A 115301-nucleotide genomic window follows, 5' to 3' on the forward strand; every position below is an offset into this window, starting at 1 on the left:
GTAACCTTCTCATAGTGATTGCACCTTTCTTATTTCTGAGCTCTACCCATATGGCCTTGCTGGATGCGCCCTCCAAGATGTCCTCTTGTAGTGCAGCTGTGACATTCTCTGTAACCAGTAATGCAACTCTCCATTACCTCTTTTACATCCCTCTCTGTTAAGTCTGAAACATCTATACCCTGGGACATTGAGCTGCCAGCAATGTCCTTCTCTCAACCATGTTTCTGTAATGACAACAACATCGTAGATCCATGTACTAATCCAGGGTCTAAGCTAGTCTAGTTTATCTGTTATACTCCTTGCATTAAAGTAAATACATTTTTGGTAACATCCTTGTTTATGTACTGTAAATAGGAATAGAAATGGGCCTCTCTGCCCCTTGTCTGACTGGCTGCTCACTGAATTATTATTGTGTTGACTGGAAATGTAATGGATAAACTTTATTACAAAGAAGATTTCATTCTCTTTAATAAACAGTTCAGCTAGGATTTATTTTCTTGGAAAGATTAGTTTTGCTTCTGCTGTGGGCACCTACATCAGGCAATACTGGACCAATGAACACTGCCATTCATATTTTGAAATAAAACAGAAAATCTGGATAAACTTTGAAACCTTATTGAATGGCTTAGAAGGTGTATCTGTGCTCCTGATGCATAGTGGTATTATTCTTAAAGTTTAAAAAGATAAGTTGCTTTGATCCTCTTTATATGTTTAATGCTTTTAGACAGTTGAGGAGTCATAGAGTTATACAGCCCTTCAGCCCAACTCACCCATGTTGACCAAGATGTCTATCCAAGCTCGTCCCATTTGCCTGCGTTTGGTCCACATTTTTCTAAATCTTTTGCAATATTGTCATGCATAGAAGTGTTAAGCTTCTACAAAGTGTCAGCCTTGACGTCAAAGGATTATGGTGAATTTGAGACCCAATCTGGAGACCCTGAGCATCAAAATTTTGGGCTAACATTTTAGTCCAATACTGGCAATTTTTATGTGTGTGAGTGTGTGTATATGGTATTAAAACTGAGACTTTATCTGCCATCTCAGGTAAATTAAAAGATCCTATAGTACTATTTCAAAGAAGAGTAAGAGAATTGTCCTTGCTGTCTTGCCCAATGTTTCTCAATCAGCAGCTCTGCACAAAAAGATTATTTGATTATTATCCCACTGCTGTCTGTGGGCATTTGTTGCCATGTTTCCAACAACAAAAAATCCTTTGTGTAGATCACTTTAAAGTTCTTTTGGATGTTTTAAGGTTGTGCAAGATTTTTTATTATGAACCTCAAAAGCACTGGTAAAATTCCAGTCCTCTTGAATAGAGATCCATTTGTACTAAACATTGGTGCATGGAACACTGAGTCTCAACAGTTCATTGGATGTTCTAAAACTAGTTCTGGTATTTGTTTGATGTCCAGGGTAGAGTGTCGTCGAAGAAGTGTTGATGAGAAAGGATACCATTCACTGTAATTTGAAAGTTGCATATGTACTTTAGCTAGCAGGCTAAGACTGAATAAAGTCATCCCTTTGAACAAGTCTTTTAAGTATAGGAAACACGTAAAACAGACACAAGAAGCGCTGAACAAAGAGTTGAGTTTAAGAGGATTTTATAGATAGAGAGCAGCTTTTTTTGATTCTGAGAGAGGGCAATAGAAAGGCAGCGGGCTTAAGAGAAATTTCAGGGAGATGAATGAAGAATGGATGTCACGTGAGGTAAAAAGAGGTCAGAGTTAAGAATAACAGAATTCCAAGCGTACAAGTCTGAAGGAGATTATGTTTATTGGAGAAGGGGAGAGGGGGATGGGCAAGGCCTTGGAAAAATCCAAAGGTAAAGAATCATAGAGTCAATATTGTTATGGCACTGAAGGAGGCCATTCAACCCTTGGAGTCTATGCTGATACTTAACAGAGCAGTCCACGCAGACCAGAATTTCATATTTAAGTATTGACCAACTGCAAGTAATATGGACAACATGGTCATAGCTAGGCTACAGATTAGGATAAATGGAGGATGAAATGGCAGCAAAGAGAACATTGGAGCAAGGGAGTCTTCAGCTGATGACTGTGTGGGTTTCTGGAGTGAATGAGTTGAATTAAGGAATGTTAGGATGGTATAAGTAGGTGCCTAGTTGCAAAGTGAGGTAGGAAACTCGGATCAGGGATGACAAGGGGACAGAATCATGCCAAATCCAATTTGGTGAATTCCTTCTTTATCAGCCATCAGAAAAATAATGTTAAGTATCACATGACAATGCCACTAAGCAGTACTTAAACACCAGCAACCTACTTTCTGTTGCTCAGTTTATACTGCACCAGGACCAGTCAGCTTATTGCAGACTTAGTCCAAACACGAGCAATAGAGCTGATTTCCAAAGGTGAGGTCTTCCCTTGAAATCAGGGTATCATCTGACTGACGTTTCTTTACATCTTAAGTCATTGGGAAAGCTTTCTACAGGCTGGAATTACGTTGTGCACAAAGGTGAATGGTAAAGTTTCTTGGAAGTCATTCGTCTCAGCTCCAAGGTATCGCTGCAGGAGACTCTCAGGGCAGTGTCCAAAGCCCAAATTCTCTTCAGCTACTTTATTTATGACCCTCCCTCCACCATAAAGCTAGCAGTGGAAATAATATGCTGATGTCTGTACAATTTCATTCACATCTTCTCAGATGATGAAGTAATCTTTGCCTGTAAAGTACAGGAAATGTTCAGACACGGGATAGTGTGTGAACTGAACATTACTTGCCACAAGTGACAGGGAATGATCATCTCCAACAAGGGGGAACCTAACCACCTCCTCGCAGCATTCAATATCTCTCAGAGCAACATCTTGGAGGTGACTCTTGGTCAGACACTTGACTGAACAAGCCACACAAATAGTAGAATGATTAGATGGTGGGTATACTTCAATGGGTGACTTGCCACCTGACTCCCCAAAGTCCTTCCACAAACTACAAAGCACATGTTTTAGGATTGTCCTGGAATATTCCCCCAAAGATGAATGAGAACAGCTCCAATAACATTGAAGAAACTTGACACCATCCTTCTGCTTGTTTGTCACCCAGTCCACCCATCTGAGCATTTACTCCTTCCGCCACTGGTGCATTGGGGACTGCAATGTATACAATCCGCAAAATGCAATGCGACAATTTGTAAAAGCTCCAGCAACAGCACTTTTCAGGTTAACAACCTCTGCCACCTCGAAGAACAAGAGCATTATGTGCAAGGAGATGCCACCACCTGCAAGTTCCTTCTAACCTATATCATCCTGACTTAGTAATGTACTGCTGAGTCTAAATCCTGGAATTCCATCTGACAGCACTTTGAGAGCACATTCATCACAAAGTGGTGATTCAAATTTATCTTCTCAAAAGCAGACTGGGATAGGCAATGTATGCTAACCTTGCTCAAAATTAATTTAAAAATAAGCAATATGTGGATGTATATCATAGTGGAATGTTTGTGTTCCATTAAATGTTTACTTTTTTAGTTTTTCATTGATTATCTGCTTTACATGGGCATTTTCAATACTTTTTTTCTGATTTTTACTTTATCATCTTGGGTTATTTGTTTAGAGCCACCTATAAATTTTGTATCAGAAGTTAAAAGCTTTAAATTTCATTTTGTAATCTATGTTCTTTTTGTACTAACTTTTTAGCTTTATGATGACTTGAGTAAATGGTCACTGCTTGAGCCCAAGATAGCTAACTCTGAACATACTCGGTGTGGAAAGCAAGTAACCTTTCTGATAGAAGCTGCATTGGAAAATGTCAGTTTTGATCCTATCTCTATTCGTTCTGAAAAGGTAAGCAGTTGATTTTGTAAAAAAAACGTTATAATCGTGAAGGTCTTTTAAAACTAAAGTTTAAGTTTTGCCTGATTAAAATAAGCATTTTGAAACTCAGAGGGTGGTGAATTTCTGGAATTCTCTACCCTGGAGGGTTGTGGAGGTTAAATCATTTAAAGTGGAGGTAGATAAATTTTTTTAAAGTTTGGGGAATTGAGGACAATGGGGAAATGGTACAGGAGGGTTTGAGCCTGGGTTAGATCAGCCATGATCATATTGAATAATAAGGCAGGCTTGAGGGACAGGGAGGCCCATTTCTACTCCTATTTTCCTGTGCTTTTATGATAAAATAGTCCGAAGTCAGCATGGTTTCCTTAAGGGGAGATCTTGCCTGACAAATCTGTTGGAATTCTTTGAGGAAGTAACACGCAGAATAGACAAAGGAGAGTCAGTGAATGTTGTTTACTTAGATTTTCAGAAGGCCTTTGACAAGGTGCCGCACATAATGCTGCTAAACAAAATAGAAGCCAATGGTATTATAGGAAAGGTACTATCATGGATAGAAGATCAGCTGACTGGCAGAAGGCAAAGTGGGAATAAAGGGGCCCTTTTCTGGTTGGCTGCTGGTGACTAGTGGTGTTCCTCAGGGGTCGGTGTTGGATCCGCTATTTTTCATGTTATATGTTAATGATCTAGATGATGGAACTGATGGCTTTGTGGCCAAGTTTGCGAATGGTACAAAGATAGGTGGAGGGGCAGGTAGTGTTGAGGAAGCAGGGAGTCTGCGGAAGGACTTGGAACTTGGATTGGTTTGGAGAATGGTTAAAGAAGTGGCAGATGGAATATAGTGTAGGGAAGTGTATGGTCATGCACTTTGGTAGAAAGAATAAAGGCTTAGACTATTTTCTAAATGGAGAGAGAATTCAGAAATCGGAGGTGCAAAGGGACTTGGGAGTCCTAGTGCACAACTTCCTGAAGGTTGAGTCGGTAGTAGGGAAGGCAAATGCAATGTTAGCATTCATTTCGAGAGGACTAGACTATAAAAGCAAGGATGTAATGTTTATAATGGCTTTATACGGCATTGGTCAGACCACATTTGGAGTATTGTGAGCAGTTTTGGGCCCTATATTTAAGGAAGGATGTGCTGGCGTTGGAGAGGGTCCAGAGGAGGTTTACGAGAATGATCCCAGGGCTGAAAGGGTTAATGTATGAGGAGCATTTGATGGCTCTGGGCCTGTACTCGCTGGAGTTTAGAGGAATGAGGGGGGGATCTCATTGAAACCTACTGAATATTGAAAGGCCTGGATAGAGTGGATGTGGGGAGGATGTTTCCAATAGTGGGAGAGTCTAGGACCAGAAGGCACAGCCTCAGAATAAAAGGACATCTGTTTAGAACAGAGATGAGGAGGAATTTCTTCAGTCAGAGGGTGGTGAATCTGTGGAATTCATTGCCACAGATGTTTATGGAGGTCAAGTCATTGGGTAAAGTGGGGGTTGATAGGTAAGGACATCAAAGATTACAGGGAGAAAGCAGGAGAATGGGGTTGAGAGGGAAAAATAAATCAACCATGATCAAATGGCAGAGCAGACTCAATTGGTCGAATGGTCTAATTCTGCTCCTATATTTTATGGTCTTATGAAATAAAGTTCATCTTGTTTTTGCCGGGCTCTCTAAATATGTATAAGATAGTGGAATAAGAAGTCATAGTTTGTCCAAATGATAGAGTCTGAATGCTTTATAATATTGCTTGCTGATTCTTACCAAACATTTTCTCAGCTCCTTCCTACCTAAATAACAAGGAGAACATGCAAATTCCACACAGACAGCACCTGGGGTCAGGATTGAACCTGGGTCTCTGGTGCTGTGAGGTATGGGCTCTACTAGCTGCACCATTGTGCCACTCTCTAATTTTGCCCTCATGTCTTCTGGTGGATAAGCCTTAAACTCTGAATTCTTCCTCAAAACCTTTACATCTCTTTATTCTTCTTGGAACATGTCATAGCCTACTGCTTTGTCCCAAATCTGCCATCCCAAATCTTTTCTGTGTCATTGTGCCAAATTTGGTTTACTTAAAAAAAAATCCTGTTAAATGCTAAATAATGCTTTAATACCTTAAATATGTTACATAAATGCAGATTGTTACCACCTTGGGATGTTTTCCTTTTGTGATCTACGGAGTTTTTAGGGAATCATTCCTAATATGCATTAGTATATGATCTTTACTCCCTATTTCCCCAACACAATGCACTCAAATAAATCAGTCTGTCTTGGAAATTCAGGGCAGTTACAGATTTATTTACCGTGACAGTGCCTGAACACAGTGGGCCTGAATCTCCGCATTCAACTGGGGAATGGCACTTGTAGAAAAACATGATCATAGAGTGAGGCACAAAACTGGGTCCTGTATTAATGAAACTTGAATTAATATGTTTTAATGCAAAATCAGTACATTCTTTACATAATACCGTTAGTTTATTCTCTCAAGTTTTTTTAGTACTCTCAGCGCAACTAGCCAGCTGCCCTGCTGTTTATTCTTTTAGAAGTTCAATATGGGCATGAATATAAGATGCCTGCTATTTCTCTTCACTTAAATGCAAGGATCACACACTGATAATGAGCAAGACCTGCAAACACTGCTGCAGGTGACAGCGAAGTGGTCATATTATGTTTGACTGAATGTGGTGATTGTTTAAAGCTGTATCTTATTACAAACTTGTTTCTCATAGGTTTTAAAATACACTGACTTGTGCACACCACTGGCATATTTACTTGGAGATCCCTACAAGTTAATTGCTGAAACAAACGTGGATGATTTTAGCAGGCTTGGAGTAGCCTTCATGGAGAACAGACTGCAAATGGATGAAAGAATGGTGCCTCAAAAGATTGTTTGTGAGTGTCTTTTGCTTTCACTTTGGTATTAGCTTTCAGTCTTTTAATTGCATTTAATGCACTTATTTGAAGTTCATTGAGTTAGCCTGTCACTCTTTAGGCAGATTCTTTCATGAATTCATTGCAAATAACTTTGCATTGACATGATATCTGCCAACCAGAGAAATAATCTCTATCTAATTTTCAAACATTAAGTTGTAATAAGAACTGTATATTTAATCCATTTTGATAATATGTTGTAAATAAACCTATTTTTAGAACAAGGCGGTCATAACCATGACTTAATGTGGTTATTTCCCAGGTAGTTTCTTTTCAAAATATGAATGGTTATCGCATTACAGGATCGACCTGTAGGAGCCACTAGGTCTCTACTTATGTTGAAATGACATTAAATAAAAGTTGGTGCACTGCCTTACACCCAGCTTTAAGCTGGAGCTTTCTTCCTTTCTTAAGAGTGGTAAATGATCACAGGGTACAAATTCATAGATGTCAGCAACTTCCTATGATTCTGCCCAGCTGGATATTTACGTTTGAGCATCAGCAGTTAGTATGAACTGAGAGGCATTGTGATCAATTCTGACACATGCTCCACCCACACAAATAGGTACATGCAGTCACATCTTATTCCACGATGAATAAGTAGTGTGGCCGTTTGTCTCAGTGTCACTGTGGCTGAGTACAGGTGATAAGACTCAGAGAGCTGTGCAGCACAGAAATGAGCCCTTCACCCAACTTGCCTATGCTAACTGTGATAGCTATCTACACTAATGCTTCTGCTCCTTTCCTGTCCTATGCTAATCCCTCTGCTCCCTTCCTATCCAAGTACCTGTCCAAATGCCTTTTAAATATTGTAATCTTATCTGTCTCTAACACTTCCCATGGCAGCTTGTTCCATATAACCACCACTCTCTGTGTGAAGTACTTGTCCCTCAGATCTCTTTTAAATTACTCCCCTATTACCTTAAAGCTCTGCCCTCCAGTTGTAGACTCCCTTACCTGAGGAAAAGTTATAAGGTGGTGATAGTTATTTAGCATTAGTTATTTAAGTAAGATTGTTATCTAAGTAATTATCACTTAATGATAGTTATTTCTTTGTTTGAACTTTGGCTGATGTTACGATGAATCTTTGAAGAATGTGCATTCATTCCTAATGTTCATGAAATCGGTAGTGAGTTTTATATAATTAAAGGGATATGGTCTTCCTGAAGAGAGAGAGAGAGAGAGCCCAGAGAAGTGTGTATCAGTCATGTCACTATAAAATTGTGTGTAAGTGGTGTGATTTTAAGTTTAAACATAGAAGTCATTGTGCAATTGGCAAACTTGTTTACTTATAAACATTAGTAAGCTCTACTCTATTAAACTGGTTTCTGTAAGGCTGATGATTACTACTACACAAAACTTTTTAAAATATTTACTGATAAAAAATGAAACTTAACTGTAAAATAAATTAAGATGAGTGTTTAGGGTGAATACTATCATATCTCCCAGTAGGAGATGAGAAAATTAGATGGAGAACCATAGTATAGGTACTGTTGTGTTGCTTCTGTTTGCCCCTCAAGACTTGCATGAACCATTTAAGAGCAAATCAGGGGCATATATCACTGTCATGCAGATGAGAAAGAAACAAGGTTTTTTTCTGTAAAATGAGCAAATTTCCACATTTGAGCTCATTCTAAAACATCTCCCTTAATCTTTGACACTATTGGAAAATGCTTGGTGGGACCTTAGTTTATTTCACTAATTATGATTTGCTTTTCAGAATACATAATATTCCCACTCCCATATTTATTTCAGGTATTTATGTATTTCTTTCAGCTTTACAGCTTAATGAATCAGTTCAAGTGAAGTTGCTGAAATCAAATGCTGTGTTTGAGAAAGAGAGCAAGAAACCGGGACATTCCCAGATCCAAGGTGGTGCAGTTGAAACTTCATCTAAAGATATTTCCAGTAATCCAACGAATGAGCCAACTGTGGGTTCATTTGGTGCTTGCTATAGTGCAGTTAATTCTGGGCCCCAACAACAAGATAGGAATGAAATGATAGTTCATATTAAAGACCTCCATGCATCCCAAGAAGGAATGGAACTCGAAGATCATCAGAGCCATCATCTTCACCTTGCCAGTTGCTCTGAGTGTTTGGAGTTAGAAAACAGCACTATTGAATCAGTCAGATATGCCTCAGCAGAAAATCTACTGGACCTCTCTGATGACTATTGTGGAAGCTCTGATGAAACAATAGTTGGAGAGGACAATTTATTGGAAAACACAAGGCAAAGTAACAAAAGTGGGAAGCCTCCCAATGTGTTGATATATGTTGGATCTCATTGCAATCAGGACTTGAAGAAGTTTCAGCAAGTAAAGTCTGTCCTGGTGGATTGCCTTGACAATGATAGGTATGCTATCTATCCTCTTCTAGAAGAACAGATCCTGAAGGAGCCTTGGGCTGATAATTCTTTGTTACTGGTTGTGGCCTGTGACCAGCCAGTGTCAGAACAAATTAATAGACAATTCATGAGTTACTTGTCCAAAGGTGGGAAGATCTTGGGACTCTGCACATCATTTTGTTTTGGTGAGATCAAAATATCTCATAAAAATGAATTGAAGGAAAAGATCCACAAGTTTTGCTTCACAAAATCTGATGGCACAGATGTAACCCTGGATGCTTTTACCAGTGGCAAAGTGTTTTTAAGAGAGATTAATAGCACAGAGGATGCCACAGAAGATCTTGAGCTATGGGGGAGTTTGACTGATCTTGAAAAAGAAATGGTGATCATACGTTTACCCTATGGAGAAAATGGAGGAGAAGCTGTTCTCTGCCAGGTAATTAAAAAAAAAAATTATAAGAAATTGCTTTCCTTGTACTTACATTAATGTTATTCATTATTTTTCCACATTCCTGTTGGTAAGTTCCCTGATTCACAATCTACCTTGTTCACAATCTATCTTGTTGTGACCTTGCACCTTATTGTCCACCTGCACTGCACTTCCTCTGTAGCTGTGACACTTTACTCTGTACTGTTATTGTTTTTACCTATACTACCTCGATGCACTCTGTACTAACTCAATGTAACTGCACTGTGTAATGAATTGACCTGTACAATTGGTATGCAAGACAAGTTTTTCACTTTACCTCGGTACAAGTGACAATAATAAACCAATACCAATAATTGATGGTCCATCCTTTTAAACATTAAATGATTCTTTGTAAGAGGATGATCCTCAAGTTAAGGTCTTGAATTGGGGAAAGGCTTATTTTAATAGGTTGAGATAACCTGGTGAGAATAGTTGGGAGCCGATGCTTGTGGGTTAATCAACAGCTGACAAGTGGGAGTCTTTTGAAAGCTAATCAATAAGAGTTCAGGGCCAGAAAGTTCCGGTAAGGATGACAGGTTTGATCAGGAAAAAAAAGGAAACATATGACAGGTATAGGCAAGTGGGATTGAGGGAACCTCTTAGAATATGTAGAAGGGAATTTATGAAAGAAATTAGGAGGGAAACAAGGGGCATTGAAATGTCCTTGACAAGTAAGATTAAAGGGAATCCCAAGACATTCTATAAGTGTATCGGGAGCAAAAGGGTAGCCAGAGAAAATGTGGGTCTCCTAAGGGTCAAAAGGAGTAATTTGTGTGTGGAGCTAGATGATGGAGGCTAGGTCTTAAATGAATACTTCTTGCCAAGGAGAAGGGCATGGAAGATAGTGAGTTCAAGGAGGGGTACCTCGATAATCTGGAGCGGGTCAGTATTAAGGAGAAGGTGTTGGATGTCACAGGATATATAAGGGTTGATAAATCCCAGGACTGGATGAGATCTATCTCAGTTGCTCTGGGAAGAAAGGGAGGAGGCAGCTGCGGCTCTGATAGAGATTTTTGCACCTTCATTAGTCATAACCGGAAGACTGGAGGATAGTTAATGTTCTTTTATTTAAGAAGGGCAGCAGGGAAAAGGCAGTGAACTACAGGCTGGTGAGCCTTACGTCAGTGGTAGGGAAGTTACTGGGGAAAATCCTGTGGGATAGGATTTATGTACATTTGGAAAGGCAGGGTCTGATCAGGAATATCCTGCCTTTTTGTGGGGGAAATCATTAATTTGATGGAGTTTTTTTTGAGGAGGAAACTAGGAAGATTGATGATCCCACATGGTAGGCTGGTCCAGAAGGTGAAGCAACATGATCCAAGGAGAGCTGGCTAATTAGATCCAAAATTGGCAGAAGATAGTTGCTGAAAGATGCTTTTCTGATTGGAATTCTGTTACCAGTGGTGCACCACAGGGATCTGTGCTGGGACCTTTGTTATTTGCGATTATGTATTAATGATTTGGATGTGAATATAGGAGGTATGATTGGGAGGATGACACAAAAGTTGGTGGTGTTGTGGATAGTGAGGAAGGTTGTCTGAGGCTACAACAAGATACAGATCAGATGGAGACTTGGACGTTGCTTTGGCAGATGGAATTTAATCCTGACAAGTGAGAGGAGATGCATTTTGGGAAGTCAAATGGGGTAGCATGTACCTATATAGTAAGTGGTAGGGCACTGAGGAATGTTGATCAACAGGGGATCTTGGGGTTCAAGTCCATAGTTCCCTGAAAGTGGAAACACAGGTAGATAGGGTGGTGAAGAAGGCATATGCCATGCCTGCCATCATAGGGTGGGGCATAGAATATAAAAGTTGGAATGTTATGTTGCAACTTTACAAAAGATTAGTTAGACTGCACTTGGAGTGTCGTGTACATTTCTGGTTGCCACACTATAGGAAGGATGTGGTTGTGCTGGAGTCACCTGGACTTGCCTATCACCTGAACTCGCCTATCACCTGCCTGTATGTGCTCCTCCGTCTCCCCCCACCTTCTTATTCTGGCTTCTGCCCTCTTCCTTTCCAGTCCTGATGAAGGGTCTCGGCCCAAAACATAGACTGTTTATTTCCCTCTGTAGATGCTGCCTGATCTGCTGAGTTCCTCCAGCACTTCTTGTGTATTTCACTAGGATGTTGCCTGGGTTGGAGGGCTTTAGTTATGGGGAGAGATTGGATAGGCTGGGTTTGTCTTCCCTGGAGCAAAGGAGGCTGAGGGGTGAGCTGATAGAGGTACATGAAATTATAAGAGGCTTAGATAGGAAGGATAGTCAGAATCTCTTCTGCATGGTGTGGGTATCTAAAACAAGAAAACATAAGTTTAAGGTGAGAGGAAGAAGTTTTAAAGAGGGTTTGAGAGGAAAGTTTTTTTTACACAGAGTGGTTGGTATCTGGAACTCACTGCTAAAGGAGGTGGTGGAGTCAAATACAGTCACCTGGTTTAAGAGACATTTAGACAGGCAATTAAAAAGGAAAGGCATAGAAGAATACATACCTAATGGGGGCAAATGGGATTTGTGCAGATGGGCAAAAGGTGGACATTGCTGTGGTGGTGTACAGCTCGAAGGCTCAATTACTCTAATCTTCATATATTTTTCTGCCGGCTTAAATGCATTTCAATCATGCCTTTCATGACTTTTGGACATCCCAAAACACTTTACAGCAATATAATGCATTTGTTGCCATTTTATAATATAGTCTTAATGTTAATTCTATGATTGTGTCATTGACATTGACAGCATAGCAGGAATAATTCCCCTTATTGTTCTGAAATAACACTGAGATATTTTTCATCCACTTTAAAAATTACATGGAGTCTTGGTTAAACATCTTCAAAAGATGGAATCTCTGGCACTTTTGTACTCCATCTACTGGGCTGTAATGCTGAGCCAAAATTTTTGACTTATACCTGGAACTTGTATGCTCTCATCAACTTAGATTATTCCAGCGTCTGAAGGTCATCTTTTTCAGAACTAATCAAGTCAGAAAAAGGAGGCAATGAATAAAAGGAAAGCTGGAGAGCTATTACTACACCACTTTTGCATTGTCAATTTATAGCTTATTAGAGATACTTAGAGTAATTTTATATGCTGAGTGACAATGATGGCTGAGTGAGATGCTTCTGGTACTGCAGAATGGATCTACCTCTTTTAACTGGAAATGGCACTGCTATGACCCATCCGCAGATCACTGGGAGACAGGTCTGCGAACATTGAGCATCACTGATTCTCCTGAGGTTTGGGTTAGGCCACCGGCTTTGGCAACATAACTGTTCGGGCTGTGGGGTAGGGGGATTGGCAATTGGGAAGCAACCATGAAGAGGATGAATGATGGCAGTCAGGGGGAGGCAGCCTCAGAGCTGGCAGCTGGATAGTCCAGGGAGGCGAGGGTAAGGAAGTGGGACTGCTGTAGAGAGCTGGCAATTGAGAGAGAAAGGATGGGGGGAGAGGACCAAGGGGAAAATGGCTGATTTAAACAGAGGAAGCTGAGGTTAGTGGGTGGGGGGGGGGGGGGGCAACTAAGGAGTTGGAGAGCTGAGGGAGGCAGTTATAGGAAAGGGAGCAGAGGTAGGAAGATGAGGGTGGGAATAAAGGAGGAAGGGGATCAGGCTAGGAAAGGGTGATGGAGGCAGAGTGGGTAAGATCAAGTTTGTGTATGTGTGCGTGCGCACAAGCACCCTTGTCTTTAGTCATCTTGAACCTCCTCGCTGTTGGACTGAGATCTCATTCTGTCAAAGCCATGTAGTGGGTGGTGTACAACAGCCACCCCATATGAAAAGAATTCACACACCGCTCCACTCCTCAAAACTGAAATGGAAACAAGTCATCCTTGTCTCCATTATAGTGCCTGAGAAGAACAAAGTACTACAGATGGATTGGGAGCAGGTTGCTTGACTCTGCAGCTGTAGACAATATGTAGTTTGAGGAGACCAGAGTGGAGGAAAATTAGAGGTGGTATGGGAAAATATTAAATCGAAGGCAAATATCCTCCCTGAGGAAATCCAGTACACAATGTATAATGCATGACAGAGATTTCTAAGCTCATATTCATGAATAACTGATTATTTTTTTGGTTGTAATGCGTATATAGGTTCACCTTGAAATCCCTCCTGAGTCAACCGAGATCCATGTGCAAGAGGATTTCAGAACACTTAAACAGAGCAATGCACTACGATATGAAGTACTTACAGAAATCCTGAAACATTTAGAACTTAGCTGTGGACTTTCTGAAATGCCATCTTTGACACCAGTGTATCTGTTGACCAAGGCAGAGGTAAAGATATTTTTCTGTAGCAAAGGGTTCTCTTGGGGAGAAAAGATACAAAAACTTCACAAATAATTATATCAAGATATTTTGGTTTGAACTTTTTGATTAAGTTTGTGGAGTAAAAGTTATTTTTGGCTATTTTCTGTTCAGAGTTACAGAATATCAGCTCTTATAGAAATCCTTGGGTGGATTTATACTGTGGCCAGTTGACCAGGGCAGAGTATTTTTCATTTGGGACCAGGGTGAAAATCTGGGTTGTGAATGCATAATCTTCCCTAGCACTGTCATTGCTAACCAGAGCTAATCGCTAGAATGCTACACTGCAGGACTAATATGCTGTTGTACTTCCGATTTACATGGGCTTTTATATATTGTATTGCAAAATGTGACAATGTTTTGTCAAGAAAATGCAACTTCATTCGCTTAAAAGATCCTTTGCATTCTAATCAATCTTTGTAGGAAGTAAGTTGGATTGTCAATGTTTTTCACTCTGCTAAAAACAGCCTTTCATTTTGTAACTCTAGGTAATTAATTTCCTTTTACAAACAAAAGAACAACTTTTAGTTAGGGAGGGTGCATTGTTTTCCCTCCGTTTTCTCTATTATGACCTTGATGGGCTACACACTTTACTGTGTTGGAGAATATGGGGGAAATATGCATTTTCTGAGCTGGTTATGATCCTTCCTTCAGTGTCTCAAAGGAAAACAGGTGAAATCCTTTCTCTTTGCTGCTCCAATCCAAAATGGCGTCAACCAGCAGTCAGGGTGTTGCATTGAGGAAATTATTTGAATGCATCATTAATACCTTTGCATTGTTATTTGTCCTTTATAATTCAAGTATCTTTTAAAGATGAGTTGAGTTTGTAACTCTAGTTTACCATCTGGTGGTAAAGTATAGGGACAATTATATTTGCAGGACAACTTTGTTTTAACATTTGAATTATATCCCGTTATTTTAATCAAAATCATGTAAGCAGCACCTCTACTTTTGTAGTTAATAGTGAAATTATCATTTAATTTGAAATAAGCACCTTTGATTTAAGAGAAGAAAGTTGCTGACATTATTTAAAATACCTCTACATTGTGCTCAGAAGGAATAGAAAGGGAATAGCACATAAAGTGGCCAATCTTGCTAGTTTCATTTTCACCACTGCGAACTACTGATTTTATTCACAAAATCCTTTTGGTTTGTATGCTTTATAACATAACCTATTCAGACTACCATATAATTCCAATTGAGAAAGTAAAGGTGGCATAGAATTTAATTCTAATCACTCTCTGCAAGTAATCTTTTTATGTTAATCTTATTTTAAAAACTTGTAAAGTACATTGCCGCCTTGACTATGTCTTATTAACTAGTGAAAGCATTCTGGCATTATTTACTTTGATTCTTTCAACCTAACCCATAATTTTCTCAGCTCCTGTGTAAGGAACCAAAATTTTTAAAGAAGGACTTATTTAAATATGATTTTAAGAAAATACATTTTCTAACTTAAGCTGTAGTAAAGTACTTTCAGTGAGGTTATATTTAAAATGTTGAATTGTGATCAACCTTACACTCAACAAATAATTTCTGATTACAATGTTTTTTAAATGGTATTTAATTTAAAAATGGCAGCAAATCACAAGCAGTGCCCACTTTGCAGTCAGTTACACCAGATTTACTTAATGCAGAAGGATTAAAGTTAAAACAAAATATCACTAAATTATATTTGACCTATGAAGTCCCATGTAATGCTGATGAGGAAAAATGTAAGGAAGAGTACATATTTCTTTTTAACAAGTTCCTTTTAATTTTCTGAGCTTCTGATAGCATGTTTTAAATAAATCACTTGCACTTCTGTGTTACTATTTTTGCAATGAGACAGTTTGATATTTAGTACTCCACAAGGAGGCACTGTATGGTTAAAAATGTCATATCAGTTATCTGAAAGTGTGTGACCGTCTTTACAGAATTCTTTCAATGCTAGGGAATGTATAGAGGCATTAACTGTATAAAATCAGACAACTTCTGGCAAATCAACTTTATTTGTTTATTTAATATATAGACTTATTACATTAGCTTACACTAAAATCCTGTTAAAGGAAAAAAGCTAAATGTGATAGCCACAGTAATTCCTACTGCAACTGTAGTAGAGTTTTTTTGTATTAATTTAGATGTAAAGAATGACTACTAGTTTGATTTGAAAATTATATCTTTGTGATCTTAAACTGAAAGAACGTCTGAACAGGAGTTCTTTCTGTTTGTTCGAAGTAATTAGAGCAGCATGATTGGGATTAAACAGAGCTAACAATGTATCTTTTGAGCAAGACGGTTTAGAGTTCTGTATATTGATGGATTTAATTCTGTGGCAACATTACATATAGGTGGTGACTTTTGTCTGAAATTATTTTGTATTGAAATGCTTCTATTTTGCCCTTGTGTCTTATTCACTATTTTCTTGCCCCTTGCTTAGTGCTAGGTTGACAGCGAATTCAGTTCCCAATTTGCAACTGATGCTTGAAGTTAAACATAATAGATGGACACTTGTAAAAGAGAGTACAAAGAAATATTTACAGGCATGTTAGTCTGCGGTAATTACCCATGTTTCCTTTTTCCAATTTGGCAAAATAGATTTCCTCTCTATCCTGTTGGCAAGGAACAGGCAGATTTTTACAGCTAATTTTAATATAGGGTGGGAAATGATCTGTAAAATAAAAGAGAACAGGTTAGGAGTCTTTATGTCAAGATGCGTAGAAAGTTCCCAAATGCAGCATAAACGGGTATTGTATGTGCTTTGAAATTTGCCATAGCTGCAAAAGAACTGCACTGTTTCTTTGTCTGAAACAACATTGCAGTTCTTTCCTTCCTTTCTCTGCTTCTTCAAACCAGTCCTGAAGAATGGCCATTGACCTGAGACATCAACTCTTTACCCTTTCTATGATGCTGCCTAACTTGTTGAATATTTCCACTGTTTTCTATTTTTATTTCAGTTTTCCAGCATTTACAATATTTTGCTTTTGTATTACAGTTGCGCACTAGTTTTTCCACAACCAAGACCAGAAATAGGTTGAGTAAAAAGCTATAGAAAGATGGCTCAACCAGTATTAGGTTTACTGCAGACTTAATGTCCTTTCTCCCATCTCTGTCGACTTGAACAACTGCTCAAAATGTTGGGATATCTTTGAAAAATGGTGTGCGTTATTGCTGTATGCACAGTGCATTTTTCAGATCCCTTTTGGAAAACTGCATGGTGACAAAATGACCCTAAATGCTTTTAGTTTTTGTTAGTTTACAGGTGATTTTATGCTTCTATATTGCATCTTCCCATACAGTCCAACCAACAGGATATATAGAAAATGATATTAGTGATCTGATTGGGTTTATATGATGTAAATTTATATACCTGTATATTTAATGACCCTGTTATGGTTAGCTGATACACGTACACCAATGCACACAGGGAACCTCAGCAGGAATCCAAAATTACTGCCCTCAAAGTTGTGATCTGACATATTCTGGAAAATCTTCCTGAAAATGTTATTGTTATTCTACCTGCTATCATTGCTGTTTTAGAAGAATTATTTTGGTAAGCAGCTTAAGATGATTTTGGTTAGTAAGCATTAGAGATACTTAAAATAACCAGAGGCATGGCTTGCAAAGTTAGTTGATTAGGGGATGAGTTTCATTACAAGACAATATGGATTCTTTACACTGGGGTCCAAAGGGACCTGACTTACTGAGGAAGCATTCCCTTCAAAGGAGCTTTATTTCTAAGTGTCTGTGTCCTACACTATGTTGTTCTTTGGGAACTTGTTGCAGGGGATAAATGGTGCATGAAAATCTCAAGAAAATTCTGTTTTTGTTAATATTTTGTGTTGTAGGGGTAGATGGTTTCTGAAACTGGATGATAGGGTCTTTGTTTTGTTCATAAGAACTTCTAAGACATTACGACATATCATTAGGCACCTAGCTTAAATTTTAGAAGGGTCAATGTAGATTGAGTAGAACATCTTGGATTAAAAATAATAGGAATGGAATCAAGAACTTTTTTTGAAAGCTTTTGCTCCTATATCTACTCCAAAAAGATGCCAATTGTTCAGTATCAGATGAGTCCCTACTGGCCACAAAAGCACAAAGTGGCTACAGGACAGGAGAATGAAGCCTCAGAATTGGATGTGTTGTCATTAAATTTGATCTAAGCACCTAATGCATGCTGTGTTGGTGCCGGAAGCATGGCGACACTTGTGGGCTGGCCCCAGAGCACTCTACACAAAGATAAATTTAACTGTGTGTTTTGATGTACATGTGACTAATAAAGAAATCTTATCTCTTACCTTATAATTATTCAAAAGCTGTTGAGACTTTGTAGCGGTGCCTTGCCTTTTATTAAGGCAACTAGTAAGACACTTTATAATCAACATTGAAAATCCAAGAATGTTGATTAATCTTCCGCATGTGTGAGATTGTGGGAGCTTTGTTTTGAAGTGGGAATGTACATTCAAATAGAAGGAAGAACATATTAAAAAGTGTTTTATTTCTGCACCATTTACAACCTTAGATCATTCCTAAAGCGATTGATTATCAGTGAAGTTCAGACAGTGTTCTTCTGTAGGAAATATGGCAGCAAAATCACAAAGCAAGCAGTGAGATAAAGAGTAGGTAATCTGTTTTAATGATGTTGATTGAGGGACACACATTGGACGGGACAAAGCGATAGCTCTTTTGCTGCTCTTTTGAAAAGTACTGTGAGAATACCATGAGGTCAGGTGTGGCTTTGTTTTAATGTCTCATCTGAAACAGTTAATACTCCCTTAAATTGTCAGTTTGGATTATATGCTCTGAAGCAGGCCCTGAAACCATGTTATTCTGATCCAGAGGGCAGAATGTCAACAGTGACACACCTTGCTGCCAGATTGTTAATTATTCCTCCATAAAAGCATTTAAACTTTTGATGAGTGTATGAAGCTTTTAAAGTCAATTGTAGCATAATGCGGGTTTGTGCTACAAATATGAGCTGAGGCTGCTGGTGAACTTCTGTGCTTGGCTGTTTTTCACTGGTCCAACGTGTTTCTTCTTGGTCCATTTTTAAGTCCAGTTTGATTTCACCTTTTCTGTGGATTTTTGCAGCCCCTGTCAATTGCTATTTTGAACTACATCTGATCCACCTTGAAGCATTTTTTATTTAATAGGTTCAGCTTTAATACAGAACAAAAATGAAATGATACAGATTGTAGAAATCCTAAGCAAAGCTGAATCATATGAACAGTTGGCAAATCAGGCCATGCCAATGGAGAAAAAGAAAGGTTAACATTTCTGCTGTACCCATTTATCAAAGCTGCTAAATTAGGTTGTTTTCTGTACATATTCTGCCTGACCAGTTGAATGAACATAGAAAAGTACAGCACAGGAACAAGACCTTCAGCCCATGATGTCTGTGCTGATCATGATGCCAATTTCTGCCTGCAAATGGTCTATATCCTTGCATTCCCTGCCTGTTCATGTGCCCATGTAAGTGCCTCTTAAACATTGCCATTGTATTTGCTTCCACCACTTTCCCGGCAGCGCATCCAGACACCTACCACTCTCTGTATGAAAAAACTCGCCTTGTAAATTGCCTTTAAACTTTCCACCTCTCACCTTAAAGCCAGCCCTCCAGTATTTGACATTTCCACTGTGGGTAAACAACTCTGACTATCTGTCCTATCTCTGCCTCTCATAATTTTGTATACGTCTATCAGATCGTCCCCTCAGCCTCCGATGCTCCAGAGAAAACAATCCAAGTTTGTTCCAGCTCTCATTATAGCTAATACTCTCTAATACAGGCAACATCCTGGTGAACTTCTTCTGTACTCTCTCCAAAACCTCCACATCCTTACTGTAATGTGGTGACCAGAACTGCGCACAATACTTCAAATGTGGCCTAACCAAAGTTTTATACAGCTGCAATATGACTTCCTGAATTTTATACTCAGCACCCTGACTGATGAAAGACAGTATGCCGTACAGCTTCTTTTCCACCTTACCTACTTGTGTTGCCACTTTCAGGAAGTTGTGGACCTGCACCCCAAAATCCCTCTGTACATCAGTGCTCCTAAGGGTCTTGCTATTTACTCTATACTTTCCTCTTACATTTGATCTCCCTAAGTGCAAACACCTCACACTTGTCCAGTTGAAACTCTGCCATTTCTCTGCCTATATTTTCAATGGGTCTATATCCTGCTGAATCCTTTGACAAGCTTCCCCCATATCTGCCAATTTTTGTGTCATCAGTGTTTCTAGCATTTTCTGTTTTCTAACATTTGTTACTTGAATACATTTTTCAGATGATCTATTGGTGAAAAACAGGATGTCTTTAGTGCTCTGCAGTGTGTCTGTGAAGGTGGATTGACCACTGAGCACCTTGACAGCTTCCTGAAGTAGCCCCACGTTTTTTGACAAAGAAGCACAGTGTAATTATGAAAAGTGAAATTAGGGCAAAATATTATTATTGTAAAACAGAAGGGCTATTTGATAATATAAAAAAAAGGTGCACTTTCAGTTATTTTGGAGGTGGATTTATAGGTATGGTTGTAGAGCTTTTGTCTGTCAGTGTTCTCGTTATCACCAGAATTTGCGTGTTTCACACTCTGCCATTGTCAAATGTTTACTGAACATCCTCATTTGTTTAAGAATTCTTTTGGATTCTCTAATCTGTTTATGATGTTTTGTCTTAGTAAAGTGTTATACTGAATAAAGTAATTGTATTAATGAATTATTGATCTCAGCAGATCTACCTATTTTTCTTGGATCAATTCCACCCTCTTGCCATCATACTTCCCAATCCATTTGCTTTTGACTTCTGCTCTCATTTATACTGTTTGTTTCCAACCTTCCTTTGTAATATCACTTGATTGCATTGGTAAATTCTTCAGGTGAAAACGTTCTGCCTGACTTTTTTTCCACTTCTGCCATCCAAATTTATAATTTATGTCCCTTAGTATTTAAACACCCCATTACAGCCTGCAAATTACCTGGAACAATTTTGGCAATTCCTTTCATTTTCTGTATGTACATGCTTGAAAGGTCTGGACAAAACAAACATTTCAACATTTGTTTAAGATATTTGTAATAGTTGCGATGTGCTTGAATTGGTGCTTTCACTTTGTTCTATAAATGTGTTTAATTATGTTAATAATTATAGTAATTGGTAAAGAGGAAGAAAGTTATTGCAGTTAGTTTTATTTAACATTACACTTAAAAGAAATTATTTATACAAGATTGGGTTCTGTTCAGCCTTGGCTAGTTTGGGAATCGCAGCAGTTCTGAAAGGGAAAGCATTGTTGAAAGTCTTTAGCTTGCACCATGTTTGCATCATATTCTGACAGATTGGATTTTTGTGAAGAAATGGAAGTTTTACAAATACACAGATCCAGTGGGTATTATAATCAAATTGTTTAGGTGTTCCTAACATTTTTATATGGATCTCCAGAATACAAAAAAAGTACTGTTCTCACATTGTAAAAACTTGTATTCATCCTTTTTAGTATGTTCAGTAGTTTGAAGGTGACATTTAACCTTTGACCTGGCACTTTGTCACAATAAACATTTTGCTGATGAGTTGTAGGCTGCTTGTAAGATTGCTTCCAGATCATTCATTGTAACTGCAGTAGCTGTAAAAAATAGTCTGCTTAGTAGTTTCCTCTTGGTTTGGAAATTCACTATATCTAGCAGTGTGAACTTGGCCTGCCACTGTTGGTACACAGTGCAGTGTTGTCCTTATAAATTACCGACAGGTTAAATTATTGCAACATGGTGTCTTTTATTTTTTTTCCCCTTAAGTCATGATAGTAAGTGCCAAGGCTGTTCAGTTTTTTTACTCCTCAGGTCTTACTGAAGACTCACTATGCCAATCTTACTGCTGCTGTCAATAAAAACTTCCATATAACTTATATGCAGTACATATTTTTACCTAGATATATTTGCCTGAATTGATTCAGATTAGTTTATTGTCATATACACCAAGGTGCAATGAAATTCTTGCTTGCACAGAGTAAACAGTGTACATGGTAATAATAATACAACAGTAACTATACAACAATAACTACAGCGATGGGTGCAAAGATTGTAGTACAATCTGAAGTAGGGCAAAAAGAAATGCCTAAAGTGACAATAACGGAATAACCGAGAGAGGTAGAATTAAGGGTCTGAGAATGTGGCAGCACCACCGGAAGGGGATGTTGAAAGAGGCGATGAGTTCAGAAGTCTGATAGTGGGGAAGAAGTTGTTCTTGAGTCTGGAAATCCATTATTTATTGTATTAGCAAATTTAAAAATAGGGGTGCAGAGAAGAAAACTCTAGTGGATTGTATTTGTCTTCTGTTTCTATAAGACATTCAAATATCTCAGATTGACGTGGATTATATTTCTTGACCGTCCTGCTAGCTTTTAGTTTCTATTTCAAGTTGTGTTCAGTTTCAAACTAGTGCTAATTTGATATGGCCCAACAATAGGAAATTGTTATAATTATGACACAAATTATCAGCCTTGCTAGAAGTGTGACGGATGGTTGGCCTGGGAAGTAGAAAACTTTCACTCTAATATGTGTAGAGAATGTTCCCATACATTGGGATAACATTTTTGAGTCTAAGTAGAAAGCTTTATCGTGCATCCAACTGTGCCATATCCTGAAATAGGCTATCATTGCAAATCTTGGTTCTTTCAAAAATATGAGCATGTTGGAATGGATCCTGTTAACATGGAACATTAATAAAAACAACAGCAGTTAATAATTTGTAATTCTGTTGGCAAAACGTTTCAGAATGATAGTCCTGAGTAGAATTCCAAGAGTGTTACATATTGCATTGCTGTTGATTTCAAATTAGGTTAGATTGTTTCATATGGAAACAGTTCATTAAATTATCATTTTATTGAAACCTCTAATTTTTAAATTTTCAGGAAATTCAACAGACCTTTCCTTAGATGGCTGTGGCCTAGACTGGATGAAGAAGGTGTACTTAAATCACCAAAAGTATCTTTGAAAGTTGTAGCAAAGCAGCAACCTGGAATGGAGGCTACGCCTAGCTCCTTGCCTCTCATTATAGAATCACAGATGTTTTCATCAGAATACTTTGACCTGAAAATCTACTGTGAAAATCTTCAAACACAGTTGTTAGGTCAATTGATTTTCTTCAGTGAAGTGATCCCAACTACGATGGATGTCTTGATGGGTAAGGATTACAACTAACATGAGTCTAGATTAGAGTCTTGCTTTAATAAATATCAGCAGTTATTGTGAAGAAGCACAGGATTCCACCTCACCATTTCTTTCTGTTTCATTTCCACCTCACACACTGTTTATATTATCAATAGTATAATTAATGCCTGTTTGCACTAAAAGTGATTAATGCAACTGGGATGGATGATTTGGAACATATATTTGCTTTTACTGTAGATATGACCACTGCTTACATGATGATGGAATGTCAAATTCTATTTTTACATGGCATTCTGATATTTTTGCTGCTGTTTTAGAGTTTTCATTCCAGGAATCTGCCTACTTTTCTATGTAAATTGGAAATGAATGGCATCTTCGTATAACATTATCCCTCTATCAAGATATGATTTGAAATTAATGCAACCATATTAAAATAATCAATCACAGGATAAAAGCCTTTGATATGGATGAACTACATCATGCATTTTAAAAATAAGCTAGGAAAACATAGTAGAAAGAGTATTATACATATTTAATTGTTCTTTGTATGAAAATCTGGAATAGAGAACGGACAAATAGATAACTTAATGTCTCTACTCACAAAGGATTCACAATATAGCCAAGGAACCACAGATCAGTCAACTCACTTTTGTAGTGGGAATGTGTGAGTGATGCTTTCCGGTAATATCAGGGATATCATCCACTATTGAAGTTTTGGTTTTCAGTTGGCATTTGGCCTTTTTACCACCTTGTTGGTCCCAACTGGAAACGAGGGTGGACCATATATTGTACCGAGGAAGAGAATTAAGGGAAGAACATGTCAAGGACAGAGTGACAGTTTGAGAATTACTTCCAATATATTCCCTCCAATGGGCACAGTCTTGGCTCTCTGTGGAGGGAGCTCCTGGGCATAGACCTTGAGAACAATGAAGTATCTACATGTGTCCATGGTTATCAAAAAGTTATTGGACACCTGTGCCCTTTTCACCCACCATCTTTTCGTTAGGTCATGTTTTTTTCTGTTTTGATCTTGGCCTTCAGGTGCCTCTGGAGGTGTTTCAATTTTCCTTGAGATGTGTGGAATTTGTAAAGCAAGATATCTTGTTTTGTGGTTAATTAAATCCTACATATCCTGGTTATTCTCATTAAACCAGTCACGGTGATTTCTGATAGACATAATTAATACAGGTGCTAAATATGATGGATGTGTAATCCAGATATTGTGGACATCTGATGCTCCTGTTTGGTTATCTGTGAGGTGTGTTATGAGATAGAGCTATCTTTGAATGATCCTTGAGACCTATTTGCACTGATCTTCTTGCAGCAATATATTTGTTTGCCCACATTGTTTTATAGGCAAGCTTAATGGAAATAACAGAGAGGTTTGAGTGGTCCTGTCCAACAGTCATTTGTACTTGTCATGGTGCAGGTGAAGCGGCCTTCCTTGCATTACTTTGCAGAGATAATACAATCTAACATGTCTAGAGGAGAAAAAAGAATGTTCAAGAGAATCTCAGAGACCTTGTATTCAAGACCATCTTCAAGAAAAGAGGCAAAATCTGATGGTGGCAAATACAGAGGTGGTTTTCTGTGCTTTTTGCCACAGGGAGAGTCATTGCTGGAGTACTTCATTGCCTCCCAGTGTCTGAAGAGCTGTCCCTCAATTGCAGTGTGGAGATTCATTCCACCCAGGGCACAATGGTCATGATCTCCAAGAGAAATGTGGGGAACAGCATCAACCACTACCCTTGGCCTTTTTTGATCTCATGAAAGCCATAATTGTGATTGACTGGAGCATTTCTTCTCAAATTTGGCTGCCTGCAGAAATTTGTTTCCATCTTACATCTGCTACATGACAATATGGAAGTCATGATCTTAATGAGCAGGTGCAGAACAAGCCCAATCTCAGTGTAGGTTAGTGTCAAGCAAAGCTGCCATCATCACCCCAATACTTTTCCCAAACATGTTTGCTGCACTATAGCACCTTGCCACCCACCCCCCAAAAGATTACTGATCCACAGATACGATCTGACCTTCTGAGTGTTTCCAGCATTTTCTGTTTTTATTACTGCTGGAGTGGAGCTAAGTTACAGGACAAATCAGAAACACCTCACCTACATTTCTTCCACCTTAGAACTAAGAATCACCCCAACTTCAGTAGTTGAACTGTAGTATGCAGATGATGCTCAGAGTGCATATTCAGAAGCTAACCTCCAAGTCACTGTTGGTGCATTCACTGAGAATAGTGGTCTCTGTAATTAACATCCACTAAACAAGAGCCTTCTACCCACCTGCTTCCACTATGGAACACCACACGTCAACAATAAAGGTCCATGTTGAGACCCTGGAAAATGCTGCTGCTTTCCATCTTCTGGGAGCTCCCCTCTCAATGAAAGATGACACTGATGATGAAATTTACCTGTGCTTTCAGTTGTACCAGCACAGACTTGGGCTGTCTCTGGAGAAAATATTTCAAGGTCAAAGCCTTGAACCTAGTATAATCTCTGTGGCAATGATCCCTTCCTTCTTGTGTGTCACTGAGTTATGGATTACATACAGCATGCATTTCAAAGCACAATCTTTGCAGAATCCTCCAAATCAACCAGCAGGGTAAGTGAAGCAAATTCACTGTCTTCTTTCAGTCCAACATCCACAGCGTTGAAGCTCTGTTGGCACTCAGACAGCTCTCCATGGCTGTGGAGGCCAAGTCATTGGGTATATTTAAAGTGGACGTTGATAAGTTACTTGATTAGTAAGGGTGTCAAAGGTTACGGGAGAGGGCAGGAGAATGGGGTTGAGAGGGATAAATAGATCTGCCGTGATCAAGTGGTCTGAACAGACTCAATGGGCCGAATGGCCTAATTCTGCTCCTATCTCTTGTGGTCCTATGGCCAAGTCAGATTGTTTGACTGCTTGATAACTGAAGCAGGTCTTATTCTGAGCTCCATAACAGCAAGAAATTACCATGTGCGCACAGGAAATGATTCAAGAGTGTCTCTAAGCTTTCCTTGAAAATGGATAACATTCCCACCAATTCATGTGACTGCCTGGCCTATGACAGCTCAAAATGAAGAAAGAGCATTCAGGATGGCATTGTGAACCTCAAATCCAATTGTTAAAAGCTCACAAGCTTAGCTTGAGCAGTGGAAGGACTGCGCCACCTCCCCAAACTATCCACTTGGCCATGCTTTTAACACTGTTTCCATCTGTGGCACAATACGCACTGGCCTCTTCAACCACCTCGGGAACCACAGAACTGGAGTGGAAGCACATCGATTCTAAGGAACCACCTAAAAGAAAAGTACTTGGGAAAATAATGGTGCCTCTTATAAAAGGACCTCTTATCAAATTAAAGGACCATGTAAAAGAAATCAAATATTTAATTCACTAAGAATTTTTAATTGAAAATTCTAGCTTGATCAATCTCATTGACTATCTTAAATAGATGACAGAGGGAGTGGAAGAGATAATGGAGTGGACTTGGGTAATACAATAGATGTAGGATGCCATGTAACAGATTAATGAATAAAGTTAGATGGTGCAAAGTGAGAGAAAAAGTTGCAGAATGGATAGTGAACTGGTTTCAAGTCAGATAGAAGGAAGTAGGAGCATGGGTTATGAAGTTAGAAAGTAGGGTCCTACAAGTCTTGCTGGGTCTACTTACATTTACAAGTTACTTTAACAATTTAGATTGTTTACGGAGCTCTTCAAATTTGGGGATTTGGAACAGTCAATATGAGAAGGAGAGTAACATTACAAGAGGATACTAATAAACCTGTAAAATGGCGATATATTTGGCAAATGATTTTAAACATGTGAATGTTTATACTTTGGTAATAAGTGAGTCCATTATTCGTGGAACATTAGCTAAACAATGCAGAGAAGAAAGGGAATTCAAGTTGTATAAATCATTAAAAATAGCAATGCCAGTTAAAATGCAATAATGATGCAAGTCATTAAAGTTTATCTAAAACAATATTACCCAATTAAATGGAATAGAACAAGAATGATATCAAGTTACATGGTAATGCAGTGGTCACTGTGGTAACTGCAGGTGGTTATTTGTCAAAGAGACGTGATCAATGAAACAACACTTCTTAAGCAGACTAGCTATAATGATTAGAATTGAAAAATAGATAACATAAACCTGTACTGAAACTTACACAGAACTAAACTGAGGAGAACTGTACTGTTCTGGTTTCCACATTATAAAACGTATGTAGAACCAGGGGAAAGGGTGTACCAAAGGGTGTACAAAAAACAAATAGTTTTACTTTTGGACAAGAAAAAACAGTGTGCGTCAATATAAGATAGGCACCAAAGAATGAGATAGATAGATAAAACTGAATTCAGACAAACTTTGTTATTCTCTGAGTGATGAGATTATGCAATTTGCTAGTGTTGGGCAGTGCTGAGGTGAATTATGTAGATGCACCCAAGGGGAGACTGGACAAGCAAAAGTGAAAGATGAGTTGAGGAATATGCTAGAGTTAGATGGGAAAAGATGGGAAACTCAAAGTCGAGTTTATTGTCATATGCAGAAGTACATGTATGCACTTGTGCAAGTGTAATGAAAAACTTACTTGTAGCAGCATCGCAGATACATAGCATCATATAAGCAGTATTCTCAACAAAAACATAAACATAAATTATACACAATTTTACACGAAAGAACACAAGAAAGAACTGTGGAACAGGAATGTGAAATGGACTAGTTCTGTGCTCTATATCAGAGGCAGTTATGTAATCAGATTTCATGGTGATTGGAGAAAAGTCAGATTCCTTTTTATTCCACAGAATTCTGCAATCTTTACTGTTGTTTTGTGGTTGTACTCTACTGCAACTATTTTTCAGAAAAGCAGAACCCACTGATCTTGACATGTAGGTCCTGAGAGTGAAATTGGAATCGAACTACTCACTGTCTGGCAAGAAGAAACCACTATGTGGTGGCTTTAATCATTTACCAAAACATTTATTAGTTTGTGTTTGCAGCTGGTTTGCCTGATCAGCTTTCCTCCTTGATTAATTTATATATCACTGTAGCTGTCACAACAGGTTATTTGGTGTGTACTGGTAGGATGATTAATGTTGAAATATTCAAGGATTTAAACTGATTAAATGATATGTTTATTATTCAAATAGCTATTTAGATTTAATGTCATCTAGGAGAGAACATTTTAATATTGAAGTTCATTAACATAACCTGCAAAGTAGGTTTCTTGAATTACAAAGTGTATCGTTTGAAGAGGTGAAGCACTTTGATAGTCCAATAAAGATGCCAACTAGTGTGTGGCAGATTGTACAGGGCATGGCTGTGGATTGTTGTCCACTGGCACATGAGTTTAATGTTAATAGGTTAAACATATCTGCAAGTCTTAAGTTATATTGGCAAGGGATTCACACAATTGGACTCCTTGAGAATTCCATGGGTAATGCTGATTCCAAAGAAATGACGTGACCCTAAATGACTGTTAAAATTTAATTATCAAAAGAAAGGAATCACAATAGTTTCTGGTTTTATCTCACAAAGTATAAATAGACTAAAAGAGATTAAATGCCATTGGGGAAAGTAAAATGTAAATGGCAAGAGGGTAACGTTTTGAGGCATAAAAGGAATTTTCTTGGTAATGCAAAAATTTTCTTTTGCACAGAATCTGAAATGCAATACAAGTTTAAGGGCACAATGATAAAGGGAATGCCTGCTTAAACTGCTATTCAGAGCTTTTGGAATAGACTGCCACTAACACGGAAAACTAATATGAATGCAGCATTCTAAATCAAAATGGACTGTCTTGTGACCTAACATGGAGGACACGCTTGTTCATGAAGTGGAAACCGAAATGGGGATGAAATGCAGAGTTAAATTATTAGGCTAAGTGTATTGTGTATTTAATCCTGGACTGCTTGAATACCATCCTGCAAAACTTGGGTGTACAATCTTGTGCTAGTGTTTAGACACTGAGACTGATCTTAACAAAAATAAATGGCATAATTTTCCTGCTTTCTATTTTAAAGCTTTTATTTTGTGTCGATTGAAGCTACCAGAATTCTGGTTACTTAAGTCATGGATCCATGAAAGCTAAGGTATTTCTTAAAAATTCATTCCTGGGATGTAGGTGTTGCTGGTAAGACTGGCATTTTTTGGCCCATGAGTACCGAACATGTTCATTAGTCATGACCTGTGGCCAGTGGTGAATCACTGTTTATTATGCTTACAGCAGCCTGCAGACTTTTTGTTGGCTTCTGCATAGCAACTTTTGGTTATCAGGAGTCTGATATGGTATGGAGTGCACTATAGGACATCTCAGACTGATGTGAACTGAGTAAGTCACATTGTGTCTCAGTAACCAATCAGGGAATTAGCAGAAAGGTTAAATTAGAATATTTAGATCAGTATAAAATCATATAAAGAAAGCAACATGAAGATGGAAAGGAAGGAGCGATTGGGAGAGAAAAAAAAAGAAAGGTTAAAAAAAAACTCTAGCAATTACAATTTGAAACACTTTAGTCTCTGGAGTTTTAAAAATAAATTTTCAGTGCCAGAGATATTCCATGATGATAATTAAGATTTATTATGCAATCAAATATTTTTATACTCCAGATTGGACACACAGCTTACTGGTGCTTTTAGGTGCTATCTGATAAGTAAATATAGCAACTTCACACCCTTCATGTGTTTTAATGCAGAGCCTCTGAGTGATGTCCTAGGCAAGGTAAACATTTTTAGGAGCAGGATAAAGTAGACAGTGACTTCATGGTTTCCCTTATTAATTCTGCAGGTGTGGATGTTGAAATGTACTAACTGATTCACTCCCTAATAACTGCGAGTGTTGTTGATCTCAGTATTATTCTTATTCAACAACTTGGGCCATTACTTTTTCTAAAAACAATATGTGCAGATGCTGGAAATCTGAAATAAAAACAAAAATGCTGGGAGCATTCAGCAGATAAGCCAATGTCTGCAAAGAGAAACAGAGTTAAAGTTCAGGTCAGAGACAGAAAATACTGAAATAATATATTGATTTAATATTTCTACCATTTCGCCATTGTTGCCCATGGTACTGTTCTGTCTATTCTCTCAGAGGCTACATTTCCAACCCAATATTTTATAATTGATGAGTCTGTAGAATGTTTTACTATTTAATGTTTCTTGATGTTCTTCTTTGTCTTCCTAATTTCCTAATTATAAAAAAGTTAACAAAAATCAGGACTTGGAATTGTACATTGCGGGTATAATGTATTTGGGAAAAAATAGGGAGCAAAGATGGGGAGGTGGAGTAATAGTACATTTTGGATAAAATATTGGCAGAAAAATGAGAAAAAACATAAAATATATGTGGATTGAGATAAAATATGATAAAGGATCAATCACACTTTTAGCCCCAATAGTGGAGGAAGAAATCTGTAGAAAAATAGAAAAATGGCTTAAAATAGAGTATAATAATTTTATGGTATTTCACCTACCCCAATATTAATTCCAACCAAAGAAATAGTTCAAGCCGATAAGGGAATTAAGTTCCCATAATATATACAGCTCTTTCTAACCCAACATGTACAAAGCCCAATGGGAGAGGATTTGTTATTGGAGCTCGTAACAAAGAATGAACCAGAGCAAATGAAAGAAGTCAATGTATGGGAACGTCTAGGCAATAGTGAGCATAATATAATTCACATTAAGATGGCAATAGAAAAGGATATAAAAGGACAAAAGCCACGTTGATAAATTGGAGGGAAGCTTATTTTGAAGGGCTATGAACAGGAGAACATAAAATAGACAGCCACAATGGCAAGGAATGGAAACATTTAAGTGCAGAAAGAACGTATTCTGCTAAAAGATAATAAACTAAACACTCCTGAGTCTCCATGGATGAATACAGATGTAAGAGAGCAATTGAGGACTACATGCATAAACAGAATGAGACTGAGGAAACAGGCATACATTGGCTATGTAGTTGAGGGGAGAACTACACAATAAGAGAGAATATGAAAGGATTAGGAAATTAGGAAGACAGAGGAAATTAACTTTTCAAGGAACATTAAATATTAAAATATTCTATAGACTCATTAATAATAAAGGTTGGTGTGGAAATGAAGCATTTAGAGGGAAGAGACAGAACAGTACCATGGGTAATGATGGTGAGATGGTAGAAATATTAAATCAATATTTTGCTTCAGTATTTTCTGTGGAGATAAATCAAGTGGAGGTGATTTTAGACAATGTGATGAGCAGTGAAGTGAATATACGTAAAGCAGAAAGGGGATGTATTAAATAAGATGATCAAGTAACAAGATAAATGCCTGGCCCAAGTGGATTGCAGTAATGCATTTTAGAAGGATCTAAGGAAATGATGGCAGAGGCATATTACGGATATTTAATAATTTGTTAGAAAAAGATATAGTGCCAGAAAATTCATGGATAGGTGATATAATTCTTGTATAAGTAATGGAGACAGAATGTGTCCTGGGAATTACAGATCAGTCAAATGAACATTGGTGGTAGGAAAATAATGGAATGCCTACTGAAGGAGAGAATAGAGGAATAATTAGAAACAATAAGTATAATAATGAATGATCAACGTGGATTTCAAAAGGGAAAATCTTGCCTGACCTTCCTTATTGAATTACTTGAGGAAGTAGCAGCAGGAATTGACAATGCTAATCCAGTAGAAGTAATTTATTTAGATTTCAAAAGACATTCAGTAAGATGCCCCATAATAGATCTAATGAAGAAGAGCAGAGAACACAGAGTCAGGGGAGCTGGCTACAGGGCAGAAAGCAGAGAAGGGGAGCAAAGGGTAGGTATTCTCAATGGAAGACATAGTTATCTTCTCCAAGGATCAGCGCTGGGATAACTTGTTCATAATTTACGTTAATGATTCAGATTCTGGAATCAAAAAGACAATTCCCAAACTTTTGGGTAATACCAAGTTGGAGGGTAGTAGTTGATAATGAATAAAGAAGACTGCAACAAATTACAGGAGGATATTAATAAACTTGCAGAATTGGCAAACATTCTGTATTCACTCAGTCAAAGCTCTTCATAGTTTTAAGGACCTCTACTAGGTTACTCCTCAGGGCATCATTTCTCAAGGAAGAGCCCCAGTGTGTTCATCACTTCCGGATGTCCATATCCTCACATTTCTGATATGATCTTTGCAAATCTTCTCTGCACCATTTCCAGTGCCTTTATATCCTTCCTATAATAGAAGTTGTGTATAAGCAGCAACAGATAAAGTACTCAGCTGCCCACCCTGTTTGCCATCTGCTGCCCCAGCAGTGGAAGAATCTGCAGTTCTCATATTGGCCTACTTCGCCATCTTAAAGTTGAAGCGGAATCAATTTATCCTTGTTTCTGAGGGACTGTCTAAAAAGATGAAGATAATGTTCTGACCAGAGTTGTACCCTGTGCTTGGTACACACTAGTTCACTGGCTGCTGTGTGTACCATTTACAGTACAAAATGTACTGCAGGTACTTGCCTAAGCTGCTTTGACATCATCTCCCAAACTGTGACATATACCATCAAGAAGGACAGGGGCAACTGGTGCATGGGAGTACCACCATCTATAAGTTTGCATCCAAATTGTACCACATCTTGACTTGGAAATATATTGCTATTCCTTCATCATTACTAGGTGTAAACAGCTTTGTTGGAGTACCTTCACCAGAAGGACAGCGGCAATTCAGAAATGTGGCTCCTCGCTTGACTTCACAAGGACATAAAGGATAGGCAATAAAAGCTGAGTTTGTCAGGAACACCTATATTCTGAAAAATGAATACAAATATTCAAAAAGTTGGCAAATGAAGTTCAGCACAGATAACTGTGAGGTATAGTATTTTGGTAGGAAGAATCTGATTCACTGCTTGGAAGGTGCAAGTCAAGAGGGATGAAGGCACAAAAGAATCTTGGAGCACAAGTGTATCAGTGAGAGGCCAGGGGAGATTTGCAAGGGGAGGGCATGTATTTCAGGAAGAAATATACAGCTGGGACCTTTTCCCCCTGAGGAAAGAAGTACTCAAGGTCTTTAAATCTGTAGAGTGGATGCAGAGGGATAGTTTTCCATGTTGTGGGGGGTGGAGACAAGCATAATTATAAGAAATCTGATGGGGAATTCAGGAAAAAAAAACTTATATACCAAAAGAGTAGTGAGAATGTGGAACTTACTATCACAGGGAATGTTTTAAATGAAGAGTATGGATGCACTTAAGGGGAGGCAGGACAAGCAAACAACGAAGAGGGGAATAGAGGACTATGCTAATAGATTTATATGAAGGAAGATGGCAGAAAGCTCAGTGAAGCATAAAAACTGGCATGGGCTAATTGGGCCAAATGACTGGTTTCTGTGCTCCATATTCTATGTAAGCAGAAAAAAAACTAAAATCAAACACATAACTAAGAACGTGAAGGTTTTTCAGAATAATTAGGGAAAGATAAGCAACTTACTACCACCCACCTCCCCCCCACCCCCCCCCCCCCTCTCACCAAAATCCAAAGCCCAACAATATCCACTGATATCAATGGAGTTTGGAATCCTACAAGTTGTTCTTTTACTTATTAATTTTTGGGGATCTGAATGTTATTGCAAGGTCAGCATTTATTGCCCATTCCTAATTACCCTTGAAGCGAGTGTTTTGCGGAGGCCATTTCAGAGGGCATTTAAACCTCAGCCACGTTTCTGTGTCTGGTGTCACGGATAGGGTAAAGATGACAGATTTCCTTCCCCAAACCAAAGTTTTTTTTTACCACAATCATCATTACTAATGACTAGTTTTTTAAATATATAATTCTAGATTATTAGCAGATTTTGAAGAGTGATTTTCCCCAGTGTAATGCTGGGAAATCACAAGAAGACTTTGCTCTGTCCTGGACTTCAGTGGTGGAGCAAATTAATAGATTGGGTCTTTCAGATCTTTTAGTTAGTCCTGGACAGTGCATGCCCAGCAGTTTTAATGACAGTCCAGATTGAACACTGGTGGTTTTGATTGGAACTACCAACAAGACTCAGTCCAATATTTTCTTTAAGAAGCCTGAAAGTTTACTGAACTTCTGACTCTTCAGCTAATTTACATTCTATATCACTTTTATATTACAATCCTGTGGCAGCATTGTTAGTTTATTTCAAGGGAGCAGAGTATTTATTTTGTTGAATAAGCTGAAATGAAGGTGCTGAATTGAATACAGAATTTGTTTACTGTTCAATTTCAATACAGGCAATTTGAAAGAGAAGTTTCTGAATAGTCATAAACTGGATGAAGGATAGTGGTGGGTAGGCCAGCTTGAAATTCCAAAATGCCAGGCTGATTTAAGTGTGTGTTTTTAACCCCTGCTGTAATAACAACAGTGACAAACCTTTGGCCTGAAGGAGCCAAAGCACGGGAGGGTAGTTAGTGGGGTGGAACTAATTTAATGCCTCAGTGGCCTCACAGCAGTAGAGCAGCCAGAGCCTATAGAGATCTTTGTCTACGTTTCCACTTATACTGGGAAGATGCCAGTTAGCACTTGGGTTCAAAAACAGGTGGAAGCCATTATATCTGTCATAATGGTTTGAGAAATTGTTTCTGAAATTTTGCTCCATGCTTTAAAAATGAATTGAAAATGATAGCATAGTGCAAGGCTTTTGTAACCAAACAAAAAAAAATGCTGATTAGTATTTCCTGATTCTTTATGAAATTAGCTGGCTTATGTTGGTAGTGTTTGCTTCATGTTACGTTTTATTATTTTTGATGTTGACTTTTTTAAACTTGTGTTTAGACTAATTGAATAATATGAACCTGTGATGAAAATTGGAGAGCTGGTGTTTTTGAGTGGTTGTGGAATAACTTCAGATGAAGGTTTTGCTTACATTGCCCAGATTGATTTAAAACCTCAAATGTAGTACTGGACCAAAACTCTCATCAGTGATGCCATTGTATGAATTTCATGTATTGGGCTGTGGAGATCATGAGCAGAAGACCAATGCTTAACTGGTATGGTTCTGATTTAAGGCTTGTATGTCCTTAAGTTTTCCAGGAGAACTGTTTTACTTTGGGTTACGTGAGGCTGATTTACTATTAAGTGGTCTTGCTTTAACATAAATTTATGCATCAAAAACCCAAGGTCAGTTTGATTCTGTTTTACTCAAGTGAAATTCCTTCTGAAGTTCTTCATCTCTGTTGAGAAGTTACTGGAATTTAACAGAAGTTACTTGCAGTGCTTTTCAATGCCCTTTTTGTTAGTTTGATTTTTCTATCCATCGCTTTAGTGCCTATTTCAGCTTGTTACTCCAGTAGCTCAACAGTTTTTGCTGCTCTAATGCAAATCATTCCCATACCTTAATAATCAAATGTGAGCTAGTTATACAATGTTATAGTACAGAACAAGGACTTTGATTTAACGTCTGTGCCGATGATTTTCTCTACGCCCACCTGAGGCACCAAAGTGTACCCAAGTCATCTGAGTTTCTTTGGTTATATCATTGCCGCCTGTTCTCATTGTATTCTCCAGAAACCACCGCACAATTAAGTTTTTAACAAAATGCCATTCTGGCAGAATTGTAATAAAGATTATGCAAATAGTACATTTTCATGATGGGTGATTAAAAGTTTAAAGTTATTTGCAGCAAATGACAATGCTGCAAAGTTAGTATTTAATGTCTTTATTACAATTGGCCTTTAACTGAGTGGCTTGATAAGCCTTTTGAGGGGAGTTAGGAAGCAACCATGTTGCTTTGAGTTTGGAGTCACAGATAGGCCAGGTAAGGTTGGTGCAATGGCACAGTGTTAACGCTACTGCCTCGCAGTGACCTGAGTTCAATCTGACCTCAGGTGCTCTCTGTTCTCCCTGTGATTGTATGAATTTCCTTCCAGTGCTCTGGTTTCCTTCTGCATCTCAAAGGTGTGCTGGTTGGTAGGTTAATTGACATCTTTAAATTAGTGGAAGTAGCTGGTAAGAGGGGGGAGTTAACGGACATATGAGAGAAAATAGATGGATTATAGGAGAATAAGTGGAGCAATGAGATTGGTCTGAAAGCTGGCCTAGATTTAATGGGCTGGATGTCTCCCTCCATGTCAAAAGGAAAATATGAAATATTTATTGTTGAAGAGAAGTAGTGAGCCTATAGGGTGTTTATAACAGTCTGATAGTGTGGTGGTGATGGTTAATAATATTAACTTTCTATTCCATACTTAGTTAACTGAATTTAAATATCTATCAGAGTAGGATTCAAACTTGTATTGCTGGGTCATCAGTCCAGTTGCTTGTCCAGTAACTTGGCCGATATGCTTTTATAGCACCCCACCCACCACCCCCCCCCCCCCCCCCCACCAAGCATTGACAGAACAGATTGAACAAATAATCTGCTGAAATCCACACTGGGGCTGTCATCTTGGAATAGTAATCTCTTTTGGATTATCAGTATGGAAGAACCTTCATTTATACACAGTCCCAGCTACATAAAATGTTCATATTTAAGATGAATCATTGATTATGATGGCCAAAATGTGATGAACCTTACCCATTTATTGCTTACTTCAAAGTTACTGATCGTACCATTCTTAGTTTACTTCTGGTCAAAGCAACTGCACCTGGTCTTTGATGATTTAGCTGCAATGTTTATGGTTTGGCTATTGGTATAGCATTGATCAGGTTCATCTACATTAGGACTGGAATCATAGTTTGTATTAACATTGGGCATTTACTGTTCATGATAAAATTCAAGGTTAGAATTTTTTATTGTTCTGAATCAATAACCTGCAGATGTATATGTATCTTGAGATGAAAAAATGCTTGACACAAACAGATTCAAGCAGTTTCCAAAGGTTATATACCAGTTTTGCACTTCTCTATCAGGTCAACACATTCAAAGCATTGACAATATTCTTAAAGGGTATCTTATAGCAGCCATTTTGAATGAGAGATGAACTTGGTCCATATAAGCAACAGAGGTAATTAAAAGTATCATTGCACCCTTACAATCCTCTTGTTAACCCATTATTTTGATTACACTCTTATGCACTTCAGGTAACATGAGATTACTTAGATACTGTTATATATCTGCAATCTCAAATCCTTTTGCCCTCTCATAGAATCAGTCGTAGTGTTGTATAGTGCCTATGCTGACCATGATGCCTATCTGTGCTAATCCCCCCATTTAGTTTTATATCTTCCAAGAAGTAAATGGTTTTCATATTCCAACTGTCATAATTAATCACACATGCAGGGTATGCTAGACTATGAAAGGTAAATGTAGGTTTCCTCCTTATAAAATTTATTTATTTTTTGATAACTTCAACCTCACTTATATGGCAATTATAATGTTTTCATTCTGAAGCAACCCTGCTAGATTGGAAGGATTTATTGTGAATACTGCAAGTGTTAAATGCCTGCAGTAAGAGTTTACTTTCTCCATACATAAGTTATTCCAACTGTTTTAAATCATTTTGAGAAATTTGTATATTTGTCTTGTGATCTGTAAAGCTTTTCAGCCCTGGAGCATGAATGAATGTTCATTTTCATATTGGGGACTTGATCAAATTTTCTGCTAACTTGACTGTGACAGACAGAAGTTATAAAGTAGAGTTTGCACACCACGTAATCTTCACTCAATCTGCTTCCTTGTTATTTTTTAATTGTGGCATTAAAATGATGTATAATCTCATGGACGGGTGGCACAGTTGCAAAACAGTTTGTGGCATCTTTGGGTTTTAACATGGAAAAAATTACAACAATAATAAGCAATGAACTGCTTACGTGTGCTTCCAGTATAAACTAACCTTTCAAGAAAGAGATTCCTGATTACAGTGAAAAATTTGAGTTTATATTGATTAATATCTAATTCCTTTTTCAATATTGGTGTTAGTTCCCCTTTCTTAAAGGAAAAAGTACCATTTTTATTTTTAACCAAGAAGTGTTAGACTTCTGCACCTTTTGGATACTATTACTAACCTGAACAAGGATGACATTTCATGTTATACCCATGGTGATCTATTACTAAGTTCTTTGTGAGGTAGCATGATGAAGTGAGTCACCAAGGTCACCACTCTGGTTAGGAATGCATGAAACACCTCTGTGTGTTAAGGCCTTAGCCAAAATTCTTGGAACACCATACATCTGGAAACAAATATTACTCTGAGGTTCAGGTGGAATGGTGTTGGTGACTGATTTTGATGCTCTGAGTCAATGTTATGTCTTGTGACAACCACTGGGATTTATATAAGACAAAACTCGAGCTTTTCAACTGGTCTGCTGCAGCATGATTTTTCTAACCACACAGTCTGTGGTACTTGCTTATCTAATATAGATACTACTGTAATAAACATGTGAGGATAATTTTTCTTTCCACAAATCTGTGACCCAATGAGTTAGAATTTGTTTGATATATTTTATGAGGCTGACCAAGTAAATTATTTGGATCTCCTGCCAAATAAGTAGAGGGAAACATCTTGCATTATAGCTTTTCTGCTTTAACATGTAGAATCTAGTTTCATGCATTAAGTTTAAATAACATTGTTGTTGAAACGAAAGCACATTGTGCTTACTATACCATGTAAGTGCTTAAAACAAGACTTGTTGATAGCCTCTTCCTGTTCAGTTAATGGGAAATAGGATAATTTGAGAGCATACTTGCTGTGAACCCAATGTTGGTAAAACTATAACTTAGTGTGAAAACTATTATTTTGCTTTGGAGTGTGTCTGTTTTTTAACAGGGCATATGCCCTTGAACAAATAGTAGTTGGTTACAATAGTTTAGTATTTTGTACTACAGAAGTTTCTGGGAACTGAGAGATGTTTCAGTTCATTGGTCTTTATTTGTTGGTGCAACAATGTCAGTTTTCAATCTTGTCTTAAAATGAATAGCACTTTATAGTCCTTATGATGAATGGACAAAAGTATTCAGTAAATTTCTCTGAATTCTCATAACTAAAACCCCTTGAAAATAAACCCTGATGCACTGTAAAAAGTGTTTGTATTCTAAGCATGAAAGACTATTATTGAACTTACATTTGCCTCTAACACTGTAATGCTAACTGTAATTGTTAATTATTTACACTTTCCCCATTATTTTCACAAGCCCATTGTTCACAAGGATATCGCAATTCCACTGCACTATTTTGTAGTGGTATATTGTTGATTTATAGAATCTTAACCCTGCCCCCGCCCCCATTTAATTATAGAATGACTTGCTGTTCTAGTTAATGGAAAATGGGTAAAATCTCTAATGTTTTCTTTCATACTGACAGTGATTAATTTGTCAGTATTCCATGATGCTGATCTTTCTATTTGTGATTAGCATAATGACTTTAAGTCTTGCAAATACAAAATGCTGGAGAGGCTAAGATCTGAGCAGAAAGAGCTGGAAAGGTTCAGTTGAGTAGCCTGCATCTGTGGAGAGACAAACCATGTTAATACCTCAAGTCCTTTTAACAAAATACAGGGGTAGGGAAAGTGGGGAAAAGAGAAACAAGAACAAGGGTTCAACCTGGGGTAGGAAAGATCAAATGACAATGAATATTGGTGCAAGGCAAAAGTAAGTAGAATTGTAACAAGTATAGAACTAAAGGATGGGATAAGAAGAGCAGCAAATGGCAAGTTCCAGATTAGTGCTGAAAGCATGGAAGCAATGTGATGTTGAGTCCAGATGGTAGCAATGGGCCTGAATAAAGGATTAGGTACTCTTTCTGTTTTGATTTTATTGAAATATTGTGTAAGACCAAGAACAGAAGGGTCAAAATAAACATGTTTCTTAGAACTGTCTGTTTAGTATTCAAATCTTTGATGTGCTTAGATGAACTCACTGTAGTCTTCATATTTGTATAATTCATGCAATAGAAATATGCAGAAGAATGAAAGTACATTCAGCCTACCTATCCAATGCCAGCTCTAAAGTGCAATCCAATTAATTTCACTCCTATATTACTTCTATACCAGCATATGAATTAGGAGCAGGAGTAGGTCACTGAGCCCCTTGAGCCTGCTCCTCCATTTGAGAAGGTCATAGCTGAATTGATCATAACCTCAACTTTGCATTCGTGTTTACTTGCAACCTTTCATCCACTTGCACATCAAGAATCAGTCTACTTCTGCCTTAAAAATATTCAAAAGCTCTGTGAAAGAATGCTCCAAAGACTTGTAATCATTTGAGAGAGAAACAGTTTTATTTTTAAACAGTTTCAAGTGTTGTCTGATAGACAGGAGATTTCCCAGGTAGCATTTGACTTGCTTTTGCGTACAGGGCATTCCTGTACATTTTCCATGGAGACGCAAGAGACTGCAGTTGCTGGACTCTTGAGTCAACAAATAATCTGCTGGAGAACTCAGCGGGTCGAGCAGCATCTGTGGGACATTTTGACCCAAAACGCTGACAATTCCTTTCTTCCCACAGATGCTGCTTGACCCACTGAGTTCCTCCAGCAGATTGTCTGTTGCTCCTGGACAATTTCAGCTTTGTTGGATAATTGCTGATATAGTTGTACAGGAATTGTTAGAACATAGAGTTGTAGTTAGAGCTGTAGCATAGAGATGCAGTTTTAGCCAATAGTTTGGTTAAACTGCAGCTCATTCTGGAGTATGAGTCTTCAGTACCACAGCTGGGATACTATCGAGGCCTATAGCCTTTGCTACATCCAATGTATTCTAATTTTTCTTGTTACCGTACAAGGGAACTGATGGATCATTCCTTTAACAGTTTTGTCTCTAGTAGTAAATATTTCAGCTTTGCCTTTTGCACTCATGCTGGCTTGGCTCCCGTCTTATTGAAGAAGGGATTGTTTACTACATTTGCAACTGAAGGACTGCAGACCTTTGGTGATCACGCAACCAGCAGATTGAATCAATGTAGCTTGTTTTTAAAATGAAAATATTTTTTTATATCATTTTTGTTGTTAAAGACCACATTACTGGATTTGATGTTTGGATCAAAAAAATGTAATAAACCCATTGTCATCTCTATTCATATATAACCTGCCAAATTGTCCTGATGCAAAGTTTTGACCCAAAATGTGGACAATTCCTTACCCCCCACAGATGCTGCTCGATTTGCTGAGATCCTCCAACAGATTGGTTGTTGCTTCAGATTGCAGCATCTGCAGTCTCTTGTGTCTCCACATGCCTAATTGTGGTGGTTTATAGAAGATTTTGCATTGGTCGTATGCAGCTGCAATTGCACAGAAAACTTGTGCAGTTTGTGTTCGGATCACTTGTTGTGCTCAAAGTCAAAAGTCTTGAGGGATGTTTGCACAGATGTCTTAGAACTTGCAAAATTGATTGGTGTAATACTCTCCCAGTGCTGGCAGACCAGTCTCCTCACCACTTCTCACTGCTAAATGACCCCCAGGCATCCTACAGCAAACCGAACCTCACAATGCATCCCATATTTCTAACATCTCAAATTCCGCTCTATGTTGGTGCCAGGTCTTCCATAGCAATAAATCCCAACAGCCCCACCCCTATGCCAAACTCTGGTCTGGTTCTGTGAGACAGTATGACTATTTCCTTAATGCTTGTCAGATCGTAGGTTCATGCTAATGCTTAAGTTGGGCACCCTAAATTATAATGTGCTGCGGAATGTCAACTCCAGCTGATACAACCCATATATTCTTTGCTTTAAAATTGTTAAGAATCAAATCATAAAGGAAAATATTTTATTGTTGCTTTTCTCTTTTACATATCTCTGCCAAAGCATTCATTTGTACGAACTTGCATTTTGCTTAAATGACATCTTGACTTACTTGAGGAAATGTCCAAAATTTTCCAAGGAACAAAACAAAAATAACATTAAGTTGTTCACTGAATATTGCATATAAGTATACCCACTTTCATAAGAAAGAAATATTAGTTATGTTTGGTAAAAACAGTAAAAATTCAAGTGATGCCCATGTTAAGTTTAGACAAGTTTAAGTAATTATTCTACCTTAGTTAAGATATTCTCCAGGTACCAATATTCCTGCACTTAAGTATGAAATGTCAAAGTAGAGTGCAAACAGAAATTGCATTTAGATTTCACACCTTGTGCAATCTTGTGGTGCAGAGGGAAATAAAAGATTAAATAAAGACAAGTAAATGGAATAAAGACAAGTAAATGAAGATAGGCAGAAATACATTCAATTAAACAGATGCTAACTTATCTGTTTAGCAATATTAAGTTGCCAAACTGGCCATTGGAATTTAAAGCAATGTAAATTCTCTGGTGCTACTCCCCATCTCTTTCTCTGTTACATCGACGACTGCATTGGTGCTACTTCCTGCACCCATGTAGAACTTATCACTTTATCACCTTATCTATTAACTTCTACCCCACTCTTACATTCACTTGGACCATTTCTGTTACATCTCTCCCTTTTCTGGATTTATTTGTTTCCATCTCAAGAGACAAATTATCCACTGACATTTACTATAAACCCACTGACACCCACAGCTATCTAGGTGATACATCTTTTCAACCTGTCTCTTGTGAGGATGCCATTCCTTTCTCCCTGTTTCTCCATCTACACTGCATCTGCTCTCAAGATGAGGTTTTCCATTCCAGGATATTTGAAATGTTCTCTTTTTTCAGGAAATGTGGCTTCCCTTCTACTGTGGTTGGTGGAGCCCTCTCTCACTTTTCGTCCATTTTCAGACTTCTGCTCTCACCCACGTCCTCCAGATAGAACAGAGCTAAACTTTCCCTAATCCTCGTCTCTCATCCTACTAGCCTCTGCATCCAGCACATCATCCTTTGTCACTTCTGCCAGCTGCAATAAGATCACATCACCAGCCACATCTTCTCCTCCCCACCCTTTCTGCCTTCTGCAGGATTTATTTCCTCTAACTTCCTGGTCTGCTCATCCCTCCCCACCCATCCCTCCCTGACCCCGGCACTTTTCCCTGCAACCACAGGAGGTGCAACACTTGTCCCCACATCTCCTCGCTTAGCATCATTCCAGGGACCTAAATAGCTCTTCCAGCTGAGGCAAAGATTCATGTGCATCTCCTCCAACTTTGTGTACTACATTCGATGCTCTCAGTGTGACACCCTGTACATCAGTGAGGCGAAGACTACGTGACGCAGTTGCAGCGCACCTGTGCTCTGTCCACAATGGGCATCCTGAGCTCCCAGTTGCATGCTATTTCAGATCCCCTTCCCAGTCCCACACTGACCTGTTAGCCGTTGGCCTTCTCTATTGTCAGGGTTAGGCCCAACGCAATCTAGAGGAACAACACTTCATATTCTGCCTGGGTAGTCTACAACTCAATGGTATGAACATTGAATTTTCCAATTTCAGATAACCCTCTCCTCTGGTACTTTGCCCCCTTCCTCTCCTTTTGATCCACTTCCAGTCTTCCCATTTTTGTCCCCTCCCCTCTCTCTCCTTCCATACCTCACTCCAGCCCCATATCACCCATTTCATTCCCCTCCCCCTCCTGGTTCCATCCACCTACTACCCACACATTTTGCCCTGACTGGATTCCACCCCCCATCTGGTTCCATCTGCCTATCTCCTCCCTAATGGTTCCCATTATTACCTTCCTTACTTATTAGATTTCAGCACTGGTAACCTTTGTGTTTCTGCTTCTCACCTCCAGCAACTGACTCTACCTTCAATCTCCCTACGCCCCACTGAGCTCCATCTGCCTCTTTTTTTTAACCTGTCACTACCTATCAGTCCTGATGCAGGGTTTTGACCTGAAACGTTGTCAATTCCTTTCCCACCCACAGATGCTGCTCAACTCACTGAGTTCCTCCAGCAGATTGTTTATTGCTGCAGATTCCAGCATCTGCAGTCTTTGGTGTCTCCACCTATCATCCACTTGCTTCTGTACCCCAACTCCATCCCACCCTCTCCCTTACCTGGCTCCATATGCCCATCATCCTTCACCCATCCTCAGCCCACCATTTCACCAACTGGCCCTGTCTCACCACTGCGCCTCTCCTCTTTGTACTGGCTGTCTTCCCTCTCCATGCTTAGTCCTGATGCAGGGTTTTAATCTGAAACATAGACACTTCCTTCCCTCCCCCCCCCCCCCCCCCCCCCCCCACACCACAGATGCTACTCGACCCGCTGAGTTACTCCTGTAGATTGTTTGTTGCTCCAGATTCCAGCATCTGCAGTTTCTTGTGTCTCTAAACTTTAGAACACTTGGAAATGCTAAAGAGCCACTTGCAAAAGAAAAGCTGTGATGTTTATTTTCCAGTGAACCCAGCCAATGTGAAATAATGTCCTAAGGATTTTGTATCTTATGAAGGATGTATGCTGGATATTTGTGACATAGTGACTTCAGGGTATGACATTCATGTATTTTTACTTCAAGATTTACCACCATTTGAAGTAAAAAAGCACTTAAAATCAAAGAACATGTCATATTCTGTTATTCACCCTTGCAATTCACCAACAAATGTTCTAAATCTTTTCATACGTAAATATACACAGTCAAAATATATTGAGTCAATATGCCCAGTGATGATGCCTATTTCTTAGTATTTACTAATCAGAAATTATTTTATCCTGTCTTGATTCAAAATTATCCTTCTGTGGCTACTGATGTAGCTGTGGGAATAGGCTCTCTAAGAAAATACACTCTTAAAAGCTAATTAGGTTAAGAATGAGACAAAAAAAATCTCAAATTCTGCATTGACCAACCTCTCCTGGTAACAGACCTCCCTTGTGAAGTATGGATAGCAATTTTCCATTTTTTCCCACGCTGAATAATGCCATTCTGCAGCACTTTTAGATCAATTTTAAAGGGATAAGAGTAAAGGCTTGGGATGATTAGATTATCTAAATTAAACTTCCTAATGCTTAGTTATCCATAGCAATTTTCCTTTTAGTGATTAAAGTAAAACAAAATCCATAAGACTAGAAAGAATTTAATTATGTTTAACTGAGAATTCAGAACGGTATATAGCAAAAGAGAACCACTTGTACACATAGCTATAATGTCTACTTTATAATGCTCACAGATACAAAAAACTTTCTTTCTTATCTTGTGACAACTACGGTATCATTGCACCACACAAAAGTATTACAAATTCGTTCTGTTTGCATAAGAACTAAAAGGGCCAATCCATGGATCAAGTTGGTGCTGGAGAACCTCAGTTCATGGTAAAATGCTGAAAAACACCTTAAGGGAAGAGAGTTTGGGTAGAGACTAAATGTATTTCCTTGGGATGATGTAATTGATGAAAGAAACAGAATCAAAAATGGAGCTTCCTGGATGTTTAAAGATAATGGTTAAAAGATAAAGGTTTTATGATAAATGCTAGGTTCATAATACACTACTGAAACAAGCAGAATACAGAACAAGCAGAGGAGAGCCCAATAGGAAAAGATCAGCAGGTAACAGAAAAGGCTGAAGTCTCTTATTAATATAAAACTGTAAAAAGTTGGCCAAAGTAAAATTGTGGCTAATCAGGGACCCAAAAAAAGAAAAAGAAAACTACAGGCCATTTTACCAACCATTAGTTGTTGGGAAAATGTTAAAATCCATTATTAAGGCAGTGATAACAGAGGCAGATAGAAAAGTGTTATATGATTAGGCAAATTCAGCATGATTTTATGAAAAAGAAATCATTTTAAAGAGTTCTATTGCAACATAACCAGCAGGGTAGATGAAGGGGAACCAGTGGATGCATTGTATTTGGATTTCTAAAAGGAATATGATGTGTCACATGAAAGGTTACTGAACAAAATAAGGGCAGAGTAATACAGGTAACCCCTATGTTCTGTTGGGGGAGGGGGGTTGCATTCCTAGGAAACAGTTTGTATTGCAATTTTCCATAATGGGAGCTGTATCGTTTGCACATTCATGAAGAAATATAGGTTGAAAAAAAATGCTTGTGCTGATTTACTTTCTTTTTCCACATAAATTTCATGAGATCAAATTTTATCCTGTATCAAATTTTTGGGTAGTAATTTGTGAATTTTGTGAGGGTGAATTTCTGTAACCTGAAAGGCTGTAATGCAGGTGTTGCCTGTAGAAGATTTGTTATTAGCCAGAAAACAGAGTAGGAATAATCTCGTCATTTTCAATTTGGCAAGCAGTAGCTACTGGAGTGCCTCAGGGATTTTTGTTGGGGCCTCGGTTACAAATGAATATTTGGACTTCTGTACTTCAGAGAAGCACTCACTCCAAAGATTTAATATGCTGTTTGCATGTTAAAACTTTGCAATCGATTATACTCTGCAGTTTAGTTGTGTAGCACATTAAAAAAAAACTTGCAATCAGCAATTGAATTTCTAGGTTGCTGTTTCATTCATTCTGTGACTGTCTCCTTTGCTTGGGTTGAACCAATGCCAGAAGTAAAAGTTGAAAAAAATCCTTAAAAACTTAGTTGATACTCTATTAAGTTTAGTTTGCATTCAAATGATTTTAAAACCATGCAAACTATCCAATGAAAATAAATTAATTCAGACATGAACAAAAGTGTAATCAGTAATGTCTGTCACTTTTGAAGTCTTTGTTTCATGCTTTCATTCACACTGACTTTATGATTCATTATAAATCAACTGATATCTATCCTTGAGCTTTACTTCAAATAACTTCAAAATATGACAAAGTAAATATTGGAGGAAGCTGAGGGCAAACATGGTAACATTGGCATTGACTATGTACTACTGCTGCATAATGAGGAAACTGCGTACTCCACATGCTCAGTCTGCAGAATGTTCTGCTTCATTTCCCGGGACAAAAATTAATATCCAGCTGCAGGCCTTCAAATAAAAATATCATTTGAATGTTCTCAAATAAAAACACTACTGATGAAAAACTTAATCATGTTATTACAAGATATGTTATACATGATTTTTGATGTTTTATTTTATTTAAAACTTCAAGGAATTTTAATTTCTGACATATCCAGACTTTTTTCTTCAAAATATCTTTATCAATTGTTTGTTCTCCTTTTGAGTTCTTTGTAATTTTCTTTAATAAACATTCATAGTTACTTAATAGTTTCATTTTACAAATGTACCAGAAATTAAAAAAAAACTTTTTCAATTGCCATATGCACCATGACATTGCTTACAGTCAGTTAAAGAAGATGTTGAAGTGCAAATAAATATGCTTATAGGCAAAGCATTCTGCATATACATTGTTTTCAATATATTGAAGCAAAACTATATTTTGATGTGCTGGAATACTATATGCAACGGTAACAAAGACAACACTATACTATATATAATCCAAATATTATACAACAAGAGGCCCATTGATGTGGAGCATAGGGCCCCTCCCCTCACCTCGGCTGATGTTGGGCTTGTTTCCTTAGTCCTCACATAATCATGGGCTGGGCCCGCCTGATGCCAATGCTGGGTACTAGGACCAGCCTGAGCATTTCTCACTCTGGCAGTAGCTGCAGTTTCAGAGTTCTCTAGAGCTGCTACATGCTGTAAAATTCTTTGAATTACCACCCCTGCCCTGGCCCCTCTCATAGACTAGACTTTTGTTAGAAATAGGCACATGCACAAGAATTTGAAGGATACCCAGATAAAGCTGAAGCTATGAAGTACTGTGGTTACTGAGGCTGTTCAAGGAGGCACTATGTTTAGCTTTCACATCGAGGGGAGTGAGAAATCGTTCCCCTCTAAGATTAAAGTTTTGTAAAAAAAAAATAGCCTTTATAATCTGTTGTTGTGTTTAGAGTTTAATGGTCAGATTTCAGGAGTATGTGTTTTATCTGTTTTCTTTTTTCCTCTTTTACTTTAATATTATTTCATACACTTGAGTAGGGTTACAGGTTCATTCAACCTCTGCTGCACCTGGGATCTTGTGTCTGACACTGGAGCTTCTGGTGGCTTCGTGCGCAAGTCCCACCCATAACCTCTCTTGTTGGGATACAGTGTTGGCACCTTGCATGAGAAAAGGGCTACAACCAGGACCAATGCTTGTTCAATTGTTAAGAACTATCTTTTATTGAAGAAAATTATAACAGTTGATATCTAAATATTTTGTCCAATTACAAACAAATAGAAAGGGAATGCATGAAAAAACGTCGATAATAGAAAAGCAACAAACTGCAAATCTTGGAAAACATTAGAAATACTCAGCAGGCCAGGCTGCATCAATGGAGAGTGAAACAATTAATATTTGTTATTGATGACTTTTCTGAAACGAGCTCTGCTTCTCTCTCCATGATACGACCTGACCTGCTGAGTATGTCCAGCATTTCCCTTTTATTATTTTGAAAAGCATTGGTAACTGTTTCTAACATAGTATATCACATTTTGATTTTATTTCCCCTTTCTTCTCAACTCCAAGGTTTGTCTGGTCTGTGGAACTTTGATAGTCTTCTAGTATCTCAGTCAAGTAAGCAATTCTCTTGGGCATGTGCAAGGGGGAGCAAGCAGGTGTATGCAACCCACCAATAAGATGAGATGAGATATCTTTATTAGTCACATGTACATCAAAACACACAGTGAAATGCATCATTTTGTGTAGAGTGTTCTGGGGGCAGTCCGCAAGTGTCACCACACTTCCGAAGCCAACATAGCATGCCCTCAACCTCCTTACCCGTATGTCTTTGGAATGTGGGAGGAAACCAGAGCACCCGAGGAAACCCACGCAGTGACGGGGAGAATGTACAAGCTCCTTACAGACAGTGACCGGCATTGAACCCGGGTCACTGGCGCTGCAATAGCGTTACGCTAACCGCTACACTACTGTGAAGTAATGGACCTCAGTGCACAAGCTTGCTCCATGATGTTAAGGATGCCTGTTCACATGCCCTTCCAAATGCTGGCAACTTTAAACTCCTGTAAATGAGCCTGCATTCTTCAAGAGAAAACCTAGACATTTGAATGCCATCAACCCATATTACTTAGCAGTAGAGCTTCATGAGGACTCCAAGTAATTTCTTCTTTTACCTCCTCCTCCTCCCTATCACCCCAATTGGCCTGGCCATGCCTAATGGAGAACTAATTATATGTCGCAGTTACTACTATGACTGGTATCATATTGTGTTTCATACCAAGAATTGAATGTTGATCATCACGTGTAACACATCCATTCTTGTTCTGTCATATCAGAGCTGACATCCATGACACTACAATTCTCTAGGTTAGGCTATACACTCCACTTACTTGCTACATTTCATTTTCATCCAAAACCCTCCTCAAGAGCCACCTCTTTGAGCATGTGTTTTCTTCACCTCTCATTTCCTTAAACTCTCCTCAGTCCTACTTGGAGCTTGTTCACTTTATCAATAGAGTTGTCCTTCTGAGGTACCTTGAAACCTCCTGTAAAGATGTTATAATGCATCTGGTTCTACTGTGTTTTGGGAGATTATTGTGCAGTAGTATATATATGTTGTCAAACCTATGAGGGGACTAAGTTTGATAGACCCTGTAGAGGAGTACAGGGATCACATTGTACAGTCAATTTTTATTAGATATCTAAATAAAGCAGTGAGAGAGGATTGACAATAAGAAGGAAGTCACTTATTGCAGCCATCAGCTCTTATACAGACTGCATGTAATTTAAAACAATGAACTACAAGTAGTAAGACCCTAGGATGACTAGGGACATCCTAGGGACACCCCTGAAGGAAAATCAGGGTGTGTGAGAGTAAAGTATAGATCACAGGGAAATAAATGTGGCAATGGGATTGATGAGATTGGTCTGAGAGCAGGCATAGTCTTGATAGATCAAATGGCCTCCTTCTGTGGTTATAAGAAAATATGAAATACTCGTAAACTTATTCTTTTTAGAGCTAGAGTATCAAGCAGTAGAAATTCTCATCTTTACGTTCTATGATAGAAGTAGTGGATAACTACATGAGTACACTTGTGGACTTAGCAGTAATGATACATGGGATAACCCTGTGCAAGTTTCCAATATAGCAGAAACAGAAGCCACCCAAAGTCTGGAGCTGCAGTGAAAGCTCAGACTTGTGCTCTGGAAGCTCAGACTGCTGTTCTCATGGCCCTGGACACCATAGTTCCAAGAAATTTGCTGTAATCTGCCCCCTAAGGATTATTGATGTATCACTCTGGAGATTAGTGGTGGTTTCATGGCATTGTCCTTGCTCTGATTAGCAGCATTCTTGACCTACATCTCTCACTCCAGCAGTTGCCTTGAAATTGCTTGTCAACCAGTAAGCAGTCTGTAGATGCTCATGCTAAGAAGGTCGAGAACTGATCAAGATCATCTTCCAAGGCTACCTGCGGTCTCCCCCTTTGAAACTTAGCAGCTTTCTACTAGCTGTGCCAAAACACTGGGTGTAGGAGTTCTAGGACAGACAAGGGCATATGGAAAACAGGCACTAGGGGAATATTCACTCAATTACTTATGACCAATTACTCCTCTGATAGTGTCAAAGCTCTTCCACCCCATCCTATTTCTGTATTTTCCCAAATGTGACCTGTGTTTTTAACTTGGCTTCCACAGCTCTTTGCGGTGTTGTTTTCAGGTGGCATTATCTCTGTTTGCCCTCAGGTATCCATCTTTTGTTTTCTAGTGATGGAATAGACTAATATCTGAAGCCCACGACCAATCAATCGTCAGCACCTCCTGACTGCACTGTATAAATAGGCTTTGAATTGTGATTGTTATGGGCTAAAAGATCCAGAGGACTCTTGTGAAACTGGTTGTATGCCATGAAGACTGTTTGGACATGGCATACTCTGTCATTCCCTGCATTCTGCATTATAGAGAAATGTTGTAAGTTTGCAATTCTGATAACTCTCGTAATTTGACTATTTGCATGCTGCACTTAAACTTCTGAAGATGTCCCTAGCTTTATTAATTTTGTTCTGGTGCCCTGTCTTATTCAACCTGAGTGATGGTGCTGATCAAATGTGTTGGTGCTTCTGCATTAGTGAGAACACAATCATGTTGATGACGGGTGAAGCAATATTAAAAGTTCATGATATATGCTTTGTTATGGTTATTTTTTGTCTATTTGCTAGTTGAATGCATCGAGTTGTCTTGTATTTTTTATATGTATTGCTGGGCATGTGATGGATGAATGAGATTATCTGCAGAGTCAAGTTCTTCAAGGGATGAGAAGGGTGTCCATCTGATATCTTTCTTTATGTCTTCTGTTAGTACAATGCATTTCCTAATGAATGCCAATATTGAAGAAAATTGCAAGCATGACACACCCTGATGCACTCCTGTTTTGACTTCAAAGCTAATATTGCATTCGATGATGTTGATTATGCAGTGATTCTATATGACTGCAGAATGCCCCAGAGACGGGTTCGTTGAACGCTGTTAAAGCCTTCTCAAAGTCTATGGTTCATTGCCATTCTGAACATTGTTTTATTGTATTTTGTAAAGGTCAGAACTAGTCTGTTCATTCACACTCTTTTGAAAACCAGCTTTTCTTCTGAGATGCTATCAACTGCCTTTGCCAAATGCTGTACTTACACAATATGAATGATCTAGTTGTCAGCAGAACAGTAATGTCAACGTTGTGAAATTCACAAGCAAACATAATGTTCACCAAATGGCAGAGAAAAGATCCATATTTGATTGTATGATGTTCAATGGCAAATGGCAATAGTCACTGACAACGTAAAAGTGTGAAGGGGAGTCAATGTTGGCAGTGATCATTACCTTGTAACTGCGTCCATTAAGGTAAAACAGAGAACCTTGAGTCTACCGAGCAAGGAACATAGATGTTATGGCATTGACATGCTAAGGAACCCTGAAATACAGAAGGATTCTGTTCTGCTATTAAAGTTTGAGGTACTTGCAAACTTTAGTAGAGAGTTGGAGTTAGGGGTGGGGGAGGAGTGGGGAGCAGGGACTACTGCTGCCTAGTAGACCATCTCAGACTCAGCTGTACACAGAAAGTTGTCCCAATTTCACATTTGCTTCGTGATGGCATGTAATAATACCTACTAACCAATAAATTTACAACAGAGCCAATCGTAGGGAAGACCAGTTTCGAACAAGTCTATGTCATTGCCCCAACAGCTTTTGCAGTCTTGTTATATTACTGCACCTCATCTCCAACCAACTTCTTGCAGGAGTAGAACTAATCTTCAGAACTAATGGGAAACTATTAAAGTTATGGCATTTGCACTCTAGAATCAATGTTACCTGAACCTCATTGGTTAAGCTGCAGTAAGCAGATAACACTTGTGCTTGCGCCTGCTTGGAGACTGAACTCCAAGCTATTGTCAGCTCTTTCACTGAAGCATACAAGAGGATGTACTCAACCTCCATCAACTAACAATTAGCCTGTGAGAAGTCGGGCCCTTTTAAATGGCACTGGTGCATGGTGTTTCTCTTTGCTGCAGAATGTGTATTCAGCTGCAGGTGGACAAAAGAGACATTAGCCCGAACATTGAGTTCCAAATCTCTGTTGCAGCCTGATTGATGGCATGATCATAGAATCATGCAGCATGGAAACAGGCCATTCAGCCCAACTCATCCACATTGACCATTGGGCACCCGTCTGTACTTGTCCCTCTCTCAGCACCTGGTCCATAGCCTTCTGTGCCTAAATGATTCAAGTGCTTTTCTAGACAATTCTTAAATGCTATCAGTGACCCAGTTTCAACCATTCTGTCAGGCAGTGTATTCCAGGCACTTACCACTCTCTGGGTGAAGAAGGTCCCCCTCATATCCCCTCTGAATCTTTTCCCCCTTACCATAAATCTATGTCTTCTAGTTTTATCTACCTCTGATATGACTTTTAAAGTATAATTGCAGTACCACAGAAACATAGCAGTCAATTTGCACACAGTAAGATCCCACAAAGTGCAATCTGATCATTTCCAGATAATCTGTTTTCAATAATGTTGATTCAGGGATATGTGTTCGCCGGAATATTGGCAGGATTTCCTCTCTTCCTCTTCAAAATAGTGCCATCAGATCATTTCCATCCACCTGACAGGACCAATGGAGCCTTGGTTTAATGATTCATTTGAATCTTGGCACCTCTGACAGTGTAGCACTGCCTCTGGGAGGGTCAACCTAGATTGTTGTGCCCTATGCTCTGGGGTAGGATTTGATCAACAATCTGGGGGCGCGAATGCTAAGCATTGACTAATAAGGGAAAGGATTACTCTGCAGGGCACAGTCAACAGTGTGACCTGGCAATACCTGTTCTGCATACTTCCAGAATTCATGAGCTGCAGAATAGGAGCCCTCTCATCAATACAATTTCTAGAGTGGCCTGCTTTAAAAATTTCTCCTTCAGTTTCTTGGAAGCAATTCGGCATTCGTGTTATTCAAAAAATGTGCACTGTGAAGCCTAGTTCAGTGGCATTTATGAAATATTTTGGCACAAAAGTGCCACTGTAGTCCTTGGAAGGCTTAGTAAAGACTCAAGTTGAGTCCATGAGCTTTTCAGTTAGCAGTGGGAATTTTGACTGTTGCAGTAAGATCCTTGTCCATGGTTAATAGGCATTGCCTCAGTTTGACCTATGTTAGTGTTACCGTAACATAGGTTCAAAGTATTCTTATTTGCCACTTAGATTGCCACATGATAATATAGTAATCTTAAGGCTAAGATACACTTAAATAATAAAAAAAACTACATTGCCTGAAGTCATGCTTATCCTGTGCAGTTAAAAAAATAGTTTAGACTTTTATTCAAAAAGTGAAGTTTTGCTGCAGATCAGTATGCATTTTAAAAAATTCCTAAACTGCCAAGTACTCGCACCTTATCTTTTTAGATGGTTTTCAATGTGATGCAGGTTTATTTTTTTCAGATTACTGCAATTTAATATTGATGTTACTTATCTTGATTGTTTTTCTTAAAAATAGAACAAATTAATCATTTCTAAACATCTGGTTATTGTTCCATTGCTTCATATATTGAAGAGGTGTTCTGGTTTTATAGATTGCAAGTTGTGAGACAGCAGTACAGAGCTGGCTGTTATGATTTTTATTTATAACTGTTGAGATTGTCATTCTTTTTATGTTTAATTTTAAACTATTTTCTGAGGCTGTATTGTACTGTGTTTTCTGGGTGATATGAAGAATTGGGAAAACTTACAAAATGATTCATGTGCAAATATCCCAGAAATATCTGTTCAAATATATTTGTTCTTACTCCATTATCCTTTCTGTCAAAAATGCTTAGTATTTCTTTCCAGTTGTTATATTCTAATGTTCATGATTTTACATTATTCAAAGATGGTAATTTTGTCTTTTAAACTTGAGTTTATAATTGTTCCCAATTAAACATGTTATATTTTTATTTGATGCTTTAGATGGATATCTGTTTCTTGGATATACAGTATGTACAATATCAGCTGTGTATTTTTCGGTTGTCTGTCTCCTTTCCAGTATATTTGTTAGTTGTCTGGATGCTGTGTTCTTAACCTCATACCTCCATGTCTTTCAGTTTTCTGTTGATATTCTTTGCTTTCATTGTTCTTTCCCATTCACATTTTATTATGCAGTGAGTGACTGATTATGGATAAGAATTTTGGGCAAAAGTTATAGAAGTGATGAGAACACATGCTATAGTACCCAGTAACCTTCAGAAAATTTATCAATTCTATATTTAAAGAAATACTTGAAGAATTTGGTTTGTTTACTTTTGTGGAAGAAAATTTCATCTTCATTTAGAAAAAAATGTCAGCAACCAGAAGTTATTTTCAGTGTCATGGAGTTATACAGCATGGAAATAGGGCAGTCAATCCACCATCTCCATGCCAACTAGTGGGTACTCATCCATATTCATCCCATCTTCCAGCACTTGGCCCTTAGTCTTCTATGACTAGGGGATTTAAGTGGTGGTCTAGGATGCAAGTTAGGAGGAAATAGTAACAGCAGTTTTTCAACTTTTGAATGATTGAAAATTAGATTAAGTTTTTTTTTAATGGCACCATAGCTTTCGATATATTTGCAATCAATTTCCATATTCTAGGAGCAGTGTGATATACCTACAATTCCTAGATTTGTCTGTAGTTAAAATATGGTCTGGAGTACAAGACATTTGTATCAGCACTGTGTTGCTATTGGGGGTCTTTAACATATCATGGTCAGGACAAGGAACAGAGTTTCTCTTCAGTCAGATGGAAGAATCTTCCCAGTCTCGTGAAGTCTGAATTGTGAGTTTAGAGTATTTAATTTCATTAAAAAATTGGGTATGAAAATTGAGGGAATTTAAAGAGAAATAAAAGAGAAAGAAAAGGGTGCAAAGATGTTTTAGTTTTTTAAAATTTCAGTTTTAAAGAATTGAGACTCACTGCTTTTCAAAGCAAATTTTCTGGTTGCTGTTGAAAGTAGAGATAAATATTCAGCAGGCAAATAGCATTGGTGATGAGATCACTGAGTAATTAAAGAAGTACAATTTCTATTTTCTCAAGGTTGTAACTCTGTGTGCATAGAACTACTTTAATGTACTATCAATCCTTGCTATATATAACATTAGTTACAAATCATTTAGCTACAAATTGTTAAATGGAATATATATATATACACACACACACACACACACACATATATATATATATATATATATATATATATATATATATATATATACACACACACACATATACACATATAAATATAAAAAAAAGCATCTCAAGCCATATATTGTGCTTCCAGTATTGTAACCCTCCATCAGTACTGCATTGACTGGATTATATGATCAATTCTTAATGTGATTGAACCTTCAACCTTTTGACTTAAAGGTAAAACTGTTACCAATTGAACCTAGCAGATACATTATTAAAAACATATACCAATAACATATAACAATAACTTAATGAAAGAGTTCTCAGGATGTCTGCTCTGTGCATGGAGGGCTCTAAGGTTGAAAAAAAAATGGTGTTTTGCTATGTGGCGTAATTGAGCTATGAGATCTTCAGCTGGCTTTTGTGTGTGAAGCACCATATGTACAGTAAAGATACAAAAATTTTTGTAGATTTATGATTGTGTTTGGCCACCTGCTGTGTGAGCCTGAACTGTCTCTATAGATGTCTGGTATAGTGGTGAATAGGTTTCATTTACCAGACCATAACATGTTACTAAGGATCATTGCTAGTGGAATGCTTAGAATCTGCAGTTGCAACCTGCGGTGATGTTATGGTCTTAGCTTAAAGTATAAAACAAGATGTATAGTGGGACATCCTTTTAAAGAAAATTTGCTCATAATTTTAAAATTGTCTTAAAAGAAAATAATGCCACTTTTACTGCAAGAGTTTTAAGAAAATATTTTTACAAATAGTGTTTTCTTATAGCAGATTTCATTATATAAAAATAACTTTGTGATTCACTTAGTACTAGAAATATTTTGTATTGCCAGTGCACCAGTACTATAGCTATTTGGTATGCTGTACAAGTGAAATCACTCAATGTAGACACTGTATTCAACAATTCTAAGTGCTCACATATATATTTGCTTTCAATGAAGAGATTTTTGAAATCCTTTAAGTGATGGCACAGTTCATCAACCTGCCACTCAAAATACCAGGAACAATCTGTTTTTTGCTGTGGGCTTTCAGCCTTGCACTTTTGTTCATTTTGTTTATTAATGGAGAACCAAAATAATGGATAAAAACTGTGGTTAAAAAAAAAAGAAACAAGGTAAATCAAGAATTTGTGATCAGGCTGATGAAGGGAAAGAGAATAAAGGGATATTGAACAAGCAGGTAATGTGATTAAGCCTATTTGTTGGAATGATGACTGATTTGGACAAATGCCGTATTTCCACATTATAGCTTTTATGTATTTCTTTACAGGCGATATCTAGATCACTTTCCATTATTAGGAGAGTTTTTGAAATAACTAAGCTGTAACTTGGATGAGCAGATTTTCTCAAGCCCATAAAAATGTTTTGCTTTGTTCCTATCCCCTTAACAGAGCAATCATCACTAAGGAGTCAAACCAGATGGAGTGAAGCACTCTGCACTCTATAAAGGCATGAATCCATCGTCATCCTGTCATTTTTGATTTCTGTTTTGGCATTTCCAGTCATTCAGTTTACTGTAGTATGAGAGGCTAATCTCAGTTGAAAATTTTACACCTCCATTGGTAAGGGCCTAAAAATATGAGTACAAGAAGTGTGCCAGCCAAAAATTTGAAAACACGTGAATCCGCCATAGGTCTGTATATATAAAAAAAAACTGCCCTACATTGATAATATGAAAGCTATTTGTGTAGAGTGATACTGAACAGTGTAGATACAGTATTTATTTATATCTGAATTTCTTCATGGGGGCCCGTTATATAGAAATTTTAAAAAAACATATGCCCAGAATTTGAATCCATTTATCCACTTTTATTCATTGTTCTGTTTGAAAATCATTGCATTTGGAAGTGAAGATGTGGTGAGGTCAGCAGAGCATTGAAGAATGATGGCGCAGTGATACCAATGAAATCCAAGGACAGGAAAAGCAACAGCAGAACAACAGAGAATGAACAAATTAAGTTAGATACAGAAAGAAAAAAATGGTTTATGAAAGAGGAATATAAGATGGGAAGGGAACATAAGAAAATAAAATATAAAGTTTAAAAACCTCTAAAAATTTTCAATCCCATCTTCCTTTTTTAGAAAGGAAGTTTGATTGTGTTTGCATGATCATAAATTTCATAATTAAAAGATTTGTTAAGTACCAGGACAAACTTTCTGTGATGAATTTCATTTATTTCAACTGCACAAATACAGCAGGTTCATTAATGTTGAGGACAAGTTCCCATTTTTGCAGGACTAGTTCCAAAGTGTGCAAAGAGACTAGTAATTAATGACAATTTATTATTCTGCAGTACTTCTTCCTAGCAAACCATTGGGCTTATTACCCATTGAAAATGTTTTGTGCATTAAATTCATGCTGGATGTAAAAGTGTATTCAGTTATATAATTATAAACACACCTCTGGATTATATCATTATGACATTTTGTGCATTTCTTGTTTCCTTCCCTTTGCTCTACCATTGGTGACTGAACCTTCAGTTGCTTTGGTCTTTACTCTATTGTGAAGTCCTATTATCTGTGTATTTCTCCATCCTTAAAAACCTTTTCAGTGAAGTTTTTGATTATTCTTTCTAATTTTTCTTTCATTTGTCTTTTCATTTTCATTGTGAAGTTTTTTGGGAATGAATTATTAAATAGCCATCAAAATTAAAGATTAAAATTTCTAATTATGCTTCCCTGTCTCAGACATATGAATGTGCTTTGCATTATTTATGAAGGTAAATACATTATTCTGCTTTTATTGTGTATTTGCCATAATTTCCTATTTCCTCCCTCCACCGTTCATGGGTCAACAACAGGGGAGCAATTTTGTAGCATCTTTAACATAGAAAATCATCCCAAAATGTTTTACAGGAGTGCGGTTTGACACTGATCCACAGAAGGAGGTTTTACGGTTTGGGATGAAAGGTTTTTGGCAAGTATCAAAGGTAGTGGCTTTGGTCTTCCTGATATCTATTTAGAGGAATTTTTTCTTCTTCCATTGCTGGATGTCAGACAAACAGAGTGACCATTTAGGGATAGTGGAGGGGTTGAAATAAGAGGGAGTAGGGCATAGCTGACCGTCAGTGGAGCCTGCAAATAATGATGCATGTTAGTGTGTAGGTGAGAAATGGGATGAGGCCAAAGATAGATTCTTGGGCAAGGTAACTGTGTATAAGTGATTTTCCAGTTATGATTAGATGAGGTCCTCTCCTGTGTTGTACACCTACAGCAGGCCTGTCCATAAAAGATCGAGCCTAATGGTGGAGATTGCCTTAGATTGTTGTAAATTAATTTGCCTATTTAATATTTGCTGCCATCTACCTCTTCTTCCACATATACTACTTCATCCTTCCCTTCCTCCACACCTTACCTCAAGGCATGATAGAACTGCGATAGCTGACTTATCTATGTTCAGGATCCCATTATCTGGGAAACTGTTAGAGGAATCCATTATCTTGTTATCCCACAGGAATAGGTAGAGTAATGATTTATACTGTTAATGCCACTAATATATGTAATGATATTATAGAAATGAGAAAGTGCTCTTCATCAAGATAATATTTCATTCTGAATACTGTAATTAAAATTTTCACATATTTGCTGGCTTATTCCAGTTGCTTGCAGGAGTGCATAGAAGAGTGCATGTCATAGACCTTTCCCCTCTCATTGCTCATGACTACCCCATCTGAACTTGATGTCTTCTTTCAGATTAGTTTAACAGCATGGCATTCTGAAGGAATGAAGAAAAGTGGAAGTTTCAAAAAAAAAGTTCTGGAAAATAAACCTATAAATTTGAATGAAAATGAATCTGAATACCTTGTTGAAAGAACACTGATAGTTTGCTTGGGTAAACCTTGATGGGGGGTAGATCTGGCTCCTTTTGCCAGCCCCAATTGAAATTGACATTTAACAACTTGTACTTGGATTGAAAGGAGTAGGTTCTGGATAAAAACCCTAAATGCAGTAGATCCTGATGTAAAACTCAATTGAACAAATTGACCTTGTGTAGTGTAATTGCAATTGTATTAAATTGTAAGCAGATGTTAAATCTTTGCCTTTTAGCACTTGTTCCATTCAAAAGTAGGAGATTAACTTAAAAGAAGCTTAAAACTGTTCGAACATTTTTTCAGAATTTACTGGAATAAACAACATTGCTGAAACTGTATATACACAAAACTCTGCACCAGCTAAATTGTTATTTCTTAATGAATTCTTGCAAAAAAACTGTAAAATGTGGCAAATGTCACAAGTATGTAAATTGAGTACAGTAAATAAGTAGTTTCTTATGTTAACAAGTTATAGGGAGATATATGACAGGTGTAGTTTTTCACTGCCAAATTTTCAAAATTTAATGAAAAAAATTAGTGAAATATGAATATTTTTAAAAGTGTTACCACCCACCATGAACAGACTTTTTTGCTTGTTTAAGAATCCTTTTTTTATATTTATTAGGTTGGAACTTGATCTGCTTTATTTTGGTAGCTTTCCGCAAACGACGTTGAATTTGCTAGTAATCTGTGTAAAATTCTTTTCAGAAATATTTCATTAAACAAAAATCAAATCTACTTACTTTCCTGCCTACTATTTTCAATAGCTAGTTGACTAAAAAAGTAATATACAAAGATATGCACAGAGAAGTTGGCTTGGAGAACATAGGAATATAAGCACCTTGAAATCAGTGTGGTACATCTGACTAGATCCATTTAACACTTTCATGGAAATCAGTATTCTGGCCCTTTTCTCAATCATAGCATCAGATTACCTCCTGAATGATTCCAAAATCCTTTCTACCTGGCAATGATTATCCTTTGAGAGAAGGATTGACTCATGCACCTCCAAGCACCATTTCTACATGCTTAAAGTTTGTATTGCAGTTGACATTTAATTTATAACAGTATTCCAATTTTAATTTTACTGCTATTTAGCACATCTTTTATATACCTGTAATTTTGGGTGAAAGAGTCAAAGTTACAGTTGTTCAATATCATGACCTGGTCTTCTGTGTTGGGGTTGTACCAGTTGACCCTTTCATGCATTGCCTCTGGAATTTGGAAATTTCCTTTATCAATTATTTGAGCACTTGCAGAAGTTGAATAGAAAAGGCAAACTCTAACAAAATTTTAAGCCAAATATCAGCTGCAAGACAATTGCAGCAGGCAGGTTCAAGGGGGATTCTAGGAATCACTTCTCTCAAAGATCATCAGTAGCAGGTAGGCTAGTGGCAGACAAAATTTTGGAATACTTCAGTTCGTAGTAGAGTTCTCTCAAACTTTTGATGTTTGGAGACACATCAGACAACAATCGTACTCTTAGGATGAGGAAAGAAGAAAATAGTAGATTGTGCACGGTGCTTGTGAATGCCAAAGTATGTTCTTGGAAAATGTTTCTTTCTTGCTGATGGGAGTGAATGCTGCATGTTAATGAATGTTGACAGTTAACAGAGAGCAGCTTCCAGTTATTGCCTTTCTCATGTTAACTGTTCTGAAAATATTCTTCAGGGATATTCAGCACGTGTTTCATCAGAATGATTAACTTACTACCTGATTTGTTCATTTAGTCTTAAGGGCAGAGTGATATCTGTTTTCTTAAAAAGAATAAAAGATTGAATAATTGTTTCCCTTTTAAGAAAGAATGCTCATTGTACCTATTTTGGAGTGAGTCTTGTTAGGAATTTCACTTGTAGATTTTGCCTATTTGAACAATTTTTTACCTTTTCTAGTTATATTTGAAATGTAACATTTTGAAATAGGGTTGTTTTTTTTAAATAAAACTAAACAGTTGCTGTACACAAGGTTTCTTATTAAAACATGAAGAATTCTAATGCACTATGTTAAAAGATTTCAGTGAATTAAATTTAGATTTGCTGCTATATTGATCTGAGTTTTTGGAGTTTGATCTGTACTAATGCATTTTAAATGCTAATTGTTAATCCATTTAAAAATTGATGTCTGAACTGTGCTACACATATATAATCCTTGAATTATAATTTTTAAATTATCGCTAGATGAGTGCTCAGCATTGATACTTTTTTTTATTCTGAACTTGCTTAAAGAACTGTACTGTGATAACATTAACACAAAATTGGTAACCGTAGAGCACATTTTCAAATGGGTTTTGTAATATATTTCTCTTTTCACTTCCGTCAACATGGTCTGCACAACCACATTGTCAGTTCATTTTGATTGGAATGACATAATCTACCCTAAAGGCATTAAAGCTGTAGCTTGAATATTGAATTGATCAGTTGACACTGGAGTGAGAGTTACCCTCTGGAGGAAGTCCATATATATGCCAATAAAAGACTGTGATTCAAGCCCTGGCTGGTTTTTGTATATTGCCAAGAGTTGTCTTCAGGCTTTTCAGGGAATACATTAAAGGTTAAATTCTAACAAAATACATTTCATAGTGTGGACCACAGCAGTGGTATGATCAAGTTTTGTAACAGTCAAAAATATTCAACTCTGTCCCAAGTAGTGGTAAGAAAATAATGAATATCAGATCCAGGGAATATGTAATTTAATGGAAAGTTCTGCACATTAATTCCATCAATGGTTCTTTGTGTTTATTGGAAAGGATATTTTATACAGAAAAAGCTAGGTAAAATGATCTGGATTCTGTATTTTTATAGTCTTAAGAAAGGAATGGCACCAGGAGTTTCTTTAATTCAAAAAATTGAAAGAACATTCTGTCATTTCATTTCTAATGCTTATTTTTCTTAGAAAACTATTTTGTATCTTCTTTAAAAAATGGTGCTTTAGGGATTAATGGTGTGATGTCTGCCAAGCCAAGATAATATTGAATGACAGAGCAGGCACCAAGGACCACATGGCCTACCCACACCCTTATTTTCTATGTTTATTCCATTCTAAGTAAACATGCTTTTAAAAATATTTTCTTTGCTCCTGTTGTTCATGAAGAAACTTTCAATTAGTGCTGTGCGATGACATGTATCATAGGTATTTCATGTTGATGACACTTAGTACGTTAAATTTGACCAAAGATCCATCTATAGAAAGCAGCTTTAATGTCAGCTTTTGCAATTGATTTTTTTTATTCCAAAATAAACTTTATTCATAATAAAAGACAAACTATATACAACTATAAAACAGTGCAAGCCTTTACATTCTTGTACATATCATTCATTAGTGTTACCTTTTTATATAAAAAAACAGCACCGATGCCACACGTGTGGCTCCCTGGGGGCTACCCAGTCCCGTATTTACAATATTTAGGGGCTTCCTCGCCTGATCCCGCCCCTCTCCAGTGGCAGAAGAACCCTAAACTGTAGTCCTTCCCCACTGAGCCTTTGCGTTGGCTGCACCCAGCTTCAGTGCGTCCCTCAGCGCGTACTCCTGCAGCCTGGAATGTGCCAGTCAGCAGCATTCCCCTACGGACATCTCACAGTGCTGGAAGACCAACAAGTTTTGGGCAGACCAAAGGGCATCTTTCACTGAGTTGATGACCTTCCAGCAGCAGTTGATGTCCATCTCTGTGTGTGGCCCCGGGAACAGCTCGTAGATCAGAGAATCCTCTGTTACGCAGCTGCTGGGGATGAACAGTGACGAGGACCCTTGCATCTTTCGCCACACCCTCCTCGCAAACCCACAGCCCACAAAGAGGTGGGTGACCGTCTCGTCCCCAGCGCAGTCCTCCCGGGAGCAGCGCGCACTGGGAGTGAGGTTCTGAGCATGCAGGAAGGATCTGACTGGGAGGGCCCCTCTCACTGCCAGCCAAGCGAGGTCTTGGTGCTTGTTGATGAGTTCTGGCGATGAGGCATTCTGCCAAATGGTCTGGACAGTTTGCTCAGGGAACCACCCTGCAGTATCCATTGAGTCCTTGCTGACCACTGTTCCGTGCTGACCACTGCCTGATGGACTTATGGTCAAAGGTGTTGGTCTGGAAGAACTTCTCCATGAAGGACAGGTAGTGCGGCAGCGTCCAGCTGACTGGGACGTTGTGTGGCCACAGGGCCAGGCCCATCCTTCGCAACAGAGGGACAGATAGAACCTCGGCACGTAGTGACACTTGGTGCCCACATACTTGGGTTCCATGCACAGCCTGATGCAGCCACAGTCGAAGGTGGTCATCAGGATGAGGGCAACATTGGGGTCACCTTTACCCCTATTGTCCAAGGACTTGTGCATGGTGACCCGTTGGACCCGCTCCATCTTGGATCCCTAGATGAACCGGAAGACGGCATGGGTGATTTCCAAGCTGGAGGAATGAGGAACAGGCCACACCGCGCCAAGTACAGCAGCCCTGAGAGCACCTCACACCTGATGACCAAGTTCTTCCCAGTTATCGATAGGGAGCGCTGTTCCCACAGTCCCAGTTTCTGCTTCACTTTCCCAATCCGCTCCCGCCAATTTTTGTTGCACACCCCAGCTCCTCCGTTTCTGAAGCCACTTTATTACTCTTTGTCAGTCTATTTAAGAATGAGGTTGCCAAAGAATTTAGATAAATTCTCAGAACACGCTAGAAAGTGAATGTGAAGTTATTCAACATTTACCAAAGCATATTTGCATTCAGTGATACAATTGCCTGCAGTAGTGTTTCCCCAAAATGACCTTAGGATGTTCAAGAATGAGTTGCTACAGCTAGAAGCATCTATTCAGATTGGAAAAATGCAAATGAATTCTTATAAAACATTTTGAAAAAAAATCAGTGCTCCTCTCATGTCACTTTTCTTGCATAATGCCACAACCTAGAGTACTTCTAGCAAGCAACACACACAAAATGCTGGAGGAACTCAGCAGGTCAGGCAGCATCTATGGAGGGAAATAAATAGTCGACTAGTAAGCTTCTTAATATTCTTTACTTCTGGAAGTTCCAGTTCTTAGTGAATGCTTCCAAAGACGTTAGTTGAACTGCATCTCATCTGCATTATTGCTCTTTATTTGTGAAATGTGGAGCATTTCTATCTTATCTAAAACTGCTTCTGTTTTTAGCACTGACAGTCAAATGTAGACATTGCAGCAAGGTTCATTCATTGCGATGTGACTGGCATTCAAGTACTTCAGTTGGCTCAGTGTCTGCAGGCTGGGCAGCAAGACATCAACCAATGTTCTCATTTCTGATCACAATCAGCAAATCTTCCAGAGAAATGTTGAGTTAGGACTTAATAATATGTCACACATTATCTAGTCTTCCACATAAAGAATGACCATCTGGCTGTAAAATTATTGGGAATATCTGTGGAACTGTACCTTATGATGACTTTTTGCTCTCAGGATGGGAGGAACTGAAGGAGTTTAGTATTTTTTCAGCTCCCTTTTTAATGATGCTGTCTTTATATTGCTGACTTGGCACTAATTAGGGCTGCAGAATCATTAGGTTCTGATAGATGATAAATTAGTAGATCAGTTTAAAAAAACACATTCCTATAGCCAGCGTGTTGAGGTGTATAATACACAATAGAGTTTGAGGTGGCAATACAAATATATTACCTTTGTAGTGTATTCTCCAAGTTGTGACAGTATTTTGACTGTCGGTGTTAAAGGTGTTGCAGAATTCAGGTTTCAACCCTGAAGAATGAATGCTGTTAACAATGAGCCTTCTATTTACAGGCAATGTAATTTTCCTTCTGTTTCTACTTATTTTATTCAATGTGGAATGAGGGCTTATATTACAACTTCTTGACATTTCATAGTTATCATTTTAAGTTAAAGCACTATGGCCAGAATTTAAAGAGATCCTTAAAGTTTCCAGTGAAAAGACATAAAGGCTTCCATTAAAATAAGGCCTTAACTGTATTAATCAAGAGGCTACTATATCACAGACTTACAAAGGTTTTTCTTGAAATTTGCATTTTGATAATACACACTAATATATTTTCTTTCTTGGTTCATTTTATATTATATTTATCTTCCAAAAATCTTTGTTGCTCTAGTCTATTTAACACTTACAAGCAGGATAGGATTCGTATGGTTTATATTACCCTTATTTTATTTAAATTTCTTCTGAACAATGTTTTAATTTGAAAACCCAGAACTGGATGGTTCCACTTTATAAGTTTGTAAATCTGTATAATTTAATGTGGCACATATTGATTAAGGATTGTGGAGTAGATTACATTTGCAACTACAGTCTAAATAAAGTATCTTGTTGACTTTAGAATAAGATTGGAACCTGCAGTTTACAGAGTTGGTGGGAAATTGGTCTAAGATATCAGAATAAACCAATGTTCAAATCTGCTTAAAGTGCAGAAAAACATCAGGAATCCATGGTATTCTTAGTCTGATATATGTGTACCCACAGGATTAGTTTAACATTTTAGAATTTAGTTAACAGTTTACAAAGAATTCCAATTTATTTCCCTCCTAAGGAAAGCTGATGAAACCTTTTATAATGCAAAGGGCTGTGTCAATAGAACAGACTAAACATTACTGCATTAGTCCTCAGGACAGAGGGTTCAGAGAATGCAGACGTCTTTCTCGCTGTTCAAAAACATCATAGGCTGACAATTCAATCAAGATGATTTTTGTTTAAAAAACTTTGCTTAAGAAAAGTATTTTAATAATGTACTGGCATGTGGTAACCAGACAGATATTATAATTTTACTTGATGTGTAGAAAATCTGAGGAGACAATATGCCTCAGACTTTTGTGGAATTACTGAATATTGCAAGGCAACAAGATATGTGTCCTTGTTAAACGGCTGTTGGTGCTGTGCAGTACTGCTATAACTAAACTGTTTTTTAAAAAAAACAATTAAGGGTAAAGAAAAATAAATTGGCTGTGTATTGAGATAGCTGTTTAGGATTTTAAACTATTGAAAATACATTGAGCAGAGCTGTTTTAATTTTAACTGATTATGTTCTTGCGTTTTATATCTCCTGGTTGGACTATGTGATGTATATTCTGCACTGTCTACACTTAATTTAGTAAAATGGGCTGTATAGTTTCTTTATACAGCACTAATTTAAAAAAATGTGTGAAGTGTTCTGAAGAAAGGCTTTTACATCATTCATTAATAAGAAAGATGTTATGTTAGGAGAGATTATGGTATGATAGATGTAATATGGAGAATACATGATGTTTCCATGGAAGTCATAAACTTGCATGTTATACTCTGTCTTGATGTGTCTTTGTTCAAATGCTCCAAAGTGCCAGCACGTAAACATGAATATTGGTTTGAAAGGACAACAGTTGAAAAGCATATTGCAGAAATTTCTGAGAATTTGGATTCAAATTTTAGAAACCAACAGGCTGGTTGACTGATATTGCATGACAATCTATTTACTAAATTATCTATGCAGAAACATTATGCTTTTAACACCATGTTCAGTGATGGCTGGAAAAGCTAATTCACAATAAAGCATTTACCAGATAATCCATATATTGTTGCAGGGTAACTAGGACTTCATTTTTTTTGTTAACAACGCCTTTATTATCCTTGTGGGAAAATCTTTAGATTTAGCTGCAATTGATAGCATTAGGACAGTCTGGAAGCTTTTCTGGTGAATATCAGTTATGTATCAGTGTGCTGCAACTCCATATGCCAATTTTCCTTTCAACAGTTAAAAAGTTGCAACTTCTTTAGCATAGAAAAGTTCAGGAAGCAAAGCCGTATGGAAATTGTGTTGAAAATAGATTTATTTTATCCTACTTAAGATGTAGCACTTAATCTGTAATGATTATAAAAACAAAAGAAAAGCAATTATTTAATGTTTTTACTTAGTAGGTGCCTGGAATCTACAGAACACCTGCTAATTTGCCAAATGTCCTCAATAGTTGACACCATATTCCTGTAAAATATAGCTTTATTTCAGCAGTAGAATTTGTACAATGGTAATAGCATTTATGGTATTGTAACCAGCATGAGTAACTCCATGGGACATCTGATAGTTTGAAATAAAAATAGATTTGTTTGTAGTTTGATGAGCATCTGAAAGGGAAAAGTTAAATGGTGAGTGCTGGGAAAGGGAAAGAAAGATTCAACTCTCCAATAGTCAGGCTGTTTTTAAGTTGAATAATTCCACTCCACACATAGTGTATTATATTAAAATAATATGTCAAAGGATTGTGTTTTATATTAAAATAATATAACACACAAGCTTTTGAGAATGGAAACCTTTTCAGAAAACATAGAATCTCAAGATTTGCGCTTTCAGAAATAACATGCATTTTTAACAATTACATCAAATTTTAGCAACTTTTTAAATGCACTGCAATCAAATGAGCATTATCTCCCCACAAAAGCTGTTGAGACAGCCAGTGCCTGGCTGACTGTAAGCCCCAGATGTTTTGCAAAAGAGTTGGATGGTGATGCCTTTTTACAATCCATCTGCATTTCACAAATGCCCTGAATTTTTTTGTTGCTTTTTGTTAAAATTTTGCGCGTATATATGAAGAATGCTGTATAATTGCGACCCCCATTCCTTAGATTCCTTTTAACGTTTTCCCTACAATACTTAGTTATATACTGGGCATAGTCGCGGTACTTTATATGTTGATACACATATTGGTTGATCCCTTTACTTAGATTTTACTGCAAAATCTATGTGCTCCACAAGAAGTTGTAAAAGAATTAGTTACACATGAATTCTTGAGTGATCTGGTTTACAGAACTTTCATTTTACTGATAATGCATAACATTATATCAACAGTGGACAAAATGTTCAAAATCTTGGCCATATTTTATGAAAACAAGTTCTTGTGAAATATTCCTAAGATAGAAAGCAATGCATGTCTTCAAAAAAAAAGGTTAATTTACTACCTTGCTTCAATCCAATTCTTCTGCCCAGCAGAGAGCTTCTCTTCCTGTGGATAAAGTGTGCTCATACTGCTTAAACATTCAAACTAGATTGGTTTAAAAGTGCTTTCTGCAGATTAGAAGACTGAATTGACTGTATTTTACTGCGTTTAGTCTGGTTCCAGTAACAATAACTTTCCAATATAAACATCTGCTTCAGAAAGAATGCAGTTTTAAAATCCTGTATTTCCATTAGTAAGGCTAACTGCATAGCCTAAGCATTCAGAAAATTCTGACTTTCTCTCCTGTTGTTCTCATTTAGTTCTTCAGAAGCATATCTTCTAGTATCACAATTGGTTAAGACTTAGTAATAACATGTCAAAAAAAGCTGAAGTATGCATGCCATCTTGTAAATCCTGCCACCTCATGCTACCTCCCCCAATGTAGTCTGATTCATTTCAGCTTAGTGGGAATCATTTGCTTTCATCTTCTGCAACTTTTTAAAAAAAGAATTGTAGAATTCGTGAGTGAATAGGTGCAGGGAATCATTTTATTTATTTCATTCTCCTGACACTAAGACACTAGTTTTAAGATCATTAATGATTATGTTCAATGGTATCTAAGATACTGAATGTGCAGTAACTCAAAGGGGAAAATGTTCAATTGATACTGGAATGCAAAGTCAACGTCTTAGAGGAATAGCTCTCAAATGCTTGTAATCTCCAGTACATGTGTAATGTTACAATTTTGGAGTGTGTAATGAAATAGATTAAAGAACAAAGCATATACAATTAACACTTAAATTTTCATGTACAGTCTGAATAAACTGCACAATTTCTTACCATTGCCAGTTTTAAAAACATTTCCACTGTTATTCTAGACAGCATAGAATTGGACTTAAAAGCTGATGATAAATTGAGTCATAAGTAGAAAAAGGCACATTTAATGATGCATTTAAGAAACCTGCTGTCAGTTCCTTGTGCCTTGCTGTTGTGCCTGTGCAGCAGGCAGGAGCATGACCTCCCAGAGCTCCACCAGGTTAAGCAGTCTGATTGAGCACTGCTGCTAATTAAGAGCTCTTGCTGTTTGGCAGGACCACCAGAAAACCTTCTGCACTTGTTCATGATGACTGTGTATCCTCTAAAATTAACTCTTGATGCATGCAGGCAGGAGGCCCAGCTGGCCTCTGCAATTCCTCTTACCACAGAGATGAAGTTTAATAAGAAACCCAGTCTCCAGCACCATCGTCCACAACAACCACACAAAACCAAAGGGGTCTCCTGCACAAGGAGAAAATGAATACAACAAGACGCATTGCAGCTTCCATGTGATAAGCTCGGGTTGAACAAAAGGAGAGCCACTAACATTAAGTGGCTGAAGCAAAAAAGCAATTAAGTGGTGAGAATGACAAAACTGCTTTCAAACTGTTGCTAATTTGTAGGAAATATTGATTTATAGTTAGGTTGATAATCACCACAATGATTGCTGACCAGGTCTTCTCACCAGTTTTCTTGCATTCATGGGGGAGTGCAACTGCAAAGATATCGCCCGCTCTGCAAGCATCCGTCCTTCATTTCTGAGCCCAGAAGCCAGTTGTTGGTAGCCTATTCAACAGTGCAAACATTCAAAAAGTTTCATTTATATTTATGCAAACAGACTTCTCAACTGAGCGTCAGTTAGCTCACCCACAGCAAGTCAGCCAAAGTGTAGTTGCAAAAAATTAATCAAGTATACAGAAGGTAGGAAAGCAGGAAAGGGTGACCAACAGCTGTGAATACATTCCTCTTTCTAAGTGCTCCCAAGACTACAGGAATTTCAGCATTTTAAGGAGTGGTGCTGATGGGTGGGATAGTGGTGCGGGGAAGTATTGATACAGACCTAAAAATAAAGAAGGCTGACTTCATTTGAGGAAATCAGAGAAAAATAATACAGAAAACTTCTAACCACTGCATTGTTTCTGCTATTACACAGTTTATAAAAAGTTCATACTGTCTTTGGGGAACATGGAGCTTGATTTATATTTTTCCTGTGTGTACATCAAAGTCCAAACCCAAAGGATACATTATTATTTTAGTTCCTCATGGAGTTCAGGTTAAAAAAAAATCTGTCATCTGAAAATTACTGAGACACAAGAAGATCATTGCTACAGCAATTGTAATTGATTAATTAGATGTAATGACAATGCATCATCAAAAACTATAATTCAATAATAACTTATAAGTGTCTCAAAACACTTCACAGGGACATAATTAAACGTGTTTGTACTAAAACAGAAGGAGACCATTTGGCCCTTCAGGTCCATGCTGGCTCTTGAAGGAATCCCAGTCTCCTGATATCCCTTCAGCTCATTCTCTCTTGCACCTGCCCATCAATTTCCCTTTGACTTGTTCTGCTATTATCCTACACAAAGAGATAATTTACAATAGCCAATTAACCTATCAGCACAACTTGTGGGAAGTGGGATGAAACTGGAGCACCTGGAGGAAACCCACACTGAGCAAACTTGTAAATTCTGCAGACAGCACCGGAGGTCAGGATTGAACCCTGATCCCTGGAGCTGTGAGGGAACAGCATACACTGCAGGCTCAACATGGTGCAGCCGAAGAAGAAAGTATTAGGACAAATGAGCAAGTGCTTGGTCCTGGAGGTAGGTTTTGTTTGGGGAGAGGTGGAGAAACAAGGAACTTTGGGGAGGGAATACCAGAACTTGGAAGGCATGCTGATTGAAGGGAGTAGGAAATGCATAAGAGATTTGGGTTAGAGCAACCTAGAGAAACATAACAAAATCGGGCCTTGACAACAGGCAAAGCCATTCCTTCACAACTGTTCTACATTCAGTGAGATTCATGACTCGAGTCATAGAGATACAGCAAAGAAACAGGCCCTTTGACCCACTGAGTCCACGCTAACCATCAACCACCCATTTACACTAATCTTACATTCCCATCAACTCCCACTCCTCAAGATTCTACCATTCACCAACACACTATGGGCAATTTACAGTGGCCAATTAATCTACCAACCTGCACATCTTTGGGACATGGGAGGAGACCAGAGCACCTGGAGGAGTAATCTGTGTCCATCAGTCACCACTGTTTCTTCATATCTCTTAATATCTTTGGTAATCAAAAATTTATCAGTATCAGATTTGTAATTAGCAACTTGCATGGGATCACTTCTCATTTACAGAAAAGTTTCCTAATTCCTGCTACCCTTTGCCTCTGGAAGTGTATCCTGACTTCATTCTTGAACGCAGTTTAATTTTTAGAATATACCCCTAGACCTGGACTGACCTTTTATTATTTGCTATACCTATCCACAACATGTTAATAATCTTTGTACATAGAGCTCTGATCTAGTTTTTCACCATTTTCACAATCCCATTCTATCCTATACAGATCAAACTTGGTTGGTTTCACACTTGCTCTCAGAATTTGCATTGGACATCTGGCCCAATTATTCTGTGCTCATTCAAGCTTCCTCTACTCCTTCCTCATCCAAATTGATTAGTGTAATCCTCTGTTCCCTTCTGCCACAAATGCTTATCCATTCTCCTGTTAAGGAATATTTACTCCTGAAGTAGCAAGTTCCATCTTCTCACCAGTCTTTGGATAAAGAAATTTCTGCCAGATTCCCTAATGGAGTTATAAAAGGAAGCATTATTTTTGTCTCTTCCTCTTAGACAGTCCCTTGAGATCAAGGATGGCTTGCTTTCACTTCATTTCTGAGGAGTGGAATATGCCTATGTTTGTATTCTTTTAATGAGCAGTGGCTGTTACACACCAGCTGCCATGTGGTGATAAGGAGTCAGGTCTTGGTCCAAGGAGTGGCAAGGAGACAAAGCCCTGCTGCACTGACTTAGTGTACACATGTACTCACCTACATATGTAGGTACACACGTAATCTTGCCCTCCCTCTCCCACCTTAATCCTCTGTTTCCTTCACTCCCTTCTCCCTCAGTCTCCTCCCCGCTCCCCACCCGTCTTTGATGGTCCTCTGTTAGTTCCCTTCCTCTTCACTCACCCCTTTCCCTCAGCCCTTTCCACCTTCCATTGCCATTTGATTCCCCCATTCCCCCTCTCCCATCCTGGCCTCCCACCACTCTCTAGCTGTTTCTGCCTGCCCTCTTCCTAGAGTGGGGCAGCAACCCCCACTCCTCCCCGACCACTGACACTCACCTGCTTCAGCAAATCCATGGTCGCTGATTGACCTTCAGCCATTCTTCCCAGTGCTTGAAGCCTGTGACCTAACCCAGACCTATGCAGTCCCCTCCCTTCAAAGCCTTCTCTGCGTCCTCTCCTGTACCTCCGTATACTTCCTATAATATGGCTACCAGAGTTCAATGTAAGTTTAATGTAACTATTCCCGACGTTTCAATCCTGTCCCTCTAGGCGTAGACCCCAGTGCTTGGTCTGCCTTTTTGTTTAATGATTTTTCTTGCCTAGATTCAGACTAGTTTATTGTCACATACACTACAGTGCAATGAAATTTCTTGCTCACGTGAAGCTCACAGAGCAAACAGTACACATGGAAATAATAAATACAACAATAAATATAGTGATGAGCACTAAACAACAGAATGGCGCATTGTTTTAGTGCTTGGCATATCTATACTCCAAGTGTTTCTGTATCCTGCCTTGACATACCTTCCAAGTAATGCAATCTCATGATTCTTGCTACCTCTATTTCTTTCCTAATTCCTTGCCCATTCTGCAAGTTTATTAATATTCAATTGTAACGTGTTGCATTTCTCTTCACAATTGACTGTCCTCCCCAATTTGGTGTCATATCCACATTTAGAAATAGTTTAAAAAAAACAAACTTCTGGAGGAGCTCAGCAGGTCAGGGAGCAGCTCTTGACCCAAAATGTTGACCATTCCTTTCCCTCCACAGATGTTGTCTCACCCACTGGGTTTTTCCTGCAGTGTTTTTTTTTGCTGCAAATTCCAGCATCTGCAGTCTTTTGTGTCTCTATTTTGGAACTAGTGTATTTGATTTTTTTTATTCTAAAGTTTAGATATTTTATGTAAGTTGTGTACAGCAGTGGCCAGTGATAATTCTTTTGAAAGACCATTACTTCTTCCACTGCGAGTAGCTTCACTTCACTCCCACTTTCTGCTTTCTGCCTTGAATTCAGATAGCACTCCATTCTGCTATTTGCCCCTAACTCCACATTCTCTGACCTTGTTCATTAGTCTGTTAAGGGTTACCCATACTAACGGTTTGTTGAAAGTATAAGTAAATTGTCTACTGCATCACCACTATCCACTCTCTGTTATCACTTCAAAAGTTACAATAAGCTGATCAAACAAGATTTGCCTTTTTGAAATCCATGCTGATTGTTTGATATTATACTTTTCATTTCTAGATGTTTCATTCCACTTTAGAAGGGATTCCATTATTTTTCCTACCATTGATGTTAAGCTGACTGTTCCTTAATTTCTTGGACATGTTTTATCCACTATCATAAGTATTGGCATTACAACAGCCATCTGCAAGTCCTCTGGTATCACTATATTGTCCAAATGAATTATTAAATATGGGTATAGATGGCTGTGATGTCTCTTCCCCAGTTTCTTATAGAATGCATGGATACAATCCATCAGGATCACTAGTTTTATTCACTTTGATATTGAGAAGTTTATTTAATAAAGCCTTTTTTTCCATCTTAAATGCATTTAGCTCATTATTCATTAGTCACCCAATGTAATGTCCATCTGTTCAATTTCCCTGCTAACTTCTGAAGTAAAAAATTGATTTAATATTTCTGCCATATCCATTTCTTACTTGTGGTAATATCCTGTCTATTCTGTCATGGCACTCTTTCTATCCCAACCTTTCTTTCTTTTATTGATGTGTTTGTGAAATATTTTACTATTTTGTGTTATGTTTCTTAATAATGTAATTTCAAAGTTCTCCTTTCCCTTAACTCCTAATTCCTTTTTGTTCTTTCTTATCCTGCCTTTTCCTTCCCTTCAATTGTTTCCATGTGTCTATGCATCCATGGAGTCTCATGTGTAGTTAGTTTATTCTTTCTTTTTAGATGTTGAAGGATTGTACAGCTGAAGGAGATTGCAGAGATTGAGTTAAGGTATTATCATTTAAAAGACATGGAAAAAATTGTAACTTTTTGGCTGCGGCATCCATTTTGATTACATTTACTTGGTATCCTGTGATTGAGTTGATCTTTTCTATAGGACAGTGAGGATTGTCCCATGCAGCTAACTATCTGAAAGAAAGGACAGCAGCACTTTAGTCAGTGTGGAGAATGAGATCTGAAATGAGTCACTTTAAGTGCTATTTTTCTATTTTCCAATCCTGCACTGTTGTGACCCCAAAATCAATCCTGTAAGGATTAACATGTAAAGCAGCATTGAATTAATTTTATACCATGATTATGAGATCAGCTTTAGACGATACAAAACACCTAGCCCCTAAATACACTAATGCTCTTAGACGTTCAATGAGAAGCTGTCAATAAAAGGGTTTTCTGATTTGAAGTGTGGTGCAATCTTATCAGGCTAGCCTAAGCTTGCTGCTGTTTAGCATGACTAATGCATTCCTCTAGAAGTTAATCCCATGTCAAAGTACCTCCAGCAAGAAGCGCCCACACTGCAATAACTGTGGCACTGAAATGCAATACAATTCTTCACAATGCCACCAAATGGCACGTAATTAGTTTTTAAGTATCACTCATATTTGTTCCATTTTACTGGCATGGCAAGGAAACTATAAAGTGAGTAGCATTGGATACAGTAAACACACCTAAGAACAAAGAATCTAACCAGGTAAGTGTTCGGTGTGAGGTGATAGTTTTAAATGTCCTATGCATTTGGAAGCTTCAGTTTTGCCACTCTTTACCTGCAGATCACTTAAACCTGCATCCCTTTCCTAAATTGTTTCCATTTTAGGATAAAATAAATGTGAATGTTCATTCTGTGATTCTCAGTTCCTCTACAGATCATCTATCCATCCATTTAAGCTCCTATGAAGAAGCATATGTGTGTTATATTGTCCAAAGTTCCAGTATATTAATTCATTCTCATTACTAATATTAAGCACTGTCAAGCTGTTCTCAAGATTACAACCACACTTTAGCACAGAAGCTGCTGTACCACATGGAGTACCTGATAACGTCACTCTTTTGCTAATCTTATAAACTGCAGTTATCATATCCAGAAAAGCTGGAAGTACTCAGCAGGTCAGGCAGCACCTGAGGAGAGAGAAACAGAATTGAAGTTTCATGTAACCTTTTATCAGAACAGTAAAAGGTTAGGTTTGAAACAAGTCTTAAGATGCTGAGAAATCAGGGAGCAGTAAGATGTGTTTAGGTTTTAAAGAAGAGAAAGGAAAGAATTCAAAAGGAGGGGTTTTGGAAGGATTGAAGACAGGAGAGCTTAATTAAATGACGAAAGAGGTGATGATGCACGGAAGAGGAATTTAAGGGGAAAATAAGAAAGCAATCAATGAGCCTAGAGGAGGTGTAAACGGGAGGAGTAGAAGCATTACTGCTGTCCAAAAGAAAGGAAGTTGGTTATGATAGTTCAATGCAAAGTAGTTTTACAGATTAGTATTTTTCCATTTCTCACAATTCAGTCTTTTAATTCTTAGTGAGATTTCTAATTAATGATGAATTCAGGAAGAATTTATATTGTCGAAGCTAGATTAGATGTCTTGAAGTAATTTCATGAATTATCCTTGCAGTCAGTACACAAAGGTAAATTCAGTTAGTAAACAGAAAAAGGACTAGTATTCTGTTAGTCAGGGTTTGATTGAAACCTACGGATGAAAAGCTAGTTATAATTTAGCTGCATATATTGACAGTGCTACTCCAAACCAGAATGTAGATGATTAGGTAATTCCCTCATTTATAAGCCTGGTGACTGCACTGCTGTAGGTGACTGAGATTGATTTTATGTACATAATATGTTTGAAGCTATTCTCAATGCATTTTTTCTGGACAAATTGCCCAGCTTTTGTTGGGAGGAGTTGTTGATTCCATTCCTCAGTTAAACTGTTTCTGAGTAAATTGACCTAAAGATTCCTTCAACAACTTCAAAAATATTGTCCTGTCTGGTTGAAGATTAGTTTAATCTGCAGCAGAGTAATTTGTACAACATTTGTCTGAGTGTCCATCTGGAAATTGGACTCCTGACTATTTGACAAGATTTTCATTAAGTCCCAGTACCCTTTTTTTCAGGCGTAAAATTCCACGATGATGTTAAAGTGGTGCAACTTGCAAAAATTCATCCTCAGTGAGATTGACAAGCCTAGTGGTCTGAAAAATGACAGTTCTTTCTTATTCACAGAACAACCAGCTTTCACTAATGGTGTTTCCTGTGAAACCAAGCAATTTATAGGGCCAACCCTCAGTTGCATTCTTAGTTCTTAATGAGATCCGTGACCTTCAGTGACCTCACATACAGCCTCACACACGTGTCTTGATTGCTTTGCCTGTGAAGGTCTAAACCACAGTCAGTCTCAGTTTCCTGTCTTCTGCATGGTTTCAGGCTACTGCTGGTCTTTGCCACATCTCACAATATGGTGCTCTCTGCTGCACTCAGACACCATCTAAGATCCGTTCTCAAGGGTAGAACTCTATTCAGCCTACAGGACTAGATGGAGTAGGCATTTGCCTGCATTGTAGGCTTCCTCAAAGTGCAGGCATTTGATGATCACACTCGTACCCTAAACATGCCTCTCTGGCAACCTCCTTCCAGGATTGCCCGTGTGTAGCCTGCATAGTCTCCATGCTGCCTTGCACAAAAATTGCCACCTGTGGGCACTATTCTTTGCTAGCTTGCCAATGTCTCCAAAACCCCTTGGGAATACTCTCCCAATACCCTCCTATCAGAACTATTCATTCAGCAACAAATTCTCCCTTCAGACTGAAGAGTGATGTTTGCATTGTGGTATTTGCCATTAAGAGCTGGTTGCAGAGATCACACTTGCGAGGCTAAACAGTGGCAGTTGCAAGAGCTTGTTTGATGAATAGAATATGCTGTGCTGAGACTGACAGCACAATGTTACAGAAGGAAACCTGGCACACTCCCCTGTGAATGTTGCAATTGAAAAAATGCAGTTTTCACAAACAGTATTCAGGGAACTCACAGTGCTGTTTTGATCCTGTTAAAATGTGCCAGAAGGTTCAAGAAATGAGACAAATCCAAATGCAACAATGACAGAGAGGTGTCTTTGCTGCAGAAAGATTCTTTTGCAGGGTCCTCCTTGACCATCTCCTCCCAGCTGCTCCTCAGATTGCAATGTGGATTCTGTGCACAGTGGACATGAGCTTCACTCCATGACGATTCCAAGATAAACGCAGAGAGCAGTTCCAGCACAATACATAGTCTTTTTCAAGCTCACTAAGGCTTTTGATTCTGTCAGTCGAGAGAGGTAATGGAGTACCCTCCTCAAATTTGGCTGCCTGCATGCCTTCAACTTCTTACATCTGCTTCATGATGGAATGTGAGTCTTCGTCCTGACCAACAAGTTCACACCAGACTGCAAGACACTTTCATTCTTCTTGCCGCAGTACTGCACCCCACTTCCAACAAGTTGGAATTGAACTAATCTATGGAACTAATGGGCAACTGTTCAACCTACAGCTCTTTCACTCTGGAATCAAGATTAGCCCAACCTCAGCAGTCAAATTGCAATACATGGATGATGCTTGCATTTGTACATGTTTGAAGGCTAAGCTCCAAGTCATATAAGAAGATCGACCTTGCACTGAAATCTGTGCAACAGGAGCCCTCCACAATCCTACCCCAACTGGACAACACTGTCCTCCGACCATGAAAATTCACAAGACCTTAGAAAATATGGACTAACTTCCATATCTTGATAGTCACCCCCTCTCAGTTAACGCAGACATTAGTGATGAAATTCACCATTGCCTTCAGTGCATCAGTGGAGCTTTGGCTGACTCAGGGTGTTTGAAGATCAAGATCTCAAACTGGGCACAAAACTCATGTTCTACCTGGCAGCAGTGATCCTTGCCATCCTATATGCTTCTGAGCTTTGGGCTTTTCATACTAGGAAAAGCACAAGAGCAAGGATAGATTCTATAAATAACAGATCATTTGACCCAAAAGTCATGTCTGAACTATAACAGAAGATGCAATTTCTATTGAAGCAACGGAAATGAAATTATGGATAAATCTTGGAGTCCACTTCAAGAAATGCCAGGACAGTCACAAAGAGATTTTCTTAATTGTTAGTAACTTTTGAACATGCTTTGCCAACTTTGAAAAATACTTTATTTTGATTTAATCATTGAATATTTTAGTTGATTTATTGGTGCCAATTATTATTGCTACAATCATCCAGGTGAAATTTTCAAAAATATTTGCAGCCATTTTGCATTTAATAAACAAATAATTGAAATTTGTATGGATTCGCTGTTTATTGAAATGTATTTATCAAACTTAGCTGGTTTAAATTGATGGAAAAAAGCAGTGCAGCTAAGCAGAAACTTAAGGTGGCAGTTGATTGCAACAAAGGGAGCTTTCTCTGTTTGGTTGCTGGTATGTATTTTCTAAAATGGTGCTTCTTTCTGGTTGATAAACATCAATGAAGACTTCACCTAAATAATAGTCTGCAATGTTGAACCACTCCTCCACTCTGCCAACCCCATTCCCACACATACATCAAGGTAACACCCATAAAAGAGTTGATGGTAGTGCTGTTATTCTTAAATACATTGTTTATTTTCATAAAAGTTGGCATCTCTCATGAGGGGCTACAGCATTATTAAAGGTGTGCCTTTAAAAGTGAGGGGACACCTGCTTTCAAATGCAGGTGTTCGTCAATTTACGATTTTTCACTGCAATGCCATGGGGTCTTTGGCCTTTATGCCTTTCATTTATTTGCTACAAGAATAGTGCACTTTTCTCTGCACACACCCATATTGTACATTGCCCAGACTTTTCAGTTTATGAAATTTCACTGAATGAAACATTTTCCAGGAGCATATCTCTAGGGTAGTTCGAGGAATGGCAGTGGATGTAAAATGTAAGATTTTAACTTTGATCGTAGTTTACCTAAAGATGTTTTATCGGTTCATAAAGAAAATAAAAGCATTTATAGTAATTATCACAATACAATAATAGAAATATGGCCCAAAGTAAAAGCAGAAAATGCTCAAAACACTCAGCAGGTCAGACAACATCTGTGGAAAGAGATCTTCAAAAGTGATCTGCTGGCGGTAATGGATTTCAAAATCTCCTGAAAGAGATGTGAGAAACACTATACAACTTCAAGTCTCTCTAGATCCCAGGGAATTATTGTGTTCATAAAACTTGTAGCTACAGCCCTCCCCTAATGTTAGTTCTTGTCCTTATGGACCCTCTGATGAGTGTCAAGTGAGAGGGCTGGTGAGTGAGCAGTGAGATTAAGAGATGTGAAGGAAGAGGAAGAGTTGAGGGAGGGGCATAGGAGAGGGGGAGTGAGTGAGGGATGAGAGGAGGAGACACAATGGCAGATGGAGGTATGGAAATGAGCGAGCTGTTACTTGTCTTTTCCTTCCACCCGCAGTATATGTCTCAATAGCCCCTTCTCACCTCCCCTCCTCATCCTTTCTCTCTGTCTCCCACCCCAAAAATCTCTATCTTACTTTTTTTATGTCAAACCCAGATCAGACCTGCCTGTCTGGCTCCCAGCTTTTCTTCCTCTTACAATGTACTTAGCATGTAATTTTTGATGTTTCTGCACAAATTCCCTGGAGCATGTTGTTTTTCATCTGACTGTCTGTCATGGTTCAAATGCCACAATTGGTTATAATTGATGTTTTAAAGAAAAAATTAAATTAGCCTGTTAATTTGCAGCCCAAAAAGTACAGCAAGTTTTCCTATTTTCCCACATCTCTACTTGGGCAAATGCTTGAGGGCATAGGACAAGTTTCCACCTTTAGAACTTAAGTATGAGAGATGAACAAGTTTTATTAAAATTGTCAATTTTTAATAGTTGAAGCAATGTTGCCCATTACATTAAAATATTTAATTATTGAGACTTATTTAGATGGAACGTAGGTTAGCATTACTCACTTATACTTTCATCACACAGGTGGCAGGCTCTGAAAAATGACGATGGAGACACGAGATTCTGCAGATGCTGGATTCTGGAGCATCACACACAACATGCTGGAGGAACTCAGCAGGTCAGGCAGCATCTGTGGAGGGAAATAAACAGTCGATGTTTCGGGTTGAAACCCTTCATCACGATTCACCAGTCCTGATGAAGGTTCTCAACCCGAAACGTCGACTGTTTATTGCCCTCCATAGATGCTGCCTGACCTGCTGAGTTCCTCCAGCATTTTGTGTGTTGTTGCTCTGAAAAATTATGAATAGTTTTGTCAAAGGACTGCTTCACTTCTTCCTACAGTGATAAATAAATGTGTATTTCAACAGAATGTGCATATATATCTTGCTTAAGGATAAGAGAAAGGAAACTCAAAAGATGCATAACAGACAGCTAATGTGAAAATGGAAGTGATATTTGGCTCACCAGCCATATAAATTCTCAGTTGCAAACCTATACTTGCTGACATCATTGGAGAATATCTGTGACAGTCTTTTCTGAACTTTCTGTGCCTGATTTATGAAATAGGCTACCAATCGGATTTGCGTCGACTTAAATGAAAGAATATCAATGATTATCAAATTACTGAGTAAAGCCAGTTACAAATGAGCTACAATGCAGTGTACTATGATATTTTGTGCTCTTTGAGGATATTGATATTTCATGCAGAGGAATGATGCAAGCCTAATTTTGTATTCACGGTATAACACCACATTTGTTTGCTCTTTAGATGAAGTGCACAAGAAAAAAACACTTTTAGCCTAATGAAAATTCAAGAAAGGATAAAAAGGAAGTGAGCAGGCTCATGATAAGTAATAGGTGTTGAACACTTAATTTCCCGTTGGAAATAAAGTGGTCAGGCTTAAGTTACTCAAATGTAACTCAGCTCTGCATCATTTCTCTGACCAGGACATTTAAATTTCAACCTCTTGTCAGCCATGAGGGTTAATATTAAGTGTTATAGCTAATCCACGTAACAGAAAATCCTAAAATTGCCTGCAATATAATTGGGGGCTTGATGGTGTTATGCATGTCTACAATCCAGAAAAACTTTGTAACACAATTTCCAATTTCTTCCCTGTTTTCACCATGGCCCTCCAAAAATGTAAATCCTCACAGTCTTAATTGAAGAAAGAACTCATGACCTCTTAATTGCTTGACTATATGCCCAGTTTCTTTCCAGTCCCAAGATCCACTTCCTCTTTGCAACAGCCATTGTTTGTGCTATGACCTACCCCAACATCTAAAGATAAAGCTCCCTAGGCTCCAAAAAAGCAGCAAATTAGTCAGAACTCTTCCAGTTTAATGTGTTCCCCACAAACATCTACCGCCAACAAGCTTTGATTTTTTTTTACAAATGAAGTGTCATTGCTGCTAAACCTCACTGGCAAAAACCTTAACCCCTGAATGTGACTTTGTCTTAGATAATAAAATAGTTAATAATATGAAGGCCATAAAGGGCCAGTCACTATCAAGCCTTGAATACAAAATCCTAAAATCATTCCTAGCACCACACCCAATGGTGACTTGAAAGGTGAAAATCAAATTAAATAGTGCCTTTCATAAGGAAGCAATGGTCCTTGCAGCAAATGAAGTGTAATGACTGCTGTAATGCCGGAGAGATTGACAAAGTAACAAATGGATGAATGAGCCCTGATCTATTTTAGTGGCTAAGATATAAATGTTGACTGAGATATACACACACCTTGTGTGAGCATAAAGTATGTTTATTTCACCTGAGTGCATTTTCTACAGAATGCAGAGGTTGGGATTTGCTGAGGAGCTGAATTAATAAAAAGCATCAGTGGCAGCAACCCAAACTGAGTTTGGAAAAAAAGGAAAAATAAATCAAAACGTCATCATCACAGGAAGGCATTTTTGATATTGTACTGTAGTTTTTCCCTTCAAAGGATTTTCTGTAAATTACAATTCAGTGCAAAATGTCCAATTAAAATAGTTGCCTGCAAACGAGATTTTTAACAAAGTGATAATCAACAATGGTAATTAACCAGTTTTAAAAGTAAATTAATTAATTTATTTATGGCAGACATAACAGGGCAGTTGATGTATTGTGGAAGCTGCTGGAGACTTTTAAGATCCACAACATCCACGTCTGCAGGAAGGTGATAAAGTGGAGTCTGAGCTTCAGACTCTGTGATGTGTCAGGGAGAGAGAAAGGCACCAGGACACTTTATTACAGTGGGCAGTTACATTCTTTGGGTTAAGTACAATACATTTAGTCAGCAGTTAGGGACAGGAAGGTCTGACTATGGGTGAGGCAGGCATGGGGATCCAGAAAATAGCATTAGAGGAACATTTGTCCAACATGCACACCATTCTTACAGTTTGTGTGGATGAGAGGAGAAACTACAGGCAGGATGAGCAAACTGACCACGGCAATGTGATACAGGGGCCAGTTCAGGTTGGAGAGTAAAACGGAATTGGTGGGGGTACAGAAACTGTTCTCTGCAGTACAAGTATGAGTCCTAAGGGCTTCCTGATTGATCCCCAAGCAGCAACCATTGATCTTCATTCTACCAATTCTTAAGTACCACTTCTTGTACCTCTCTCCCTAATGCCTAAATACTAAATGCCAGTCCTCCTCCCACTCCTCCCACCCATAGCTACAAACACAAATCGCCTCTCCCCCAGAAAAAAAACAATCTCATATCCTTCCCCCATAATGCTGGTCTCTGTTGCTCCCAGTCCCTAGCAATAGAACAGCCTCAGTTGAGCCTATGAATGACAATCTCTGGAGCCTGACCTCAGGATAGGAGGGCCAGCACATTTTTGCCCATGAAATATGTCTGGTCAACATTCTTACTCATTCTTACCTGCAAATAAAAATATATTAATTAGCCACTCTTTTCTTTGATGTTTGGACTGTGCAGTACCACATTTGCCAGAATAGTAAGTTGCAGCACATGAACTGATTCATTGTGAATTTCTTTTACACCTTTAAAGGTGCTGATGTATAACTTGATGTAATATTGTATTTAATAAGTGGCATCTTGAACATTGCCCCACTCCTTCAGTATTCTGGGATTTAAGACTGATGGTGTCTCTGTCTCCAGCTGAAATTATTCAGTATTTTCCAGTAGTTATGTTGTTGTATTTATCTTCAGCTGTGCGCCAGCTTTTGTTCAACAAACGTTTCAGGCCAGCACTGAGAGCCGCGGTGTTTGATAACGAGTGTTGAGCTTTGGTAACAATAATGAAATTTATTAGGCTGAAATGTGTCATTAAGCAAGAAGAGATGTTTTTGGCCTGAACTGACTTAGTAAATGTTTTGAAATTGAAGTAATATGTGTTCCCAGGGTCCTATTAAATGTCAGGAAAAAGTAATTGTGATCTTGTTAATTGTTGACTTTGCCATAATCCCAAAAGATTTTCACTTCAGGTTTAAATTGCTAGATACTTTAACGGTTACAATGAGTTTCCAATTATCCATTCCCTGTTTCAGCTGACCACTTTTTCTCTTAATTCACAGGTTGATGCTTCACTTGCCAGAGGAAGTAGGGTTAATTGCCATTGCAGTTCGACAAACACAAGGCAAAGGTCAGTTGTTTTTCATTCCTTTTTCTTTCCAACCTTCAGAAATAACCTCTTTTTTCCAAACTGCAGTACAGCTGAAGCCTTTGGACTTTAACCACAATGGTTCAAGTTAAAACAGAGGTGGTTGAGAGACGATTCAACAAAGTGTTTGGGATATTGCAGGGTTTTGATAGAATAGTTAAGGAGAAAGTGTTGCCACTGGCAGAAAGTTTGGGAATTCAAAGGACACATCATCTAAGGGCATTCTAAAGCCATTTGGGTGTCGAATTTTTTCTAGCCCAGTGAGTTATTACTATCTGGAACACACAACAGTGAATGGTGAAATCAAATTCAATACTAATTTTCAAAAGAGAGTTGGATTTTACATGTAAGTAGGGTATTTTAAGATCAAAACAAAAAGAGCGGTGGTTGAATTAATTAGAAGAGTTGATGATGGTGCAGTGTACTGAATGGTATGTTCCTGTGCTGTATGATGGTTATATCAAAATAAATGATTTTTAATTTGATTTGGTCTATGCATGATACCTGCTCAGACACACATGCAAGCATTGATGCATTACACATAAATGCAAACACACAGATGCACACACATGCATGTATGGAAATGGGAAATTAAACTGGACATAACAGAATGGCATATTTTAGCTTTTTGCTGCTATTTCCTGATTAAGTTCATGTCTTTTTTCAAGCAACCGGTCATAAACATAGTCATAATAAAGGAAAAAGTTTCTGTTGATAATTTTGTGACTTTGTAATCTTATTTCCCTCATGACCTCACTACTTCTCACCTTTATGGCCTCCTCGGACTCTACAATCATCTGAGGTATTTTCATTGCTCTGATTATAGCCACTTGATCATTCAGAAATTTAACCACTGTATCATTGGCATTCGTGCTGTCAACTGCCAAGGCTCTTAAGCTCTGGGATTCCTTTCCTGAATCACCCTGCGTTACCTCTCTTTCTCTATCTAATGTGCTTTTTAAGACATAACTCTTTTCTATACTAACATCACCTTAACACTGCATCAAATTTTGTTTAGTAATCCTCCTGCAAAGTGTCTCAGAACGCTATTTTAAAGACAATGATGCTGAAACTGTTATCTTAAATGTTATCCTTTTTTCTACCATTGTATCAGAGTACTTTATAAAATGGCTATGAGTTGAAGTTATTTTATATCTTCAAAATAATTTTGGAGTTAAATCCGGGAAATGTGCTTTGGGCATTTTTCTAATTCCATTTGTAAATATTTCACTTGGCTTTCTTTGGGGCCTTTAATGACTGCAGGATATTGCTAAATATTGCACAGTCAGTGCAATGCCTTTGAAGCATAGTCACAATTATAATTTGGGAGTTTACGGCAGTCAATTTAGTTAGACTGAAGCCCATGAAAAGCAATGAGATGAAGATCCTGATAGTTTTGTAATTAAGTTTAAAGGTGAATGTGATTGAAACATAAGGTGAAATCCTTTGCACATAAGAGTGCCTTGAAATATTTTACATCCAACTAAGAAATTAGAGCCTCAGTTTCGCATCACTTTGGAAAGATAGCTCCTCTGCTATTGTAGTACTACATTAGAAATAAACTTAAGATTTCAGAGGGGGCTTCAACCCACAACCAACTGGCTCACAGGAAAGAGTGCAGTTGAAAGGTTTAAGACAGACATGCAGCATGTTTGTGTCCAGAAAAAAATAATTCCATCATCTTGGGATGAATTCAGATCCAGGTCAAAGAGATGAAAAGATCATATGAGAATGCAGAATGTTTATATGCAAGGCCTGTCTTTCATAATGTTTTTAATATATCTATTTTTATATTGATTTGGGTTTTTACTTTCAGGTCGTGGACAAAATATATGGATTAGTCCTTTAGGCAGTGCCATGTTCACGATCCACATTAGGATTCACATGCACTCTCAGCTTGGACAGAATATTTCATTCCTCCAGCATTTAGTCGCTCTGGCTGCAGTGGAGTCTGTGCTATCCATTCCAGGTTATGAGGTCTGTGAAACCTATGCTATTTCATAATGTAAATGTACGTTGCAACCATCTCCCTCACTTTGTATGGGGTATTCAAATCAAGTAGGGTTAAGGGCAAGGAGGTAATTAAATTGTCAAGGGGGATAGGTAGATGGCTGATGTATTGTGAACAGAAAAGATAAGAATGCAAAAGGAGAGGAGAAAGATGGCAAAGTCAGGAAGGTAAGGTAAAGAGAATGAAAATAGAGTAAAGAGAGGAAGTATAAATTGGAGGAGAGGGTTAGGAGCTGAAAGGGGCTAGGTAAAGGATTGGAGAAAAGGTGAGTGGGGAGAGGGAAAGATAGAATGATGAGGTAGGTGGGGACTATGGAGGGTAAAGTCTTGGATAGATTGATAGGAAAGGTGATAGCTGAGAAGAAATTAGAATTGAGGAGAGATGGGTCAGCATGGACCAGTTGGGCTGAAGGGCCTGTTTCCATGATATAGGATTCTATGACTCTATGAGGAAATAGGATAGGAAAGAGAAGATGCAGAGTGCAGGATGGAGAAAAGTGGAAGAATACTATATGAACATAATATGAGCAACAAGGGAAAGATTAGACTGTATGGCACTATGAGGATTGTGGCTGATTTGATCTTTATATTAACTCATTTTCCCACCCAATCCCCAAAATCATTGAAAAATTCATTTTTGTCAGCATGACCCAGCATATTCTCCCTTGTTTTTCAAGTATAATGTTTGTAACAGCAAGCATGATAGGAAAGGAAGGAAAGTTTTATCAAGGACTGGAATGGTTAGTAATTGTAGTTGTGGTAGATAGTTTCATCAGCAGCCTGAGATGAAATTATTGCCATGAGCTTCTGCTAGAGTATTTCAATACCTATTTCTGAAATTAACATTGTATTTCTTCTGCATTGTGTTATGCTAATGAAAAACTAAAATATAATGTAATACACATTTGTTTAGGATATTGACTTGAAGGTTAAATGGCCAAATGACATATACTACAGTAATCTCATGAAGCTGGGTGGTGTCCTGGTCAATTCTACCTTGATGGGAACAACTTTTCACATACTTATTGGTATGTACAAAATACAAATATGTGTAGAGAGAAGACTGTTTACATGCTGTAAAGACCAAGTAGTATTGTTCAACTTGCACTTGAATGTCATATGTGATATATTTTATCAATTTGATGTTTTAAATATTTTTAATTCTTAATGAATATAAACCACTTTAATATTTCTGTAGCGGCATATTTCTCAATAAATTTGCATATTGGATATTTTTTGTGAATCAGGCAAATCTAAAGGGGATGCTGCAAGTTGAACAAATAATATGGTGGCTAGAATTGGCAAATGTTCTTCCTCTTCCATGTAATTTGACCATGCTGGTTTGCTTTATAAGATTGCACTTTCACATTCCATGATTGTGTGTGCTTCTGTTTCAAAATGTTATTGAATGGCATTGGGATCAGGCAAATACAAGAGAAAAACCTCTTGCTTTTTTTAATACCTGCTAAAGATTGGTCACTATGGAATATAAAACAACTGCAGGAGAACATAAATAAAAAGAGTGTTCTCATTAAAAGAGGGTTAATAGTTAGCTTTCAGCTTTTACCATCAAGAAAAAAAACATCTGGGCAGTGTCTGAGAAAGCGCTAAGGACATCTCATCATCTCTACCTCAATTCATTAATAAATGTGATTAACAGTAACAATTAAGCATTTTTCTCTGGAATGCATCTTTGAGCATAAACTAAGCAGGACACAACTTTAATAAATACAAATTTGATAGTCTAAACATGAACTTGAAACAATGCGTTGCAAAATTATTACTTTCACAACCTTTTACTGGTATGCTGAAATGTAAAAGGATTTTATTTTCTTAGGATTTGAGCTAGAATAAAGAAAGCCATTGACCTAAGCAAAATGAGCATTTTTCAATGTGAGCTTTATTGGATGACCTGTATTTGTGCAGGGTTGTCAAAGCTGAGACAGCCTAGTTTGAGCTAGATTTTGTAGATAAGTTATAAATTTGAATTTTAAATAATGCTTTTATCTATTGATTGAAATATTACAACAAAGTAGCATCTTAATCTACTTTAACAATCACAACCAGAAATATTGCTAAATAATATTTATCCACTTAAGTATCAAGTATGATTGTCACTTTACATTCTGAAACAAATTATGACCTTTGCTATCTTTTCTTCAAAAGGCTGTGGATTCAATGTAGCTAACAGTAACCCAACTATATGCATCAATGATATCATTCAACAACATAACAAAGACCATGGAACAAATTTACAGCCTCTTCGAATAGACCAGCTGTTGGCAAGAACAGTCACTATCCTTGAAAATCTGATAAACACTTTCCAAACCAAAGGGGCAAATGGAGTTTTGCCACTTTATTATAAGAGATGGGTGCACAGGTTAGTAAAAACAAACAATTGTAGAAGATGCATGTACATGCATTCTGTAGAATGGATCCAATTACATTGTATCTTGCTTGCAAAATAAGGTAAGTAATTGAAAATATTAGGGTAACCTCTCTCCCCAGAGCCTCCTTTATGCAGAGCCCTGGTTCGATATGCTAAGGAAGATCATGGTTATTAATAGAATGATTACTTAATACCATGTTGGACAATTATTATTTATAAATGGCTGTTTGGATTTTGTCTGTCGAAAAGCTTTTGTTACAACTGATGTGATCTCTTCTCAGATGCAATTCCAAGATCAGGACAATTTCAAAAACATTTTATCTATGTTGTTATTTTTTAGTGTTATGGGATTGAAAATTAACTTTCCCTGGCACAAGATGTAATGATCACTTCTGAATTACTTTGCACCTTTATGGAATTTTGCCTGAGCACTTCTTTGAATGATTCACCCTTGTGCTCCCAAAGTGAATTCCTCGTCAATTGCATACAGGTTAAAGTCATTACCCATGAAACACTCTCCTTCCTAGCCTTTAAGGTCCAGTAGTCCAAAGCTATTTTCACAGATTAGTCTCATCGTCCTGGAGATTCAATGTAGTTCTTTCCAGAGTATATATAGAACTGCAGTTGTCGTAACAGTCTGATGCCAGAATGTAGTGTGAAGAGAGTTGGTAGACTTGATTTGTGTGATCTAATGCAGGCTGCATCGAAGTCAAGAAAATATTTGTTGCATGTACGTTCAGAACCATCAACCAGATAATTAATTTCTACTCTTCCCCTAATAATATTTTGTAACCTTATGAAATGTATTAATAGAAATGGTAGCAATCTGCCATTTTACTTCCATGGCAGAATCTCAGCTATATAATTTCCTCGTGAGGAAGTGGTTTTGGAACTGCTTGACTTTGGTGCATTCGGGTCAGTATCCTGAACACCGACTGTTTCATTGCAAATTTGAACTAGTGGCAGTATTCCTGTACTGTACCATTGAGTCTTGCATCTTTTCATATGTTCTGTTTCACCTCCCTTCAGTGGTGATTGGTTTCAATGCTTTTCTGTCTTATGTTGCTTTTTAATGATGTCTGCAATATATACTTCACATGACAGTGAAAATTGAAAAACTGCAGATGCTGGGAATCTGAAATAAAAACAAAGTGTTGGAAATATTCAGCAGATCAGGCAGCATTCTGTGGCAAGAGAAACAGAGTTAATGTTTCAAGTCTAAGACCCTTCATTAGATTAGCACTTTCCATCCTTACTACTAACACTGAGGTCTGGCAGTGCCTTGACTGAGCCCTGTGCACCATTATCCATGAGGGGCATGCACACAAAGTCCTTGTCTTGCTCAGAGCTTTCAGTTGTGGCTGCAGAATAAGGCAGATATTAATGAGGATATACTTATTGAAGCACAAATGCTTCATCCTATGCATAGATCTTGCATGCAGACAGCCAAGAATTTGCAGTACATACAGCTGATTTCAACGAAAGCTGATCACATAGATTCAGTGTGCTCAGTGATATGGACTTCCTCTATTATGATGTTGATTTGCTGTGAGATATCAATTCTCGAGTGTCCTGCACAGAGCTATAGTGATGTCACTGGCAGCGCAGTCAATCATTTTGACAAATTCTTACACAGCAAAACTGAATGGAAAAATCACAATTTTTAATTAATAGCTTAGACATTTCACAAGAGTGTAAAATAATGATTAGGACAAGTGATTAAGATAGAAGCTGAAACATCATAAACCTTTTCAATAAAAGATAGTCAATTTAAAATCCGTTACATTTTGCAATATTTATCAGAGAGAATTATAATCCAAGATGTAAAATTATTTTTCTTCATGCAAGAGAGCTTAGAAGGCATAATCCATTATGTCGTTAAAAGTTCGCACCTCATACAACAAAGCACAAAGATTCAGGATATTTTACAGAGAATATTTGGTAAAACTTCCTGAAGTTGTTGTCTGATATTGATTTCTGAACCTTTATGTCAGAGATGGTGCAATACGGCAGAGAAGCAGGAAAACGTATTCCAAGTTTAACTCTACAAGGGCGTAGTCTAAAAGTTGCCGTCATTTTCAAGGTGTAATGATGGAGGGTGCTGATGCTTCCTCAACACAATCATAAATTCTGGACTACTGCTCCTTGCTGAAGATTAGAAATTGTCCCCTGAACAGTGAGTGCATGTGGCCGTGTACCAAGGCTCTCTGTTTCACTTTCTTTCTCTTTCTTCTTGCCTCCAGAATGGCAGGGCTGACTGTAGATCAGTGTTGGGTATAGTAACTCCCTCATCATGTGATTTGTGAGATTTGCTCCACAAATGTACATGTGCACCACAGTTGACATTTCAGGATGCAGGGAGACATTGAGCACCCAAAAACAGACTAATAAGCCCAATTTACTGATGTGCATTTCTGAAACTTTAATGCATTCAAGCAGCTGGAACTGGAGACTACTGTTCTTTTAGGTAAGTGTCCTAGTGAGGATAATTGTATGGAATTTTTTTCGTATACAACTTTCCACATCTCAAACCAACTGCTGTGAAGAAATATGATTAGTTTCCTCAGTTGATTCATTCACACTTTCCCTCCATTCGATCTGCCTGACTGCCTATCTTCAGTTCTCTGCATCAGTGAAACTTGGCAGTGGCAACAGAGCAGAATATTTGACGACAGAATTGCACAATGTCGGGCTTTCTAGCAGCGCATGTTGATACCCTGCCTTTGCACACAGATGCTTCCAGTGTTGTTTGAAATTCCTGTCCTCCACAAAAGATGACCAGTTCTATGTTCAAGTGAGCTGTTTGCAAAGACCATATTGAAAAGCTGCCTGAACAAAGTATGATTTGGCAATGCATTTTACTAGAGACCAAGGACAGTGAGCGCTGGAGAAATAACATTGGACTGCACTCACATAGAAGGTAAACACTTGGATTAAAAGGGAAAGATTCAGATGTTGGAACTGAAAATAAGATGTAGTTTGTTTTGTATTGAATTTCAGTCCAGTGGTTGAGACTAAGTGGAAAGACAGGCCAAGAAGAAATTGTGAGGTGGCAATGTGTCTTACCATTATAAAAAAACATAGTAGCCGTTTCGTTTCATTTGTTTTCCTTTTCTTTAGGGAAAAATTGAATTTTGCATCTGATTTCTATATAATAATCCATTTATTTTAGGGAGACTTACTAGCCTATAACGTCTCAAAAGGCTTCCAAAATACCCTTGTGTAGTTTTGGATAACTGCTCAGAAAATCCAAGCATTGCAGTTTGCTGGTTGGGCTTTTCTTCAGCTGGAGAATTTAATAAACAATGTCATCCTCAAAGTAACGTGTGGAACACAATGGGACTTCTGTGAATGTAATGCATAGTGACTGCACTGTTTAGAATTTTTGTGAAGATTGAGAAATGATACAAGGATATTTGAACATTTTCCTTTATTTGCAGTTGGTACGGCACAGCGTGGATTCAACAGACATCAGTGTGGTGGTTTAGCTGACTGGCTGAAAAATTTACATCCAAATTAATTCTTGTGACCGCTTGAGTCTTGAGCTGCTTGAGTAAATGAACCTATAAGCACCAAATGATTTATTCTTTTTTTTCTTTGCTGTGCTCTCTGAACCTTCTTATTTTAAAAGCAAATTAATCCAGTCATTGAAATTGTAGTTAGTATATGTGAACCAACAATAGGTAGCCTGACTGACCTGCTGGCGTGAATTAGATTGGAGATGATGCCGGGCCGGTTTGGAATCCTGTTTATCTTTTATTTTCACCTCATACGTTTTTCTTTTGGTTTTGTTTCTTTTGGTTATTCCCTTCCACATTGCAAAACAGATGGCTCAGTGCCTGTGGAACCAAGTGTACAGTTTGGATCTCTCAGCCTACACCAGCAGTGCCCAAATATTTTAGGCTTGAAGGTCTATTTTCAGGCCGGAACTGAAGACCACATTTTTTGTGTGTAAGGATGTTGCTGGTCATGCAGCATAATGTAAAACAGCAATGCTTCTTACTTTCACAAAATTCAACCTTGCACTCCAGGCCTAGAGAATACTAAAGCAGGTGCTAACCTGAGGGTTGAGGTCTTGTCATTAAAAATAAAGGGAGAGCGCCAAAAGGGAACTACACACTAGTTAGCCTGACATAAATAGTGGAGAAAATGCTAGAGTCTATTATGGATGATGTGATAACAGGATACAGAAAATATCAATGGGATGAGACGGTCAATGTGGAATAATGAAAGAGAAATCATGTTTGACAAATCATGTTGAGTTTTTGAGGATGTGACTGCTAGAATAGATAAGGAAGAACCAGAGGTTGTGGTGTACTTGCATTTTCAGAAGGCCTTTGGCAAAGTTCAATGTTGGAAGTTAGTGTGTGTAATTAAAATACATGGGACTGAAAATAATGTACTGGCATGGATTGAAAATTGGCTGGCAAACAGGAAACAGAATGGGATTTCATATGACTTTCTCAGGTTGATAGGAGGTGACTTGGTGAATGGCAAGGATCAGTACTTGGGCCCCAGCTATTCACAATGTCCTTCAACAATTTGGATGAGGGAACCTAATATAATATTTCCAAGTTTGTCAATGACACAAAACTGGATGGGGTTGCGAGAAGGCCACAAAGAGACTTCAAGAAGATTTAGACAAGTTGAGTGAGTGGGCAAACGCGTATCAGATGCAGTATAACCTGCATAGATGTGAAGTTACCCACTTTGGTAGGAAAAACAGGAGTACTACATTACACAAATAGGGATCTGTTGATGTACAGAGGGTCCTGGCTATCCTTGTACATGAGTCACTGAAAGCAAATATGCAACTGCAGCAAGCAATTAAGAAGGCTTTTGGTATGTTGACCTTGGTTTTGTGTACTGAGCAAGAAGTATTTTGCTGCAATAATATAGAGCCTTGGAGAATTGTGTGCAGTTTTGGTCTAGGACTGTCATATAAGGAGAGATTGGGTCAACTAAGCCTCTGTTCATAGAGTAAGACGTTTAGGACTAAGATGAAAAAATAATTTCTTTATTCAGTGGGTGATGAATGTGTGGATCTCTCTATCATAGGAGTGGTGGTCTGGGGCAAGTTGCCTCATAGATTTAGGAAAGAAATACAGTAAAACTCTGTGTTAATCCAGTAGACTTGGGACTTTGATGAAACTAGTCTCGCCGACGTTCTGGAACATTTTTCCAATTAATACTCCAACACACTATTAAATCAAGTTTTTTTTAGATGTTACTCAGTAGCATAATACATTATCCATTGAACGCCAGGTGAGCTTAAAAGAAGCATGAAACAAACTGCTGGAGGAACTCAGTGAGTCAAGCAGGGATGAGACCCTGCAACAGTCCTGACACAAGATCTCGATCTAAAACGGCGACCATCCCTTTGCCTCCACAGATGCTGCTTGAACTGCTGAATTCCTCCAGCAGTTTGTTTTGTGCTTCAGATTCTAGCATCTGCAGTCTCTTGTGTCTCGAGTTGAAAGGGAATGTGGGAATTGGGGCACCGTTGAATTTAAAGAGAGCTCGGGAACTTGGGGCCCTGGTGTGTTAGAGGGAGCATGAGAACAGGTGCCACATGGCAGACTGGTCAAAATATGTGTCCATGGGATTCAACTGAGAGTAGCAAATTGGATAAATGGCAAGAAGCCAAATGTAATACTTACTGGGTGTTTTGTGACTGAGAAGGCTGCACCAGTGGGATTCCACTGGGCTCAATACTAAGTCCCTTGCTTGTTATATGATATATTAATAAGGTAGACTTCAATGTAGGGAGATGATAAGTTTGCAGATGATAGTCAAATTATGGTTTATGCAGGAGGAACGCTTTAGACTGCAGGAAGGTATAGATGAACTGGTCAGCTGGGCAGAAGGATGGTAAATGAAATTTAATCTGGAGAAGAATGAAGTAATTAATTGGGGACAGGGAGGAAGGGAGTACAACAAGGCAAGGAAACAGACAGTAAATGGAAAATTATTGAGAGATTCGAGGATCAGAGGGATCTTTATGTATAACCTCCAGCTTGCTGTGAAATGTAAATGGTGACACATTTAGTGTATACAGGTTGATTCATAATTATTTATCCTGAATGTTTCTTTGAAAGAAAAATGACGTTCCTGTAGTTTTTCAAATTTTCATTTTCATGGGCATGCCACCACCCATGTATTTGCCTCCCAGCTGCATACCATCCTGAAATATATCGCTGTTCCTTTATCATCATTGGGTCTAAGTCCTGGAACTCTCTCTCTAATACCATGGCATTTCAGCAACACCTTCCCAAGGGCATTTAGGGATGGGCATTAATTGATGGCATTTACACTAATCCCAGTTTTTGAAAGTGAATGAACAAATAAATATTTTGGGGTGTTGGAGATGATAGTTATATGAACCATTATAGTGATTGCCAGCCACTAAAGAAGGCATTGTTTCAAGGATGTTTTCTGTTCCAGGCATGGCTACAAGAAATGATTTTTAGCAAAGAACTTAATTTACCCTATCAGATTAGACCAAGGCTGTCAGAATTAAGTGACCAAGGTTTTCCATGTCAGTCACTGAGAGGAAGGATATGTTTTTTAAAAAATTATCTTGCCACTTGCGAAACCCACTTCTTATGTGCAGTGGTACCCCTCCACCTCTCCCCACCATGAGCACAACCTTCAGCAATGTATTCCTTCCCAGACCATGCCCATCCAGACTCCCCACCCTGCTAGGTCCGAGACTGAGACAGAGACCCTGTTCCTTCAGTCAGAGGCCTCTCGCCACTCTGCCATCCAGGTGCAAGGAAAAAACTCGGCAGAATCTGAAAGGGAGTCTGCCTGCCAACGTGTAGCTCAGATATTAAGCTCCCAGCAACAAGTGATCCAATCTGACAGAAGATTGGCCCTTCAGCAAAAATTGCCAAGCAACTCCACTGATCAAACCACCTACTGACTAGAAATAAACTCCTGTAACTATCATTTGGTGGGTCGGAAGATTCAGCAAACAGATTTTAAGAAAGGGGCTATGGTGGAGAGGTAGAGGGTATTGTAGAGTGGGAACCCAGCTAGCAATAAACATCCACCAAAAATGAGGAAAAGTGTGGGGTCAAGTACCAAGTGCAAGAGTCAGGAATGAAGAGCTTGAAGCTGAACAAGGTTTCAGAGGTGCAGAGTTTGAAACCATGGAAGGATTTATTGTCAAGAACAGGGTGATGTGGGATTAAGAGTTAATGTTGGTCATAGGGTGAACAGGATGCAGGGATTGCAGACAGTCTGGTTAAATCTGAAATCATGTCTGAGGAGAAAGAGGCCAATAGCTGGTGGAGTCAGTGGCTGGAGCAGAAGACAATGGTATCAAACTTCCCACACTTTAACCTGGGGCATTAGGACTTGTCCAAGGCTAGCTGTTGGAATGTTATCAGATTGCAAAAATAACTTACAAAAATTGAACAAAGTAATGCAGAGGTGCAGCTCGCTGCTATCATCATAAAGGTATAAGCCTGTCTACAAATTATGTTTTCATACACAGCATGCAGATGAGCTATTTAGTTGTGACTTGGGATTATTGAATGTGACTGCAGAGCTGGGAAGAGATAGAATTTGATGGAGATATTTTAGATGGGTAAGGGTTAAAACAGTAGTCTTTGTCCTGTAAAGCTTGCTGTTTAATTGTATGGTTTGCATATTGTAAGATGCATTTACACAACTGCACAATCTCTAATATTCTTTCGTTTGTATCATGCTTCTTTTACATTGTATGCGTAACCTAAACCTAGTGTCGAAATTTGGCTTGTAAGAATCTTTATTTCAGTCGGAGTCGGGTCAGGAGCAAACTCTGGATATACACTATTGTTTGTACAAAATGGAAGCAGTTTCTCATTAACACCAAGTCCTCATATTAACCGTACTGTAAGTACTCAATGCCGCCCATTGTTTAGGTATATAAGAAAAAAATCTGGTCCACTATTCCTCATTTTCCACCAAAGTTTAAAAATTCGGAAAGCAGTTCACCTGATTGAGTGTTTTGTTCTCTGATATTATCATCTGTTGTAAACATCTTTTGTGGTTTTACTAATTGTGGTTTGTGTTTTAAAGTGGCACACAGGTACGATTATGGAAAGAGCATGGTCCTGTAGCATGGGTTGTTGGACTGGACAATTCTGGCTTCCTTCAGGTTCTTCAGGAAGGTGATAATGACATTGTTACAGTACAGCCTGATGGGAACTCATTTGACATGCTTCGTAATCTTATCGTCACCAAGCAGCAATAAAGCTGACCAGGTTTTGTGGAACTCCTGCTCTTCTGGAACAGCGGAATAGATGATAAGATTATTTTAAATCTGTTATGCTGTGAGTCTTTTCTACCAGTAGGGCTGTAATTTCAGACTTTCCAGGGCACTATGCTTGGTCAGCAAGAGGTCTGCCTTTTACTAGAGGGGTATGAAACTGTTGAGGTTTGGATATTGGTAGATATCATCAGGAAAAAAGTGTGTGAAGATGCTTGTGAAAGGTATCCAAATACAGGAAGTAATTTTTTTGTTTTGTAACATAAATATGAAGGTAAAAAGTTGTACCTTGTTTCATTCCAAGCAGGGAAAAATGGGTACAATTTCAAAGGCAATCTCCTGTGCCTGAGGGAACCTGCACTAACTCCAGTGAAGGTATCCAGGCATTGCTAGTGACTGATTTAAACAAGAAAAGGTTAATGCAGGGGTGAGATGTATACCTGTTAAGAAGTACCCTTTGGTTTGTCAAACGCCCAGACAAAGGTTGAGCTGTATAAGCTCTGACTGACTGCTTTTCTAGTAACACAGCTGCCGAACTTAAAGAAAACAGGTAGAAGCTGCTCTCCGCACAGCATAGAATTATCTATCCCCTTCTTTGATGTGAAGACAAATAGGAAGTGTTCTTCCTATTTTCCTTTCCTCCTCAGGACCTACCTGAAGGCTACTACTGATGTCTGAACAGGCAAATATTGTTCTGGGCCCAACCAGGAAACTACATCAGGATACTGATCACCAGGGACATCTGGCCAGTTTTATGGGAATGAGGCCTAAGCAGGAATTTCCCACCAACCTCTTCAGACACGCTGCCCACTTCACATCTGTGGTCTGACACTTGACAGTTTCTCATAATGTTTTCCTCACTACAGGTAGATGAATACCATGGTTACAGAAGTGGTTCTGTGCCTTTATACAGCTGATTACTGCCCATGTGTCTAGATTCTTTTTTTTAGTAGTAGTGCAGGCTAAAAAAATTGATATAACCTATTTTTTCCTATTCTGATTGCTCTTTATTTACCATATCTAACTTATGGCGGTGCAAGATGTATTCAAATAGAAACTTCTGTTAAAACCTTTTTGTTTTGGGCTTTTATTCAAAAATTTCTTTCAACATGCAAACACTCCAAGGTTGTACTGAATAAATATTTTTGAGTTTTCAATGTAAAATAATAAACTAGAAAATTGGTATTAATTTAACAAGGAAATATTCCAGTTGAAATTTGTCATTTCAAGGTTTGTATGTAAGATATGTAACATGTTGCAAACAGGTCTTGGTTATAACTTGTTTGTTAGGAAAATTACTTCTGAAGAAGTTAATAATGTTTTGTTCAATTTTTGATTTTTATAGAAAAATAAATCCATTTTCTACAAGTGTCCTGAAAACGATGTCTCTGAGTTTCCCTTGTCATTAATTTCCTATAGAAGTTGCAATCTCTGATAAGCTCTTTAAATAACCAGTTTCACTACTGTTCTAAGAATTCTCCCAAAGTTTTGAGTAAAGTTATATGACGGGAGTAGCAGATTTCGTGTTCACGTTTTATAGCTAGCTGTGATGATCAGTACAACAGAACGTTCTCAAAACTTGGGTCTCTCACGTAATCTGGGCTTCCAGAGGAAAATGTTGTGTAAGCTTTTCAATGACTAAAAATACGATTGTATGGGCAGGTCTTAATTTCCTCTAATTTTTTTTCCAGTTTTTGAACAATGTTCTTCACTTTAAATGGTCATTCTAAGGCAGATTGGTGACCAACAAATATTTTTAACAGTTGATTGAATACCCATTTATTTGTCAATTGCTGGCTGTTATTGACTGCTAATTATCAGTTTGTAATTCTTTTTGGAACTAAATGTTTTTTTATTCTTGCCTGCTGTTGACTGATTGTACATCCCTACCTTTTTCAGTTGTGATCACTGCAGTTTTATGATTAAGGAATGTGAAGCAATCAGATGCATACTTTTGCAGGTGTGATATTCCTTTTGCAGCTGACAAAATGCAAACAACACATACTGTGGGCTTACTTTCCATATCTCCAGTGGCATTGTTCGGATGCTAAATCAAGACAAGACTGACTGACCTTGTAACACAAGGTTTAATTTAGAGAAAGTGATACTCTGCCTTTGAAGGAATAGATTCTAATAATTAAATAAACACCTTCAGTTATGTCATAGTTTTAAGAAATGATGGGATTAAAAAGTGTTGATCAGTTTCATGCTCCAATTTAAAAGCAACTAGCAGTAAGTGATGGGCGGAGAAAAAGCCAAAGATTGCTTTAGGCTAATGGGTCACGAGAAATGTTTTAACCAAGGCTGTGCTAATAGTTTGAACTAATTGGGAAAGGCAACTGTTTCTCCTCCTAAACAATTTTATTTTGTTTTTAAACAAAAAACAAATGCTGATACAATTGTAATATAAGAATTTTCTTCAATGTAAAATACATTATTATTTCATTTCCTGTTTGAATCTTGAACAGATGGAAGCTAATGAAGTGTGGACAAGTCGGTGCACAGGTGGAACTTGTGGGAATAACTTTGTTTCCTTTTTGTATGGGTTCCTTTTTTGTGTGCATGACCTCTCATTGTCTTGACAGCAGGCAGTTTTACATTGAAACACATCATTTGTCACTGACCTGTATTTGCTTCATTACCCACTATCCAACCAAATCCTTCCACACAGAACATAGGAACCCTACTGTTATGTTATTTAACAGACCTGAAGGAGATGTTGGGAGCAGAGGGAATGTGCTTTTTATAGGCTAGGCAAGTCACTAGAAATGTATTCCTTCTTTACATCTGTGGTCTGAAATACTGTACACTTTGAAAGCTTTAACTCTGGGAAATATTTAATCTTTGGAGCACTATTAAATCATACTGAACAAATACATTTATATCCATTTTCTGTTTAAGAACATGACATAAGAAATAGAAGCAGATGTAGGCCATTTGGCCCCTCATGCCTATTCTACCCTTCAATTAGTTCAAAGCTGGTCTTTTATCTCAGTGCCACTTTCCTGCACTAACCCCACATCTTATGATTCCCTCAACTTCTGAAAATCTACCAACCACTTGTGAGACTCTGTGAGTTTTATGTGAGCAAGGGAGTTTATTGCAACCTGGTGCATATGACAATAAACTAATCTGAATCTGATGAATATATTCAGCAAATGAGAGTGAAGAAAGGGTGACAAAATTTCTTAATTGACCTGAATCATTGATCCTTTGTTTTAACTCCATGACCCCTGGCCTTAGACATCTTAGCTAGCAGAAATATCATTCTCCCATCAAGCCCCATAAGGATTTTGTACATTTCAATGAAATCACCTCTTGTTATTCTAAGCTCAGAAGGAGGGATGTATTCTAGGACACAAGAAAATGGGAGTAGGTCACCTAGCCCTTCAAACTTACACTGACATTCAGCATGATCATGGCTGATCTAGTCAGCTTAATCTGGCCTTATTTAACAAACTGTCATCCTAAGAATCAATCTGGTGAACCTTTGCTGCACTCCTATTGCAAGTATACCCTTCCTTGGGTAGGAAGACCAGACCTATGCACAATATTCTAGATGCAGTCTCATTAGAACCTTATTTAATTGGAGCAAGGCATCAGAACTCCTCTCGTAATAAAAGCCATTAAACTGTTTGCCTTCCTAATTACTTGCTGCACCTTCATGCTGAGTTAAGGCAATTCTGTATAAGATCCAGGTCGCTCAGAATAACACACCTTTCAATCTCTCACCATTGGGAAAAAAAGTACTCTGTTTATCTATTCTTTTTTAACCAAAGTGGATGACCTCACATTTTGTCACATTATATTCCATCTGTCATGTCCTCATCCATTTACTTAATATTCCCTGAAGCCTGCATCTTCCTCTAAGCCCACCCCACAACACCACCCAATTTTGCATCATGAGCAAACTGGGATATATTATATATGATCCCTCTCACCCAGGTTGTGAACAGCTGGAGCCCCAGAATCCCATTAGTCACAGGCTCTCAACTCGAAAATGATCTGTTTATTTCTACTCTCTTAACCAGTCCTCAAACAGTACTGATAAATTACCTCCAATATCGTGCACTTTAATATGGTTTAATAATCTCTACACACTTGAATAATTTACAGTTGAAAATATTTATCTCACAGTATAGAAAACTCATTTGTGATCATAAAATGTTAATTCTGCAAAGACTGAAAATGTCTAAAAACCTTGTCAATATGTGTATATTTGTGTGTCTTTACAAAGCATAAAGATGCAAAAGTGTTTTAATACTTGTTACCAATTTGATAAACCATAGAGTTTATTAATAAGAAAAATGCCAATAATGTCACTAATTTTTGTCACTCAAATCTGTCTATATTTCAATGTGATTTCCAAAATCCCATGTACAAAGAATAAAAACACTTTAATAAATACTTCTAAAACAATGGCACTGGTTAGAGGAAAATGCAAATCCATTATTATCATTTGCAGGCAAGTCCATTGGTTTTTCATTCTCCGAATCTTTGTAAACTTTTATTCTTTTAAAAATTCTGATAATGATCTAAAAATCACATGTGAAAGTGGGTTCCCACTTTTTCTGAAGAATAATAAAAAGGCACTCTTCCACTATTACCCATTTTAAAATGGAAGTTTGCATGAAATGATGACCAATTTTATCATTCATTTGTATTTTCTTCTGTTAAACTGAAAATATCCACTTTAGTAATGACTCTCTGAGAGAATGGACTTGGAAATTTTGCTCACCCCAAATATGCAAGGGAACGAAATTAATATTTGTAGTTACAGAGGAGCAAACTTAATATTTGTAGTTATAGCTGTTAATCTTGACTCCTCCAGCAACTTGTCATCTCAACGATTCCTTTAACAGATTTCTCTATGGTATTAGCATTAATCCACATTGAAATGTTTCAACGTTGTTAAGAAGAAATTGCATCAGAAAAATGTGAAAACATATTAAAGAATTAGAGCAACGTACACAAAGTGCTGGAGGAACTCAGGTCAAAGAATTACGGTTTGTTTGGTTACTTAAAGGTGTATTTTCTTAAAGTTATCACTGGATTAAGCTTGAAAATGAGTTAAAATGCAGAAGAAGTGTATCTGAGGGAGGCCATTCATGATCCCTTCAAGCTTCAGGTGCCCTGTCACGGTAATGTAACAGTTAAGAAAAAATTACAACACTTTTAAGTGCTATTTGAAGTCTGAAATTGCTAGTGTAATCTGCATTTGACTGTTCAATATCAATTTCTTCTATTGTATTGAACTTAATACTTTAATATTTTCATTTTAATATGATTTTGAAATTCTTTCTTGAAAACCTGCTGAAATATGACTGTTCGGCAGAGATATTTAAGACAGGAAGAAGATTTAAAAACAATCATTTACTAAAAGTGGCATTTACAAAGGTACAAATCCATAGGTTTATTGATAGAATTCTTCTTTGGAACACTGCTTAGTTGTATGTTCTCCTAATCTCCCTTTGTACATTAAGAAAAAAGGCCTCTAGTTTCTTTGTTTGTGTTTATTGGTTGGTTTTCAGCACTGCAGAATAAAGCCAATAATCTGATTTGGACAAAAAACAATCTAGAAAACAGCCGTGACATTGCACAGACCTATTTCCACAATTTATCCTGGAACTTATTTCCTCTTGGAATTCCCAGTCAATATGAATTCACTTGTTGTGATGCCAAATCTGTGTGTATCCACAGGCATCAGTTTACAACACAAGATTAGGCAGAACATAATTTCCTGTTCATGTCAGTGATTTGAGTCAGAGAAAATTAAGTGAAAACACATATACATATATTAGAGTACTAACCTGTCTTTTCCAAATTTAAGTGTTCCTTTGGAACAAGATATCCCAAACCACAGGAATCATCACCATCGTCACTAGTAGATTTATGACCAGCTAAAAATTATGTAAGTTTGGTGGCATCATAGGTTTCTGTCTCTACAAAACTATATTCTTTTGCTTTTGTCTGTTTCCTTTCTTCTGCAACTGGGCAAGCAATGGATAACTGGCCCAGAGAAATCTCCCATTCACTGCATCCCCTAATAACCTTTAAATATGTGTAGTATAAAGTTACACGCAGTGGTTATGTGCTATTGATTGAGGTCAATCTTTCACGGCTCATGTAAAGCTGGCACAGAAATCTGAAATGCTGTGAAAATATTGAATAATCAAATTTATTTTTAAGAAATGGGTTAACAAATTTCCCTAAAAATATCTTTTTGTTTAGAAGGATAAATTAAGAGGACCACAAATATATCTTCATTCTCTGAAAATAATTGTAACATTAACTTTGTCTTGGTGAAGCAGCCAGCATAATCAAAGGCCCCACCCACCCGGGACATTCTCTCTTCTCTCCTCTTCCATCGGGTAGAAGATACAGGAGCCTGAGGGCACGTACCACCAGACTTAAGGACAGCTTCTACCCCACTGTGATAAGACTATGAATGGTTCCCTTATACTATGAGATGGACTATGACCTCACGAACTATCTTGTTGTGACCTTGCACCTTATTGCACTGCACTTTCTCTGTAGCTGTGATGCTTTACTCTGTACTGTTACTGTTTTTACCTGTACTACATCAATGCACTTTGTACTAACTCAATGTAAACTGCACTGTGTAATGAATTGACCTGTACGATTGGTTTGTAAGACAAGCTTTTCACTGTACCTCGGTACAAGTGACAATAATAAACCAATACCAATACCAATGGGATTGAACGTTGTGCAGTCATCAGTAAACATGTCCACTTCCGCCCTTATAATGGAAGGAAGATCATTGATAAAGCAGCTGAAGATATTTGAGCCGAGGACACTGCCCTGGAAAAACTCCTGCAGTGATGTCCTGGGATCGGATGATTGACTCCAACCACCACAATCATATTCCTCTGCATGGGAGATGACCATTGAATATTTTCCTTCTGTTGTCCATTGACTTCAGTTTTACTAGGGTTCCTCTATGCTACCATGCTCAAATTCTGCCTTGATAACAAAAACATTTACTTTCACCACTTTCCACTTCAGTCTCATTGTTGGGACCTCCCATTCCTTTCCCACCTTTAGCACAACCTTTGAAGATCAGCAACAAAGTTTTTGATCCTGCCACAACAGGCTCGAAGGGCCGTCATACTTGCATCAGGCTTAACCTGGAGTAAGCTTGAGAGCTGAGAAATCTGCAGAAGATTGTGCTGCCCCATTAGATATCATCAGAGTCCATTGGAGCAGTACAAGTGGCAGGGCAGGTGATATCACTGACAACTTAGACTAGCACCAACACTGGGAACTTGAACTTCCCTGGGAATGCATGGCTTAGCACTGGCATCAGGCTGGAAGATCTCCTCCAATGAGAATAAAATGAGACACCACACAGCTATGACTTTGGAATGAATTGAAATACACTCAGTCCAGTCGAGCCTTAAAGTCCCACTCACATCTATCTGGAGATATGCCAGGCTTGGGAGAGCTGTCCCACAGACTAGTCAAACAACATCCTGAACTAGTCGTGCTTACAGAATCACCTTTCAGGGAATAATCCAATCGCATCCATCGTCTTCATCATCTAACCAATTGGCTGATCCACCAGAGGGGGCAATATGGTAGTATACATCAGGGAAAGGTAGACCTGGGAGTCCTCAACATTGACCTTGGAGCACAAAAGCTTCATTGCATCAGGTCAAACAGTGACAAGGTTACTGACTGCAACCTGGAATCAAACAGCACTTGGAAAAACCATTCAAAGCAGCAAGGGCACAGAATATTCTCTCGGATGAGCTTCTAAAATTCTTGACTAAGTCTGACTTGGTAACACCACCACTTCAACAACAACTTCTGTTTATATAGTGCCTTTAATGCAGCAAATTATCCCAATGAATTGCATGGTGATATTGTCAGGCATTGTGCAGATAGCTTTGCGAGTTGTAGAACTGGAGGAAACTGGCAGTGGGAAGGGTGAGAGCCCAGGAGGATTTGAAAGCGGCACTGAGAATTTTTAAATGAAGTTGTTGCTTAACTCGGAACCAATGAGGTCAATAAACATTGTGAATCAGGCTTGGAACATGTCATCAGGGTTTCGGATGACCTCAAGTTAACAGAGTTGAATGGGGGAGGCCAGCAAGGAGTGCAAATGAATAACCAAGCCTGGAGGTAAAAGATGCACTTATGAGGGTTTCAGCAATAGATGATGTGGTGCTGGGGAAGAGTCTGTAAAATTTACAGAGGTTGAACTTGGTGAAGGCACAGATTTGTGATCTGAAGCTCATCGCGGGGTTAAGTACGACATCAAGGTTGTGAACAGTCTGGTTCAGTTTCAGGCAGTTGTCAGGCACAGGGATCAAGTTGGGGACAAGGAATGGAGTATGTGGCAAGGACTGAAGATCTTTAATCTTCTGAGTATTTATGTTTAGTTAGAGGAAATTTCTGCTCATCCAATACTGGATGTGGGGCAGTGTGGTGAGGTTGATTTGGGTGTTGTCGGTGTACATGTGGGAGTTTTGGGGTGATGTTGCTGAGGGCAGCATGTACATGCAATCTGAAAAGTATTTCCACTCCAGAGGGACTGGACAAAAAGAAAGCTGAGATTTCTACTTGAGAAAATCCGGTGTAAAATTACTGGAATTAATTAGAGTGGGAGACACAATGGTCTTGCCATAAAATCACTGCGGTGTTTTCTCAGAACTAGTAACATTAAAGTATTACAAATTATTGAATAGCAACCTCGTGTTCACTCCAAGCATCTGTCGGCTGATAAATACTGCTATTCCTCACGTGTCTCCTGTATAAGCGATTGGCTTTTCTTATTATTTTGCATTTCAACAATCTGCTTCAATATAAAATAAAACAGTTTGTGTCAAAATAACCATTCCACAGATTTTAACTTCTTAAATAGTTGTTTAACTTTTGTATTGAAAAATGGAATATAATTTGCCTGTATGGTCATTGTTCTCCAGTCACAGGGTATTTTTCTACTGTCATTTAGTATGGCTTGTTGAAGAGCAGTAGTTTCCCAAGCCATCTCAGACTGGTCAATAGGTAGGGTTAGATAGATTTTAGAGTAGGATAAAATGTTGGCACAGCATTGTGGGCCATAGGGCCTCTAATGTGCTGTGATGTTCTAAGCTATTCCTCATCCTGGTGCTTTGACACGATTCCTGTTTTCCTGTTTCTTGGGGCAGTTGGCAGTGTTGCTAAAACCTGCATTCGTTGGCGAAATCCATTTAAAGTGGCCACTTTTTAGTGGGCTCCATAGCAATTAATTGGGTTTGTTATATACTAAGCATCGTTATCTGCAATGGAAGGACTGCAAGTCAAAGATCAGACCAATTTCAATTGTGTCCAATAAGGTGATTCACATGTTGGTTCATTTCATTCTTGTTCATCAGAGTCCCTGACTGATGGTGTGACTTTGAAAAGTGATTGAAGCGTTTACTTTTATTACAATTTTCCAGATATCCTCAGATGGTTAGTTACTTAACAGAGGGTTCATTTGGAAATGTGTATTGGGATTTCAGACTGATACGTGGATGTTGTCTGAGTTTTTTGTCTCTGGAGAGGTTAGCAGCCAACAATATTACTTACTCAACAGTGTAAAGTCTCTGTTCACTCAAAAGTCAGAGAACAGCTGGGCATCTGAACAGAACAGGCAACAGTGGAACTTGACAAGTGCTAAGCGGCAACCTCACAGCATTACTTTAACAAGGTCTCTGGCGTTAGTTGAGAAAGTGAAAATTCAATACAGCTTTTGTTAATAGCAAAATGGTTGGAAGTATCTAAGAATCATGCTGCTCTCTGTTAAACAGCATTTCAAAGTTTTGGCACAGCATGTTAGGTTAAGAAGACAAAACTAATGGACTTCTTTTTCAGAAAAGATAGTTCACTACATCTAGAGTTGCACCTCGTATAAAGTAACAAATGTGCCCTGCATGTTGATCATTTATCACCTTATGAATGAGTGGTGCAGCTGAGGGTAATTTCTAGATCAGGGTAATGACAAGTGAAGGAAGTGCTTTGGGTTGGGATTTGGAAGCCACTGTGATTATCTGTTGAAAGATGCAGGAATATTGGAGTGCCTCTACTGAACTGTCTTCAAGTGAAAGTGAGAGTTTGTTGTGTGATGATCTGAAGAAACGTGGGGAATTAGGCAAAAGGTACATTTTTTGAATTGGGCTTAAATAACTAACTGGAGGAAGACAATGCTCCATTCAACTCCTCAAGCTCATTCTCTCCAGTTAGCTTGGTCATGGTTGAATTGCAGCTCAAATTTATCCACCTGCATTTTTTTGTTGAAGAATTCCAGACAGAATCCTAGACTCTGTCTACTTGCTTTGTCCTTAATATTATTGCTAATATCAGCTCTTAAATTCCATCATCGTGGATTGGAAGCCAGTTCAGCAAGTTTCCTGTTTCAAGAGCAGGATGCTCAATATTTTTCCTTTCTTGTGTAGAGCTTTGAGAGTTGAGATTGCTGTTTCTAGGTTTGGGCATTTTTCATTCAATTGCACCTGCTCCGGTGATCAATTGATTGCTTGCAGGTATTGCAGCTATGGATTTCAGCAAAACTTTCTTTTTAAAAAAAAATTGTTCATGGAATGTCAGCTTCACTGAGCACGCCAGCAACTATTGTCCATCCCTAATTTCCACAAACTGGGTGGCTTGTTTGGTCATTTTCTTGAGGGCATTTAAGAATCACCCACATTGCATGTGTCTGGGGTCGCAAATAGGCCAGGTTGTGTGAAGACAGTAATGTTCCTTCTCCACAGGACACCACTGAGGCAGGATAGGCCTGCTCCTTTCTCTGTATTCTAAAGATGATTTACATCTAATTCATTCCAATTCTTTAGGAAGGTCATTGACCTAAACATTAATATGGTTTCTCTCTCCACAGACACTGTCTGAACTGATGAGTATTAACAGAATTTTCTTTTTTATTTTCAGTTTTACTACAATCATGGTCACTCTTCCTGAAGTTAACTTTTTATTCCATATTCATTTAGTTATTTGATATAAATTTCCTAATCGCTGTGGAGGGATTTGAACGTATCTCCTGATTGTAGTCACTAGTCCAGTAACAGCTAGCATGTCACCTTATCCCTGTATGCTTTTTAAAGCTTTGAGATCCTAGTCTGCAATTTGGATTAACTTTTGGTAAGAAATATGGATTTTCTCAATATGAGATTGAAGCGTTCATGTCACTCTTGCTTACCTGCATGATGTTATAACTCTTTTGGAAATAATCTCCATCCCAGACCTCTGCCCTTATTATATCCTCTACCTCCATGACCTGTAAGCTGCTCTGCCTTCCTTCTTTTCTTTGGCTTATGAACATGTTCTTGCCCTCCCCTCCCCCTTCCCTCCAAAACAATTATACATTCTTGGTCAGACCCCATCTGGAATATTGGGAACAGTTTTGGCCTCTTGCTTCAGGAAGGATATATTATCTTTGGAATGGGTACAATGCAGATTCACCAGAATGATGCCAGAACTAAATGGGTTAAATATGATCTCCTTGCACAAGGGGATTAAACTTAAGTGTTTCTTCTAAGTAGTAAAGGAATTTAAACCTAAGGTTCCCTAGTTAAAAACTGATCATTCAAAGTTTGGACCACACATAACCAAAAATCTATCACATAAATCAATGCTATATTTAAAGGTCTCTCCTCCCCATGGCCACGATCTCATTAATTCTTTTTTATAGCAAGAAAGCACATGGTCCTCAGAGAAAGAGGAAACAAAATATTTATTAATCCTCATCTACTTGTTGACAACTGTGAGTTAATCACTCTGAGTTCCAGTATTGTTGCTGTGAGCTCAGTTCACTCAATGTGCGAAACAAACATTTTTTGCCAGTTGCTTTTAAAAAAAAATTGGACTTAATCCATCCAATCTGCTCTTTCTCCCCAAATTCAACAATGTCTGAAATATTCCTGGATGATTGCCAAATAATACTATTATCTTGGGAGATTTTTCACAATGCTTTTTTTTGAGTTGTAAAAAAAAGCAGATTGCATGTTAACTGAATGAGACTTTTTCTGTTAATGGACCTGAAAGGAAATCAATATCTTTGGTATGGACCCCAAACCAAAATTTGAATCACATTCTGGTCAAATAGTCTACTGAGGTAAGCAGACTCAATATTGAGGCAGGGCTGTGGTGTCAGAGATGCCAGTGGATGTAAGGACATTTTAAAATTCCTTGTGGTAGGTTAGTATTGAAAATTAAAGTACATGGTAATGCGGTAATGTATTGGCATGGATTGAAGATTGGTTGGCAGTCAAAAAAGAGAGATAAGGAATTAATGGGTCTTTCTCAGTGTGGAAGATGGTAACTGGTGGGAATCAGATTTCCATAATATATATCAATGCTTTGGATGAAGGAACAAAGGATAATATTTCAAAATTTCCCGATGATATTGGGTGGGATTGTGAATTGTGATGACTGTAATACAAAGAGGCTTCAATGTGGTACATATTGAATGAGTGGGCAAAACATGGCAAATGCAGAATAACGTAGATAAAAGTGAGGCAATTCACTGGTAGGATAATCAGTGCCTTTTTATTTCTCCTACTCCTGGATGTTCCTGTACCTTTCTGTTTCAATTTCTTTATTTCCCTAACAGATGGTTTTTAAAGTAATTGATATTGCAACAACTTTGGTCTACACCTTAACGCAAACATTCCCTGTTCTTCCCTGCAGCTTAAAGCACAGTAGTTTTCTGCACTTTTCTGGTTCTGATTATGTGTCCTTAACCTGAAACGTTAGCTCAGTCTCTTGGCCTACTGTAGCTGTTTGACCTGCAAAGTACTTCCAATGTTATCTGTTTTTGTTATGGATTTTCAGCATCTGCAGTATTTTGATCCCCATGGAATATTTTTGGTAAATGAGCATGGTAAACAGTCAAAGGATAAGCCCACAAGGTGGGATGATTATTTAATGCCAGTATTTTGTTAATGTCCCAAGCCCTGAATGCTGAACCCAATGTTCCATCAGATGTATTCACACTCCATTCTCTGTAACAATGTCAAAACTGGAATTGCTCAAGCTTGGTAGAGTGGTTCAGAGGCAGGATATATAATTCATTACATAAATTCAGGGCAGTGAGTACTAAACTGTTTTTCAGGCTATGTCTAAAAATAAATTCAACGGTTTCCCAGATCATTTCTCCATCAGCCTATACATTGTGAACACCGAATGCAATGCATGCAACTTCAGCAAGCACAAGTGAATTGCTGCTTCACTGGCAAGGAGTGTTTGGATCCCTGGATGGTGGAACAGGAGAGGTAGAAGGGCAGGTGCTGCACTGCCTAAGGTTGAATGGGGAATTGCTGCGAGAAGGGGAGTGGTTGTTGGAAGTGGAAAAGTTGACCAAGAACCGTGAGGAGGAAGATCCTTTTGGAATGCTGAAAGGGGAAGGGAAGATTTGTCCGGTAGTGGAATCTCATTGAAGGTGTTGGAAATTATGGAGTATGATCCGTTGATTGTGGAGGCTGGTGGGGTGGAAGGTAAGGGTAAAGAGATCTCTATCCTTGTCCTGGCTGGGAGGAAAGGGGCTGAGAACAGAAATGCAGGAAAGAGAGGAGATGTAGAGCGAAACCTGTCAACTATGGTAGAGGGGAAGCCTCAATATGTAGGAACTATGAACTATGTATATATGTATTTCCACCATATCTTCTCTGATGATGAGGTTTTCCATGAATGTCTCCAGTTTCAATTTATTCCTTGTGGGTTCGAATGGAAATTCCATGATTCATAGTTCATGCCTCATAGTTACGATCGGTATGCAGGACAAGTTTTTCACTGTACCTCAGTACATGTGACAATAATAAACCAATACCAATTTACCCATGGTCACAGGTATGTTCAAAGTATCCAGTGTTTTTCTAAACACGGCTCTCAGTGCATCGTGAGATCCATACTTAATGCCATGCATTGGCACATGCATGCTCTTGACCTCTCTCTATAACAGCACTGACTCACTCCATCTGAGAGCTCCCTTGGTGTGCAATTCTACTGTATCCTTCACCACATCTGGTGTTTCAACTTTCTTTCAGACATCAAAGATCACAACTTATGAATTCCAATACAGGCTGTTGCCGGTCAATGAATGGGTTCTGTTTTTACAGGCGTCCATAAGTTGATTTTGTCCATCAGTCAGAAAATACACAAAATCACTCTATGTGATAAACATAATTCCACAGTATTGTAATGAATAACATCAAGTGTACATAAAACCGATAAGAAAGAACAATTACTAAAAGTGAAGAGAGAGAGGAAACTAGTTCTGCCATTTGTCAGAATGAATGTACGTTGGACTTTTGAATTTAATAATGTTATGGGAGCTCGTTCATATGTAGGGGTGTTCATAAGTCAGGCTTTCGTAACCCAGGATCAGCCCGTACTCCTTTAGATAGTACTCCCCTGCAATTTCCTCCAACCTCATCTCTCCCTGGAGCCCCATGCCTTGCCATGGTTTCACTAATCCTTTTGATCATTGTCTCCCTAATTCCGAACAGTTACACGTCAGCAGGGGCCTCAGCCTTATCTTCCATGTCCCCATCTCAAAGATATTTTGAACCCAATGAGATGTTGCACTCTTCTTCCACCGTCTTCGCCTTCTCGCACATTTCTTTGGCCCAAGTCTTCATCCCAGACTGTGAATCCTTTCTCCTCTTTCCAGAACTCCCAATCCAATTGGACTCCTCCCTCTGGCCTCTGACCCGCTCTGGATCTATTCGTTGCTAACTGACAATACAATGTTGAATCTCTCAGTTTACTTAGTTTGAACTATCCACCTTTGAACTTTCACCACTCCACTCACAGGGACCAGTCCTGGCATTATCACCAGTGCAGTGATGTGGTGGTTTGGCAAACTGACCACTGTCTCACAGAGGTTGAATGTCAGCTCTCAGACACCTCCTCATACCTCACACTAGACCCTGGCCCAACCATTGAACGTCACTGCCCCACATGCATCATTTCCTCAGGAATTCTTCCCTGCATAACCTTGAACGTCATCATCTCCCAATCTCACACAGCCTAATTCTCCTTCATCCCCAAGTTCTACAAGCAGTATTGCCCGGACAGAGCTGTTGTATCAGCCTGTTCTTGCCCTACAAAATTTATTTCTTACTCCACCCTTTCTCTCCTTGTCCACTTACATCATAGATACCTCTGAAGCCCCCATGCCACTGTGACAGTTTCCAATTACCTAGTGTCAACTGGCTTATCTTCAGCATGGAAACACAATCCCTCGACATGTCCATCCCACACTCAGATGGTCTGAGGGCCATTCACTTCTTCCTTCAGATGTGTACATTCCATCACTAATAGCTGGCTAAACTTGTTCTTACATTGAACAATTTCTCATTCAGCTCCACTCACTTTCTCAGTACAGGCTCAAGGACAGCTTCTATCCTACTGTTTTCAGACTATTGAATGGTTCCCTAGTACAATAAAATGGACTCCTGACCTCACAATCTACATCGTCATGGCCTTGCACCTTTTTGTCTACCTGCACTGCACTTTCCCTGCAGCTGTTACACTTTATTCTGCATTCTGTTACTGTTTTACCTTGTACTACCTCAATGCATTGTGTAATGGATAGATCTGTATGAATGGTATGCAAGACAAGCTTTTTACTGTATCTCAGTACATGCGACAATAATAAACCAATTCCAATTTCATTTCAAATGTGCAGCTATTGGAACTCACATGGGCCTAACCTATGCCTATCTCTTTGTTAAATATGTGGAACTATCCTGGCTTTAATCCTTTGCATCAGCTCTTTTGCCATTATGTTATTGGTGCGACTTTCTGCACTCACACAGCACTTGAAAATTGTTGCCATTTTTCTCGATGCTCTCACTTTCACCTGGTTCTTATCCTTCCTTTCCTTGATATTTCTGTCTCCCTCTCATGGAATAAGTTAGTACTCATTATCCAATGTAGGCCCACCAATTCCCACACCTACCTCGATTAGACTTCCTCCCACTCTTTTTCCTGTAAAGATTCCATTCCATTCTCCTCATTTCTCTGTCTCTGTCACATCAGCTTTGATGATGAGACTTTCCACTCCGGTGTCTTTAAGATGTCTGGGGGCACAAGAGACTGCAAATGCCGGACATCTGGAGCAACAAATAATCTGCTGGAGGAACTCAATGGGTCAAGCAGCATCTGTGGGAGGAAAAGAATTGTCGACATTTCGGGTTGAAACCCTGCACCAGGATCTGATGCAGGGTTTTGACCCGAAACGTCGACAATTCCTTTCCTCTTACATATGCTGCTCGACTCGCTGAGTTCCCCCAACAGATTGGTTGTTGATCCTTTAAGATGTCTTCCTTTACTCCCTAATCATGGCTTCCCCCCTGCCATGGTTGACAGAACTCTCAACCATGTCTCCTCTCCACTTCTGCTCCTACCCCCTCCTCCCAGCAAGAACAAGGAGAGGGTTCCCCTCATCTCTCCTCAGTGATGGCGGAGCCCAACACATGAGTACAAAAGACCAGGTAAGACATTTGCAGCCATCTTATCTCCTTCTGGGCTCAGCAGAATAAATATCGGTCTTTGGCCAATTCAGTTCACCCACATGATAGCAAGTAATGGGAAAGTATTCTGGATGAATAAAAGCTGCGGAACCAGGCAATATCCAAGTGGTACAGATGGTATGTTCCTAAAGAGCTGTGCTTCTAGCAAAGCTGTTCCAGTACAAGTAGACACTGCCATTCAGTCGGACACTGGCCCAACAATCCAGCCATCAGCAGTGATAAAAGGTGTCATTTGACCGCGCTACCAAACAGCACTTACTCACCAAGAGCCTGCTCACCAGTCTCACTTCAACCCTGGATAAAGAGTTAAGTTCCAGGACGTATGTTGTGAGTGGCTGCCATTGGCATAAATGCAATATCAATGAGTGTGGCATCAGGAGTGCTGCTACAACTGAAGCCAATGGGAAAATTCTATTGGCTGGAGTCATATCAGCACAAATCTGGATAGTTGTGCTTGTGGTTGTTGGAGACCTATCGCATCCGCCCGAGAACTTCCCTCTCGGAATTTGTCAGGGTATTAAAAACACTTCATCCTTCATAACAACAATGACAACTTCCACCTCTCATGTAGAGAAAGTATCCTGAGGTTCTTCACTGGAGCATTATTATACACCAATTGTCAGTGAGGCATATAATAGGACTTTAGGCCTTATGATCAAAAGCTTGATTAAAGAAGCATCCCAGTGGAAAGAGTTAGAGAGATATTGAGATATTGGAGGAAATTCCAGAGCTTGGATTTGAGCCCTTCACCAATGGTGGTTGATTACATTTAAGGATGACTAAGAGGCCAGAATTGTAAGAACATGGATACTTCAGAGGGTTTTTGGACTAGAGGAGATTACAGAATGGGGCAGGGGTGAAATCATGGATGGATTCAAAGATAAGTATAAGAATTTTAACACTGAGATTTTGGTTAACATGGTCAAGCAAACGTGTGGGTTACGGGTGAGTGATATTGGGTTGCGGTAGGGCATGAACAACACAGTTTGGGCTGACCTCAGGTAGAACAGAGGCTAGTCAGGAGGGTTTTGGAATAGTCAAACCCATATGAATCCAACTCCTGAAGGTTTCATTCAGCAGCTGAAGTAGAGGTGGAGTTGGCCAGTATTACAGAGGTGGATTTTAGTAATGGTGCAGTACGTGGTCTAAAGCTCAGTAAGGCTCAATATAATAATAAGGTTGCAAGCAGTTTGATGCAGCCTCAGTGAGTTGCCATGGAGAGTGATGGAGTTGATGTCTAATGAATGGTAATGGTGGCTTTGGTTTTTCAATAGGTAGTTGGAGGAATTCACTGCTCATTCAATAAAAGCTATTGGACAAGCCATCTGATAACTTGGAGACATGGAGGGGTCAGGAGAGGTGACAGTGAGGTAAAGCTCTGCGTCATCAGTAAGCATGCAGTAGCTGAGGTCAGAGGGGCTTGCATGTTGATGAGCAAAAGGTCAGAAGTGGGGATGTATACTAATGTTTATGGTGTTCAGTTCCAGCTGCAGTTACTCATACAATGAAGCAGTCTACACACACTTGTAGCTGGCGCTGGACAACCTCCTGTAGTCGTAGAAGTATGGCTATCATGTCATTTTTAAAAACATTTTTTATTCTTTTTTATTTTTCTTAACCCAAGCTTTCTTTCCCTCTCTTTCATTTTCTGTACCTGATTTGAGATTCAATGAATAATTCAAAATGATTCTTCCTTGCTCAGACCTCACTATTCTTTAACAGTTCTTCAATCTGATTAATTAAAGAGACACATAGTTGCTTTCCCTCTTGGTGACTCACAGCCATCCTGAAGAGGGCAACCTGAAGTGGGAGTGATTGGGCTGCAGTGTAAATGTCCACAGCAAAAGTGAAAAGTTGAATGAATGACTGCTGCCACAGGGACCAAAATCCAGCCCAAATCCAGATGTATAATTGGTGGAAAATAATAATCTAATTCTGAAGAATTGACACCTTAACATAACACTGTTGCTTTTTTCCCTCCACAATCAAGAACATATATTTAATACTGATATATTGTTTTAAAAATGCTGTCTACATTGACATTAGGTTGAAGGTTGACAACTGCATTTAAGGATATGGGTTCAAGTATCTCTCCAGAGCCGTCACAAAAATCTAGACTAACGCTCCAGGACGGTACTGAGAGTGTACTACATCATCAGAGGTGATGTCTTTCAGGAGAGATGCCAAACTGAGATTCCACCTGATATCTTAAGTGCTCTTAGAAGATTCCATGGCAATACTTTGAAGAAGATCGGGAAAGCTATACTGATTGTCCTGGCAAATATTTTTCCCTTGATCAATATTACCAAAACAGACTATCTGATCATTTTGAGATTGCTGTTTGTGGGATCTTGCTGTGTGCCTGTTGACGGTCATATGTGCCACATTACAACTGTGATTGCACTAATGTAATAGTGATGACACATTACAATAGTACTTCATTGGCTTTAAAGCACTTGGGACATTCTGAAATGCAAGCTTT

At 38.3% G+C, this 115301-nt stretch overlaps 1 protein-coding gene across 1 annotated transcript; it reads left to right on the top strand.

Moving 5' to 3' along the window:
• Positions 1-3659: 3659 nt before the first annotated feature.
• LOC127569690 (biotin--protein ligase-like) lies at positions 3660-97833 on the top strand. Its single transcript, XM_052014490.1, has 12 exons — positions 3660-3794; positions 6504-6666; positions 8482-9485; positions 13604-13786; positions 21626-21696; positions 22696-22957; positions 79391-79401; positions 83540-83607; positions 85442-85602; positions 86549-86663; positions 87802-88015; positions 96092-97833. Exons 2-12 carry the CDS (start codon positions 6615-6617, stop codon positions 96264-96266), a joined length of 2316 nt encoding a protein of 771 aa, XP_051870450.1. The 5' UTR covers positions 3660-3794; positions 6504-6614; the 3' UTR covers positions 96267-97833.
• Positions 97834-115301: the final 17468 nt, after the last annotated feature.

The sequence above is a fragment of the Pristis pectinata genome, chromosome 4, assembly GCF_009764475.1.
Source record: "Pristis pectinata isolate sPriPec2 chromosome 4, sPriPec2.1.pri, whole genome shotgun sequence".
Taxonomy (NCBI): domain Eukaryota; kingdom Metazoa; phylum Chordata; class Chondrichthyes; order Rhinopristiformes; family Pristidae; genus Pristis; species Pristis pectinata.

Excerpts from the sequence above, each read along its gene's own strand:
- LOC127569690 (XM_052014490.1), top strand. The coding sequence starts at position 6,615 with ATGGAGAACAGACTGCAAATGGATGAAAGAATGGTGCCTCAAAAGATT. Across the intron at positions 6,667-8,481 it reads GGTGCCTCAAAAGATTGTTT|CTTTACAGCTTAATGAATCA; the intron begins GTGAGTGTCTTT and ends TATTTCTTTCAG. Across the intron at positions 86,664-87,801 it reads AACTTTTCACATACTTATTG|GCTGTGGATTCAATGTAGCT; the intron begins GTATGTACAAAA and ends TTTCTTCAAAAG.